Source organism: Haliotis asinina, chromosome 1 (genome assembly GCF_037392515.1).
Source record: "Haliotis asinina isolate JCU_RB_2024 chromosome 1, JCU_Hal_asi_v2, whole genome shotgun sequence".
Taxonomy (NCBI): Eukaryota; Metazoa; Mollusca; class Gastropoda; order Lepetellida; family Haliotidae; genus Haliotis; species Haliotis asinina.
Genome location: NC_090280.1, coordinates 89,040,141 through 89,184,319, shown reverse-complemented (window position 1 = coordinate 89,184,319; position 144,179 = coordinate 89,040,141). Strand labels below are relative to the sequence as shown.

The following is a 144,179-nucleotide window of genomic DNA, read 5'->3' as shown; positions in this document are numbered from 1 at the left end:
AATGAACTTGGAGGACTCCATGCACCGTCGTTGATGATGTCGTACAATGTCCGTGTCAAAATGCATCGTGTTGCCGGATGTCGTTAACGATGTCGCACAATGTCCGTGTCAAGATGTTGCTTTGGGTCATTCAGAGGCCGGCTGTGCTGGGTCACGGTTTGTGTGTCACATTCAGCAATGTTTCAGATAAATGACGGCGTTCTGTAAATAGCAAAATCCTTCCAAGACAATACCACGAATGCTATCAAAGGCGTCGATCTACACAACTTGGGTATGCGGACCTGAGATTGCAATTTAATTCTCAAAGTGCTTGTATTCACTACAATTCATGCATTCTGAATCGCCGAAATGCCCACGTGTACGAACAACTACCACTGCTATGAGTTCTCCAAGATGATTTTCCATTCTGAACCTATTTGACTTTCCCCAGCTGGATAATAGCACTAACCCTTGCACAGTGCTAGGGAACATTATTTCATGTTAAAACATGCTTTAGGGGTGTGTCCGATTTGGGGGGCTCTTTTTCCGAAGAAAAATATGTCTCCTAAAATTTCCAATTCTAACACTATTCGACTTTTCCTTTCTGGATAAAAGGAGAAAACCTTGCACAATATTAGGGATCATCGAGATAAAACATATTTTGAGGTGTTTCCGATTTGTTTAGTCTATTTTCCCCCAAATCCAAGACGGCCTCCAAAACTCTAAGGTACTGAAGTCCACTCAGAATGGTCGCCGACTGTCTTCATTAATTTTGTTGCAATATGATATATTTGCCGTTCATAGGGCTATTTCTATTACTTTCACGAAATCTAACAAACAAGATTATGTTTCGTAGTAAAATATATCATTCATCTTCAAATTAATGGAAACGTTACTGTTTTGATTTGTCATGTGACACCAGTCAATCATCGACCTCTGCGATGCTGAATTGAAGTTACAGAAGCTGGGAAGATTTGCATATGCGCATCTTTAGGCATAGGGGGTGACAACATCGACAACATCGTGAAGCTTTTGCTTTATTGTGTATGGTTTAACGACGCTTTTAGCGACAAATCAGTGATATTACTCAAGGAATGAGTTTCAAACATTGTACCTATGCGGATAATCGGTTCTACAGCGTGACGAGCGAACGCTTTAACCACTAGGCTACCCCACCACCTCTACCCAGTCAGAAATAAGCAAAGAATTTCTTGTGAACTATCTGGATGAGGTAACGGTATAGAACGGCTGGTAGAATACGTTAGACTTAAGGATAAATGAAAAAATGATCTGATACATAAAAGACTAATGGCAAGTCTGGCTTGCACGTGCACTAGTGTGCTTGTTTGGGCGTTGTCCAAACAACCGTGAAAAGACCGTGTTCTTAAAAAATTAATGCACCTGCATTAATTGTTTGTAAGCATGACTTGCCACTTGCTATCCAGTTATGCGTTGTCTTAATTTATTTAACTTATTTAATATAATTTATATGATGGCAGTTTCGTTCATTCAAAGTAACGAAGATTTTGATAACGTTTTTCCATGTTATTAAAAAATGTAAAGTTTAGATTGGCTCTTCATGTAATCATATCTCATATACCGAAGCGAAACGAAACGGTCCGAACCGAAGCCCTTGTACCACAATATGTACCGTACCTTGGTGAGAGTGTACCTTTTCACCCCCACTGTAGATAGATTGGCTGAAGACCCATTCTAAACCTCTCTGTAAAGTACACATATATGTGTATATGTGTCGAATATTTGGTTCGGGCGACAATAAGAAAAGGAATATTTTAACATATGGCATAATCTTCGCGAGTTTAAAAAAAAAAGACAGCAGTGTGAGCAGAATCTATATGAAGAAATACATAAATTGATATATTCACATATATACATAGATAGATACATACATATGTATTCTGCTCACAATCCAGTCTGATGTCTCGATCACAATAACTATAAAGCCGTGAAGATAAGGTTTACAATTGGATCTCAGCAAACTATGCTTATAGTAATAAGCGATTAACGGGATCGGGTTGACAGACTCGCTGACTTGGTTGACACATGATACCGATATCAAGAGTGAGTGAATATATTTTTACGTTGTTTTTGTTTTTGTTTTTTGTTTTGTTTTTGTTTTTTGTTTTTGTTTTTCTTTCAATACTCCAGCAATATCATTGGAGTGGGAACCAGAAATGGACTTCACACATTGTAGGGAATCGAACCCCCCTCTAAACGTGCTTTGCGGACTATAATTAGTGATCCTGTCTGTACTTCACTGATCCAAAATAACATTCGCAGATTTACTTAACTATCAACACAAAATTCACCGGCCACCAGGACCACTGCAAATGTATCATTTAATGTTCCTGGTGAGTTTCTACTTGACCAGGGCCACAGAACCAGCGTAAACTTCGCAGACTGAAAACACGGTATATTGCCTCTGAGCCTTCCACTGCGTGTTTTATCACGGGGTGAATCGGACAGCTGATTCTGTCTCTCATAGGGAAGACAGTCTGTTAACATGAAGAGCAAGCGAGTGAAAATCTCACGTCAGCGTTATTTCGCGAGTAAACATTAGGACGAAAGTAATAAAATTATTTATTTAATTATAACAACGAATATGCAAATTTACTAAAGGAAAAAGTAAGGGATCACATGAAAGGACAGGTTTTCCCTTACTTTTTTTCCAGGTTTCTTCATATATTATGCGATACAAAGCTTAGGAAGACACCGTGGAAAAAATAGGGGAAATCTTGTGCTTTCATGTGATCCCATATTTGTGTATATATGCAACATAAAGACAGTATAACGACTATATTATTGCATGCCCGTGTCCCTCACTCTCTACAGTATAACATTCTATCAAGAACCAGTTACAGAGAATGTACAAATGTGAAACTGTCAATGAACAACACAGCATACCATGAAGGCGGAACAGCATTCACCCCCAATATAATATAAAGAGTTCAATCATTTATTTGACTACGATTGTGACTCTATAGCTGCAAGGCTGTTCGTCGACAGCAAAGTTTAGTTTTCTGTAGATAAATCTGTCCCTCCAGTTTGTCTCAAGAGAGGACTAACTCAAAATCGTGAACAGCTTATTAAATGCCAGTATGGTACATGGCAATGGCCTTGTGGTTATAGCGTTTGCTCGTCACGGTTAAGACCCGGGTTCGATTCTTTATAGGCATGGAATATGTGAAGTCCATTTCAGATTTCTCACTCCAAGATTTCCTGGAATATTGCAGTGACAATGGGCACCTGGTACCCATCAATATGCGCTGGTCTTCAGCAAGTGGTCAGGTGGTCAGGTGGTCAGGTGGTCAGACTTGGTTGACACGTGTCAACCAATCCCAATTTCGAAGATCGATGCTGATGATGGTAATTACTGGTTCAGACTCCATTACAGACCGACGCAATATGGATGTAAGATTCCTGACTTTGACGTTAAACAATAAACAAACGAACGAACAAACATGGTTATTTCATTCAGAGGCGCAATCTACGAAAACGTAACTGCTCACACGTGCAGTGTCAAAAGGAACAGTGAATTAAAGGAAATGAACAGATAGCTGCTACTGTTTTATGAATTAAACGAAAGTTTCAGGTGTGCAGGTGTTCATGAATATTGAAACTACCACCATCAAAGTGCCCACAATAAAGTGAAATATTGCTAAAGAGCGACGCCAGACAACAAACCACAAACCGCCGTCATTTCATTGTTTCATGTCTTACTCGTGAATGAAGAATTACTGCAAACTGCTCATCGGTTTTCATTTAATTGATACTTTGAGTCTTCTCATTTAACTCACGATTATTAAGTTCCACATCTCTTGATGTATTACCAAGCAGCTATAGCATCCATCCCATCACGAAATAAAAGCAATTGTCAATAATGGTTTTGTCATACTGTTCTCGTGTTTCAGAGATGCACGTAACTGCACCGCACGGCAACTGAAGTACAAGTGGACTGATACGCACACGTTGTGCTTATTCTCTATTGAATCAACCAAGACACGTACCGTTTGGCCATTCTTGACAACTAGACTGTGCTTGGACAAAGAAATAAATGACATAAATAATTCTACAAAATAATTCCAGATCCTAGGAAGCGCTCAGGGACAGGACATCTAGGCCTTGCGCTTGGGCGAAAAAAACCCAAACAACACACATATAACTCTGGCCATATCCGTCAGTTTTACAAAATAAGCCCTGATTGTAAGAAGCGAAAAGCTTCAACTCAAGCATAAGCTTAAACCATCTACGTTAATTCTACAAAATAACAACATTTGCAAACACTTTGGAGGGTGTGATCGTGACATAGTGGAAACTTACAACGAATGTCTGTTACTTGCTTTTCATGACAAACGTCATGCATGGGACGACAAAAACCTACTGCCATTAGTTCCATTCCACACGATGACTGAATGAATCCCTTTAACAGACAACTGGAGCTTCATCGCAGATGCTACTAAAGCTATGGTGTGAGCTGTGGATGCGGTAATCAGACAGAAAAGCCTTTCACGTGATAAAATATAACAACCGGAAGCGGATGTACGGGGACTCTGGTTGAAATCCCGCAGCGCGTCAAAACCGGGAACCCCTTTAACACCAACTGGGACATTTTTTTTCGTTTGAGTGACGATAGACCATGTACATTTTTTATCATGTGTTTGCGCTATTTCACTTTTTCACACATTTGAGTTCCGTCAAGTATCTGTGATAATAAGTGCCCTAGAGTACATCGTTGTGAAGAGTAGCATCTATCGCATGCCACCGTCGTTTCACTATATGTACAGCCTACTCGAACCTTTCAATATACATATAGATCCAAGACGCCGTTATGCAGAAATAATGGACTTCTCGTCCGGGAGTCCGACATCAACTGACCAGACCTATTCGAAGTGGACACAACACTGAATTCTAGGAGAATACTTGTCGACAAAGTCTGATGGTAATCATCGACGCTGAACTAAAGTTTTTGTGTAATTGTGGATTGACTAAAGAGATTGACAGAGGTCGTCTTGATAGTGCGCATCGTCGACGTCCGGGTTAATGCCCTGTGCATCGTGATGACAACTACGATTGTTTGGTTTTAGCACTATTGTTTAGGTCATTAAACGAGGCGTTAAACAAAAACCAGACTAACGACACCAGACAAGTCCCAGTAACCAGTTACATGCCGGTCACCTCCAAGTCCACTGACAGTGACAGTGAGTATCAATACCAAAGTACCTCTGCTTGGATCACCCTCCGGACAATACCCCCTGCACCTACTCCGGCGCTGCGTATACACAACCACGTGACACCGCCGGCACCATATGGCTAACCACCATGACATAATGTAAATCTTTATTACTTCAGCGCAGACACCAATTAACTCATTTAGCCATGTTTGTCTTGATAATGGAAACTGTGAGCTGGGGTTAAGATTATTAGGACGGTAATGGGCCGCTGCTGATCTGATTGTCACGGATGTACCAGGTTTATACAAGCCAGATTTACTGTCCATTCGGAACCGATCAGTTGTTGTCCAGATGCTGCTAAAACGTCATTAATGGCTTGGAACATGAGTCCTGTAATATTCCGTGTCATTAAGTCAGACTATGGAAGAGGGGTACCTGCGAAGGGCGAACATGCCCGAAATGTACTGATTGCGAACAACGTGGTGTTCGGTTGTTGAATGTTCTGATTGTAGCAGGAAAAAGATCTGTAGCGTTGTGCATATGAAATAAAGAACCCGTGAAGGTACAGGTTAACATAGATCTTCATCTATCGCTCGCTGACTTGCTTGCCACACATTTTATCTCCGTCGTAACTTGTGTAGATCTATGTTCATGACGTTGATCACTGGATTGTCTGGTCCAGACTCGATTATTTCTAGATTGCCTCCATATACCTGGACTATTGTCGTCTGTGGCATTAAACAACAAACATACTCATGTATAATGAAATGTTGTCCGTTTGGCCTTGCCCTGATATTAATGATTAATTCAAACTTCTAGATGTCTCTAAAGACAATTAGATAGAATGTGGTTGAGAGTCCCAGTTTAGATGACGTTAGATCTGGCGTAAATAAATAGTATCAACGGGTTAGAGTGATACCCCAAGTTTCTGTTGTATATCCCGTTTAGCCTCAAGGTGAGGGCATATGGGGATTAGCACCATGATCAAGATACGTCTTTTTAAATGATATGTGCAGGTTCGGGAAATGAGGCTTGGTGGTTGCTTTTGTGTAATATCCCACTGAGATACCATACGGCATCAAACAAAAATACCCAAATGAGACACAGTACATGTATTCCAGTATTTCTTTCAACGACTTTTGGAAGGAAGCTCCACGGGCTGGAGCTCTACCTATTACACCAACGGTTTGGATGTCAGCCAACAAGTCGCTGCATCAAGCTCTGATATGGACACCTTTTGTGACGCTGATGTGGACACTATCGTAGTCGTGACTGATGTATGTCGTCTGTTAGACATCGATCATCCTGTCTCCCACTGATATGACTGTCCCCCATCCGATCATCTACAGATTGTCGTGAATTAAGTAGATGAGTGCTGATGGCGGCATGAAATAACGACATTACCAGGAATCGTGTCTGGTGGCCTACGTCAACAGTGCCACCGTAAATACATCGCAACTACGAATACATTTCCACAACTTTTATCGCTAATATTCAGTCACCAACCATTTGTCACAAACAAGCATAAGGAGATGACATACATCTATACTCTTCAAAAAAAGAAACGCAATGGAGGAAAAGGGATTGTTGATCTTGCATATTCCAAAACGGTTCAATACAGAAAAAATATTAATTTTTTATTGGAAAGGGTTCTGCGTTCCCTAACTGGTATAGGGCACAGACGTATCCCATTTAAACCTTTGTGACTTTATGTAACAACATTTATATTGTGAGTGTCACAGGACACTGAAAGCTGAATGCTCATGCACCCTTCTTATGACAGTCACGTGCTGTGACAACGCCACTGAAAGATCAGACGCCATTGAATATATTTCCATGCGTGTGTTGCCTCATCACAAATGGTAAAATGAATGCTGCTAACTGGAGCACCACAACAGCACGCCTTGAACGTGATAGACAGACAGATATATTGAACCGACCCTTTCAGCATTTGCACACATCTCGTTTATGCCAAAATGGAAAAAAAGTTTTAAAAAGCATTAAATTGTCATGTATTGTCTGTTGATTTCAGCTCATGGTTACAGAAAAATGTCCCTCCCATGATAGTATCGCAAAACTCGACCAACTCACTTTTATTGACACCAGAAGAGCTGCAAGGGTTATCAGCCCAGACGATATGGGTGTAGTTCCTTCCAAACATCCTTCTTAATCGTGTCAGAATCCTGGGTTTGGAACAAGCAGCGCTTACAATATACACTCCAGGCTACCTTCAGTGTGAAATTACCCTGTAAAAGCAATCAAGTAAAACAGTTAATTTGAAACCGATTAACGGACGTTGCGTTGCTGTCAACAGCACTATTGCTTCTGGGATAAGAGTCGAGGGAACTGAGCCATTAATGAAATCAGGAAAGATTGCCGTATGAAAGATTGCACGATGCCGTAAATTTCTATGATCATTGTACATCAATTGCTTGAAAGAGATTAGGCATGCTGATTGTTGATAACGCGGTTCTGACACTGAAGTCACGCTTGACGTGACATCGGGACAATAAGTGAAACGTCACGTGTTTGAACTGAAATCAACTACACACGTGGGCATAGTTTAGAAGGGTTATTTCCTGGAAGTAGAATTTTGTATATGCTTCACTGAAAGGAATAAAAATATTTTAAAAAGTAGAATATTGTTGTTACAAGTTACAATAGCTAGTATCAATTTGTAAATGTAAATCTTATGTAATACCATATATATTTGAAATTGGTATTGTTCGGTGCAGCATTTCATATATTGATATTTATTATGTTGGGTTTTTTCTTGTGGTTAATAGTGGTAACACCAAATAAATTATGTTATGAAATGTTATTTCATTTCTTTACCAATTTACCAACATTTCTTATTAACCTTGAATCTGTAAAAACAGAGTGACCTTTGTTCGACTTGAAGGCAATGCTCCAAAGCTCTCTCCCATGTTTTTAGAATTCTGCTTCGTGGGAACTAACCATTAAGAATAAACACATATTCGTTTTAAAGGCCCACGAGATCTGCAAACGGTCACCGTTTTACAGATAATCAATATATATAAAAGAACACGCTATTTCAATGTATGCAGATAAAGTGTTCACTCAGCACACCGTAGACCCGTACATCATTGCAAAATGTCAAGCCCACTTGCAGTAACCCTAGCTATAGCATTGGATAGGATGGGATATTCATATAGCGCACATATCTAAGCTTGCTCGAGGGGCTGGTATTTGTTTCCCTCGAAAACTGGACGTCCGTCTCAGCGTCACATGGTATTATCAATCTCAGCTCCCTGGGGAGTATACAGCTCTTGCGGCCACTAGGCGCACCGAATATAACAGTATAATGAATGCTGTTTATACAGTTAATAAGACTGATGTACAAAGCTGGCGGATGTTCACATAAGAAGACAATTGTTACGCAAGCAGAATTAACTATAGAGGGATTAACGGGGAAACAAGGAGATAGACAGGATAATAGTGGGATAGTGATTGCTGGGCTAATCCCATTATTCTCATGTCTATCATATCATCTTTGTCGCCTCCGTGGTGTAGTGGTTAGAGCGTCTGCCCGAAAAGCGGAAGGTCGCGGGTTCCATCCCCGGCCTCTACATAGCAAAAGACTTTAAAATATGGTACTTGTTGGTCCCTGCCTGGCTCTAGGGATTAATGGGTACAACAAGGACTGATCTCCTAGGAGTCAGTATAATGTGTCTGAGTGGGGCATTTATGCTTAACTGTGGTCTGGTATCTCAGTGAGCTTGGAGGAAAGTTGTGTGGGTAATGATCCTTCCAAGTATCAGTTAACTTAGTATTGTGTAAACACACTTTCATTTAAAAAAAACAAATGTCTACAAACAGTAGATGATTAGCAATGCGTAGGGAGTTAAGTGTCTTAGCTTCTCAATATTATGAAACTTTACTACATTTATGAAAGATAGAAATAGAAAGTTTCCTGGCACAACAATGACAAGGTTTCAGAGAGCAGTGTTTGTGTAATCACAGAAAGGATCCACCAGGATGACAATCTGAACCTCCCAACTGTGTAGGTTGATGTTCATGCTGTTGATCCCTAGATTGTCTGGTCCAGAACCGATTTACAGACTGCCGCCATGCAGCGGAACGTTGTTGAGTGTTGCGTAAAACTCACTCACCGGACTGGGAATGCTGCTGTCTACTAGATTCGTGGGTAGACTGGATGTAGAGGAAACATCTCTACACTTAGTGAATTCATCCGTACTGTTCCAGGGATACACAGCTACAAATAAGAAGACTAGACGTCATTATGACTACTGAGCAACCTCCGCAACCTACAGACGCCTGTTCCAACAGACCACTTCAGGAAGAACCCTCAGTACTGTTGTCATCCAGGTGTAGTTTGAGTATCCCGTTCATCGAATATTTCACGCAGAATTAACCTGTCGGTGCCATTAGGCGGTGGACATTCATTGCACCGAGTGATTTTGGAGGAAGGTGCAGGGACTTGGTACATGTCCGTGCCTACAGGGACAACCATGACGTCAGACCTTTAGTTCGCCATGCTTGAACTGCCGCTGTTGCCAGAACCTAATGTTCAAGATGTGTTCGTGGACTAGAAACGAAGGCCCTGCTGGTGATGCAGGATGTGAGCAGTTCAATTACTACATCGTCAACAAATGGGTCGACTTTGGCACTTGATTTCCTGTAGCAGTATGGAACCTTAAAACACCCAAAGACCCAGAACCAAACACCACCTCGAGAGCTGGCACCATCACCTCAACCAAACTGAACAGTAGTGCCACTCAGTCACCTCTGACTTCATCTGTATAAAGTCAATGGAATAATCATCAAACAGAAGAACTTGCTCAGTTGGTGCCATGGTGCCAACCCTGTACCAAGAGAGAGGAAGGACACCGAACCAGATAACCGTCTTCAGAACCTGAAGACTCAGAACAGCCAGAACAGCCAGAAGAGAGCACTTGAGTTCCTAGATACTGCAGATATTCTGCTAAAGGTGGACTGAATAATTCTGTGTGACTTTGGACTTAAACACTGACGTTGAATATCTTAATCATCAAAGTAAAACTAATTAGGCTATGTAAATGTGATTTTGCAATAATACAAATCGTTAATATATTTATATGTATACATGCATAATTAAGTTGCACATTTAAAGCATGGGTGGTGCAAATAGAGAGTACATGTATGTACATCTGCATGTTTGTCACATTCACCCATGTTCTCACAAATGGGTTCATACGGTCATACTGGGAACTTAGTCATAATGGGGCGACACCATTTAAAGTCGGGGGTGGGTGGGTGGGGGTGGGGGGGGTGGGGGGGGTTACACATGACATATTCTAAGAACGACTTTAAACCACATTCCACCTCAGCTCACTTTAATGACTATACTCTCAAGGGTGATTCTAAATTGAGGTGAAATTTCAGTTATCATCATTAAAAACAGAAATATTTCTGTCCTTTCATGATTCATATTTTCACCAAAATATCTTATAAAGTTGGACACTCCCAAATATACCAAACTCTTTACAAAAGTAGGAATTTCATGCAATACAAATCTTCTGAAGAAATCCTGGAAAAAAATAAAGGTAAACCTGTGCTTTCGCGTGATCCCTTATTTTTCCCACTATGTATATAATATAAAAATGGCGATATATCCGAGTAAATCAGTGTTGATATGAATGTTTTGAGAGAGCATCACCACTTGCACTTCCCTATGCACATTTGTTTGTGCAGTAATCGCTTTTGAGAGAAGAAGGGTGTGTTTGTGAAATTTCAGTGTGCACGATTTTCATTTTCAAACAATAAACACCAAACCCGACCAGAAACAAACACTAATAACTGCAGGAATGATTGTCAAAGTATTGGTCTACAGTGATTTATCGATCCTCTTGATAACCATCAAAATCAAGAATAACCCCCCTTGCCCCTTCAAGGGACCTAAGCGTTGTGCAAGTTCACCCCATGCATTGTATTTAGGGGTGGAGAAACGATGGCTGTTCATAAGATGTCTATGTTTGGAAGGTTTGTTAACCCATATCCTTCCTACCTAAACTGAAAGTTCAGGTTCCCCCACTTTACTTTTTTAAAGAGTATATATCGCAATGTCTGAACGAAAGTACTTAATCAATGGAATGTAATTTTTCTTGTCGTACTTCTAACGTGTTCATCTGATCCCGACAGCGTTGACATTTTCAGTTTTGCTGCATGAATCATATTTTCAATATCACAGACTGTCAAGTGAGGCTGTCTATTTCTTGTAGTGCCACTGTAAAGATTTGGATATGGAGACAGGGCTGGAAGGAATGGCGACCATACGTTAAAGTGCGGAGATGTTTTACAAAACTTCATCAACTCTGAGTTGTGGTGGAGTCCATAAAACTGTCTCAATGTAATCGATATATTGCCTAAAGGCTGGCTTTAATGTCGCCTCTGTTGCTGATGGGATTTTTACATGTGAAGGATCTTCTTGATGGTGAAGCAATAATTTGGTCAACACCAAAACATGGTCGAGAATATTCATCAAACTTCAGGGAACACGGTGGTGACGATGGTGGCAGTACATGGTAAGTGGACGTAGTAGTTATTTAAGATTTTGGGATACGGCTGAGTGCGGCGTTAAACAACAGTCCACCAACCAATCTGTCTCACAACCTGATTCATAAAAACATGTCGAAATCGAAGCCGTTGCTTGTTTATTATTCTGTGAACGCACGCAAACCTTGATTAGACAAAGAAACAAAACTTTAATTTTAAAGTGTTTCATCTGGCAAAGAAAATATGAAACAAAGTGCACATGCCAACCACCTGCCTAGCAGATTCCGATAGTCGCCTCTTACAGGCCTGGCTTGTAGAAGAAGACTTCTAACATGGATCTTCATGGGAGACAGGAAACACTGTAGAGACATTCTCATTCAGTCGAAGACCCATTTCGCACACGTCAATCAAACAGCCGTTTAATACATGGAGCTTCCTCCAGATTAATATGGGTTTTATTCACAGAAGGTTTGGGTCTTTTTACAATTGTTTTAAAACGAGTATTAAATTCTTCAACGGATGGTTAATATTTCAGAGAAACTCTGTTTTGATTGATTTGATGATAGTACTTCATAGGAAGTGTCAAAATAAGTGAGTGAGTTTAGTTTTACGCCGCAGTCAGCAATATTCCAGCTATATGGCGGCGGTCTGTAAATAATCGTGTCTGGACCAGACAATCCAGTGATCAACAGCATGAGCATCAATCTGTGCATTTGGGAAGAGATGACATGTGTCAACCAAGTCAGCGAGCCTGAACACCCGTTATTCGTTATTCGCATCTTAGCATAATCGTCTTTTATGACAGGCATGGGTTAGGAAGTGTCAGAAATCTGATGAGAGATGTCATGTCCCGTGTTCACATAGAGATGAATCAAGCAGAAGCCAAGATGAAAGGCGCCTGTCGCGCGAACGAAATGACGGTGGTTGAATCCAAACTAGGTTCCGTTCCACAACGGTATCGTAGGCTACGACAGTCGTAAGCATATGTTAAACATCACACACACACACACACACACACACACACACACACACACACACACACACACACACACACACACACACACACACACACACACACACACACACAACGTCATACATACACACAGGACGAGAATACAACGTTATACCAAATTTCACAAAGAACGTATTCTCCTGCAACAACCACTTTATTCCTCGACATCAATCAGCTATAACTGTAGGAACACGGAACTGTACATGTTACAATAGGGCAGTGAGTAGGTTTTTATGTGTCTAATTTATTTTTACAGTCCCACTCTGCAGTATTATAGAAATATGTCATTGGTTGTAAATAATCGAGTTTGGGCTTGACAGTCCTGTGATTGTCATCAGGAGCATCGATCTACACTTTAGAGCTACGATCATGGCATGTGACAACCAAGTCATCCTGACCACTCGATCCCGTTAGTCGCCTCTGACGACGATTGGCGAAGACCAGTATTCCATGCTGGGCATAAAGGCTATGGGTTTGTAAGTTTCTAAATTCCGTGAAACTGTACTGGACATAATACAATGAAATCAGAAAACGCTGTGATTTGTAGGTTTGATATAGATGTGACCCTATTTTGAATATTTTATTTAAAGGTCACATGCAACGTAAAACACGGCTTTGTAGATTCGGAGACCTTTCGGTATGCACATGCCGAAACAAGTCATCAAAGATGCCAACTCTGCCTATAAAGTTGAAAAAAATACATTAAAAAAGTCCGCGAAACCAGAGTTCAAACGATTCATTTATTTTCCCCAGTGCTGGGGGGAAAGGTGGTTTCAACAGCTATGCTGCGTTTCGCTCATAACGCATGCGCAGTGAATAGGTTTGCGGAGCTTGAAACAGTATGCCTGAACGGATTATGAGGTTGTGAGCAGTAGTTTAATCTTGGTTGTGTACCAAAACCAGTAAATTATCAACTCGTTACATAAAAGATCGTGTTGATTGTGATAAGCAGACTCTGTCACAGAGAAAACTCAACGTCTGGTTTACTCACACTTATATGTTTGCATGCCTGTCTGCTAATGACAATATGCAATGCACAACTTGAATAACTGTCCACATGCAAATTGAAATTAACACCTATTGGGCTTGTAAGCGACAAACAAAGAGCCGGCTAACCGTCCCTGCAAACGAACCAGTCAGTGAAGAGGCTTCTTTACACCTGAGTGCACACCCACTGGCTCTGACTGGGTTCGGTATCGCGGCTGCTTCCTTTCGAGGGAGGTACTTTTGCGTTCTTTAACATGTTTTGGGAGGGATGGTCGTGGTGTATTATTTATTCTTTCATTCATTTCTTTACATATGTACCACTTTCTTTTATTCTTTTACGTTCTTTCCTTCATTCGTTCTTCATGAAGTTGCGCTGTGAACGAGCCAAGTCACTGTGTGCGTTGGATCATGACGAGGCGCACGCTAATTAGTACAAATGGGTGCTAATTTGTACAAATGGGTGCTAATTAGTACAAATGGGCGTTTGTCGTGTCGGTTTCAACCACGTGAATTTCATGCAGCACGTGCACTGCCGTCGCTTTGACCTATATCGGTCGGTAAAGGCCATCAAACTTTCGGCGTTGTCAAACGCGTGTTGTTCATAAACGACCAATTGCAGTCAATGAAATTGTCACGTGACCGCAGAGATAGAGATATGGCGCTCAAATGACACGAAACTTTGACAATGTGTTTGACGTGTGAAAACGCGCGAGTTTGACAACTTTTATAAATAAACTTTTAGCAATATATGTTGTGAAACCTTACATGGCCTTGTGAATGCCGCTTTAATAGACTGCGATACCGATGGGACAGCTTCACAAGCAGTGCACTAACTGATTGCCTGGGTACAAAATTGATGGGCTGTGTGAAGTAATTACAGCTAAACGCACCGTGAAACTGTTTTTATCAGTCGATAACCTCTCTGTTGCAGCTTTGGAATACAACAACTTTCTTTTAGCATTTCTTAATATAAACCTTTTAATCATTGATCGTTATCAAGCTAAAAGTTAAGCTTGATAACGATGAATGAGCCTCCATGAAGTTGTCATCATGAAGCTGTATGTTTATTTTTGACTCACCAACTTCTAGAATGGCGGTCAATGAATAAGTCACTTGGAATATAAACACCTATGCGATATGAAAGAAATAAACACGGGGTCCAAGCGTCCCCTTAAAGGTTTATCAAAGTTGAGTATCAGTACACCAGCAGTTATGAAATGTGTCTGACTGTACGTGGTATTTTCGAACTGTCGAACCTACCATATATATCGGACAACGTCACAACTATATTAGGCCAAAAATTATGTATGTCATTTTCCTATTCCGTGCTTTCAAACATAGGATAGGCGGGTCGATTTTAACCTTTTAAGCCTTTTTAATTTTTTTAGCAGCACCAGGTGTGCACCTGAGGTATCTACCCCTTTGCTACACGTGCCATTAGTCACACACCCGTATACAAACTTAAGTATTTTACAGATGATTGCACAAGTCATCTCCTTCCTGTAACCTTGAGAGTTTAGAATGGCATGACCAATACTTGTGCATAAAAAATAAGACAAAGCGCTATAAACACTGGACTAAGATTTATCAAAATACTAACATCAATATGGAAAAAAAACATACTGAAATTGAGAATAAGACAATAGAAGAAAAAAGTAAAATATAATTCACATAAAATGCTGAACAGCCTTGCTGATTGTTTATTTTTGACATAAGGCAGAATGGATCTGAAATTGGGTTCAACACCAGAGTTAGTGTAGTATAAAACAAGATGACACTGATTTCTTGACTCTCTCATATGTCGAAAAGTCTGTTTTGATATCATATCTTTTAAAACAGTTTTTATGATCATATGTTTTTCCATTTTTGCCGATTATGCATACGTCCCTAAATATGTTACACCCTTTATGCCATCGCTGTTTATAAATAGTTTCACTCTCATTTGTAATAGCATTGTTGTACTATATAGATTATGACATTATCTCTTCAACACCTCTGTTTTCACCATCATCACAGGAGAGTGCTTCCTTCCGAAACCTATAATGAATGCGAGGTGTAACCTTCTCTATAATATTAATGAGATCTGCTAAATAATATTTGTACATTCAAATTGTGAAATTCGGAACCAGCATTGTCCAGATGGCATTGTTGTAGATGAATCTCTTCATCCCCACTCCCCTTGTGCAGTTTTTACTTCAGGAATACCTTTTTCCACCATATTTAGGTGATAATTACATGATATTTCTTTGGATTTTAGCGCTTTCACCTTTCCGAATGAATTGATAACACTTCTTTTGAAAATCTTCCTCTGCTACGTATCAGAGGGGCTAAAATACTTAAATGGTGACGTTTTGGAAGTAGTAGTGAGTGAGCTTAGTTTTACGCCGCACTCAGCAATATTCCAGTAATATGGCAGCGCTCTGTAAATAATGGCGTCTGGACCAGACAATCCAGTGATCAACAGCATGAACATCGATCTGCGCAATTGGGCACCGATGGCATGTGTCAACCAAGTTAGCGAGCCTGACCACCCAATCCCATTAGTCGCCTCTTACGACAAGCATAGTCACCTTTTGTGGCAAGCATGGGGACAAGGCTGGGATGGTGTTTTGTTCACTGACGAGTCGAGTTGTCATCTAGACAACTCAGAAGGCAGGACAAGGGTGCACAGACAGGACGCTGAAAAGTTTGTTGACGTGTGCGGTGTTCAACGTCGACAGTTTCATGAAGAAAGCGTTATGGCATGGGAATCACATCTCATGATCTTGACGCCACCAATGGCAATCTGACAAGTCTGCGATGCAGGCACGAGATCTTTGGGTCTCATGTGCAGCCTGACTACCCTGTCCTGTTAGTCGCCTGTTACGACAAGCATGATTTGCTGAAGATCGTGTTTTAACCCAGATCTTCATTACAGTTAGTAGCTACAGTTAGGGATTAAAATGCTTACACATTTTACAAACTGAGTACATCAAAAAGTGTTATTACTGATAGACGGGATGCATTTATTCCCTAAAACTCTTTTTTTTTGTATGAATTACGACGCTACCTTTAAAAAGTAACAAAATATGCAAGAAAAAGACAGCTCTGTGTTTAAGCTGATGGAGTCTTGAGTGCAGTGGCAATAGTCGGTTGTCATTAGTGTCATGAGGAAATAAATTAACCAGTACAGCACCACATCTAGACACAGATACTGGTGTGAGTGAATGAGTGAGTGAGTGAGTGATTGAGTGAATGATTGATTGAGTGAGTGAGTGAGTGAGTGAGTGAGTGAGTTTAGTTTAATTTTACGCCGCACTCAGCAATATTCAAACTATATGGGGGCGGTCTGTAAATAATCGAGTGTGGACCAGACAATCCAGTGATCAACAACATGAGCATCGGTCTGCGCAATTGGGAGTGAGTCAGCGAGCCTGTCCACCCTAACCCTCTTAAGAAAAGCATAGTCGCCTTTTATGGCAAGCATGCATTCCCCACATGCAATACTATATCTTAATTACTTATTAATGTAAACAAAAATGTCTTAAAGTAGATATTTAACATGGGACAGTTGATGTTAATTCATGTGTTCTAGCGGGACCTTCTGTAGGCTGAAGTAGTAGTGACTACAATGCAACATTTCTACCCAAGGGTGATCGTCCATACTGTCATTTCTTTTTCAGTTTTCTCGAACTTTTTTTAATTCAATTCTGTCATATGTAAATCAACATCAAATTCTATACCAAACAGTCTAAAGTGAGTCTGTGACCGGTCCAATTTCCGCTTCGCATTGTATGAAGGGAGTTGGCTTGGGTGTTAATCCTTCAGCTCGTCAGTATGGACGAGTCTATTACGGCCGTGTCCTTCAGCTCGTCAGTATGGGCGAGTCTATTAAGGCCGTGTCCTTCAGCTCATCAGTACGGGCGAGTCTATTAAGGCCGTGTCCTTCAGCTCATCAGTATGGGCGAGTCTATTAAGGCCGTGTCCTTCAGCTCATCAGTACGGGCGAGTCTATTAAGGCCGTGTCCTTCAGCTCATCAGTATGGGCGAGTCTATTAAGGCCGTATCCTTCAGCTCGTCAGTATGGGCGAGTCTATTAAGGCCGTGTCCTTCAGCTCATCAGTACGGGCGAGTCTATTAAGGCCGTGTCCTTCAGCTCATCAGTATGGGCGAGTCTATTAAGGCCGTATCCTTCAGCTCGTCAGTATGGGCGAGTCTATTAAGGCCGTGTCCTTCAGCTCGTCAGTATGGGCGAGTCTATTACGGTCATGACAGTGTAAAAATTGGCAATTTCTATCTGTGTGGGAATATCTTCAAGGATACCGTATGATGTTGTGACAATACCTTGTAATAAAACATTGATGCAAGATTTCCATATCCAGTCATTATTCATGCTATTTATTTGCAGGTTTTGCAGTGCAATCCATTTCAGTCCTACGTACACTGAAAATACTAAACTTGACTAGATTTGGTGAGTGAGTGAGTGAGTTAAAGATTTAACGTCACACATGCAATATTTCAGCAACATAGTGACGAGAACAAACACAGGAAATACTGTAAATACCTGTCACGAAGGACAGTAAAATATTAGCAATGTATCACACAATTCAGTTCTAAAAACTAACTATGATCAGACTGAATACAGTTAAAAGTGACTTAAAGAACGAAACGAAAGACAAGAACATTTACCCGGTGCCAGTAGTATCTGTTTTGATGACCTTCTCATGCTCAGCGTCTGAAAACTGTCATTCTGCTTCTCTTTAAATAAATATATACCAGCTAACAGTGTTTGTTTTCATGCTGAAAATCCAAATTCTAATTCTGGAAAGAGGTTCTACATTACCGTTCTTTACCCAAGGCATTGAATTCCTGGTATTTGCCACAGTGAAACAGTGGGACAGAGTAGCCCCGTGGTTAAAGCGCCCACTCACTCATCATGCCCAGGATCCGGTTTCTATTCCCCATGTGGTTACAGCATGTATGGCCTTTCCTGGTGTCACTGGCAGTTTACATGTTGCAATAAATAAAAACAAAACATAATTACAACTTCATTAAATATACATATTTCGAGAATAATAAAAAAAACCCAACATTTTAACACAATATAAACCCACTGACAGTGTGCCATACAATGAGCAATTGAAATTTGAAACATTTTTGAGATAATGATTTCTTTACATTTGATTGAAAATATACACAAGTTAGAGAACGATGCACTATTAATATACTATTTATATGTAAACTCTTCCGCATGGCATAATAAATGCCAGACACACAGGCTGGTTTCAAACATCACCAGATACAAACACAATGTCTCATGAGATTTGACATTTAAGAAAACACACAAAGGAAGATCTATAATAAAACTGAAACCATGATATGCATTATGCATCCCAAAATACTGTAAACTTTTAGAGTCAAACTTTAAGAAAATGACTATCTTACATATCAGAACTATCGTCAGCTGTCAGTTTGTGTGTGTGTGTGTGTGTGTCTGTGTCTGTGTGTCTGTGTCTGTGTGTCTGTGTCTGTGTCTGTGTCTGTGTCTGTGTCTGCATGTATGCCTGATAGATATCGGGATGATGATATGACTGGCTCGTGCTGTCTTTTAGATATCTTTTATGACATTTTACAGTACCAACCTTTTAATATATTACTTTCATATACATCGTGTCCTGTAAGTATTTAGTGTCTCGTAGGTCAATGCTGACGGACACTTTTATGAAGTGTATGACAATACAATAAAATATTTTTCTTCTATGACACCCTCCCCACTCCGTCCCTTACCCCCACCCCACTCCCCTCCCCAACCTCAACCCCTATCCCGCATTTTATAAGATCAGTTCATTTTAAAAATTACCATAGCTGGCAGGCGCTTCTGTTAAATACAAATATGAACTTAAATTCGATTTACATGTAGAAAAACGTGTCCTATTACTTTAACAGATTTAAAACGTAACCTTGCTGGATATCGCACACATGCCCCTTCGACCTGCCCGTGAAAGAGGAGACCCACTGAAGCTGTTATGGAGAGAAAGCTTTCACGGCAAATGAAGGCCCGTGGCGCCCAAATGGCCATCGGAAAGGGTTACCTTGCATGGACGAAAATATCCAGCCTTCCATTTTCCAATTTTCTGCTTGGGTGTGGAAAGTGTCTCTTCCATTATAACATTATTCCGTCCATATAGTAGTAATGGAAGTACCACTCCCCTCTCAACTTACACCATGACGCTGAGGAGTACCAGATGTCGGACGACGTTCACGTTACCGACGGAGGCGTTGTGAAGGTAGTCTGTGCCACAGCTCAAACACGTGTTCCTCATCCGCCCAGCCCTCACTGTAACGCAACAGCTCCAAATGAACCACGTTCAGATCTTCCTCTAGCGCTGAGCTCCGCATGGTATCTGAAGAATAAATCTTATTTATAAATAATCTTGATAAGGTTTGTTGGATTGGTGTCATGTTTTACGCCGCGCTCCAGCTGGAAATAATCGAGACCAGACAATCCAATGAAAAGCATCATGATCATCGATCTGCACAACTGGAATACGATGACATGTATCGATCAAGTCATCGAGCCTGAATACCCGATACCGTAGCGACAAACATCGGTTACTGAAGATCACTTTTGACCCGGATCTTCACAAGTTTCTTCATAATGACAAAATAACTCAATTTAAATGGTAGCGGTGTCCGACAGAGAGACAGACAGACAGATAAATTAAGTGCGCCGAATCTGGCTCATTTAAAGACTTGAATCCGGCTGTCATAATGGACTTGTGGGGCATGCTTGAGGACAACGATCGGAAGGTAGTAACTTATATTCAGTAGAAAGTACATGAGAGCTGTCATAAATATTTAATTTTTTTTTCAGAAATGCGTTGTGGGGTGGTAGATGCAGCTCCTGAATAAGAAAGCATTTAGACTTGCTTGAATGTCCTTCATTTATGCCTAAAACATTAGAGCAGGTGAGATCCAATGGAGAAATACTGTCGTTGCACATACTGTGTGTATTTTAACTCACATTTCCGATAACCCTAGTTCCAAGCCAAAACCATTGACTGGTCTCTGTGGTAGAATCCACAATGAAAGGTCAGTTTGTGCAACAGTGGAATGAAACTATATACAGTAACTCTAGCGGCATTTATCATAAACTATTAAAGGATAAGCCAACTTTCGAACCATATCTGTTTTTTTCCAAGAAAATATTTCAAACAACCTCCAGTTATCTCTGCAGAGACCGGCCGCGGGACAAATACCAAGAGAGTTAAGAAAATATCATTTTTGTAATTCCCTAGCGATAGTTGACCAATTCCACTATCTGTTTAAATGTCTGTATGCCCATAATAACAGATGTATCTATATTAAAGACTTTTACTGGAAATGGCCAGATCTGATAAAATTTAAAAAACCCTTTTACCACCTGCAAGTACATAAAAGCTGTATCAAAACGTACACGGATTGTAAATGAACCGTCTAATTGTCATATATTTACTCACCGTAGACATCACATGTCACTTTAATACTCATTCTGTAAATGTTGTTTCTGTACCACCGATGGTGGCTTGTTGAAATAAAGAACTGCACTGAGACAGTCTAGGAGGACATACGCTGTGGAGCGCAACAGTCCAGTGGTAAGGTGTCTGCCTATCACGTTAAAAGGCCGGGTTCGATCCCCGGTGGATTCCCCAAGGTTCGGGTCCCGAGGTAGACACACGTCCAAAGTATCTTTGGACGAAAGACTTAGATCAACATTGTCTCAGTTCACCCAGCTGTAAAATGGGTACGCGGGGGATGTGCTGACAATGTGAGGCTGTAGGATCTCCAGTGAAAATCGGCAAGTACGATAGTGTTCCATGACCGGGGACAGTAATATACATAACGCCTTGAGCAGGAAATGTGCCTTGATACGAGCGCCATATAAGCGCACTATTATTATTATTATTATTTGTTTGGTTGACTCGCGGAAATGATTGTTTGTTGTTTAACGTCGCGCTCAGCAGTATCCCACCTATATGGTGCCCGCCTGTAAACAATAGCGGCTGTACCAGTGATGGACGTCACATCATATCCGATACATTTTGCAACTAACCTAACGGGCAAAAGAAGCAATACGAAAATATAATCTGATAATGTCGCCTTCATTCTTGCATTTATACAGTTACTCGATGGACTTGTTATGTTGGCATCTCCAATGGCGATGAGCCTTGTTGCTCACACACCTATCATTAAAATTCCCTCCCCTTTTTCACAATGATGGTTTGTCGTTATGTAATATCAGTGATTTCAACTTGTATTTGTGAAGCTCATTTCAGGCTAAAAGCGGCATAAAACAAACATCACTCACTCAGGTATCGTTTCTTATGACCGTTAGTTTAAATCTACTTAATTAGGATACGATAACACGTCAGCGACCCTGACCACCCGATCCCATTGGTGATGTCCCAATCCTGGGTTGCTGAAGAACGATTGTAACCCGGATGTTCACAGGTTCATAAGGGTAATGTATTATACTGGTGGTCCTGATGAAGCGTGCCAGGAGATGCTGTCGTGCAACAGATGCAGAGTGTGAGCTTCTGTATAAAAGCTCTACCAATCTTTGAGGCCTCAACTTAATGGATTCGTTTCATGAACTAAACTCGGAATCACTGTCGTGTTACGAGAGTTTACTCTGAAATCGTAGCTGTATCAGATCGATCAATAAGATTATTCCCTTCCTTTCACGATCTTTGTGCTACGATAATCGCATACCTGCGATAAAGCAACTGAAAGTGCTTTTTTTAGCGCTGATATAGTATTATGAATAAATCCTTTACCGAGCCACGGCTTTCCTGTATTCGTTGTCGATGAGTCGCGTAAAGGACATCGTAGGTGGGTGTATTAGAGAAATACTCGTTCTTTGGTTACGCCGAGGACCTGGATTCGATTCTCATGGTGCTCGTGAAGGCGCGGGCTAGAATAGGCCTTCAGAAACCCGCGCTTGCCATTAAAGGCGACTATACTTGAGGTGGCTAACGGGTGGTCAGGCTGGTCCAGACATGATTATTTACAGACCGCTGCCATATAACTGGAATATTGTTGAGTGCGGCGTAAAACTAAATTCACTCGCTCACTCACTCGATTCTCATGGGTACGTTTTTGACGTCCTCATTAGCGACATTGTTGGACTGTTGCCAATAGCACGTAAAATATCACTCACTCTTTCGCTCTCACACTTGTAGGACAATTTGATGTCAACTTAGTACTGATCATGGAAAAACGATAGTTCTTTCACCATGTCGCGACCAGGATCGCTGGCTTTCTTGACACGCCATTGTATCGCAATACGTAGATCGATGCCTATAACATTGATCACTGGATTATGTAGTCCATACTCGATTAAAACAGCTATGTCTGGAATAGTGTTGAAAAAAAATAAGAACAATAAATAAAAGACATAAAAACATACTGGACGCATTACGCTTAAAGGCACAGTTTCACACATTTTCTGCAACACACACATACACACACACACACACACATACACACATACATACATACATATATGTGTATGTATGTGTGTGTTTGTGATATATATATCTAAGTGAAATAGTAACACGACACATGTTTCATACTACGTGTTTCAATATTGGAGAGAACCGCATCTCCGTGAAGATACAATATTGAAACACGTAGAAGATCCGTGTTTACTTCAGAAACTGCTTGTTATATATGTACTATTGTACACTCGGTATTCTCATCACTGTCTTTATATATCATATAAGAGATAGATAGGGAACGTGAATAAAGGACTCTACCGAGGAGTTCACACCGACTTATTACATTGTGACATTGTATTACAAAAGGCGCTTTTTAAATGTCCATTTTGAAATTAGAAAGAAAAAGATAGGAGGGGACGTCTCAAAAGCAAAACGGGTGAAGCAGACGATGGTTGTGGTCGAGCTGGGTGGTAGAGATACCAGCTACAATATGTAAATAACCCAGGGGAATTAAAATAGCGAAGTACACGATATGTCCTTACATATAGAACAATATCGATTCAGTTCTGTCGATTTTCGGGTGTTCGTGCCACCAACACAAGACACTACAGTAAATATGTATGGTCTGGCTCTTCTAGAAGTATGCAAGGTATGGGGTATACATGTAGTTAACGGTAGGAAAAAAGGCGACGAAGCTGGGTCTATTACATGTATTACACACAATGGCTCAAGCCTTGTTGATTTTATATTGGCGTCCACCAATTGTTTCCCCTTAATTCAGGATATGTTTGTCCACTCGCGGTCAGACTCTGACACCTTCCTATATCGTGCATTATACAGGTATGCGTCGAGTACTGCAGCGAAAATCCGCAAGTGGTCAGTGATCGTCATGTAGGGTGTGTAAAACTCGTAAAGTTCAGGTGGAATAATGGTGGTTTAGACACCTTCAATGAGTCTGTAGCGTCTAATACAGCACGTTCTATATTAGATGGGTTCCTTGATCTAGTCCATTCTGATATCACTGGTGCCACCGAGAAACTTGTTGAGTTTCTACACTGTGTAGGTAGTCACTTTAAATGTCGTGATGATCAGATCCCGAAAGCAAAGAATATGCAACCAAAATGGTTCGATGAAGAATGCGAAGGTTCTAAAAAATGTAAGTTTTACTGGCTTAATATGTTCCGCAACTACAGATCAAAAGAAAATTTAAACAGATACATTGAAGCAAAGAGACACTTTCGCCTCTTATGCAGAAATAAAAGTAGAATGTTTAACAGTGGTATTGCTGATGAGATTCAGAGTGCAGCTGTAAGTGGTGACTGTAAGAAGTTCTGGCATAAGATAAAATCTCTACTGAACACTTGTAATGAAAGTAACACAATTACAACAGACAAGTGGGTGACATATTTTAAGAGTCTGTTAAACCCGGCATGTCGGGAAACAAATGTTGAGTTCAATGAGAATGTTGAAGAATTTTTGACACAGCCTGATTACTGTGCGGAATGTAACAATACTGACTTTCTATCTGAACCAATTACAGGAACAGAAATAGATAACGCGATCAAAGCGTTAAAATCTGGTAAATCCCCAGGTATTGATGGTACACCACCCGAATTCTTTAAACATGCCCAATGTTTACTTCCCTACCTAGAAATATTGTTTAATGCTGTTCTAGATTGCGGCATTTTCCCTGATAGCTGGAATATTGTCTTGATCATTCCACTCCATAAAAATGGAAGTACTCAGGAACCAAATAACTATCGTGGAATCACTCTGTTAAATGTAATGGGGAAAATATTCACTTCTATGCTCGAAACCAGAATCCGTATCTGGCTAGATCTGAACGAAATATTACATGAATGTCAAGCTGGATTTAGACCTGATTACTCAACGGTTGATAATATGTTTGTTCTGCAAGCATTATGCCAAAAGTATTTAAGAAAACCGAAACATTGGTTTTACGCAGCTTTCATGGACTTTCGGAAGGCTTTTGATTATGTAGACAGAAACAAGCTTCTATATGCTCTTATCTCCAAAGGTATACATGGGAAAATAATACGAATTTTGAAAAGTATGTATGAATAGGTATCTGCTTGTGTGAAAATAGGTAGTGTGCGCTCAGACGTTTTTTCGACATCATCGGGACTACGGCAAGAATGCATTCTAAGTCCTGTTCTATTCATTTTCTTTATTAATGAATTAGTTGATGAAATGAATACATGTGGCCTACGAGGAATATTCGTGAAAAATGGAATGAATAATATACTTTTACTGTTATTTGCAAACGTCGTCACTCTTATCGATGACACAGTAATAGGTCTACAAAGAAAACTGGATACGTTAAATTCATTCTGTATCAACTGAAGTCTAGAGGTTAACTTGGATAAATCCAGCATTATTGTTTTCAGGAATGGTGGTTACCTTCGTAATAACGAAAAATGGTTTTATGACGGTACAAGCATGAATGTTTTACCTCATTATAAATATCTTGGCATTGTCTTTACATCGAAATTGTACTGATCTAAAGCATGTGAAACATTAGATTTACAAGCTATGGAGGCTTCATTTCCTACTTTTTCTCTGTTCAAGACATATCAAAGTATATCTTTGCCTGTGGCATCCACTATATTAGATAGCAAAATTGCACCAATTTTACTTTATGGTGCAGAAATATGGGGTTTTACTTATCGTGCAAACATTGAACAAATGCACAGCTATCATTTCAAAAGATACCTTCGTGTTAGCAAAAATGTATCATCAAATATTGTACTCGGTGAAACGGGTAGAAGCCACCTTTGTGTGCAGTATTTCACCCGTTGTATAAAATACTGGTGTAGGCTCCTGAATATGGAAAGTTATCGCATCCCAAAGGCATGCTATGAACTGCTAAAGAGATATGACGACAGTGGTGGTCACAATTGGGTATCCCATGTACGTTTACTTTTATTTCATTCTGGATTTTCTTTTGTGTGGTTATCGCAAGATTGTGGCGAGGTAACAAGTTTTATAAATGTTTTTAAACAGAGATGTAAAGATACAGATTTCCAGAATTGGTATGCAAAAATCACTTCTTCGTCATTCTTAAATCATTACTCATCATATAAATCTGTACTTGAACCTGAAATATATATCAGAGTTTTGTTACGAAAAAGATCTTTTACGTGTTTTATTTAAATTCAGACGCATGAGTCATAAACTTAAAATTCAACACCGTCGCTATAATAGGATAAACTCTGATTCCATTAAATGTGATAAATGTAATTGTAATTTAATACAAGATGAGTATCATTTCTTGCTCGTATGTCCATTTTACTCACAATAACGTTCTATGTACATTCCTGATTTTTATATTATATCCCCAACCAGATCAAAGTTTACTCAGTTGCGTGCAACAAAGAACGTAAAACTACTAAAAAGTCTTGCAATTTACCTGAAACTATGTCTACCCGCATAAACTTGTTCACCTGTCCACGCGCTATATTATGCTCATTTAATTGTACTCTTGGTCATGTGGCCATAAATACCGAATAAAGCCCTTCCTTCCTTCCTTCCCACCTACATATTTTGAGAAATTTAAAACTATGTTTTTCTTCTGTGGGTGTCAAGCATCATACTATTTTCCACATTTTATATAAACTTCATGAAAGAACGACGCGTAAGATGTTAATCAATAGATGAGACATGGTCAGCAAACATGAAAAAGCACAAAATGTCTTTGAGATGCCCGTTATGCCAGTGAGCAGCTCATGCATTTTTATGCCAGGTGTCCGTCATTATACCTGGCTCTGCAACCTAACTGCCATCTATAGTCTGATCTATTGTTTTCAGCAACTAATCGTAATTTTAAAGGTGAGAGGGAGAAAAAGAAATTTTTTATTTATGTGTCACATTTTATAAATATATAAAATATACATACATAATTTAAGCACCACTAATGAAAAAAAATAAAAAAATAATAAACCCCAAAAGGTTGTAGTGAATAATGTATCGACAGTTCCATGTCACCAGTAAAGTGTTGTATCTTCGCATTACTAAGTGTGAATGCGGCCTGGTCGGTAGGCGACAAGAGAGAAAAAAGGATTAATATTTAATACATTTTCCCAAAAGTCATATCGCATATCTATCCTCAAGGCGTGTTTTGGGGGCGTGTAAATCTACCGACCTCTATTTCCAGAGGTAGGCGGGGACGTAGTTTACTAAGGATACTACGGTGAGATCTAGGCAGAATTTCAGTGACGGCTGTTAATAATTTCTTAAACTTTCTGTAAGTACGGAGTTTATTCCCATTAAGTTTCCATCGGTCGTTTGAAAGTTCTTTGTTCCAGTTCTGACAATCTAAAGGTCGTATCCACTGTGGAACATAATAAACTTCCGTTTTAGATATAATATACACGTCCACCACAGGGAGATCTTAATTGTTAAGAATACATGTAGTATGTTAAGGTTAAGAATTCACCGTGACAAACGATGTAAGAAATCCCCCGTGAACCAGCAAAACAGAACAAAGACAAGTCGTAAACGTTCAAATTCTGTATTATTATGCAACGAGAGCAAGGTATACAAAGTCACAAGTCAATAGTCACAATGCTGATTACAAATTCAATACAAATGAGACAGAATCTAAGGCAATATGTCACAAGATGTAATATAGCAAACTAACCAAAGTCTCAGTGCAAGAGATAATCAGCTATGCGGAATGTAAACACAGCGATCGGTCTGACAGCGGTCAGTAGATTCAGACGTTGACGGCTTTTAATGATCAAGCGTTGACAGTGATGTATATCCTCCAGTTATGTGAATGTGTGTCGCCCTCAACACGGCAACCAGCCTTTTTATATATATACTCAGTCATTTCCGAAGGCTCGGGCACTTACGAACATAGCCAACACTGAAGAAAGCCCTCGACCAAGTCTCCCGGAAGTAAACACATAGAAAACTAAGAGCAGATAATTTCCGGAAAACCAGAATCCTAAAAGTGCTGACCATCTATTAAACGAAACGTGACCCATCATATTTAATATTCAAAACACTAAACATTGTGACCCAATAATAATTATTACTGAATTAATAACAAAACATACAGAAAATACACACTCGTAACAAGTAACTACTATTTTATTCCAGGATTTCGAAAACGTATTGGACTATATGCATATGGCACTGTTCAGTGGAGCAGAACTAACGCCAAAAACGTACAATTTCAATTTTTGTTTAGAGAAAGGAGTCGTCTATCCCATCTCTCCTCAGACCGCTAAATTTGAGGTCTTACTGCCGACGCCTAGATAGAAACTACAGGTCTTTTGTTTTGTTTTGTACCCCATACGGCTGGCCCATAGGATAAGATAGGATGGACAAGATTATTATATAACGTACTGAAGACATTATAAGCCAAACCACCACATTATTTAAATTTACACATGATAACACTAAGTGCACGGCTTGCAGATTTAGCAATTTCTTTAGCAGTAAAGTTCATATCAATATTTTCCTGTAACCAAACGCCAAGATATTTATACGCACTGGCATAGTCAATGGTGATATCATCAACTTGGAATACAACTTGTGACCTACTGAAACAGCGGGGTCGGTAATGAACGACATTAGTTTTCGTCTTCCTAATATTAAAGCGTTTACGCCAGCGTTTACGCCAGCGTTTACACCAGTTATCAACGCAATCTGTATAACATTCGCTGGAGGGTTAACTGCCCCTGCCATCAAAGCAATATCGTCAGCGTATAGTTGTGTACTCAACATAACTCCTTCAATGTTAACACCACAATTAAGGGTGTTGATTTCTTCGGCCAGGTCATTAATTTAATTAAAGTCTTGTCCGATTTTATGAGTCAACATGCTTTTCTGGATATCCTCTTACGCATCCCACTGAATGCCTAGTTAGGTCGAAGCGAGTCATTTCGGTATATCCTGTTTGCAGTTGTGTAATTTTGAGCGATACAGAGTAAAAACAGTTGTTGTTTTTTTCCTGTTCCCGTCAGTACTTTATACTACCCCACCACCCAATTTGTTTACCGTTAACTGTAGCTTCGTGACTTGGGTGGTTGCGATGCAGATGTTGAGATCCACCAGACAGAAACTGGTTTGTCAGGTCCATATATTACAGGCAACTGTAGTATATCTGGGATATCGATGAATGTATGATTGACCAACAAACATTCACGTACTTTAACTACATATGTGTAGAGAAGTGTGGTGACGGCATGAGTTTTTGAAGCGAACGTAAAATACGCTTCGTAACGTCCATCGGTGCTCACGACTTGGGTGAGTTTGGTTTTAAGCCGCTTTTAGCAATATTCTAACAATATCACCGTAGGGAAGACCAGAAATGGGCTTTCCACAATGCACGCATGTGCGCAATCAAACCCGGGTGTTCAGCGTGACAAGAGAACGCCTTACTTACAGGGCTAACCGACCGCCCCGCTATCGACCAATGAAACCCAGGGAAACGGCTTTCCCATCTTGAACACGGGGGTATTTACCTCAGTCGGTCATGAAAGACTGAATATATAACAAATAAGTGAGTATGTTGCAATAATCCAGCAACATCTCGGCAGGGGACACCAGAAATGGACTTCACACATTGTAAATAAACTTATGTGGGGAGTCGAACCTGGGGCTTCGGCTTGACGAACCAACACCTTAACCATAAGGCTACCCCCAGCGCGTCCCAACCATCATAATATGTAAGAGCAGGATGGTCTTTTGTCTCACTTCCCTGTGACAGATTAACTACAGAAATATAAAAAACAGAGGGATTGGTCATGTCAGATTAATCGTAGTGATATCACATGCAGTAAATACGACGTGGCACATGACACACACGAACATGTCTCACGTCAGTCAGTCGTACCAGACAGTGTGTCACCATCATAATCGATACCTAACATGCAACCGAGTTAGGGCTACAAAACACTTTTTCCGGACCAGTGTGAGTACGAACGCATAGACACGAGTACGATAAACACAAGTGGCAATATTATCTTGACTTTGAACTCAACTCATATAACCTACCCTCCCACGACCTCCGGTGGTACCCGATACAGCATGAAACCCGTGAGAATAGGCATCTAAATAGTTAATTAAGTTACTTATCAAATGAAAAGCGTATTGATTGTAACACTACACTAGCCATACCGGAATCCACCCCATGCGCAGGTGGCTGTAGTCGACAGAGCTTGCCACTGACGTCGTGGAACCTGCTCTGATAAACACATCTTGTCAAACATGGATGATTCGATTTTAATCAGCATTGAAGCGGTAAGCATTATGGGGATAGCTGTCATAAACTAGGCGGAATTTTGAGAACTGTATTTGTGGTGATAGATCAAGTGAGTGAGTGAGTGAATGAGTTTAGATGTACGCCGCTTTTAGCAATACCCAACAATATCACAATGGGGAACATCAGAAACGGGTTGCACACATTGTACCCAATCTGAAGAATCGAAGCTAGCTCTTCGGCGTGAAAAGCTAATGCTTTAACCACAGGCCGCTCCATCGACCCTCACTGTTTGATTAACAAAATCTTGTTTCATTGAATTTTAGTCACCATCAGACGAAGTTTCCAGTGCATCAGCGTGTCAGTGTACCATATCAATCAATGCTCCAGACTCAGTTCTAATGTGAATAGGATATCGATATAGATCACATTGAACGATAATCCGTAACTCAACATCGATCGGTTATCGATAAGTATCGGAGTCGTACTATTGAGCAAAAATGCAAAAAAAATGTCTGAAAGGAATGTATTTCACATCGCTGATGAATAATTTTCACATTACCTTTGAGTGGTGACGTATTATTACTGCTCTGGTTATTAATAAATCAAGATGAGGCATTTTAGGAAACCTTATCTCTTGATCTTGTGTAGTCGATTGTCCTGCTGTATGCAATAACTGGAGATATGAGTAGAATGTATCAATACACAACCAGTATATAACCGCTATATAACATGTAGCCAAAATATAAAATTTACAAGAAAAACGAAACAACAGTATATAACCAGAATAAGACATGACATAGTATTTATATATCACCAACATGTACTGACAAATTTACGTACAACTTTAACATATAATTAGGAAATTATTTTATATAATGATTATGTAACAGGCATACACCATTAAATACCAACATATATAGACCAGCATATAAACCAGTACACAGTACACGATCCATGTTTGTCGTAAGAGGCGACTAACGGGATCGGGTGGTAAGGCTCGCGGACTTGTCTGACACATGTCATCGTATCCTAGTCACGTAGAGTGTCCAGGGTGTCGGGTGGTGAGTGAGTGAGTGAGTTTAGTTTTACGCCGCACTCAGCAATATTCCAGCTATATGGCGGCGGTCTGTATATAATCGAGTCTGGACCAGACAACCCAGTGATCAACAACATGAGCATCGATCTGCGCAATTGGGAACCGATGACATGTGTTAACCAAGTCAGCGAGTCTGACCACCCGATCCCGTTAGTCGCCTCTTACGACAAGCACAGTCGCCTTTTATGGCAAGCATGGGTTGCTAAAGGCCTATTCTACCCCGATACCTTTACGGGTCTGTTGTCTGGTATAGACGTGACTATTTACAAACCGTCTCCAGCTAGCTAGGGTATTGCTGAGTGCGATATTAAACTTCAAGCCAGCATAGCATAAGAAAAAACAGTTTAGGCCGTTTTAGTAGTGAGGTCATGTGAGGAACCGACAAAGAGTTCTTATATTCTAAATACAGATGTGAGTGAGGTTTTTGCGCCGGTTTAGCAATATTCAGGCAGTATCACAGCATTGGACACCAGAAATGGGCTTCACACATTCTAGTCATGTTGAGAATCGAACCCGGATCTTCAGCGTCACGAATGAACGCTCTAACCACGAAGTTACATAACCAACCCTGTTCGAGGAAATTATTACATGTCTTAGGGTATCTAACATCAGCTAAATCCATTTGTCAGGTTCTGTCAACAGAATACCATTGGTTGAATCAGGGATTCACAGTTGCAGACATACGTATTTGTTTGTGGGCTTCTGTCTGCATCGGTACGCCACAAAACTGTATATGGTGACCAGTTGAGCACAACAGGTTTCATATTCAGCGTTTTGCCTCATTAAGTATTCTACAGTCTCTGTCCCTTGGGAGCTGCTTAAATAGGAAATTGTCTAATTCAATTCCAATCATTCATCCGTGTATCCTTGCACATATACATCAAATCTATTCAGAAATACTCTGACGACTTTGACTGCGTAGCATATTACTTTACATATTAAATAACTGCCTTTTTCTGCATTTCATTTGAAGATCCATTGATCCATTCAGTCGACATCAAAGGGTATGCATTGCTGCAGAAAGGTATTACAGTGCAGTACAGAACAGCAGTCTCGGAAACACATTTGAATCGTACACATCTAACCATGTCGGACATGTCACCCTCAATGACAATTAGAAACATACTAATTAAGTGCCCTGCATGTTTACGGCTCTTTGATGAGTCCAGAGTTCCGCATCGGCTCACGTGTTGTCTCCGCTCTGTGTGCGAGCCGTGTTTGCTGGGCCACTACGCTGAAGGGACGTTGCAGTGTCCACTGTGCCGTCAACGACATCGTTTACCCAACGACGTTGGCTCCCTGCCACAAGACACACTCATGCAAAAATTCATGGAGAAACAGAAGGTCAGGACCGGAAGTCGTCTGCCGTGCACGGATTGCCCAGACAACCACGAAGCTGAGTTCCGGTGTGAGGATTGCTGTGTGTATATGTGCAAAGAATGTCACACCGCTCACGCCAGGAGTAGATTTAACCTGAAACACGAGGTAAATGTTCTGGAGAAGTTGAGAGGAAGAAGTCTCAATGGATTCCGAGTCCGACACAAATGCAGTGAACATCATCTTTCCCTAGACTTCTTCTGTAAGACATGCGAAGTGGTCATCTGCATGTCTTGTTCTTTTGAAGTTCATGACAAAAATAACGGACACACCGTTGTCACTGTAAAGGATGCGCGAGCAGCCAAGGCGCTGGTCATAGAGGACAATCTGACCAAGCTTGAGGAAAAGGCTTTGAGTCTAGGAAAGAAGGTAGGAATGCTGGAGAAAACTGTAGACAGAATCGTCACAGCTAGACAAGAATCCAGGCGGACGATCCTGGCCACATTTGATAAACTGCTGGGGGAGCTGAAATTGCGGAGAGCTGTAATTCTCTCTGATGTCGAGGACAAGTCGAACGCGTTTCTGATGCAGGCAGAAGATGCTCTGGAAGCAAACAGGATACTTCTGAACCGAATCGGTTCATCGATACCGCACATGAGAGAGCTCCGAAGCAAGGCTGACAAGACGGAGGACCTACAACTGATGGCATCCTCGGCCGCCTCGCTCACTGCTATGCTGGAGGAGATACCACTTGACCTAGAATTCGCACGTGCAGGTGTCAGCTTTGTTCCCGCCAATTCAAGCCTGCTGAAGTCGACTATCCAGAAGATGGGCCTTGTGAGGTCTGTTGTCTTCACCCCCATAGAGAAGCCCAGGCATGTGGAGAAGGAAGACATGTATAACTTCATCTCTCTGAAACCCATGGAGATACCACAAGGTAGGAGAGAGAGGAGGGATAGAGAGAGGGGGGATAGAGAGAGGGGGGTGTTTGGCGGAAGACTGCTTTAATCCGTTTTGTGGGAAGAAGTCCCAAGGTGTTGTAAGTCTTTTTGAAGCCGTATAAATAGTTCCAGAAGTCAAATCAGAGATTCATAGTAACGATCATAAGTTCCTGGTGTATCTAAGGGACTATTTGAGGTCCTTATACGTCTGGTTCACCAGTGAGCACCAGACGTCCTCAAAACCATAGTCTTCAGATGTAATCAGAACAAAAACAACATTCCTCAGTATATATGAGGGTAAAGCTTAGATTGCAAGAATGAAAACAGTTAGCATTACAAACTACAAAAACGTGCACGCTGTTTCTATTCTAGATGCCATCGCGAAACGGTAAAGGAAAAAATAGCATCAAAGATATCTGCCCTGAACTAGGTGTAACACGACAGGTTTCCTGGAACAGCATTTCTGAAAAGCATTTGCATTACAAACAAACGATTCTATGTGTTAAGAGTTTACTGTTTGTTTTCAGTCGCCTTTGAGGATGCATATATCGGGGCAAAGGCGGGAGTTTTCTGTAAGTACTCGATCAAGACCCTATCAGTACCCGTTCTTAGACTCAAGAATTATCTATTTTAACCATATTTACATTTGAGAAAGCTGAAGTAACCACGTAAGATATCGGGAAGTAAATAAACCGTGATGTGAGGCCTACATTTTTAGATATCCTCCATCTGAATTACTTGTGTTTAGGCCTGGATAAAATGATTGACAATCGGAAATATCATCCCTGGAAAAATATTCATCCTTATAGATAGGAAAATTGTGTTATTGATGATATCGTACATTAACTTTTATGATAGAAAAACTTTTTTAATTTAGGACTATATTCATGGTCTGCGTCTAAATTATTTAGACGCTGATTTGCTGACCGATATCAATAACCAGCCCTAGTCACATTGGAATTTTGTCTTGCGCATTGATTGACGAATGATGGGTGATGTACACTTACACTCCGAAGCACGTGGGAAACTTCGTCTAATGGTGACTAAAAATCAAACAAGATATTGTTTCTTAACAGTGAGGGCAGGTGGGGTAGCCTAGTGGTTAAAGCATTCGCTCGTTACGCCGAAGACCCGGATTCGATACCTCACATGGGCACGGTGTGTGAAGCCCGTTTCGAAATATTGCTAGAAGCGGCGTAAAACAAAACTCTCTCACCAGTGATGTATGTGGTACGAGTAAAATAGATGTAGAATCTGATGTGTTTCGGCCACTGTTTTCAGCCAAGTAACGATTCATTAAAGTTTGTATCTTTCCCAACAAATCCATTTTTCTGGACATTCTCTTTGGATTATCGCGTCCCCATGTCATTAACTCTTTAAATTTCCAAATTATAATATACTCATCGTCTGCGCAGCGCCATATTTGGAGTGGGACCCATCCACAGTCAGCAGTGACGTCACGGTATCTGAAACCTTGGTATCCAACGTCATACCAGAACCCCCTCCCCGAGACGCCGGAAGTCGTCTGAAGGCTCATCGACATGTGATGACCTCTAAACCCGTGACTCTTGCACCCTGTCAGTGCGCTCTTTACCAGCTAAAGGTGAGATTCTCAGTTATTGAAGCTCCGAAAGAGAATAACATGATATTTGAAACAGCACTGACTAATAAACCTGTCGATGCCAACTGGTTCACATCAACGGGACTGAGCGTCTGCGTCGTAGTGTGCGAAAACCACGAGGGTCAACTCTGCCTCAAGGTCATCTATGACGGCAAAATTCTAACAGATGAGCCTCTCATCGAGAACAAAGCAGGGGAATCACGAGATCTTCTGCTGTGCGTCGTATTGGATAACGACAAGAAGAAGATGCATGTCGTCGATGTCGCTGACGCAAGAATAGTTCGGTCTATCATGGATGTAGATCTGGATAAGTCGATGTGGGTCATGATGGCGCTGGTGTCCCCGCAATGGGCGAAGTGTACAGGTCAGCTAATGTCTGGCTCCTGCGCCGAGCTAACGCCCGACGTCACCAACCTTCTATCCTCTCTCTGTTAAAATACAGGTGTAGGGCACATTCAGCTCGTGTATGGGCCCTGAACCCTTCTGTAAGGTTGGTAATATGTAGTTATTTAGGGTGGAAAAGTACTATAAGGTTTGGTCGATATATACACATTTTGACATAAATACAATTTTTACCATATGAAGTTATCAAAGGTTTATATTGATATGTCTATACTATCCGTATCCTTTAATATTTATAATAACCTATGCAGACATATTTTAACATAAACATTTAATTGTCATATTTTGTTAAAACGCATCATTGCACGAAATTGTAAAATGCCTTGTAAAAGCATTTTTATAATATGTACGGCTTTTCCAAAGATACAATTTTGATATTTGTTTCTACCTTTTCTTTTCTGTTTCCAAGAGACGGGTAGTTTATAATGTGACACTGTTGTAGAGGATGGAAAAAGACTTCAAAGTCTAGAATGTTATAAATTTACACGTGTAAACCCATCAACAAGTGTGTGTTATACGACAAACATGCCAGTAAGGTATTTGTCAAATTTTAACACAAAAGCAGTATGGTGTATTCTTTAAGTGGTAACTAAGCTAAAAAAACAGTTTATTGTTTTCATAAAACACCGCTAATGTAAGATACTTGGTATTAAAAATCAAACGTGATAAAGTCACCCGAGATCTTTTGTGCTGGAGTATAGTTATCGATACGAAGCATACATTGCAAGGAATGGATAAAGGGGCTCTGCTTTTCGTTGTTACAGGTCTCCCTTAAACACATATACATGTACAGGCTTATATATTCTGATAATGTTTAACATGTAAGTTACAATATAGGCAGAATCCATGAATATTGCCCTCTATATCACGCCCGATTTCGATGAATGTTAATCAATGTATCTTTTGCACAACTGTAATTCATATGTTTCAGATTTAATGGCTACATTTTTATATTTATATCTGTGATAATTTATTTTTGCTTGACCGTCCTTCGTTGACGGATTTTTATGATTAAACTAAAATTGATATTGATATATAATTTGATATAGTCATGGTATGGCTGAAATACTACCGATTACCGATGTAACTCACTCACTCACTTTTGCATACCAGAGTGTGTTAGTGTTTGTTGTTTAATTAATTGTAACAAATAACCGCGTGTTTCCCTTTGCTAATTCAGAGTTTACTGCCTGGCCAAATATGCCAATTGTGCTTTCTTTGATGCATTCAGTATATACATCACTTCTCTTCTTGTTACGTTCTTACTTGACTACGGTACAGGAATCTGTATCGTATCGACGCACTTACGAAATAAAGTGTTATCCATAAGGTTTGTCAAAATAACCTCTTATATATCAACTATACTGGACAAAAATAGTTAGGGATATTTGTAAATTTTGAAATTTTTTAAAATGATGTATTCACTCATTGACATACTGATAAAATATCGGTCATAAAAATACCAATATCCCTAACTTGTTTTGTACAGTGCAGAAGTAGAACGTGAAGGGAGTGCATGGGCGGGTCCCGGAAAGGTGCGTGCGTGTTTTCAGTGTGGGAAACTTTAAGACACATCCGTTTTGAAACCATGGTTTAGATGTGTATTCAGCCATTGCATATGGAGGGAAACCGCATTGTGTTTACTGCACTGGGGATAGGATATTTTACGAATGCTTCACATGCCTCACGACATTATAAAGCTTACGTAAAATGACCTTGTATTCGTGGATTGGCCGCCCGTCAGTTCTGCTGAGGCGGAAAGGGTTTTTCACTGGGTTTTTGACCGAGGCTCTCCACGTGTTCATTATTATAGTAAAACACGAGCTAAATACGCATTTGTAAAACACCGGCTAAATATGCATTAAGATGTAACACATATTTATCGTTTAGTAATTCAGTATCGTTTTTCATGTGTAACTGCTCGTGTCATTCCGGCAAGCCGGGTGGATTCTTGCAGGTTACGGAAAGAGGCGAGTAGTTACGAATGTATCGTTTTTATTAGCACGGGGCCCCTTTGTTCGGAGATCGGTTTGGTTTGAAAACTTCCAGCTATGCGGCGGCGTCTGTAAATAACTCTGGACCATGCAAACCAGTGGTCAACAGCATGAGCATCGATCTGCGCAATTTGGATATGATGGCATGTGTTAACCAAGTCAACGAGCCTGTTAGTCGCGTCTTACAAGAAGCGTGGATTACTGAAGATCAGTTCTGACCCGGATCTTAACAGGTCTTGTTCGTGGGTTCCCGGGCAACTGATCAGCGCATCTATATAAAGACGGTCCGGACCAACACAGTGCAAGACATTCTCTTTTTCCAACAAACTATCGTCAATACAGATGGAAGTAATACGTGACAGTTCGTAGCAAGCCAGTTGTAATACATCACTGCACCAAGCGGACAGAGTAACGGTGGATAGAAGGAAGTCAAAGCGTACACTCTACACACTAGAGACCCGGGTTCGATTCCCAAAATGAGTGCAATATTTGAATCAGATTTCCGTTATCCTGGTCGTGAAGGAGCTTGATTATTGCTGACAACAGCGTAAAACCAAACTCACTCACTCACCACAAATAACCCGACGGCTCTTGTGTGATAGTTAAGTAATGCACTTAATGCATCCCCTTTCAGCACTGCTGTATCCGTGCTAGTAGGTGATATACATCTAAATCAAATACATTGTATACGAGATCCGATCCAATAGAATTTTCTTTGAATTTCCATTTCTACATCAAATCGCTGGTTAGTTTAGTATTTCAGTCTACCGAATTTACTCATGTTGGTGTTTGATATATGGACTCGGCATTCACAACCGCAAAGAGCTGATCCAGAATGAGAAATTACTTTCATGCAGGTATCTCTTTACGCTGATTCTAATATCTGAAAAGGAGACCCAGTAGGGTGGGATATTTAGAGCCTAATCCTGAGATGCCAGTTTCATTAAGAACTTTAGCATTGCAGAAAGAGTATGGGAAACTAACGTGCTTCAGGGACGCTGAGGCATCCTTCCAAAATCCCGTGTCCGCCCTTGCAGTGTGTGAAATGAAGCCCATTCTGGTGTCCCCCATCGTGATATTGCTACGACGAAAACCAAATCTCATACATGTGAAAAATAAATTGTTTTCAATTCTCAAAAAATGGACTTCGCTAACTGATTTTGTAGAAACAGTGTGAAACTGTTTATAGTGAAGTCTAGTTGCTGCTGCCAAGACATTGATAACGAGAATCCGGCATACCCCAAGACCGGTAACTCTTAAGCTCACAAGGCCTAGGTGCAGTGTGTATTTCTGTATTGTATGTTTATAATCTACACTGGTCACATCACACGCGTGGCACGCATATATTCGTGGCATACTCGCAACTGGTCATCCATTAGACATTTTTATCATCGATACTTGGGTCACTAAGAGATGTAACCCTAAGTTAACAATACTTGCAACGTAATACTGAAAAATGACGTTGGTTTTTGAAGTAACATGATAACACATTTAGATCGCTTTACTAGCGTGTTGGAAAGTGGCGAATGCCCACCGACTTCCTTGCTCCACGACCACCCACAGCCTCCGCCCAAAGGCTTGAATCTGTGTGGTGCTGGTGTTGTAATATTGAGGACATCAGCTGATATACACTCGCCAAGATTAAGTCTCTCTGCCTGTACCACCATGGTAGTTATTGAATGAGTGGGGGTGGGTGGGTGACTGGGTTTTGGGTGAGCGAGTGAGGGCCGGTTGGCCGGTGAGTGAGGGAGTGGACGTTTTATTTTTGCCATTGTGCAAGACGAATCGACGCGTGAGGCGTCATAAATAATAACATATTTAACTCCTTTGCTTTTGCTGTTTGTTCTATGCTAGCATCGTGCAAATATACATGAAGACTTGTGAAGAGTCATTAAAAATAATACAAATGGGCCTCACACATTATATCAGGGCCCAGGAGCACACTACTGTGTCATTATTGGGGGTAGGGTGGGGGGTGAGAGATTGCAGGGGGTAACACACACACACCCCTACTCACGCACCTCCCTACCGCCTATGGGGTTAATCTACAGTCTTCTGTTCTTGCTGAATATATCTAGTTTGAAATCGAACATAAGTCTTCCCCATGAAAATCAAACTCTTTAACAATGCAGTACCTCAACCTTACCTTGCATCGTTGCTTCGGGCTAAATCGCAAATTGTATGTAAACAGTGAACAGCATGCTTCTCCTCTCTGAATTAAGAACATTATATTAAGAACATTACTCGTAAGTCATTTAATTTGACCTTTTCAGTATTCATAACACATCATTCGAGTTTCTTGTTTATGATTTCTGCATAAAGTATCTCATGACATTATGAATGAATGTGCTTGTGTTGTTTAAACACGAAGTAAGTTAAACGCCGTTACAGGTACACAGCCAATTGTCTTTGCATCAGGGATACAATTAGGAAACATTTTAACATGACTGAATATTTCAATTTCAAATTTGTTACCTGTTTGAATATTTTTATTGTCGGGTTTAATAGACATTTCCAGTTACTGATCGCTCAGACAATAACTGGTATTTCAACTGGAATAAGTGACTGTACATTTCTGCTGCTTGGGATAGCCCAGTGGTTAAAACGTTCGCTCGTCCCGCCGAAACCTCGGTTTCAATTCCCGCACAGGTACAATATGTGTGAAGCCAATTTATGGTGTCACCCGTCGTGATATTTTTAAAATCATGCTAAAAGCTGCGTAAAACTAAACTCACTCACTGCTTCGGACCACGAGATACCGAGGCAGTTAGGGTCGAGACACAGACGTTGGGGAACGCCAATTCACAAAAATCACGTTGTACCCATGGTTTATTGAAGATTAGAGTGACGATCTAAAACGTTAAGCACTATGCATATGCATTGTCCGTACCCATAATACTCAAAACAAGATAAGGAATAGCCGATCTTTTCCTAGTTACAACAAAATCGGGTGTTCCTTAATTTCTTTTGAGTATTATACACGTTCATTTGCCCTTTCGGACAGTCACGTAGCTTAGTGGTTGAAGTGTTCATCCGTCACTCCTAAGGCCCGGTTCGATTACCAACGTGGGTAAAGGTGGGTAGATTTGCTACTGTCGTAGCCTGGGGATTACTACAGTGGAAGGACGAATCCTTGGCTTTCGGTACCTTAACCCCTTAGTCCTGTCATACAAGCACGGGTTGCTGAAGACCAGTTCTAACCGGTTTTCCTGAACGGGAGCAGTCAATAAGGATAAGAGCACCGCCAACTGTGACTACTCAAGTCAGCGTTTGTCGGCAAATTATACCGACTGTATAATGTATAATCGCTTTATCAAAACTAAACATGGTGCATAGATGACTAATTATTGTTTTATCGTAAGTAGATTATTACATAACTAATAAATGATTTTCGTAATTAATGTATGCGATCTGTGATCATTCAGAGTCAAACAAACACTGGTTAATAGAAACGGCTTTAGGTTTTATTCGATTGATGCTTACTGGAGTGACGCTAAACCCGTGACCTATTACCTCATCGTGAGCTGACTGGCTGATCAGCGTCGTCTGAGTAACTTGGTCTGAATACGTTTCTACGAAATAGTTTACAGTTTAATCATATCTTACCTGAAAGATCACTGAGTGAGTGAGTGAGTGAGTGAGTTGTGGTTTACGCAACTTTTAGCAATATTCCAGCAATATCACAGCACTGGACTTCACACGTAATATCCATGTGGGGAACCGAACCTCGGGCTTCAGCTTTATAATAACCTGTGGGCTACCCTAGCGCCCTGAGAGACGGAAGTAATAAAACTGGTATTTCCAATTAATGAGAATGATAAGTACAAATGTATGATGGAACATTTTCTTTGCAATTTAGAGAATTAGGCTGTATTATTTACATATCACCTTCGATTTTCCGTGCAGTCATTGTGTATCACAATATACCGTTAAATAATTTCTAGTGCATTCACACGTACACTCACACACGCGCGCATGAACACACTAACAAGTTTCACAATTGAGGAAAAGGTTCTGAGTGAGTATGGTTTTACGTCGCTTTTGGCAATATTCACTGACGGGTGGTCAGACTCGCTGACTTGGCTGACACATGTCATCGTTTCCCAGTGCGCAGATCGATGTTCATGCTGCTGATCACTGGATTGTCTGGTCCAGGCTCGATTATTTACAGACCACTGCCATATAACTGGAATATTGCTGAGTGTGGCGGAAAACTAAACTCACTTACTCACTTTAGCAATATTCTAGCAAAATCACTGCGGGAGACACCACAAAGGAGTTCCACTCAAGGTCGCGAGGGGCGGTGGGGTAGCCTCGTGGTTAAAGCGTTCGCTGGTCACACCGAAGACCCGGGTTCGATTCCCCACATGGGTACAATGTGTGAAGCCCGTTTTCTGGTGTCCCCCGCCGTGATATTGCTGGAATATTGCTAAAGGCGGCGTAAAACTAAACTCACTTACTCACTCAAGGTCGCGAAAAAAGTTGATCTCTTTAACGCTAAGTCATTGTAAGAATGAAATGTCAGATTCCCTAAACGTTGTATATTTCACGCAGGCTTTCGCGAGCCTTGTCATGTGTTGTCATGGTTACGGTTTACCCAATCAGGGCTCACTTTCGCTGCACGAGTTTCACGAGCGCGTGAATTCACTGAATCAATGGAAGCAGAAGTGTATATCTGACGGCGGCATGGGCGGATTGCAAACTAATTTCACCAAACTGTTGAGAAATAATGCAAAACTGAGGTGAACATGAACTTGGACAAAAAATTCTTATAACGCTCCATCCATACACTGTTCTTTGGGAAATTCTGGTTTGTGAAGAGTGAAGGATTTCAACGATAAACGGGGTTTCTCGCCTTGCTTTTTAGAGAACACAAAGATAAGGTAAGTCCAGTGATATACGAAAGGAATGAAATAATCTATTTTTGACGGTATACCGAACAACGCATTCACGAATGGTAATGTTTTAAGGCAACAGTAAATAAATAAATAAATAAATAAATAAATAAATAAATAAATAAATAAATGAATAAATAAATAAATGACAATATAGCATTTGTGCTTCTTAAATAAAGGAAGAACTTAGCGCGTCTTAATTTGTCTACCCGCTCGAATTTTCCATGATACTGCATAGAATATAATGTGACTGAAATTAGTCCTCGAAAGGTAATGTTTATTGTATTTCTGTTTGCTTTAACGTTTGAATTGCAAACCATCGTAGCCTAAAAGAATAATTATTTAATGGCGAAATAATACTTATGTAGTTTATCATTTATGACAACCTCGTTCTAGGGCGGTGGTCTTATCCCGCCAAAGGTCCCTGGGTTTATCGATATATACAATTATTTTTAAATCGCAGATTCCAATGATCGAAAGGCTAGAGCCTGTAGTAATGTCTTAATGAACTATCCTTCAATTCGTATTGTGGCCATTGGTTAGTGGCAGGCGAACCTTTTGAAACACTGATTGCTTCCTACCGATGGTATAGTTTGAAAAGTAATACGAAATGCTCATTTCTCTAATGAGTTAATGGTTCCGCTTTGGAAGCATACATATTTGGAAACCAAAGTGCAAAGGTAATATTTCAAAGTAAATCATGAAATATAGCCAGACGTCTTCCCCTCCGTCGAAATACTGTTGTAGTTAAAGAGTCCCTATGGCTCCAATTTAATATTTACATCAAAATATACAAATATACATAAACGATCAAGGTGCCTGTGCATGGATTACACGCTACAACTGTCCGCAGTCACTTGGGCTCCATCCTGAGAAAGCTGTGATGTGCTGCACTTTTCCTGTGCAGAATGTGATCAGTAGATATAGGGGGTGTATTTTGCTGGTCAGAATGTTCCGAGTAGCAGGGAAGGTATAACCCTCTGTATTCATGGTGAAGAGTAAGAAAGAGTCCACACCTCGTGATATCCCAGTTACTGTTGTTTAAACTCAGTTGTAGTGTCAGATGAGACTGTCTGAACGTCTGCCGTACGTTCTTATGTCGGCAGACGTGGCACAGCTCTCACAGTTGAAGGCAAAGCCCGTGATATGAGTATGAGTACCCACAATTGACTTTTAATTAAAGGCTACCGGGGTGGAAATGCATTTTTCCCAAAGTTTGCAAAAGGTCTCCAGAGAGATAATTAAGGCGTTCCTTTGTGAACATAAATGTGTCATACCTTTTGATGATCCATGTAAACGTAACAAATCATGAATGATAAATCAGCAAGCACCGTGTAGACCTGTAAAATTGAGATGATGATTTCCTGAACACTGCCATGATCGCAAGAACAGCTACGAGTAATTTGTCCTGTACCCATAAACTAAACTAGAAAGTAGAGAATTTCCAATGATGCACACTCGATCGCGGATAGTGAGGGCGAAGGAGTGGGGTAGTCTAACGTATTTAGCGTCCCCTCGTCACGCTGAAGATCCTGGTTCGATTCCCGACATGGGTACAGTGTGTGAAGCCCGTATCTGGTGTTCCCCGACAGCATACTTGCACAAAGCGATCTTACAATGATTGTAACCCCCATTCCCTAACATAGGCTTACAACAGTCGTAGCGCTCAGTCTTTTGCTTGTATAATTATCCGTTGATATGACAATTTTCTTGTGTTGATAATTATCATTATTACCCAGGTTGAATGTGGTTTTATGTCAGTCAGGAACATTCCAGTATATCATTATCGTATTGGTTGAATTTCGTTTTACGTCAGCCTGGGATATTCCAGTTGTTACATCATACTATTGGCTGAACTTAATGGCATGAGTACACATTGTGCCATCTTTGTTACAGTTACACTTAGAATTCAAGCTGCAGTGATCGCATCTTTAATTTGTGTTGCCTTTAATAAACGACTTTGATACTATACTACCGACAGAAAATAAGGGAGCCAAGAAATTGAATGTAGATGACTTTGACTGTGACAGGGTCCGTTATCGTGGCGTATCTCCCAAACGCAACATCCAATGACAATGGAATTTCGCATAATGCATGTCCAGCACGTGCTACACGTGCATACAGAAGTTAACTCCTGTAAATGTACTGGAGAAGTCGCAATCACTAATGCAATAGAGATTGACACTTCCTGACAGAAATGCCTCCGAGGCAGTATCTCGGTGAAGCAACAAAATGGAGAATTGTGGGGCGAGGCAGTATCTCGGTGAAGCAACAAAATGGAGAATTGTGGGGATGATAGAGGGGGGGACATCATTATGTGAAGTTGCCCGGCAGATGGGTAAATCAAAAAGTGTAATTTCACGCCTGTGGGATAAGTACCGTCAAACAGATGGGGTTGCAACGAGACCTGGGCGTGGTAGACCAAAATCAACGACACCACGACAGGATCGTCTCATTACGTTAATTGCTCTACGCGATAGGTTTAAATCGGCCCCTGCCATCAATAGAGAATTCCGCACACTCACTGGAAGACGCATTTCAACCTCAACCGTTAAAAATCGACTCTATCAAGCTCGTCTGAAAGCAAGACGGCCTTTTAAGGGTGTCACCCTTTCAGCTCACCATACGCGCCAAAGATTGGCATGGGCTAGGCAGCATCAGGGACGGGCTATGCGCCACTGGCGTTACACCATGTTCTCTGATGAGTCAAGGTTTTGCCTACGATTTACAGATGGCAGAAAACGTTGTTGGCGTCGGAGCTGGGAGCGATATGCCAAAGCAGCAATTCTTGACCATGATCGATATGGAAGTGGTAGTGTCATGGTTTGGGGTGGGATTACACATGACAGACGAACAGATTTGGTCATCATTAACGGAGCCATGACTGGTCAGCGATACGTTGACCAAATATTGCGTCCTGTTGTGGCTCCATTGGCTAGAGTTATCGGCCGAAATTTTGTATTCCAAGATGATAATGCCAGACCACATCTCTGGGACGTTCTTGGTCGAAGGGTGTATGCCAGGGACCCAGGACCCGCCAACCTGGCCCAGCTTGGTGCAGCTCTCCAAGAGGAATGGCGGGCAATAACACCGGCAACCATCCGGAAATTGATTAACAGCATGCCATAAAGGTGCCGTGAATGTGTTGCCCAACATGGTGGACACACCAGATATTGAACTTGACGCCTAAAATTGATTTAGTGGATATTTAAAGCAGTTTCAAATTCGCTATTATTTCATTAGTTCCCTTATTTCTTGTCGGTAGTATACCTTGGAGACGCTCCTTGATGTACGTCTTAATGCGATTTTGTCATGAAATCATTTACAGGGAACAGCACACTCGGTATCCACGGTAACCATAGCTTTAACCATTCATGCACCCGAAGAATTATAGCTTGGGGCTGGATCCAACAAGTTATATGTGATTAGGGTTTAGATCATAGAGATCGATAACCGTTAACTAAATATCGATCGATTATCTATAACTATCGGATACGTAACTTTGAACAAAACTGTCGGAAAGAAATGACTATTTTTCACAACACTGGCGAGTGGTGACATGTTTTTGCATGGATCGATTATTAGCAAAACAGCATCCTGAACATTACACAGAAGCATCCCATAAACAAAGTCCTGAAACGGCATATTGTGTCAGTAAATTAAACCGGTTTTCTTTCGTTAAAGTACATGAGTGATATTATCGATAACATAGTGTTCATATCGATGAGCATTAATATTCTTTCCTAGCGGCGACATTTCTGATTATCGACAATTTTAGCCAGCCCTACATGTGACAATGTTGATGATACCTGCTGTCACACAGCAGAGGGCTTCTCGATCGCTTGTGATGACGAAGAGCCGGGTTCGATTCCCACATGGGTACAATATGAAAAGCTTTCTGCTGGTGCCCCCTGCAGTGACATTGCTAGCATAATACGAGAGTTGCGGAAGCCCCAATGTGAAGATCTGGGACAGGTGTAAAAGTGAGTGAGTGAGTTTTTTTTACGTCGCACTCAGCAATATTAGAGCTATATGGCGGTGGTCTGTAAGTAATCGAGTCTGGACCAGAATCCAGTGATCAACAACATGAGTATCGATCTGCGCAATATTTATTGGGAACCGATGGCATGTGTCAACCGAGTGGGCGAGCCTGACTACCCGACCCCGTTAGTCGCCTCTTACGACAAGCATAGTCGCCTTGTAGGGCAAGCATGCGTTGCTGAAGGCCAGTTCTACCCTTCACGGGTGACATGTGTAAAAGGTGCCCTTAACAGGTATAATGAATTATTGTTTGCACTTTAACATGCACTTATGACAGTCCCATAGTGCCAAAGGGACGGTGGGGTAGCCTTATGGTTACAGCGCTCGCTCGTCAACCCGGAGACCCGGGTTCGATTTCCCACATGGGCACAATGTGTGAAATCCATTTCTGGTGTCCCCCGCCGTGATGTTGGTCTAATATTGGTAAATGCGGTTTAAAACTAAACTCACTCACTTCATCGTTTTGGACTTTCCTCACAGATTAAGCTGGCATCGCGTGGGGTGAGTGAGTGAGTGAGTTGGGTTGAACGCCGTTTTTAATAATATTGTTACAAACGGCGTTCAACCCAACTCACTCACTCGCTCACCACACTGTATCTGAACACCGTCTGTTTTCTTTGTGCTGCCATTTTTTCATGTAATAAATAAAGATGACTGTAAACACGTCAAAACAAAGAACATTGTTCTATTTCAAAGCGATAAAAATGGTTCAGGTATGCGATCGTGCCAAACCTGCTCTCACCGAACTACTTGACGTCTTTTTGTGACAACGCATTCACACTCTCCGCACGAAGCCATTACCTAACATTCCATCTTGTACATGCAAAACAGATGATCCTTTCTACAGGTAACGCTATTCACGCCAGCTCACGTTTGTATTTTTACCTGTAGTGATGATTACTATAGCAAGATGCGGTACGTGCTGAGCGGAGTTCGCATTGCTGTAAACGACATTGAACTTATCTCTTGAGCTCATTGAAACACACTAGCAAGAGTCCAAAGTAGTTGCATAGTCGCATAACTGCTTTCAAAGTGGGCTGGTGGCGAATTGGAAGGAGTGTGTGTACATAGATCTGTGGCTATAGTTACTGATTGCAATACAGACCTGTTCTGTTTTTAGCTATGTCTTTCCTTGCAGTTAAAGAACTTGTAATCGTGTCTAGCTTGAGTTTTCTGTCACGATCGGTTTGATATGTACCCGAGGTCTAATCGAGGAAGTGTTCACGTGACAAGGAAATAGGACAACGGGACTGTACGCGAGAAAGTCAGGGAAGAAAGCCCACGACAATGTTAATATAAGGGCCTGATTCACACATCTTGGCGGAAGAGAGGATGGGCCTTTTGAAGTAACGGAATCGGGGATAATTTGAAGAGGTGGACGATACCGGTAGCGTTGATTATGATCGTCAGCCGAGTGGCAAATTAAAAGATTTCCACAACGTTGATTTGTTCCAAAAAGTTAATCGCAGCCCAAGTCTGGACAATTTGTGAAATGGAAGTGATGTTTTAATCTCCATGGACGTAACGGTCCAGTACACACACTGGTGTTTGTCACGTGATACAATCTTACAACCACCGTTCATAATCCCGTCTGCTCAATCGATACGCAGACGATATCCCAACCAGCTGTGATCCACGCTGTGTAGCAGACGACACATACACCAATGTCGTATTCGGTGGATATGAGGCCAATTTGACTTCAGTGAACGACGATTAGAGGCCAGTGGATTTCTTGTTACATGAAACGCGTGGCCTGTTGTTGGGCACCCCAGCGTAGCCACTGTCAAACCATGACTGGCTTTACCGAGATATTTGCGGACAAATTACCCAAACGATGCTTCTGTCCACTATGCCGTCTGCCCATGAGAGACCCAGTGTTCATTAGCTCTTGCGGACACCGATTTTGTGATGTTTGTCTTCAAACCTTTCTAAGGTAAGTCACGCGCATTTATTGAACCAGCAAATTCCCATAGTAACCTGTGACACACATAAAGTTAGTTCACCCTAACGATAGCTCTGTGATGTACACAGCTGTCTGCTGTTGTTGAATTTGTTTAGATCTCCATAGTGGCTCACCTGCTATAATTACAGGTGACACCAATTTAAAACATCACCAGTAGACCTAGATGATATGCTTGTATGGAATGGGGTTATCTCATATGCCACACACACTGTGATCTATATTAGTAATGTTATAACAACTTTTTACCATGACAAGGCATAATTTAACTTTACATGTTACATACCTTGTAGATATGCTGTTTAGTTTGTTTGTGTGGGTAAATATTTAAGGTGTGCCACAAAATATACACTGAAATGTTTTATGCCTATTGAGCAGTTTTGGTAAAACAATCCTCATTGATGCCATTGACGCTTATACTTTGTTGGTATAAACTATTATTAAAAATTGTGACAAATATAACATGTTAATATCTGTTGCTACCCTGGTAAGAAATGATCTTCAGTAACCTATGCTTGTCATAAAAGGAGACTAACGAGCCCAATCTCAGGCTCGCTGACTTGGTTGACACGTCATTGGTTCTCAATTGCATACATCAGTGCTCATGCCGCCGATCACTGGATTGTATGGTCCAGACTTGATTATTTACAGACCTTTACCATATAACTGGACTATTGCAGGAGTGCAAGGTATAACTAAACTCGCTCGCTCACTCACTCACTCACTCACTCACTCACTCACTCACTCACTGTGACTTGGGCCCAGAGTGTACAAACAATCATCCATACTCTTAGACTGTAATACACTGCAAATGTTGTGCAGTGCAATACTCATACTGAAAGAATGGAATAAGTGAGATAGCTTGCCTCAAAATTAAACGACTGTCAAATATAGCTGTACGCTCACTCTGTCATATTCTAGATTGTAGTTTGTCCTTTTTGCACCAGGATTGAGCTTAGACATTTTTTTAACAAGTGCCCCTGACAGAAATGTTTGTGAAAGACATCAAACAAATTCTGAATCAGTTTTTGTTCATTCGTATTTTCTTCAAATTGGAAACCCCTTTAAAACTGATTATTGAAAACCTTTTCTTTTCATTCTTCCTATAATCATCTGCTCTTTGAAGAACATATTTGGTGAAAGATGTAAGGGATAAGGCATCATTTATATATATCCGGAATTGGTGAATTTCAGATTCCAATTTTGGATTTATGACCAATGTCCTTAGTAACCCTGGTGTTGAATACGACCGCTGAGGACACTGTGTTACAGATATAGGGCCATGTGCACAAAACGACCTAAACAGTATGATAAAATATAACTCCCATATTTTTACATGGACTCATGACAGCCCTAGTGCTAAGATCCATTTGTGTGATTGGATTGTGAAAAATTAGAAATGCTCAGTGCTGATAAGTTGCTGGAGGAGATGGGGTAGCCTTATTTTAAAAAAAGCATCCTCTGATCATGCTGAAGACCTGGGTTCGATTCCCAACATGGGTGCAATGTTTGAAGCCCATTTCTGGTGTCCCCTGCGGTGATATTGCTGGAATGTTGCTAAAAGCAATGTAAAACCAAACTCATTCACTTGCTCTCTGGATAGTGGGATGCATCCATTACTTGGAAAATGTCCCAGCTGAAGAGGTTGTTGTGGTAGATGAAACCTTCCGACTAAGCCCATTTCCTTGTTAACAACCTGTCCTTAATCGAAGTTTACAGCTCTCATTTGGTATTCTGCAGGTCCTAATGTCATAATCAATAATTGATAAAATGCATTAATTCAAGGTGTTGATATCAAACATTGACTGATTGCAATTCTGTATTGATGGAATACTGTATTGGATTAAGCCTGTTATTAATGATTGATTTAACAATAATCATAAATGGGTGTGCTCCGTATTATTCCGATCATTAAGCGACAGTTGTTTGGTTATAACAGTGATATTCAGCCAGTTCGACAGGCTGACAGACAGTGATACCATTGTCATTACAGTGTGTCACCATGTGTCGCCCAGGTGAATTAAAGGTGTAAGTTCATTTCCTTATGTGTATAGTTTATGCTCAGTTGCTTGTCTTCGTTTTGAAGTCAATGCATGGATTTGTATTTGAAGAACATTAAGTCTCTCAACATATCAAACTAGAGCTTCAGCATTATGGTAAAGGAAATGAACATAATGTTGTTCAGGGACAGCTAGACAATCTAGAATTTACCCATTTCTCAAGACAAGCATTATCTATCTGACTATGAAACATATTGAGATGACCTCAGGGTCTGAAATTTGCTTGGCAGAGTTGCATCCGTTAGCAAGACCAGGAACTGAGGATATGGGTTTCCAAGTTCTATATCAGTTTTAGAGTTGTTCTATTATCTAACTATTGCAGCAGCAGTACAGGCCTGGGGCGATTCTGGGTTGAAATTGGCCGTTGACAAACTATGATGGTTGTACAGGGCAACTTATAGATGCAGTGGTGAGGCCTCAATTAATTTGTTTGATGATGAATCAGCATGCTCTCAACAGCATGGAACAGTGTTCATACTATCAATCAATGACTTATCTGGTCCAGACTTGATTATTTGCAGAATGCCAGTCTTATATCTGGAATATTGTATGGTGGGTTGTTAAGAATAAACATACCCTTACACTATACACAATTTTTTTAGCAAATTCTTGGGTTTTGAATCGCACTTTCACTGTTATGATTTGATTTAACAATTCCTGACCCATAGAATTGTTTGTATTTCAATGGCTCATATATATCCCTGTTCTTGTTCTTGCATGTTGATGACCAAAACAGTGTATGATTATGCATATCATGGTGATGTGAACAAAATGTAACCTTCCAATGATCTTCCCTTTAGCCTTCACCCCAGTAGGTCTGTAATGATTCAAAAACTCGACCCCCATCATCAGATTATTGCACTATCCCCTACCCTTGACACAGACCCTTGCCTTCTAAACAATAGTGAGAATGTTTAGTAACAAAGGCACTTTGTTCTGCTAGGTAAGTGACATGGCATTATATACCTATCTGTTGAGGACACAGGGCAGGAATCAGCTGGTTCTATATATATCACAGCTGGGCTGTATTATATATATACTGCTGATGTAAGACTTTCTCTGGTAATGTTAGCTGTTATTATTACAGTTTATTATGAATTTATTGTGGTCTAACATGCATAGCATGCATTGTTCGAAGTTGGTATTACATAGTAGCTGTTCCTCTGTGTGATAACTGAAGGTAATAATGATTTAATCAAAACACTGTTTGGCGATCAATAAAGTGATATCCTGAGATTTTCTCAGGTTTATGGTTACAGTACTTGCCTTTACTTCAAACACCCATCTCTTATTCAAATTGTAATGAAAACCTAAAAAATGTTCAACTTCAACTTTGATGAACAGTTGGAACATTTTCTTGAAACAGAATGCATATTCACTTCTTTTCTATGCTTACATACATGATCTGTTTTAACATAGTAGAATGACATTTGTGAACATTTTTAAAAAAACAAACCTGAAGAAGTAATGACTTTCATGATATCCAAACATAATGTGAAGCACAGAATTAACTATTGCAATTAGACTCCAAAGCATTAAAACGATGTTATTCATCCAAAACCACTACTCCACCCCCACCAAAGATTGAAATTCTAAAGTTTTTATTGGAAAAAATGGAAACTTGCATGAAAATTTGTTTTAGATTGTGTTGGACCACATATACACTTCATATACACTTCATATATAGCCAAAAGTAAAATACATTTAGAATTTATAAGGAGTATTTCTCTGACTGGTTAGTTTTAGGTTTTCAGAAAACAAAGGTTTGTAAAACAAGACATAAGTTTAGTCTATCTGTCTTAAAGGGGAAATTTATGGAAATCAACTTCTGACATGAAAAACACATTGGGAGTTTACTCATACTTCTTTCATCTTGCCTTGTTCCTCATATCACAGTTCACAGTCATAAATTTGTCCTTTATGTGTATCACTTCTGAATGCCACTCAAGGACTTGATAAAGTTGATGACTTCACAGCTCAAAATTGTATTTATTGTAGTGGTAACTTTGTGGGAGAAAATATGACGCATGTCTAAGAGTGATATATTTTATAAAGGAAAGAGAGAAGGATAAATATCAACTTGCTAAACTTGATCTGTTGTCTTTTAATCCATGTGGAAACATTGCTGTCATGGAAACTTGCTGACAGAAATCAAATCCAGTTTCAAACACCTATGTCAATGTCCTGTCATGGTTCTATGTAGAATGCTATTGTTTCTTCTTGTTACTTGGTCTTTAAGAAATGTTTGGGTGAGTTATCTGGCACTTTAAGGAGGGCTACAAGTGTGAAATTATGTATCTCATGGGTTTTAACCCTTTCTTGACCTTTCATTTCAATCCCTGTGCTTAATACACAGAACTAATATTTGATAAGTGTTGGAAATAGATCACATGGGAACGAAGGCTAATGCATGTCAATGTCCTCTCTGTATAAGGTACACAAACACTGTGAGTTCCAGTTCCTCAGCAGGGGTGGGGTGGCCTAGTGCTTAAAGTGTTCACCTGTCATGGCAAGGCTCCAGGTTCTATTTCTCACAGTGGTTCAATGTGTGAAGCCCATATTTGGTGTCTATATGCTATAATAAAGATAGGAATTGAAATTGCTGAAAGAAGCTTAAAACTACATTCACTTAATCTTGTTAATCCTCAAGACTGCCTCTGTGGTGTAGTTGATAGGGACTCTGGGGAAAACTGAAGGTCCTCTTCATCGTCATCATTCAAAGACATTTAAAACGTACTACTTCCAACCCAGTGTGTATTTGCCAGTATAGAAACAAAACAAGAACTGGACAATCCAGAGTTTACGTATGTTCAGGAAGGGTATCCATATTAAACTATGACATGGTGTCTCAATAGGTGAAAACTGTAGACCAGCCATAAGTCCTCACTCCTGATAAGGACAAAGACAGACACATCACTATACAGGAGCCTCACATTAAACCCTGTGTCACCTCATCTGAACTCCTCATAATGAGGAGTGGCCGAAGGTAGCCTAATGGTTAAAACATTTCTGCATCTTGCTAAAGACCTGGGTTCGATCCCCTCATGGGTACAATGGGTGAAATCTATCTCTAATGTCCTGTGCTATGGAACATTGCAAAAAGGGAAGTGCAACCATTCACTCACTCACTGATACTGATAAAATATTAACGCTTCAGAGCTCATTTGTACTCAATGAACCACCCTAAGCAGTTGAGTGCACACTAACTATTCATTACACATCTGCAAATGTGCAGTTTTTCAGATTAGATAAAATTTAAGATCAGGATCAAAGCATTTATGATGCATTTTGCAATATTCAGCGAAATTGTGTTATTTAGTTTGGAAGGTACATACCACCGTTTCTTGAGGATATAGTAAGCTGGATAACAGATTCATCTTGTTTCCTAGAGAAGGACAGAGAGCAATTTAACTTGCAGCATTAGTTCATTTGACAAGAAACATGACCCCTAACGGATCAGAGTAGATTATTTTCACAAAAGCAGGTAACAGTGTTTCCAATTGACATTGTTTGTTCCCAGGTGAATTCACACATAAACGGACAGGTGAGTCATCTGTTGAAAGTAGCTCGAGATGAGGTCGTTAACTCAGGTGGAGAGGAAACCCTACCTCTCTGACAACTTGGGGAAGCACTGCCCTAGTGAGTCCACACAATACACAGCTTAAGCAGCCCATAAACATACTGTTACATTGCTGATGTCTTTGGGGTACAATTGCAGTTTTCCCGCTATAGGCCATGTGGATATACACAATAACGCCTGTTTGAGCTGTTTAAGTGCTGATGGATATGTATCAGCATTATTTCACAGTGTAAATAACAACAGAGGAACCTGACATGAGCATAATGGAGTGAAGTTCCTCTACATTAAAATAGATCTACTTAAATACCATTCCACATATGTACAAATAGCCCTAAAGTAAGCAACTTTGCTTCAATGTCCGATCGGAATAGCTATTTAGTGTGAGTAGGTAATAGGAAAATGTGTTATAGATGTTAAATTTCTAAGACAGTGTTTACTATGTAGGAGCATTGGCAGTTATGATGGATAAAGTATTTTTATTACTTGTGTGTAGTTTATTTAATGTTTTGTGTCAGACTAACAGCTTGACACTCCACTCTAAATCATGTGTAGTTTAGCTGCCAATCTGATGCAGGATCTTTCAGAAGGTGTGCTGTTTGTTGTTAATTATGTGGCCAAACAGCCAGAAGGAACGGCATTGGTCAGTGCTAATTTGTTTTGACTTAGGGTGGGTTTAAGTAACGTCATGAATCACCAAGGATCTCTTCATTCAACTCACGAAGTGTCGACACAGAAGTTGAGATGTACGGTCGTTGGTCATTGAGGTGACCGTCACCTTTGTGTTGTAGGCAAATATGGAGAAAGAAGACGTCAGGTATGGTTGTCTAGTTGTCTATGTTGATGTTTAGTTGCATATATGAATTGAACTGGCTTTTAATGACACATGCAATGTCAGCAGTTAAGATGTGAAAAACAATGCATGTACGTGGTACGTACATATGTGTGTGTGTGTGTGTGGTGTGCATGAGAGAGAGAGAGAGAGAGAGAGAGGGAGAGAGAGAGAGAGAGAGAGAGAGAGAGAGAGAGAGAGAGAGGGTGTGATTTTGTGCTTTGACTACCTGCTTCTGGCTTGCAGGCTTGGCTATACCATGAAAATTTGGTTGCACTATAAAATAATGTCACTGACCCTAAAACATAACAAGAAAACCTGTTTAGTAATTTCATAACAAGGACTTAGTGTCAGATACATTGAACAGAACCAAATCCCATGATGATAATACTGCGTTACCTTTATCTAAGAGTACTCAAATGTTTATGCCTGCCTTAAATTGTTACCTGCCGGCACTTATTTCCCTATTTAAACACATGATGACAACTATGAAATGAAGAAGTATTGTTACCTGCATCAGGTACAAACTGTTACTGAGGGTAACCTGCACCAGCCATTTTAAACATGTTAAATTTTTTGTGGATATGTTGCTCAGAATATGCTGATTATGGGCAGACCTGTTCCTTTTTCATATCCTTACAAGAGCATCAGGCAGGGTAACATTAAGTACCACAGTTTAACATCATTTTCAATGATGAGGCCAGGGATCCAAACACTGCTTTCCGCTTAGAAACCTTTAATGCACTATACCATATAGTCAGTACTTTAGCATTACTTCATGAACGTGTTTTGAAGCTGTGTCTGAAGTTTGCTTCAAGGCCTGAGTATCATTTGATTGAGTTCAAATGAAGGTTTTGTTGTACTATATTTCATATAGATGGAGAAGGTTTTTATGTTATGTTGTCTGTTAGGTCTATGTATGTATCATTTTGATTGAGTTTGTGATAGTTCAAGGAAATGAAGACAGGGTAATGGACACCAGTAACTCAGTTGTCTAACTTGGAGGATCAGCTGGAGAGGCAGGGTGGTGTGTACTTTATTTAGAAGTGGTATTATTAGAGACCTGCAATATACATGAAGAACTAGTGACATTGGAGGAGACATGTGACAATAAATATCATTTAATGTCTTAACGTTTTCAAAAAACTAAAACATTTTGGACATTTTTCAGCATCTCAGAAAATAAACCAATTTAAACATTTTGAGCAAAATGTTAAGCCAATTTTTGGAAACAGTTAGGATCCTATATAATGAATTTGATTTAAGACTGTATTGTGAAATGAGCCTAATACAGTACTGAACTGCTCTTTACAGAGCTATTTCTTGACCTTTTCTCTTTCTGCCCACTTCATCCAGAAGGGTGCATTTGCCTTCCTTCATCTTTACCCTTTCTGTTGCATTTGTTTAAACACTGAGTATATATACTTGACTTCTAACTGCATGTGATAAACAGCAGCTTAAGTAGCACAAAGTAGGAGAGATAAAGTTATGAAAAACACTGCATGGCCGTATGCCAGATGAGAAGTGTGTTTTCCATAACAGTTTCCTATTTTCTTTTTGTATAGGGCTAGTGTAAGCTATTTTGGATATCTTTATCAAGTCTACCATTATTTAACTCTAGGTTCATGTACCTCTTGTGACCTTTAACCTCTTGGCAAAGGTCAAGGTTGATTAGGGTCTACAAATGCCCCATGGTATTTCAGTTATCTAACAGAGTAAATGCTGATGGGTGCCTCACCCCTGATGTAAGGTTACGCAAATCATTAGTTTTTATTCCTTAACATTCAATCGGAGGGTATCCATTAATTAAGCCAGAAACATGTGCCTGCAACCACAAACTGATCAGAGGAGACCATACACAATGGCATATGGTCTTGCTCTGTGTAGATCTTGTAACTGGGAAGTGGTGGGGTAGCATAGTGGTTAAAGTGTTCGGCCATCAGACTGAAGAGCTGGGTTTGATTCCTCACATGGGTAGATTGTGTGAAGGACATTTCTGGTGTTTGCTGCCGTGATATTACTGGTATATTGTTGAAAGCGATAAAAATATAAACTCACTCAATTTTTTATTTGGTCTTCGCAGTGAAGAAGGCATGTTCCTTTTAGCTTAAGCAACAAATACTTGAAGGTTAAAGTTAGGACAGTTTCACAATCAATGATAGATGTAATAATTCCAGAAATCAACGCAGCATTAACAGATCAGAGCGCTATGACACAATGTTATTTGAAAAATTCACAAACATTGATGAACTTCAATCTTCATCTTATATCAGTTTTGTTAACTCATTTTTGTAAAATTATTAATGCATGTGATCGTGGTGAGGTCAAAACATGAATATTCCTCCATATTTTTTAATATTCTTACAGAATTTTTTTACAGCCATGTCTTCCTTGAGTGATGGTATTTTCAGATTTTAGCATCTAAATAGAGACAATATATTCACAGCTTTCAAAACACTGTAATGGTGTTACGACTAGTTTCGTCTTAGAAGATTATAAAGTAAACATGGTGAAGAACATGTTACTGATATGGTAAATATTTTTGAAATCCTGTCTGGTTTGATATCTTTAAGCCTCACCTTAATTAATGCTTCCATCTTGTTTTGCCAATATAGTGATGTTTCCAGATAGGTTGGTATATTTAGAACTCGATTGAATTTTAATGTATTGGAGATGTATTGAAAAATAGTTACCTGCAGTCTGTTATTTACTTAATTTTTTATACAAATTTACGTATTCAGATGATTGCAAGATTACCTCTTTATTTGCAGGTGTTAAGTATGTTTTCATGTATGTGTAAGTGCTGTTAGTTTATGGTTGTAAACAAATGTTTTGTGATTGTAGTAAAAACAGGGAAGATGTCTACACCAGCCTCATGCGTTAAGACAGGAAGATAAAGTTACATGATTGTGATGATTTCAGCAGGTGTAGAAAAAACATACCTATAGCATTAGGTAACAGAATGTTGAAGTGCTTAGATGCATATCTATTCTTGGATTTGTCTAGGAAGTGATGGGAACTATGATTCTGGGTATGCATGTGTTTGCAGGTGCTTGTGCATGTAGAGTTGTATGTGCATGTCTCACTGTGTGTGTAGTATAAGAATGTCACAGTGCTTCTGTGTGTGAATGTGACTTTTGTGTGTATGTTCTTGTGCCTGTGTTGAGTCTGTGTGATCATGTCTGTCTGAATGTGATTGAGGGAGTGTGAGTGAGAATGTGAATGTGCATCTGTGTGTATGCATGTAGGCTTGAAATTGTGTAATACATGTTATGTTTGAGACATGTAAAGTTAGACTCATAAGGCAGCTCCATTCTCGAAAGAAAATATATTCAGTTATTAATACTATTGTGTTCCTCATTCTCGTTAATATGCCAAGTGGAAGGAGATTCAGATAGTTATAGTATGACTTAACTAAAATACCCGCATTATGAGAAACACATAGAAATGTGTTCAAATAAGCATTAATTTAGTCAGCAGTATTGTTATCTAATTATTTACAAGAATTAAGCGCGCACTTGTCCAAATAACAATTGGTCTTTGAACTGGTGTTTTAGCTGATCCAACTTGATCCCTTACACCAATAACAGACTGTGACTTCACAAAACAGCTTCAGGCATATTCAGCAGTAAAATAGGGTCGAACACAAGAGCAATTTCGTTGCCACGAAAGAAAGAAAGATCATGTATTAGAATGTGATGTAAGCCATAGGTGTTTACATTTTGGTGAAGTCCTTAAGAACGAGAGTTACAGTCCATGGATCATTATGGGATTAGAACCCAGAGTCAGCAGATCCTTGTGGATAGAGAGAACGTGCATGAATCTGGGAATGGATACATGCACTATCTCGGTAATAGTAATCAGAGTACTGTTGAAAACTATTTTCATACAAAGTGTTTACTTTTGGTTAATCACAATGTTTCACCATATAGCCAGAATAATGCTTAGTTGGTTAAAAACAAGATCAAGTTAGAGGACTTGCTGATTTGGTTGGCCCTTTCCAGTATGTCAAATTTTCAAAAGATAGAAGGTCATCATGCTCATGATGTCAATCACAGGATTGTCATGTCCAGACTTGATTATTTACGTACCACCAATGCTGAGTGCAGCATTAGACAACCAACAACCTAACTGCACACAAGTCAACATAACTGAACTCCTATGGAGTCGTAGTTGAATACTACCACATTTAGAATCATTGTAGTAAGTGTGTTTGTTATCATGATTCATTCACTCACGACCTTTAGGATATACAATATCGTCTTATGAAGACAGCCTCAAGGTTTAAATGTCAACTAGCGACAGTAAATATCGACAGCCTTTATCTTGACCTGATCAAGATTTTATTGCTTTGGTGAACATATCTGCAAGTCATCTTCATGAATGATTAATTGTAGTTCATATTTAGCCTTGTGTATATTTGATCTATAGCTGTTGTAGAAGTCAATGCATTACTACCTATGAACAAAATACCCTCAGGCATATGCTAGACACATCCTGCACAAAGGAAAACATCAGTAAGGCCGCTCTAATGTGTAATTATTGTGTTTGTCAACTTCATATATAAATTCTCAGTCATTATATGTGAAGTGTAGGTACCATTTAGACTTTTCGGTACAAATAAATAATTTGTAGAAAATATTAGACCTAATTGTAGAAATTGACTGATAAAGTGAGAAATACTTTACCAGAGAAGTCGTTGCAAAGCAAGCCATTTTTATTTCATTGCTGACTAATGCTTTTATAATTTTGATAACAGCAAGACATTGTACCATGTGTTATATTTAGGATTGCGCTTTCTTAGTAAGGTTAGACAGCTGACTTTGTGTGCTGAATGACTCAGTGGGTGTGGGTTTCTAGACCACACAATCCAGTGATCAACATCATGAGCCTCAATATAAGCAAATGGATTTGGATAAAATGACACTGTGTCAAGTGAGTCAGCAAGCCTGCTCAACCGATCCTGTTTGTCACTCTCTTTTGACCAGTTATAATTGAACGGGCATCTGTTCAATCGGGCAAGCACTGGCATAAAATTTCAGTCCCATTCGTGGCTTGTACATTTACCATTAGTTCTACAATCAGGCATGTTGTATAAACAGGATTATTTCTTCAGTCCCAGTCAGTGCCAGTTTAGACAGCTTCCATATTATGAGGTACACTTCAAAATTCAAGGTTGTCAGGGGCTGTAAGAAAGACTACCCATGCCACATCTATAGTACACAATGCTGTCAGAAGTATTCACTTGAAATATTGATGTACTTGACTAGATCTAATGTCAGTATGTCAGTGGACAAAATCTTCACTAGTTGTCTATGTTGATGTTTAGTTGCATATATGAATTGAACTGGCTTTTAATGACACATGCAATGTCAGCAGTTAAGATGTGAAAAACAATGCATGTACGTGGTACGTACATATGTGTGTGTGTGTGTGTGGTGTGCATGAGAGAGAGAGAGAGAGAGAGAGAGGGAGAGAGAGAGAGAGAGAGAGAGAGAGAGAGAGAGAGAGAGAGAGGGTGTGATTTTGTGCTTTGACTACCTGCTTCTGGCTTGCAGGCTTGGCTATACCATGAAAATTTGGTTGCACTATAAAATAATGTCACTGACCCTAAAACATAACAAGAAAACCTGTTTAGTAATTTCATAACAAGGACTTAGTGTCAGATACATTGAACAGAACCAAATCCCATGATGATAATACTGCGTTACCTTTATCTAAGAGTACTCAAATGTTTATGCCTGCCTTAAATTGTTACCTGCCGGCACTTATTTCCCTATTTAAACACATGATGACAACTATGAAATGAAGAAGTATTGTTACCTGCATCAGGTACAAACTGTTACTGAGGGTAACCTGCACCAGCCATTTTAAACATGTTAAATTTTTTGTGGATATGTTGCTCAGAATATGCTGATTATGGGCAGACCTGTTCCTTTTTCATATCCTTACAAGAGCATCAGGCAGGGTAACATTAAGTACCACAGTTTAACATCATTTTCAATGATGAGGCCAGGGATCCAAACACTGCTTTCCGCTTAGAAACCTTTAATGCACTATACCATATAGTCAGTACTTTAGCATTACTTCATGAACGTGTTTTGAAGCTGTGTCTGAAGTTTGCTTCAAGGCCTGAGTATCATTTGATTGAGTTCAAATGAAGGTTTTGTTGTACTATATTTCATATAGATGGAGAAGGTTTTTATGTTATGTTGTCTGTTAGGTCTATGTATGTATCATTTTGATTGAGTTTGTGATAGTTCAAGGAAATGAAGACAGGGTAATGGACACCAGTAACTCAGTTGTCTAACTTGGAGGATCAGCTGGAGAGGCAGGGTGGTGTGTACTTTATTTAGAAGTGGTATTATTAGAGACCTGCAATATACATGAAGAACTAGTGACATTGGAGGAGACATGTGACAATAAATATCATTTAATGTCTTAACGTTTTCAAAAAACTAAAACATTTTGGACATTTTTCAGCATCTCAGAAAATAAACCAATTTAAACATTTTGAGCAAAATGTTAAGCCAATTTTTGGAAACAGTTAGGATCCTATATAATGAATTTGATTTAAGACTGTATTGTGAAATGAGCCTAATACAGTACTGAACTGCTCTTTACAGAGCTATTTCTTGACCTTTTCTCTTTCTGCCCACTTCATCCAGAAGGGTGCATTTGCCTTCCTTCATCTTTACCCTTTCTGTTGCATTTGTTTAAACACTGAGTATATATACTTGACTTCTAACTGCATGTGATAAACAGCAGCTTAAGTAGCACAAAGTAGGAGAGATAAAGTTATGAAAAACACTGCATGGCCGTATGCCAGATGAGAAGTGTGTTTTCCATAACAGTTTCCTATTTTCTTTTTGTATAGGGCTAGTGTAAGCTATTTTGGATATCTTTATCAAGTCTACCATTATTTAACTCTAGGTTCATGTACCTCTTGTGACCTTTAACCTCTTGGCAAAGGTCAAGGTTGATTAGGGTCTACAAATGCCCCATGGTATTTCAGTTATCTAACAGAGTAAATGCTGATGGGTGCCTCACCCCTGATGTAAGGTTACGCAAATCATTAGTTTTTATTCCTTAACATTCAATCGGAGGGTATCCATTAATTAAGCCAGAAACATGTGCCTGCAACCACAAACTGATCAGAGGAGACCATACACAATGGCATATGGTCTTGCTCTGTGTAGATCTTGTAACTGGGAAGTGGTGGGGTAGCATAGTGGTTAAAGTGTTCGGCCATCAGACTGAAGAGCTGGGTTTGATTCCTCACATGGGTAGATTGTGTGAAGGACATTTCTGGTGTTTGCTGCCGTGATATTACTGGTATATTGTTGAAAGCGATAAAAATATAAACTCACTCAATTTTTTATTTGGTCTTCGCAGTGAAGAAGGCATGTTCCTTTTAGCTTAAGCAACAAATACTTGAAGGTTAAAGTTAGGACAGTTTCACAATCAATGATAGATGTAATAATTCCAGAAATCAACGCAGCATTAACAGATCAGAGCGCTATGACACAATGTTATTTGAAAAATTCACAAACATTGATGAACTTCAATCTTCATCTTATATCAGTTTTGTTAACTCATTTTTGTAAAATTATTAATGCATGTGATCGTGGTGAGGTCAAAACATGAATATTCCTCCATATTTTTTAATATTCTTACAGAATTTTTTTACAGCCATGTCTTCCTTGAGTGATGGTATTTTCAGATTTTAGCATCTAAATAGAGACAATATATTCACAGCTTTCAAAACACTGTAATGGTGTTACGACTAGTTTCGTCTTAGAAGATTATAAAGTAAACATGGTGAAGAACATGTTACTGATATGGTAAATATTTTTGAAATCCTGTCTGGTTTGATATCTTTAAGCCTCACCTTAATTAATGCTTCCATCTTGTTTTGCCAATATAGTGATGTTTCCAGATAGGTTGGTATATTTAGAACTCGATTGAATTTTAATGTATTGGAGATGTATTGAAAAATAGTTACCTGCAGTCTGTTATTTACTTAATTTTTTATACAAATTTACGTATTCAGATGATTGCAAGATTACCTCTTTATTTGCAGGTGTTAAGTATGTTTTCATGTATGTGTAAGTGCTGTTAGTTTATGGTTGTAAACAAATGTTTTGTGATTGTAGTAAAAACAGGGAAGATGTCTACACCAGCCTCATGCGTTAAGACAGGAAGATAAAGTTACATGATTGTGATGATTTCAGCAGGTGTAGAAAAAACATACCTATAGCATTAGGTAACAGAATGTTGAAGTGCTTAGATGCATATCTATTCTTGGATTTGTCTAGGAAGTGATGGGAACTATGATTCTGGGTATGCATGTGTTTGCAGGTGCTTGTGCATGTAGAGTTGTATGTGCATGTCTCACTGTGTGTGTAGTATAAGAATGTCACAGTGCTTCTGTGTGTGAATGTGACTTTTGTGTGTATGTTCTTGTGCCTGTGTTGAGTCTGTGTGATCATGTCTGTCTGAATGTGATTGAGGGAGTGTGAGTGAGAATGTGAATGTGCATCTGTGTGTATGCATGTAGGCTTGAAATTGTGTAATACATGTTATGTTTGAGACATGTAAAGTTAGACTCATAAGGCAGCTCCATTCTCGAAAGAAAATATATTCAGTTATTAATACTATTGTGTTCCTCATTCTCGTTAATATGCCAAGTGGAAGGAGATTCAGATAGTTATAGTATGACTTAACTAAAATACCCGCATTATGAGAAACACATAGAAATGTGTTCAAATAAGCATTAATTTAGTCAGCAGTATTGTTATCTAATTATTTACAAGAATTAAGCGCGCACTTGTCCAAATAACAATTGGTCTTTGAACTGGTGTTTTAGCTGATCCAACTTGATCCCTTACACCAATAACAGACTGTGACTTCACAAAACAGCTTCAGGCATATTCAGCAGTAAAATAGGGTCGAACACAAGAGCAATTTCGTTGCCACGAAAGAAAGAAAGATCATGTATTAGAATGTGATGTAAGCCATAGGTGTTTACATTTTGGTGAAGTCCTTAAGAACGAGAGTTACAGTCCATGGATCATTATGGGATTAGAACCCAGAGTCAGCAGATCCTTGTGGATAGAGAGAACGTGCATGAATCTGGGAATGGATACATGCACTATCTCGGTAATAGTAATCAGAGTACTGTTGAAAACTATTTTCATACAAAGTGTTTACTTTTGGTTAATCACAATGTTTCACCATATAGCCAGAATAATGCTTAGTTGGTTAAAAACAAGATCAAGTTAGAGGACTTGCTGATTTGGTTGGCCCTTTCCAGTATGTCAAATTTTCAAAAGATAGAAGGTCATCATGCTCATGATGTCAATCACAGGATTGTCATGTCCAGACTTGATTATTTACGTACCACCAATGCTGAGTGCAGCATTAGACAACCAACAACCTAACTGCACACAAGTCAACATAACTGAACTCCTATGGAGTCGTAGTTGAATACTACCACATTTAGAATCATTGTAGTAAGTGTGTTTGTTATCATGATTCATTCACTCACGACCTTTAGGATATACAATATCGTCTTATGAAGACAGCCTCAAGGTTTAAATGTCAACTAGCGACAGTAAATATCGACAGCCTTTATCTTGACCTGATCAAGATTTTATTGCTTTGGTGAACATATCTGCAAGTCATCTTCATGAATGATTAATTGTAGTTCATATTTAGCCTTGTGTATATTTGATCTATAGCTGTTGTAGAAGTCAATGCATTACTACCTATGAACAAAATACCCTCAGGCATATGCTAGACACATCCTGCACAAAGGAAAACATCAGTAAGGCCGCTCTAATGTGTAATTATTGTGTTTGTCAACTTCATATATAAATTCTCAGTCATTATATGTGAAGTGTAGGTACCATTTAGACTTTTCGGTACAAATAAATAATTTGTAGAAAATATTAGACCTAATTGTAGAAATTGACTGATAAAGTGAGAAATACTTTACCAGAGAAGTCGTTGCAAAGCAAGCCATTTTTATTTCATTGCTGACTAATGCTTTTATAATTTTGATAACAGCAAGACATTGTACCATGTGTTATATTTAGGATTGCGCTTTCTTAGTAAGGTTAGACAGCTGACTTTGTGTGCTGAATGACTCAGTGGGTGTGGGTTTCTAGACCACACAATCCAGTGATCAACATCATGAGCCTCAATATAAGCAAATGGATTTGGATAAAATGACACTGTGTCAAGTGAGTCAGCAAGCCTGCTCAACCGATCCTGTTTGTCACTCTCTTTTGACCAGTTATAATTGAACGGGCATCTGTTCAATCGGGCAAGCACTGGCATAAAATTTCAGTCCCATTCGTGGCTTGTACATTTACCATTAGTTCTACAATCAGGCATGTTGTATAAACAGGATTATTTCTTCAGTCCCAGTCAGTGCCAGTTTAGACAGCTTCCATATTATGAGGTACACTTCAAAATTCAAGGTTGTCAGGGGCTGTAAGAAAGACTACCCATGCCACATCTATAGTACACAATGCTGTCAGAAGTATTCACTTGAAATATTGATGTACTTGACTAGATCTAATGTCAGTATGTCAGTGGACAAAATCTTCACTTGACTAAATTAAGAATATTTAATCTTGGTAGAGTTTTAATTAGGAGTTTTCTTATGACATGCTTGCAGCCAATCTAGTTGTTTTCCAATGTAGCCATTCTAGTTTCTAGCCAATCTAAGGGTGTGGTGCAGTCAAGAAACTTATCTAGAGGTCAAGCTGTCATTGATATCATTAGGTTTCTTTGTGCCTTAACAAGAAATATATCCATTACTATTTTATTACAGTTTGAATAGTTGGTTTTTTTTTCACCTTTTAAGGGAGGTGTTTGTAAACCTCACATCTCTTTTTTTGTCTGTACACTTCAGTCATCACCTGTTGATACACTTCTTTGTCCAACTTAAACCCTCCTTATGTTAAAAGTACTGACCCATAAAAACATTTGATTCTCTGAGTGCAGAATTTACTACCCTGTATGCAGACCTGTAAAAATCATGGCATTATATTTCATAAACAACGTTTGTTCAAGTTTTTAAGTTGGAAGAACATGAAGACATAAGACTTATTATAGGTAATTTCTTCATTTCCTATGATGGTGTTTCAGGTGAAAGAAGGGGCCTTGAAATGTCGTTACAAAAATATAAATAATTCGTAAAAAGTTCATGACTTCTTCTTTTGTACAGTTGTCATAAATTAAGCCATCAGTCTTGAAGTAAGCATTAACGTGTCAACATACAAACAAAGCTGTGCAGACTTTTTGATGGTCATGGTTAGTAGATAATTGATTGTTTACTGGCAGAGCAAGAGAGGCACATTAGTAGTCTGTCTGTTTCATTGAAAAAAACAAACAATATCATGAGCAACAACTTGTCGGTTGTAATGAGCAACTTTTCTTTTAAGATTCTTACAGTTTTCCAGCTGGAGCAAAATACTTTCAAACAGTCATATTTTCCCCATGTATGCTCATTGTTTTTTTAATGGAATGATTTATAGTCTTAATGAAGGAAATCTAGATTTTACAAAAGTTCTAGTTCTGAATCTCCCTTCTCGCTGGGTTCCTTTTTATTTTACATATTCTGGGGGTTTATTTATTACATACATATTAGACTTAGCATTAATTTAGGGTACAGTAATATGTGATATTTGGTCAAAGAAGATATGTTGGATACAGGCTGCCTTGAGATTATTACACTACAGTCGAGTTGTGTCAAACCCCGTTGTGTCAAACCCCATTGTGTTAAACCCCGTTGTGTCAAACCCCATTGTGTTAAACCCCGTTGTGTCAAACCCCATTGTGTTAAACCCCGTTGTGTCAAACCCCATTGTGTTAAACCCTGTTGTGTCAAACCCCATTGTGTCAAACCCTGTTGTGTCAAACTTGTTTGACTTACCTGAATGCTAGGCACATCTGCCATCATAGAAATGTCCGAGTACAAATATGACCAAAGTGCTTACAAGATTGTTTTTCCATGTTTGAGTTCAACACAACTGATAATTCATCTCATCTGAGTTCGAGACATTAGGGTTTGACTGTAGAACCTACAAAAAATGACAAATGGTCAGAGACTGAGGGTCTGTCTGGGGCCTGAGGGTAGAGGATGAACTGTTCAACCCACAGGAGTGCTAACTTGCCCCCTAGGGAACCTGGTCACAGGTACAATTATCATAATGGCCAGACAGCTTTCAATGATAGTTTAATGGTTATGCTTTCACACTGAGGGGAGGTCAGTATTTGACAATGACTGGAAGAAGAATGTTGGTATGAACTTTCAATTATTTGACTCTCACTTTAAGAGGTTCTTCAAGGGCTGATTGGATTTATACTTGGCTGTCATTCATCTTGAAGGTAGAGAGTTTTATAGATGTTAACTTCTTTATGATGAGGAACACAATGTTTTAAGAAATAATTATTTCAGGTGAATGAATTCCATGAGGTAGAGAGCGTGTACATGTAATAACATGATAATGTGGTAGCAATATATCTGTATGTACAACCAGTTTCTGGTAAATAACTATGTAAACACGGTGCATGTGTATTTTGCATGTCACTGAAGTACTGTTTCAGGAGCTGTAAAGGTCTTCAGCAACCCATGCTTGTTGTAATTGGTGACTAACAAGATGAAGTGGTCAGGCTCTCTCTCTTTGTTGACACATGTCACTGTATCCCTGTTGCGCAGTTCGAAGCTTGTGCTGTTGATCACTGGATTGTCTGGTCCAGACATGATCATTTACAGACCTCTGCCATATATCTTGTTTATTGCTGAGTGTCGTGTTATACAACAAACCAACCAACTTTATGTTCAACCAGTTTCTGGTAAAACTATGTGGAAACATGTGTCATGTGTATATGCATATTAATGAAGTACTATTTCAGGAAAACTACTTCAGGTGAGTTTTTCTGAATCTGGCCTTCACGCTGGTTGTCGAAACATGCACTGCTAATACAAACTCAGATGCATCCTTGAAAACCTCAGCATCACAGAACTAGATGAACTCCCTCTGCTCTCAAGTTGTATGATTCGAAATCTTACATTTTTAGCATGTTTGGGATGTGGCCAGCAAACTTGATTTGTCCTGATTATACTGAGAGTTAATTACGCCTCATCGCTTTACACAGTACTGAAAGACGGGAAGTGCAGCTGCACTCATCCGTGTAACTATTAATGTTGGCTAATGTCGATACAAGCTTGATCAGGTTTGGGGCAATGGCAGTTACTGGGTGGAGGAGCATTACAGTTGAACTTAATTAGCTCAGTTTGAATAAATCCACAATCCATCACCAGTAATGAGTGAGGCTCTAGTTTATGTGGTGTACCTGCCAGTGAATCTAGCTTTCTGATCAATGTTTATGTTTCTTAAGTTAAACAACAGTTAGTTGGAAAATATAACTAGGTGTGTGTTTGGTGTTAAGTTTCTGAAGTTTTTATTGAAGGGCTATTATCATCTATTAACATGTTAATAATATTATTTGGAGGGGACATGTTTAGAGGACAGTTTGTTGGGAAAAATAGCTAGGTTTTTTGTGTTTGTTGTTTTATTTCTCTTGTTTAGATTGTATGACTAATGCAGGAACATACTCATAGTAATAGTGAAATTAGTTTATAGTATTTTGTGAAACATGTAATGTTTAAGGTAGGGTTTGTTGTAAAATATATTCAAATCTGTATTTAATGTTAATTTTCTCATGTTTTGATTGAATGACTACTGTGAGATATCATGCTTAATATGTTAATGTAATATTTTTAGAAGGGGGCATGTTTAGTAGAGAGTTTGTTTTAAAACATCTGGTGTTTGTCTTTGGAACTCTTTCATATTTTGATTAATTTCATGTTTTATTTTAGATGTTGATATTGAATGCATGATTTCATCTAGAGTGAGTTTAGTTAAATTCCGCAATCCACAATATTTCAGCGTGATGGCGATTGTCTGTAAATAATCAAATCTGGACCAGACAATCCAGTGATCAACAACATGAGCATCGTCGATTGGAAACCAATGACGTGACAACCAGGTCAGCAAGCCTGACCACCTGATCCCGTTTGTGAGTCTTAAGTCAAGCCTTTTATAGCAAGCATGGGTTCCTGAAGGGTTGGTTTCATCCAGAATTATCAGGGTGTGATTTTCCATGAGGAGTTACAGGAACTTCCCTTGATGTATAGCTTCTTTGCCACTCTGATATGACCCAAGGCAGTCCCTTGTCAGGTGCAGCTTTATTTAGAAATATCTGTCACTATGAAAAACATATGCATAGCACTTTGCTGTTGCTACATGATTGAGCATGCTGCATGATGTAGTGTTTAAAGTTTGGGAAAGATGGTCGTATTGAAATCAGTGCAAATATTTCTTTTAAAGCAAATATTTGACTTGAGACTTGTATGATAAAAGATTTTACTAAATTAAGAAATGTTTATTTTTTGGTGGAAATAGTTAAGGCAGTTGTTGACATATTACTATAGATGTTGACATGGTTGACATATTTCCTCACATCTCATAGATGTTCATAATTTCAATCACTGGATTATCTGGTTCAGACTATTCTATTTACAGACTTCTGTCAAATTCTCTCTGGAATGTTGTTAAATGTTTCAGTAAGCAACTAACAAACAAACAAATTTAGAATAGTAAACATTCAAATCCATGAAAAATGAAAACAGTAGGGTGAAACATGTTTCATGTACATTAAACTCTGTTTATGATGAACATGCTTATCATGAATGACTGAGAATGTGGTCCCTTTTAATTCATTATAATGTTACTTTAGTATTCACCAACAACTCACATAAAGATCTCAGTTTAGAACTGGTCTTCAGCAAAGCATCCTTGTCCTAAGAGGTGAAATATTGGGATCGGGTGCTTGCTGAGGCAATTGACACATGCCATCGTCAACTGCGTCACTCAGTGCGCTTGATTTGATCACTGGATAGTCTGGTCCAGGCTTGACTATTTACAGTCTTTGACTCACATATAAGCAGGTACAGGCTGCCACTGACCTATGGACAGTGTTGATATACATAAAGGATATATATATATATATATGAGGTGTTCAAACAATAGGCATATTGCTATCTGAGCTTGTTTAACTTGTCGTGTACACCAGCATATATATATATATATATATATATATATATATATATGAGGTGTTCAAACAATATGCATATTGCTATCTGAGCTTGTTTAACTTGTCGTGTACACCAGCTGAGAGGCAACAGCTTACAATTAATCTCTAGGTCTTGTGGTGGGATACGGGGTCAGGATGTAAAGCTGATGAATTCGATAATGTAATGTAAGACTATTTTTTATTGGGAACAATAAGCAAAGTGGTAAATATATTCTTGAAGCATCACAATGTTGTGTGGACACACCACTACCTATACATATTGTATTACTTTGTGGCTGGTCTGTGACTGTCAGGAGACACAATTACCAACATTGTTGTAATGGGATATGTATAAGGAGGGTGCTATGTTAATATTAACCACCTGTGGTGTAAACAGATAATCATCAACACAGAAGTGATATGTTTATTAGGATTAAGGGATTGTGTATGCAATCTCTTAAGAACCAAGGATCAGTAATCCCTGAAAATGCTTTTGAATTGACAGATACTTGCCTTAGTTTGAATAGCAACTTGATCATCAGACCCAATCAATTCATCATAGTTCCCATGGAATGTCCTATCATGGCTTTTTAGGTGACTAGATAATTGTGTATTTAATTCTTTTGTTGTTTTGTGATGCAGAATACGTCTCTACTAAATCAGGATAGCTAAATTGTCACTTTATGAGTGCTAAGATCACTCTTTGAAACTGGACCTTTACTAGAGTGGTGTCTGAGTTGTCTTCAGAGTGTGATCTGGTTAAGTTTAGTAATACCCTCACACAATGGTTCATGCTATCAACCACTAGATGTCAGGCCTGCATGTCAGAGCAGCGACTGAATTCTCTGCAGAAGTTATCAGTGTGTAGACGTGTTTGACAGATGAGTAGACACAGCTATGTTCAAACCATTTTCTGAATTTGCATCACATTGGGATCTGAGTTAATTCATGCTGGTTAGCTGATCAGATAGGCTGTTTAAGTATCATTGATAGCCTAAGGCATATAGAATCAGAATATGTTGGTGTATAATTGCTAGATGATACCATTGTGGTCAGTGTATGCAAACAAGGACACACATTAATCATAGTGCCTTGATGTAAATAAGCGCTGCTGGAGGAATCTCAACTCTGTGATGCTGTCAATCTGGTGTTGAATTAACCCAAATACATGTATATATGCTTATATTTGGGAGACCTTTGTTTGGACCTCTTAACAACAGAGCTGACAGTGTCAGAGCTAGATTAACCCTTAGTCTCAGAATGTATATAGATTGCAACATATAAATCCACAAAAACTGAGAAGGAGCCTCCGGAAGAGGAGAGATTCTGAAACAGGGAAATGTAGACTTGCTTCATTTCGGACTTCACCATTGCATGGAAAGCTAGATTGTAAGGAAAATACGGTATGTGAGACAAACTGTGCCTGAGCTGACACTTCCATATTGTCAAAGCAGGGCTCCAGATAATTTTTCAACATGAGAAGTATGTATGCCTTACTTCTTCAATTTAAGAATCCTGGGAAAAGTCAGAGTACTGAATGGAATTCAATGTAATCTCGTGTTTCGTTTCATATATGCACTACAACATTGCTTCTCTTGTATAAACCGCTCAACAAACAATAGAGCAATACTTTTTCAGCTAAATTTGTCCGTAAATGATTCTGAGACTGCACACCATTGCTGTGGTGCATATCTGGTATGTTTTCCGCTTTTTTCTACCGTATCTTGCATATTTTTATGCATACTTCCTTATCTGGAGCCCTTTCAAAGGCTGCATAGAATTGATTGTATGTTTTCTTAATATAGCGTTCTGAATTCTGTTTTTATAAAACAGTTAGTAAGGTAGGGGATCATTGTAAACACTATATTCACTGCCAGAACAGACACATTTGGGTTGGACAGTATCATGAAAACATAATACATTGATTTTGAAAATCTTGTGCATCCCATGATATAATTTTGCATTTCTGTTACCATGGTTAAGTGCATATAGATTTATCAGAACTGTACATGTCATTGCAAATATGTCTTATATCTGAAATTGAAGCATGACATATTAATCAATTTTAGCCACTCAGAACTGTTATGAACATATGTCCTGAAGGGTATGAGTTAGAAATGTTTTTGCTTACACAGCCAGTAGGCTACTGGTTGTCATTTGAATGTATTTATGTGGATTTGTCACTGAGCAGAGTTTTCACACAGTTGTATTTCATTTTTTATTTTATTAGGGATCACATATGTGTCATAAAGTGTGTATTTTGTCCTGGAACTGTGAATGTGCAAATCCTGGACATAAATCTGAGTTTTAAATCTTAAAATGGAAGACAAATTTTGCAAGAAAAATTGATAACATGAGGAACCTCTGGCACACAGCAGGCAGTTAGGAACTGTATTAGGAGCAATTAGGTTAATAATAGGATATAAGTTTCCTTGATCTTACCTCAGACATCAGTGTGATATCTGCTATTTTCCCACAAAGTTGACTTTGTTAGATTATTATGTATAGGCTATCTTGATGTTACATAATTGTTTTCTTGATTCACTGAACAAATAGTATCAGATTCCTTCCCAGGAAATAATATGCTTAGTTACTCATAAAACTATCATCTTATCAGTCAACTTATCTGTAACATATAGGCCATTGTACTTGACAATAGGCATTGTGATGTAAATCTCTTTGTTTTATGTCATCACACAATGCAACCTGTAGTTATTTATTCATGGTAAGCCATACGTGTTCGTGTTACAAAAGCAGTAGTGTTTTAAATTTTTTAAACAGGTATAGCTAGGCTACCACAAACGATTACTTTCTTTACAGGGTTTGCATGTTACTATAGGTGGCTGTAAGCATTTAATTAGCTTGTAATCAACTCGACTTGTTTGTGATTGAATTGTAATTGTCGGTGCATGTCAACTTCTGCTGAAGTGGCTGAGTATTGTTCTATGTTAGTGTAGTCATCACTTTGACTACACAATCAGGGGTGGCAATAGCCCATTGCCCGACATCCTAGTCTGGTCGGGTTTTTTCTGGCAAGCTAATTTGTGTATCACACTGTACCTGTGTCCAGTGGACTTTCCATTGTCAATTATGTTGTTTATTTAAATAATCAACAAGAAAATCGGCTAATATAATGGAAAACTTTTCAGGCCACTGTATTGGGGTACATTAGCAATTTAAGAGTTAATTCCATCCCTGACATTGCTCACATATATATGAATACAATGGATATATATTTTTGTCAGTGATTTATGCTTAATATTCTTTCTTATAATCAAAATTGAAAAATGCCTTTATCTTCAATATATGATATTGATCTGAAATTCTTGATATTTCAAATAAAACTGATTGTTTCATCTCTAATTATGTGTATGTTTCTTTTCTGACCTGTAAACTTGAAAGGTTGGGCCACAAAAGTCTAAAAATCATGATAACTGGTCTGACCTTCGACGAGCTCCTTGGAAATGAGTATCAATAAAATTGTTCATAGAATATAATAATAACTGAAAAGGAGTCCAGAGACTTTGTTCATTTTCAAACTGTTAAAATCTAAACTTATATTCTAGACTTGCATGGACTTTCTTGGATATAATAGTTTGAGGGTCTACATGACAAGTCTAACAACTACTTAGATGTTGTGTTGGTTTGAACAAATGTTTTTGAAATATCTGCCCTCATTTGATTTGTGAACTACTGTTTTTGAAATATCTGCCGTCATTCCTGATGTACGTAATATTGAATCACTGGAAGCGGTGGGGTAGCCTAGTGGTTAATGCGTTCACTTGTCACACTGAGGACCTGGTTTAGATTCTCTACATGGGCACTATGTGCGAAGCACATTCCTGGTGTCTCTCGCTGTGATATTGCTGGAAAGTGCTAGAAGTGTCATGAAACTCACTCACTCACTCACTGGAAGTGAGACTCTACCCTGGGTGGGTCATGTGATTGTTGCTGTCATGCATACATGACAATCAGTGGACTGTAAATGAACACATGCATTATTAAACATAATGGGTGTGTATGAGAGACTTGAGGCCAGTGTTGACACAAGGGTGGTACCGACAGCACCTTTGGGAGAAAGGACCAACTCCCTGGGGAAATACCTGATTGTTGACCAGTGTGAATATGATACTTAGGTCGTTAAGTGGACATGGGATGGTCAGATCTGTATAAACTCCTATCAGTGTAACTCAGATCTTTATCAAAACTAGTCATCGATAATGGATTACAGGATTTAACAATAAATGCCAACTGACATTTAATAAAAAATTCTTGTTTTTAAAGATATATTGATGTAGTATCATTAGTGCGTCTGATGCAGTGATTTGGATTTTACCAACCTTAATGTAGATGGGGATTTTCACACAAACTTGCTACAAACTTGCTACATGATTTCTGTAAAAGTGACTTCAAATGATGAGACTTAAAATGGTTTGGAGTGACAGGACTTAATACAACTGAAATATAACAGCTTGGAAAAGCATAATGAAAAATGTGGTTGTGTCTCAAGAACGCAAGGATATTTCATAGACCCCAACACAGGTGTAATGGCAAGGAATTAACTGTATTCTCTCTCTATCATCACATGTCCGAAAGTTTTTGCAGTACCAATGATTAATTGTTACCACCCGACAAAACCAAACATTTTTATGTAGACACTCAAGTCACGTGACTGACACTGACATTGAAAGTTTGGCTCATCACATGATCAGTGTTGACCTGTTGTGTGATGAAAATTGACTCATCTGCTATAAAGACAGCGCCTGGTAGTAACTTTTCCCATTCTTTAAGGTACTATGACGAAACCAAAAATGGTTTAAAGACTTGGTGAATTTAAAACAAATGTCATTAGCACAAAATTAAGGATGAGTTTATTATGAGAAAAGAGGTATTCCCAAAAACTGGACCACTTTGGTAGTCTGACTGAACCACCTCACGGTTTTAGTCCTTAGGTCCTTGTGTTACACATTTTAATCTTGTCCTGTGAAATTATTTGTGTGTAACAAATGATGTATACTTTATTCGTATAAAACATTCTCTTTGCCCCATCTGTATTGATGTTGGTAGATATATATTATTTCAAATGTCGGTATTGTGATAGATCTCTTAAGGTAAATGTCAGCCACAGTGAGTAGTTTTGTCTGCATCTCTGTGTTGCTAGCGATATATTTGATTTTGATATGGATTTGTTGTTACACTGAGCTGTGGTTTGTCCAAAAGTGTTTTCCTGGTACACCTTTGATCCAAATCTGCCTCACACTCACATTATTCCGGTCATAAGACCTGATGAGTATGATATGTGATACCCATTTCTGGTGTCCCTCTGTCGTGATATTGCAGGAGGATTTCTGAAAGTGGCATAAAACCAAACTCACTCACTCACTCATAAACAGTTACTTTATAATATGAGATGTATTTTGCATCATGCAACGATTTATTTACCGGTTAGTAGCAGGACCAGAAAAACATTGTCGCCCATATCTCTACATGATTTCATCCTGACACTGAGAGTTTTGCATGATCAAAAATATAAGTCCATATGGTAGAAGGCAGGTGTTTAAAGAAGCAAACTGTGATGAATTTTTGTGGGATTGCAATTCATGTACATTCTGGCTGGGTTATTAGTGAGGTATGTTAATAATTGGGAATCTGTAAGAAAAGGCATCTAGTTCAGTGCATTCCAAGACAAAATCATTTATTAGTAGTAGCACTTACTGTACTTCTGGTTCATTTATGTTTTAGCGGTTTGGGCATTTTTAGGGTAATTAATATTCAGTATAATAATGTGTTATTTCACAATTGGGGACACTGGGGCGCTCAGGACTCCGTAGTGAACAAAGTCTACATAATCTTGGACCCTTTTTCTTGAAACGTTTTTACCTTTGAGAATTCTTAACCTGTATCATAGCCAGTGTGTTAAGGATGGGCAAAAGAAGTTCGCAGGGCTTATGATACACATTTCGAGAATAGCTAAACTGGGCATCAGCAATGCTTTTATAAACGTACATTCCCCTTCAAGTATGTTCATCAATGTTTATGTCAAAAACATCTGTCAGACATTTACATAGTGTGCCACATATAAACCTTTCATATGCAAAGTACCTCTCAGCCAAACAAACAGGTCAAAACATGGCTGCATTTTGTATTGTTATACCTTTTACCACAGGTATTGGCACACTGAGCCTAATACAATAAACTGACTCAAAACACATCAACAGCTGGTCGCGTAATATGATTGTGCATCATCATTTGCCACATCTTGCTGTATTGATTTTCGTGTTGGGTGTTCGGCAAGGTTCTGTTTTGCTTCCAATGCATTCTAGACAATAAGCTTAGGCTGTACGTTATGTTATGTATTGTAGGCTGTACGTTATGTATTGCTTTATATCACCTTTGTGTGATCTTTTTGTTGGGTGTTCAGCAAGGTCCTGTTTTGCTTCCAATGCATGCTAGACAAAAAGTTTAGGCTGTATGTTATGTATTGTCGGCTGTACGTTATGTATTGCTTTATATCACCTGTGTGTGATTTTTGTGTTGGGTGTTCCACAAGGTCCTGTTTTGCTTCCAATGCATGCTAGACAATAAGCTTAGGCTGTACATTATGTATTGCTTTGTATCACCTGTGTGTGGCATCAATGGTTCAGTGATCTTAACTTTTTAGAATTTAAAGTCAAATTCTTTCTAAAAATGTGGAATGATCAGAATGGAATGGAATCCTCGTGGTTATTTTATGCTTCAGTTATTTTATGATTCAGAACGTATGGAATACTGCATAATGCATGTTATCATATTCTGCGCCAAAGGTACATAAATATGTTTTATGTGCATTGATGCCTGTATGAATAGACTTACATCTAGTCTCTGAATGTCAGAAACCAATATGAAAAAGAAACCAGGGGTTCTGTTCACTTGGGAAACTGCAGCAATCTAGGCCTGCCAGCTATTATACTGAATAAGGGCTTTATTAATGTGTCTCACAGTCCCTGAGTCACATTATTTCTGAACTGCCTAGACCTCCCTACAACAGTAAAGCTCAAAATGAAGCAAGTCTAGATTCCCTCAGGGTCAGGTTCTGAATATCCAGTTTCACACTGTTTGTTTCTATATTCAGAGATTAGGCATTAGTTTAGGGCTTTATTGGATTTATTTGTTCCAGGGACTTATGACAGACTTTGACAAGGCTCTAAAGTTAAAATAGTTTAATAGCTAAAATTGTTTAAAAAGATATGAATAACAGACTTGTATCCTCACTGTCCTCTTCTCTTGACTCGTCTCTTTAAGGATAGAATTACTATGCGTCCATATGCTTTGCATTCAGTACAGCCTTGGAGCAAGGCTGCATGACAGGCTACTGTGTTAGTATCCAACAGAAATTGATGATATTCCCACCAAAACTAATTGCGCTTTATGAGCACCCACCTGCATGATTAGGAGCATTGACTGAACTGCAGGTCACTTCTAATGATGTGTGATGACTTTGATCACTGTAGTGTTGAACATAGTCCAGACAGCCCCTGGGGTGGGGTTTTATTCCATAGGTGCGTCTGATCAATTAAAAGTCCAAACTGACCACAGGCCTCATTAAACATTCCTTGTGTGTTTGATACAAGCAGGCAGTAACTATGGGCAACTGACCACAATAAAACATTTTTAGGGGTTAGTGTGTTGTAATGGATGGTTCTCAGGGATTTAGCTTCCCAGGATGCAGGAGAGGTAGGTTTCTGTCAAGTGTGTTGTCAATTAGCTTAAATGGTAATACACCACTTTGATGTTTCACTTGGAAATTTTCCACATGAGTTAATGATTGCAGTGAGGACCTCTCACCTCTGTTAGGTCCTAGAGTCCCATTACAATTATACTGCTGACAACTACAAGATTTAAGACACTTGCTTATCTGCAAAGATTTGAACATTAGAAAGGTCTTGCTTCTTTTGAGTTATTTATGACCACAGTGAATGAACCAAATAATAGCCAAACCAGACCAGGAAGAGATTCTGTGTGGTCAGATGGTCTGATATTTTGCCAAATTTCATATACTTTTATTTCATTGTTTTCACCCATAATCTGATTGCAATATATCACATAGTTATAGCCTTTTGTTAATTTTACAACCCTAGGAGATAAATGTAATATCATATGCCCTAGATGCAAACAATTGTGATCAGTGCCATGCTCATCATTGTTAATGCATATCAATCCATACACCATGGTTTAATTTGATAAAGGGATGTAATATTATATACACTATTGTAAATTATTCTGATCATTTCAATACTTTATGTCATAGATGAAATATCATGTATACCTCTGTTGTTAATAATTACAACCAATTCAATACTTTAAGCAATATCAAATATATCCCTTGTTGTTAATAATTACGATGAATTATGTGCCCTATATAAAAAATATATGATCATATTATTATTGATGAAGTTATAAAATTCCTCTGAAAGAAGTTTCCACGAAAGTGATATGTCACTAGGCTCTTCATGGAGCAATATAAACATTTATGGTACCATTTGTCATCATTCTCACCATTCTATATCTTCTTTTGAGGGATAATTCCAAATATGCATGGATGCCATTCTGTGTGGTAATTGATTCCTGCAGTAGTCCTTCCATTATCTGCAGGGGGATAATCAGCTCCGTATTCCCTACTGAAATAGGAAACTGTCTGACCAGTTAGACAAATACTTGTGTTATTCCATAGAAGATGATGTGGTCAGTACTGTGTTATTGTATTCAACATCACCCAGACAGATGGAAGGATGAAGTTGATGGTGTGATGCTTGTATGCTGGTCTCACAGTCCCTGGACCACAACATTTTCCCTTCCACCCAGCTTCTTCTGCTGAATGATAAAGCCCCAAATGAACAAAGTCTGGATTGCTGTGTGATTTGGTCACTGTATAATGCTATAAAATACTGCCAATGTGACAAGATATTTGAAATCACTCACTCACTTACTCAAGTTCAAGCATGTGGGTGATGAGGGACTGAGGGAGTAAGCATGGTTTTACACCTCTTTCAGCAATATTCCAGCAATATCACCATAAGGAACACCAGAAATGTGCTTCACACATTGCTAAAAGCAGCATAAAATCATTTTTACTCACTATTAAACAGGTATTCCATACAAATTATTTGTAAATATTTGAATATCTTACTTTGGTTATGAAAATGAAACCACTAAATGCAGTTGATATTTTTCTTTTACTGAAATGCACACTGTGTGTTTATTTCTGACAGAATATTGCCACTGTTGGCAATCCCACATACCAGAATGTTAATGAAGTGTATCTTGCCAGCACCTAGCATCCACCACATTTACTAAGTCAACAGATTTCCAAACAAACTGGATCTGGTGTTTGTTGTGATTAGCAGTATGCTGCACTGAAGAGCAGAGTTTGGTATGTTGATATTTCAAAGGAGCTGTATGTCATGTCAGTGGTGCAGTGTGTCAGGCATCTTTCACAGTAGCTGAGTCTCAGGGAGCAGTCATTAAAGCGTTTGCAAGTCATGCTGAAGGCCCAGGTTCAGTTCCTCTCGTGAGAAGCCCATATCTATATCAACTGCTGTGATATTGCTGAGTGAGTGAGTGAATTCAGTTTTATGCCGCACTCAGCAATATTTCAGCTATATGGCGACGGTGTGTAAATAATCGAGTCTTGACCAGACAATCCAGTGATCAACAACATGAGCATTGATCTGTGCAATTGGGAACTGTTGACATGTGTCAACCAAGTCAGTGAGTCTGACCACCCGATCCCATTAGTCGCCTCTTACGAGAAGCACAGTCACCTTTTATGGCAAGCTGCCTTTTGATGGAGGAGACGAACATTTCTCAGAAACTGACTAGTGAGGCAGATCATGGATCCATAAACTGCCTTTGACAAGGATATTTGGAATAAATTGTTAATCTGAATTATTTTCAATTTCCAATTTTAGAGATGTTTCAAGATGTTATGATTGCAGTGGATTCAATGCAATAATTCAGAATTAAATATGTAAGTCTTTTCTTCTTTCTTATGATTATTTTTATGAGTGAAATATGCCAATAACTGCTGCAAATTAAAGGTATAAATCAGTAACTAAGCAGGCCAACCTAAACTACAGGGGATGTAGGAAGGGTAGAATTTGACAAAATATGTCCTGTGTGATGTGGAAATGAATTAAAATGGAGTAAATTGATCCACTATGGTTTGATTAGTAGTGGACAGGTACATTCATCTTTGCCAATTGCGTTGGTCGATACTCATGCCGATGATCACTGGATTGTCTACAGATCGTCACTATATAGCTGGTATATTGCTGAGCTGCAGCGAAAGCTTAAGTCACACACTCACATCCTTCTTGGATTTTGCAACAACTGGTACCACATCTGCAGAGAATTGTAGAGCATTGTAGAGAACAAGGGATGTAACTAGAGATTCCTGTCAGTTTACTTCACAGGCTCACAGTTGTCATTCTACTGACAACCAGGATGTTTGTAAAACTGAGAAAATTTGTTATGATTCTGTGTAGTGCTAATATTGTTATATGTTTGTAGCCACAAGAGGTGGTGAATGAAGGATGTAGGCCCTGGAAGGACATTGCTGTACACATTATGCCATTCTCACAACACCTCACAGTTTGTGCGGTTGTAAATTTGTTGCTTTGTCATTTGTTTCTTTGGCAACATCAACACACCTCAACATTGAGAAGTGAGTGAGTGAGTGAGTGAGTTTAGTCTTACGCCGCACTCAGCAATATTCCAGCTATATGGCGGGGGTCTGTAAATAATCGAGTCTAGATCAGACAATCCAGTGATCAACAACATGAGCATCGATCTGCGCAATTGGGAACCGATGACATGTGTCAACCAAGTCAGCGAGTCTGACCACCCGATCCCGTTAGTCGCCTCTTACGACAAGCTGAGTCGCCAACATTGAGAAGTTCCTAGTACCATATGCATAGTTTTGTTCTACTGCATTAAATGTGTGAACAATTCCAAGACACTGATGAAGTGATTTTCATTTAAGATCAGAGGGATTATTTGAACGGGTCTTTCAGAGTCTAGAGAAGAATAATTGCTTTATCTTCTGAAACTATTTTCACACTGATCTGATTTTAGAATTTTGTGTCATATATTGTAGATATTTGTTTTTGCAATGTGATGTCTATATGAATTTGGGACTTAAGTGAGTGTATGTGTGGTGGTATTTGTAATTTTAAAGCTATACCTTTAGCAATATTCCAACTATATTGTCACAGTTGGTAAATAATCAAGTCTGGACCAGAGAATCCAGTGGCTGAAATCATGAGCATCACCTTAAGTCATTGGTTTCCGATGACATGTAAGGTCAGCGAATCCCATCAAACTTACCCAAAACAAGTGTAATTCAACCTGAAACATGGCTCATTGAAATTCATGCTGTGCATAGCTTTTATCATGGAACAAGTACATGGGGTTGTTTGTTTCTATCACAGTCATCACAATCACATTCTTGGAACCAGTGAGAAATATATTATAAAGGTTGATTAATTTGCAAGTTGCAAAACTATTATAGTTAAGTATTATTACTATTCAGACTTAATTTACAGTGCAAGGGCTTGTTTCACAAAGCAATCATTGCACAACACAACTGTTGTAAATCTATGTTAAAGCAAGGGGATACGATCACCTTAGTCCTATGATCATTTTGTGAACGGGGGCCCAAAATCAAAACCACCAGTTGATGTCAAGGTGTGATAGTTATAGACGTGCTTACAAGGAAAACTTTTGACACTGCACTTTAGAAGGAGTTATTAAACATGCCTGCGTGAAGACTAAGCTTATCACTGAGAGGGAAGTGGTGACAGTACTTGTACAGGGTAGTTGAACCAAGAGGGGGTGATTATCACTATTATTGTGATGGGCGATACAGGATGATAATGCCCGGCAGTGGATCAGGCCTTATCTTGGCATATCACTTCCTCTCAATAGGGAATATCAGAATCATTTGACGGCTAATACAGAATGATGATAGGATGGGTGTCAAATTCTAACTTCCGATTTTAAGCAGTAATGTTAATGTGCGAAGATCTTGAGTGTGTTCTCTTAAACTGCAATGCGAACATTGGTGGCAGCTTGGGTTTGAATCAGCTTCCAGTTTTATCATAAGCACCCTGTGGATCAGAACCTGTGACCAGTACCGATCCATGGTCCCAGGCTGCCATTGTTACCCCATGCCAGTCAGTGACTATCTGCGATATCACTGAGTGGCCTTCTTGATTATATCATGCCCTGATGTGGAGGTCAGTGCATATGTTATCACTTCTCAACCTGCTCTTGAGGTGGGTGAATAGGATTTTAAGTCACATTTAGCAACATTCCCCCAATATCACGGCAGGGGACACCAGAAATGGGCTTCACACATTGTACCCATGTGGTGAATCAAACCTGGCCTTCAGTGTGACAAGCGAACACTTTAACCAGCAGGCTACACCCCCATCCCCTCTTGCTTTAAACTTAATAAATAAATATGACAGTTACTGCTGACTGTGGCATAAACAACAGTCACTCTCTTAAATCAGAAGTGTGGACATAGAACTAACCGGTACATTATTTTATCAAACATTTTTGAAAAAGTTACAAGTTTTGAGCAATGTTGTTCCAAGAAATTTTTAGATTCACATAGAAATTGTTCTAATCATTCCCATCTATTTCTAGTAACAAAACAGTCCATTTCAGCTGCTGGCACAGTGATTGGAAATACAATATTAATCTAATCATGCTAACTGTTTTATCAATATTGGTATTTTTCACAGTTTCATTGAAAGTATATATATTGATGGATGGTCTCAACAACGCATGTTTTCAGCCATGTGGTAACAGCTGTATATGGATAGAAGTAAAGAAATCATATTTCATCTAGCAGGCATGTTATATATCCCGGGTTTATGTGTAGTATGTCTTCCTGTGCCTCTGATAAGGTGAAAAGTGTGATTATAACTGGTGATAGTCTCCGCTGGGCTGTGTTTGTAGATGTTGAGGATGATTTGTGGGACTTTAGAATAAACATTGGGGTACACAGATAAAATGATCTGTCAGATTGTTTACGTCTCCCTTCTTTGTGTTTTCTACCAAATGTCTTCAAGCAGTTCCAGAAGGTCTTGTAGAAATTTAAATTTTTAAATCAAACTTTTACAAGGCATGTTGTAAAAGGAAGAATTTTGTGTGTGAGAGTAACACACAAGTTTGTATTCAGTTTTATGTAGCATAGCAAATATAAGTTATTAAATTGTGGTTAATGTGTTATGCCGAGAGCTTGGTTGTATTTAATGCAAGCTGATTGTAAGTGCAATTATAGGTGCCTAAGTTGTTAAGAAATTTTGTAAAGGGGCATCTGTTAACCATCAAGTCTGATTTCAGAGATTGAATAGTGATGAAAAGGAATCTCATGACTGGTGTTTATAAAGGCTCTTATAGATCAGTCTAGGGAAGTGTGTCAAGGGGTGCATAATGGATCTGTGTTAATGGTTAATGCAATAGTTCTATAAACTGCAGGTACACTTATACAGTGATGCTTTTTCCATAGTAATACACGGTTTGCCAGTCACAGATGTGGAAATCTGGAATATGTGTGACAGATTAAGTTTCTTCAAAGTCCAAATCACCTACAAGCATTTAATTTGAACATACAGCTTACAGTATCATTACCAATTTAGAAAACAAAATGACAGAGGTGGAATCCTGTGATTCTTCAGAATTTTGAATGTTTAGCTATTAAATCTACTGACACCTTAAATCTCTAGTTTTCAACATTAACATCCTTAATTTCCAAATATTCCAAGAGAAATGCTTCAATGTGACAAAAGATGCTTGTAGTATTCCTGTCTTAATATACTGTACAAGGGCTTGTTTCACAAACCTTTCCTTAAACTTTGTAAGGTTAACCTCAGCTCCTATTCTTTAACATTGCACTAGGGTTCCCTTAGTGACTTATGATCACCTCAGTACTTTGTGAAAGGAGGCCCAGACAGGTACATCTTAATTCATAAGAACTTTATGTTTAATTTAGAGATGTTGTCGACAGGAAAGCCTTCATGATGATTGTCACAAGTGTAAGGCATAACAGTTTTCAACTGTTGAAGTATGCATCTGAATGCAGTTTACACATTAATCATAGATCCATAGAGTAGGATGATTTTAGCTTCTTCCCTCTATATTTATCAACTGATATTTGAACTGAGAACTTGTATGTCCAAACAAAGTCTAATTGGAAATAGACAGTTCTGATTAGTAAAGACAGATGTGAGATAGGAGGATTCTGGGCAGCCAGTTGTCAAGATAAGATAAGGAGAATTAGCATGGGGATGGGGTGTTCACAGCTTCTGGTTGAAGGGAGGATAAGACTATCTATGGGGATTTGGGGATCTCAACGGCTTAGTTCATTTCCTTCTGGATCTGTGAGGTTCTTCACATCAAAGGTAAAAGGTTTAACTTTCATTAAAGTGACGAGCTAGCATTGTAGAAGTCAGGTGTTTTGACAGGAAGCTTTTAACAAAATCTGTATTTAATTGGAACCACAATTTCTGTGTATGTTTTCACCCAGATTGATGAAGTTACTGTCATATTTCATTTTCAAGATGGTTTGATGGACTAGAATTGGTGGATACATAACTATGTATGTGTAACTTGAACTGTGAAGAGCTGCTTCCAAATTTGAAAGTAAAGTACCTACTCTGTTGTGGCATTTTATCAAGTTTCAAAACAGAAGGTTTATTTCTGAAAGAGATATTTTTATTTTGTGTATATTTTTTGTCTGTCCGTCAGACAAACACACAGTCTCTCAATATATATAATTTTGACAGTAACAAATAAACCCATTTACATTGGAAAGGAGCCCCAGTCAGATGGGATATTCAGAACCTGAACTTGAACCTGAAGAAATCAACACTTGCTTCATTTAGAGCCTTAGCATTGCATGGAACACTAGGCAGTAGGCAAAACAATATGGTTCAGAAACTGTGAGTCTGTCTGTCTGTCTGTTGCCTATGATCCAAACATTCTATGCATGTTGCTTCTGTTCCAGACAAGAATATTCCTACAATAAATTTCCTTATGTCATTATCTTGTCTATGATAAGATACTAGAATGTGTAGTTTCATGTATGAACTATAAACTACCACCTGCATCCCCTGCTTTGCCACCTGCATGCTACTTAATGTCAGGCAACAACCATAAAGAAAAAACATGTCCTTGTGTCATTTTCTAACCTTTAAATATTAATGTTTAAGAAGTCTTAATTACACCAAGAGATCATGTTTTATATTTTCATTTATTTTTCAAAATATTTATGAACTTGGCATACCATTAATATGCAACAATGTGTAGAGTTATATTCCATACTGACATATCTGTTCTCCACCTTTAAACCATGATGGGATTTAGTGCTATTTGTTATGTGGAACGCTTTTTGAGGGGCTTTGTATGGCTATCTGCAGTTGGCAGTGTTGTGTCTTAAGTGGAATATTAGTGCAATTGAATCTGTGTTATCAATATCTGCTTCTCAGGCTTGTTGTCAGTTTTTCTGTGTGATGTCTATCTCCAACTATTTGTTGTCAAAATCTATCTGTGTGTGTGTGTGCGTGCATGCGCACATGTGCATGTGTGCATGTGTCTAGCTCCAAGCTAGCTGTTCATCTATCACACTATCATTTTGGGGCTCTGTAATTTGTAGTATGTTGTTTCAGCAGAATGTTATTACAGTGAATTATGTCAGACAGTATCTCTGTCTGTCTGTCTGTCTGTCTGTCTGTCTGTCTAGCAACATCCATGCAACAAGATTGTATGTGTTGCTAAGACCAAGTAAAACATGTATGGTCTTTTATATCACTCTTGCAATGTCACCCTACCTCTGAACCCATATATCCCAAGGCATCTTACCCGCAACACTATTATGTATTTGAGCCTGACTATAGGATAGTAATATGATACTAAATAAGAATAATAAAAACATAAATTCCAAAGGGGAAGTTATTCATTTGTAAACATGCAGTGCATTTTTCAGCATGAATAATGTGGCCTGTTTTATAAGGTCACCATGTTTTAGTATTTCAACCAATGAATGTTGCATGGGCTAAGTCTTTAAAAAGTGAGGGAAAAAAGAGAAATAAATCAGATTTTTTTGTGCTTCTACTCATCTGAAAAACACTAATTTTCATACATAAAGGTCAGGTGTGTCGCTATCAGGCACACTGGATATCAGGAAAGCATGTACACATAAAGGGAAATGAGACTAGGATAATGAAAAGCTTTGTTTTCAATACATAGATTGTTTTCCAAGACAATGGACAGTATTTAGCAGTTTATGTTTTTATGAAAATTAATATGCAGAAAAGGTAGCTGTATGGATGGAATGTTTACTTGTGGTGTATAAGGCATTCAGGTTTGATTCTCACATGGGAGCAAGGTGTTCAGCTCATTTCTCATGATGTTGCTAAACTGTATCTCTCTCACTGACTCACTCACTCACTCACTCACTCACTCAGACTCGTACACACATCCACACACACTGATGCACTTGGATGCTCACATGGAGGCAGACTTTACTGAATCTCACTCTGGATAAGGTCACACACGTGTACACACATATGCACATGCCCTCACCATTTTACTACCACCACTCTCATATCCGCACGTTACAAATCATGCTTGTCTTTTGTTTTCTAATTTGCTGGGGAGCACCTGTTTAGCCTGGTAACGAGGAAATATATCATATATCAGTTACATAACATCCCATATTTGTTATCATTGTCATATGCATCTACAACTTCAGGAATGTTATCGCTGAGTCAGCTGGGTAAGGTACATTATGGGTTATCAGTGTCCTACCATGTCAATTTACTTCTCTTAGGTTTTATCTGGAGAGCTGGCAGAACACTGCCGACTGTGGTGGTATCACCAGTTGAGATTTGTATGCGACATTATTGAGGAATCCCTTGATAAGCTGAACTTGACATTATCACTGCACAATACCAGGACCTGGTGCAAAGTGTGACCTTATCTGAAGGAAAAGAATCAGTGATTTGCCAACAATAAACAAAAGATAACGATGGTTTTCCATAAGTGCCATTTAGGGTTATCTTGGGATGGCTATAGTTTCTCTGATAATAGGTGTTGATGTGTTTTCAATAATCACTGTCTTAAGTTATTGGTTATAATTCTGAGATGAGGGTAATTGGAAGTTTATGTTAATGGTTAAGTGGATTTTTATCATCTTTTAAATAGATTCTTTGAATATTTTGTTTACAGTGCTAAGTATCTGAAAATTTGTAGTCTTTGTGCCTGAAAATATCAAACATGAATAAGAGAACACAGTGTGTAGGTAAAGAGTGTCAGTGTGTGTCATTCTTTGTGTGTCAGTGTGCAAATGCATGTTTGTGTGCATGTGTGCATCTGTATGCGTGTTAGGATGTGCCTGTGTGATGTGTATTGGAAACAAATTGAGGTATTGATAATTATGAGAGTATAAATTGGTAAGTTCCTGGCCTGGAGGAACTGTGTATAAAGGAACATTATTGATTTTTGTCCTGAATGTTGTATATAGTAAATCCACAAAACCTTGAGTGAGTTGAGCAAAATTTTACCGTGTGCAAGATTTCAAAACAGTGATACAGTTATTGTTGTTTATTTACTTCCATAAACACAAATAAGTGCAATAACCTTCCTTGACCAGTGTCAAGCGGAGGATTCATGCAGTACCTGGTGTGGATTTGATCAGTTGTTTATATTTGTGAGGCATTATACAAAGGAGTTATCAACCAGCCAATGTATATAACAGTAGCTGCTCTCAATTTTTACTCAAATTAACACTCTTTCAGAATATTACTGTATATGTAAATTATGTGGACAGTGTCCTATCGTCAAATGTCGGTCACTGAATGTTGGTCAAAGACATTCATATGAAAGATATGTATTCATATAATCCATGAAGTTTGTCAAACATGTGTTAAATATCTCACATGTACTTTGAATTTTATCTCTAGAGTTGCTCACCTCTGCCTAAAATAACTCACCTTTCACCCTGCAGTAAAATGATTAAACCATCCTGTGAACTGTCTCGACATCAAAGTGGAAGGACAATATTCAGGCATCATTTATTTAATAGTCCTATAACTGAGGTGGATTATTGCCTGTTATTACATAGTTCAGGCATGCATACAGTGGGCCCATCACCACATTCCCCATGTGATAAATGTTTTATTGATGGGATTGTACATCTGTTTGGCTGTGAGGTGCCTAAGACTTGGGACCATATGCTCAGTGTGGGGTTTGGAGGCGGGCTTCTATGCCTGAACAAACTGGGATAAGCCTGATAAATCCTGTTGTGTGTAGTGTAGGTTATCTTCAAGTCAGATCGTCATTATTTCCAGTGGTCTGAATGTGGTGATAAATGACATATTACATGCAACAAGTATTTCATGATCTGTATAAATATAGCTTCAGAACCTTTCTTGTTCCTTATAAGATGGTCTATAGTGTACTGAACGGAAAAATAATTTTTTTTTAGATATTTAAAAAAAAAATTGTTTGCCTATCTTCCCTACAAAAGAAATACGAAAAAATATTCAGGATACCCGTTTTTTTTCAATAGTTAGAATGGAAGCTTCAACACCTTTACTGTTTGTTATGGGATTGTCTGGCTGTGTGTTTGTATTTATTGTCACTTCTGACTGTTTGATGCATGTATTCTTTCCTACAGAGTGATCTAAAAACTGAATTGAAGAATTCTACAAATATTTTTGTGCCAGATATTGCGTGCATCTGTCAAGCATTCAGAATTTAGAATGCCAGTTAGAATAGCAACATGTGGAACTGTAGAGTCAATAAGTTCAACTTTTCTACTTAGATAATTTTTGCATTTTTTTTTTTTTTTTTCGCATTTGACCATTTTGTAATTAAAACATATTTTTAGAATGTTTGCTGAGGTGCCCATTTAATTTGTTGTGTTACATTCATCAGTGGTCAAGTTTTAAAAAATCAGGAGTTATGATTAAAAACCTTTGCCTCCATAAATGATATTTTCATATCTTTTCTGAAATTCATGTATGGTTTTGTGAACTTGATGTTGTCTGTACTGAATTTTCCACAAAACTGTTTATGTTTATTTTATCAGTGTGGTGGGGTTGCCTAGTGCCTTGTCAAGTCGAAGACCCAGATCTGGTTCCCCCACCATAATGTTGCTGGAGCATTGCTAAAAGCTGCATAAAACCATGTTCACTCGCTCACTCATTTATATTTCATGATTATTTAGCTGTGGGGGAAGGCACCCCTTTAAGAACATCTGATGTCCATTTAGATAGTCAGTGACCCATTCATAGAAATTTCTCTGCTTTTACCGTTAACACCTGTTACTGGTGATTTTGCTGGAATATTGCTGAAAGTGGTATAAAACCTAACTTTCTATTTTTCATCATCATTTAACTTTGGGGCACAATTGACTGACATTTTATAAACACCTGGTAGAATTATCTTAACACCTATGGATTTCTTTTTCAGAAAACAATCAAAACAGTTTTTTCTTTGAAGCTGGTGTTTTGTATTGATATCGCAGTTTAATGGACAACAATGTCTTGGGATGAGAGTGATGACAACAATCCAGTCTGTACTGATGGATATTTATGAAGTACAAAGCATCTACCTTTGTTTCATAATTCCTTAATGGAGGACAGATGAAGTGCTGTATTAAATAATCTATGAAGTTCTTTCAGATGATTTCATCTGGCTGGAGGAATCAAATTAAATGACTGTAGTATAGCTGCAATATTGAATTGAATCGATATATATCATTTGTACTATGGTACGGTCGGTGATGTGTGTCAAGGTGGCCAGTGTCAGAATCTTTCTAGCACTACCTTATTCTTTGTCCTGGTTCCAGTGAAAGCAGATTGGTCGTCGTAGATACTGCACGGTTTCAGCATGTTCAGATGCTTACTCACACATAAATTGTGATTTTAACTGTGTAGGTGTTGAAACGCCTTTGGGTATGTTCTTTTGTTTCTGACATTGAACCATCAGAAATATGCCCGGATTTTTATCACTTGTTTGAGTTCTCCTTTTAACTGGTCCAGTTCGACGTCAGTGATGTGAAAAGGAAGCCATAAGATTTCAATAAGTGCTTCTTGCAAAAATTATGATTTTAGGTCAGACCAGACCACTATATTTCTTGTTTGATGGATTTTTTGTCCTTAGAAAACCTCAAGGCAGGAGTGAATAAATACAAAAATATATAAAATGACCAATCAAAGGCATATTCAGGTTTTTTCCTTTAGTCAATTTAAGACGTGTATATGGGGCAAAAAAGGAACTAAATCCGGCATGCACAGTCTGAATGTTTTTATGCACTCATATTAATGTTGAATGTGACACTATGAATACTTTCTTTACAAAACTGAAGAGAAACAGTGGCACGAGACATTGTCAACAACAAAGTACAAAACCTATTTGGTTGGACAAGGGACCACAATTTGCAGAATCGCAAGCCTGACACCGAGAAACATGAACATAGATTTGAAGCTTAGTACTTTAGGGGGTTGATGCACTTACATCACGATATCAAATTTTCAAGATTAGACTCATAGTGACACAGATAATCATTGACCAAAGCCTGTTTGTCTCCACTCTCGGCCATCTCTGACGATATTTATGCTGTTTCAAAATGGTATGACTGCCGTTTCTGAATGCTGTATAATAACTGCCTTTTTGTAGGCCAGGTGACCGTTCTCAGGCTCCTTTACATCTGATACACAAGTTTTGTTTCCATTCCAAATGATTAGTATTCCATTAGGCTGCATAAGAAAAATTAAATGTTTCTCAGGCACATTTTTTTCATAAGTAATGAGTATTTTTATGATTTTTGATAGAAAAAAAGTGATGAGGGAGGAATTTTTTATTTTCTCTTTCAGATATCCATCTTGGGCAGTTTAGCATGTGCTAATGACTGGTAGATTGAGTCACATTCATCACATATGTCCTGTTTTGATGATTTGTTCACCGTTTGTATGGTAGTCCTTAAAGACGAATGCACAGTTGCCTTGTAAATGACTCTAATTTGACATCCTGTAACAGTTGTGGTTAGGTCTTGTTTCACTTGCATCAACTGTAGTTTTGATTAATACTCACAATATGCAAATCAATAACTCGGCCTGATTAATCAATCAAGAATTGAATTTATCATCTAAAAGTGTATTCCACTGGAGGTATTGCTTGTGTGAGATTCATGAGAGATATTGTTTTGACAGTACATTTTGTACAATGCCCTGACAGTGCTATAGCGTCATGTCCTTGATGACATCACAGTGCTATGATATAGCTGCACTGCAAGTCTAATGGCAGTACTGTGATCAGGGATGTACATTTTTCAGTGAAAACTGATGAAGAGCGATTTTTTATGAATTCATAGAATCTAACCCTTGTGTCTTATGATATCAAATATATCAACACTTTTTGATAAAAGTGAAAATATCCAGGGCAAGCCTTGGATGATCGTAACTTTATCAACCCGTTAAGACACTTTGGTGAGAATCTCTTTTTAATTGTTAAACCCACCACAAAACACATTTGGACAATAATGATACACAGCCATAACATTGTGCAAACAGGCAGCGGTCAAGATGACTGAGGATACTTTCTGTTGAGTCACACACATGAGTATGTCGTTTACACGGCAGTTTTACCAGTCAGGAAACTGCTTCAGTTGTTTATGTGTTGATTTAACAAATTCAGCAATAAGAAAACATACTTCCAAAAGTATAGGACAAAATATTTTACTTTATTGGCAACTTTTGTGGGCTGTTCCTTAGAATTCATTCTCCCGACAAATGAAAACCTCACAAATGTTGTGTATGCAGAAAAGAAGAAGTTAACATCTATAATATTTTGTCTTATACTTGAATACCAACTTCTAGTATGCCTCTCAAGAACTTCAAACTTCTGAAGGTTAAATTTTATTTTTCATTTCTTATGGATATTGATTAGTGTTTCAAGACTGTCGATAATTACTGATGCAAGCAAGATCAGTTGTTCCACAAGTCGTAAACATCTTAAGTTAATATTTATCTCCTTACTATCTCATTGTGGGACACACAAAACGGGTTACAACTGGTTTGATGACACTTCCAACAGTCTAGTGTGGAATGTCGACAAGAGTACTGGACCATGCTGTATAAACAAACAAAGAAAAGGCATTGTAGCTGATAATATTCATGTACTTATAGTGTCTAGCCCAAACATGCTCCCCTACATATCAACATGGAGATTAGATATCCAGTGGAACTCGCTACAAATTGTCCTCTCTCCCTGCCCGGAACGTCTTGCCCCCACCCATTCATGGATGCATGAAGTGTCATTTTTCAGAAACCTGACATCATCATAGAACTGGGTAGGACCATTAACACATGAATATGTCTGTTTCTTTGACGAAAGAGTTCCTTTTGTGAGGGTGGATAACTCTTCATATATCAGGTGTCACAGTTCATAAGTCTTGAGTCTGATCTTTCTGCTTGAAGGGACAGGTAGAAGTCTGTAGAAGGCAGGTGAGATTGTCAGGGATTGGATCCTTCAGGGAGAAAGAGGTATCGGAACAGATTGATACCTAATTAGATTATTTGCTGGATTAGGCGAGGGTAAGTGTCAAAAGTAGATAGACTGATATATTCTTCACCCCCTTTGGTTTAAATGTTGTGTATGTTTATGCAGTGACATGTTTGTCAGCTGATAACTTATACCCAACTGATCTTGAGTAGAAAATGGATGGAGTGTAGAATTCTCATGATGGAGTGTAGAATTCAGCAGATGGAGTGTAGAATTCAGTGTAGAATTCAGCAGATGGAGTGTAGAATTCAGCAGATGGAGTGTAGAATTCTCATGATGGATAATGTTTCTGCTGTCATAGGTCTGGTCCTCTTCCTCATGTTTTCTGCTGGGAAATGTTTGTACTGACCCATGCATTAGGTAGATATGAATTTTATTGCATAGCATTCCATGAAGAAACAGTGGCAGTATTCTATAAACTACAAATATAAATTTTTGCATGTAATTTGCATTTGAATTTGTTTCACATCATGGCCCAGACTTAAGGCAGAAGTTGAGAAACAGACTAGCCAATTTTGGATATGGATGAAGTCCAAGAACAGTATCAATGAACAAAGAGTTGTCCTGCTACATGTCTGCAGACTTTCTGCTTTCAATTCAACAGCTCAAATATATTTCAAAGAAATAATGAAAGATTTCACAGACTGTGCTAGTGAAGTTTGCGTAAGATCATTTCCAGTAGACAAGATCCAGATGATTGTGGATTTATGGTTACGTATTTAGGATTTTAGTACCTAACTCATATGACATTCAGGTCACATTTATATCCTCATCCTGTTTCTCTCAGTCTTTATAATGGTTTAGTGTTTATGTCAGACCATTCAGTCAGCCTAGTGGTTCACTCATCAGACTTGAAGCCGAGGTTCAACTCCCCCACAATTCTGGTGCCCTGCCATATTATTGCTGGAATAATGTTAAGAGTGATGGAAAATGTCACTCACTCACTCACTCACTCACTCACTCACTCACTCAATCAATCAATCAATCAATCAATCACTCACTCACTCACTCACTCACTCACTCACTCACTCACTCACTCACTCACTCACTCACTCACTCACAGATTTGCTCAGTGCAAGTTTCCAGTTAGACTTTGAATCAACTCAGTCCTGACTGTCTGTTTGATATTATCCCCCTGTGGACTCAATAGTCAAATAATCCTCTAAACTATCAGTTTCCTTTAACACCAAGAGTGTATCTGGACAGTGTTTTAGTGTACAGCTTAACCAGGCCACTATCTGCATGGGCAGCATCTGTTGACCCTCTATGCTAGAGGCCCTAATGTCTTTCTGTCATGTCAGCACTTTCCTGGTCTTTGTGAACACCTCCTACACACAGCACAATTACACTGTTGTTGCAGTACTGTCATTGATCTGTCTACCAGTCTAATCCACAACACAACAATGCTGATCAGGTGACCATATTCGGCATTTATAAAAAAAATGCAAAAAGTGTAGGTACATTGGACAGTATGTTCTGCCTACAAGTACTTTAGGTGGTTTAAAGACTTTATACCTTTTAAGGCAAATTTCATAATGAAAGGGTGGCCTTGTGGTTAAAGCATTCTTTCATTACGCCTAAGACCGGGGTTCGATTCCTGACATGGACACTGTGTGTGAAGCCTGTTGCTTGTGTTCCCCGCCATGACATTGCTGGAATTGTACAATGGAATATACATGTATTGGTAGTCTGTCTCACAGTCCCCATCCTCGATATCTCCAGGGTATACGTTCCGATAAGTCTCCACTATACCCTGGACGCATCTACGGCTCTGCCCGAAAAATTTATTACCTCCCTTTGCTTCGAGGATGCACAGTCCCTGAACCACGTTATTTTCCCATCTTACTTCTCTGCAGTGCTAAAGCCCTAAATGAAGCAAGTCTAGATTTCCTTAGGTTCATGTTCTGAATCTCTGATTTCCCTGGGGCTCCTTTTCAATTTATGTGTTAGTTTGTTACTATCTAACTTATATATTTTCAGAGACTAAGCATTCGTCTAATGTATTGCTAAAAGTGGTGTGAAAATGAACCCACCCACTCATAAGAACTTTCATTTTTATGCTTCTCTATAGCAAATGTTTTGTGTCGCATCAGCTACTAATAATTGCCTATATCTGGTCATGATTTTACAGTTGTGACAAGCCTCAATTAACATATAATGGAATTCTTGCAAGTACCTTTCAGTTGTACTAAACATTTGAAATGTAGGTTAATCGTCTTTTATGTTGTGGTGTTTGTAAGAGTATTGATGATTTGTTTTTGTTGTGATTTATTGAGAAAACTGAATTTTGGTTGTAATAACACTCATTTGCAGGTGGAGTGTTCTGTTATCTTTCACAAATGCATTATTCACAAATTGCTTCTGTTGAACTAGGACTTGCTGAATGTGTTATGTAGTGTTTAATGGAGTGATGTTTGGTGATTAAAGTTTCTCCTACCTAGGATTAATGTCAGTGGGGTCAGGCGCAGTGGGATTTATTATTGCACTTGTATATAGCAGTGTAACTACGGAAAGTATATAATATAAATTGTGTGTGTACAGCAAATGCTGTTGGTTATGCATGTATTTTAAATCCTCCTCTATATATCTCTGTGTGTTTGGTTGGTTGGTTTTGTGATTGTTTTTTCATGCCATGTTCAGCAATATTACAGGTATATGGCGGTGGTCTGTAAATAATCGAGTCTGGACCAGACAATCCAGTGATCAACAGCTTGAACATCGACCTACAGAATTGGGAGCATGTGTGTGTTTGCACAGAGTTCATATGTATGAAATCAGACTTGAAAATTGCAGTTTCCCAGACTTGATGGGTATTTTTTGTTAGTGACTGTTATAGCTATCATCACTACATATATAGTATTGAACAGGTGTGAAATCTATAAAACTGTCCATAATATCATAAGATACTTGTATGGAGGCTGGTTGGTAAGGGAATCGGGGAGATCAAATCTATGTAACATAAGACACCTGAGATTATATTGCTTCACAAATCACGCCTACAGTTGTGTAGCTGATCACCTGTAGTTATCTCACCTATCGAGAGATGGGGACAGTGGTCATAAACTCACTGACCACCTCCATCACAAAGCGGCAATATTTAGGGCTACAACAATGATCGGATCCAACAAAAGGGTGCACCAAGGCGTGTTTGGTTTACCACCTTTGATGGAAGCCTATTATCTCGTTAAAGGTAGATACATGGTAGCATTGCACTCATGAACAGCCTTGTAAATAATACTCACCTGGGATAGTTTACGACAGATGTCATTTTATAGATATGAACAGTCATAAGTTGAAGGGCCATGGTGCACGACCTGTTTGTACATATGTCACTCTGCCTCGCACAGTTGTGGGTTTATTTTATTTGAGTGACTAGTGTTTGTATGATTTTGTTACCTGGACGTTTACAGCCTAACAAAGGTAGTGTGTTGTGATTCAAGTATGGGATGAAAAGGTAAGGTCACGTGGCATTTTCTCCTGATGATAATGTTTAACAGGTCATGATTCACAATATAAGAATGCGTCATGAAGTTACACCTGTTGATAAGAAAATAATACATGTGTTGGTACAAGATGCCTGATACTGTAATACACCTGCAGAGATCTCAGATAGAAAACGCCTAATTTTCAATACACCTGATGACACAATACACCTGATTTCAAGCACACCTGAAGATACAATGTTTCTGGCTATAAAATGATGATACAAAACACCAGATAGCACAATACACCTGAGGATACATGGTACCTAGTGATACGGTTAATGGGATGACACTTACACCCTGCCTCACAACAGTACCTGTATCTGTGACTTTATTTTTATCAGCTGTATTAAATTTTAGAAGGTGGCCAGAATACAATCAATATGAACAACAACCAACCTGTTATGCTGGTTTAGCACAAATGGGTGGAGGTTTCCTGGTTTCCATTCCCTAGTTTAATTTCACTCACATGTGTGACTAGAAGCATCTATTGTGAACACTGGGGAACAGATGCAGTATTTAAGTTACAATAAGTGTTTTGATCCATGCACACATACATGCATGCATGCTTACTTTCATCTATACATACATGTGAACACACACATACAGAATGCATTAAAGGGACATATCAGCAATGTAGATCTTATGTTAATATACATAAAATGTCACAGATTGATTGTGAACAGTAAGCAGTTTTGGGTTGAAAATACTGATATAGCCTAAATTGTCTGCATTAACGGTTCATATTTACAGAAGGACTAGATGATTACACGATGCCATTTAGAAAGTGGTCAAATGCAACATGTCATGTTTGGGATTTCACTTTCTCGGCAAAGTCGCCGGAAGTCGTGGTGGCTGAGCAGACTAGGCGGCTGACTTTGTGTGCTTGCAATTAGGTGCCTGACTCTGAGGGTGTGGGTTCAAATCACTGATGGGACTCAACCAAAAAAGTACTAGAATTTGTACTTTACTGAGAAAGTGAAATCCCAAATATAACATATGTTGCAGAAAGACTAGATGTTTTTAAGTTAATATGTTATTGGTATTTTATATGTGTGCCTCATGGACCTATATATTCTGCATGCTAAACAAATTCTTTACACATGATATTCAATATAATACTCAAACTAATGTTTCTGGTTATTACATGATTGACAGTGGAATATTGTGCACAGGTGCTTGAGAAGATTTCCAGGGACAGTTTGTGTAGGTAATATTACACACTGGACATGATAGTGGAGATCCATCCCAGTATAATTAATATCCTACTGTTGTACTCTTAGAAAGGCCTGGAGGCAGGGACTGGTTCAACAGGGGTACATTATGCAGACTGATGCAATATCATTGGTGAAAAAAGAGGAAATAACAGTCAGTTTATGGTCAGTGGTGGTTAGCTCTACTTCTGCCTGCGTGATATTACTCAATAACACAGCTGGTTGTGCTTATGGATGAAGAATAATGGTATCTGTGATATGGACTGACCAGCGTTAAAAAATGAGGTAGTGAGGCCACGTACAAGACTTTATGATATTCATAGTGTGGTAGACTAAGTCTTACTGTCTGAATATAACATTTTGATAGTAACAAATAATACCATTTAAACTGTAAATGAGATCCACTGAGATGGGACTTTCAGAGAAAATCTAGAAAATCTAGACTTACTTCATTGTGTGCTTTATTACTGTAGAAATGGCTGGGTGGAAGGGAAAATATTGTGGTTCAGGGACTGTGAGAATGACTAAGAATATGGGTACAGTGTGTATTATTTGTCTGTCTTTTGACAAAGTTAAAAATACTGACTAATAAATGAATGCATTGAGTTGATGATGTGTTGTGACTTACTATATGTTGAAGAATAATTAATGATGGGTGTTTGGATGGATGGATGGGTAGATGGATGAATTATTTTCACATCACAGGTTCTTTGCTTTTTCTATAAATACAGTCCTGTCAGTATATCACTGATATCAGTCCTAGCTTGTCTGAACTTGCTTGTGTTATTTAGTACATCTGTATTTTGCATTATAAAACTGACAACCATCTGTTAAAGGAATTATATGAACTTCATATTTAAAGAAATGAGTTTTCCATATGGGTCATTTCACACCAAAATTGAAACATCACTCGGGCTGACACATACTTCAACATGGGTGGCACTTGTGTAGATTCATGCCTGTAATCACCACAGCAACACAACAACAGTTTGTCACAACATTTCTGGGAATGGTCCATTTTATGACTAGCCTTGATGGATCTCTGTTTGAGATCTACCTGATCACTGCTCCTTGGCAGTTTCTTTTCAATTCCCATCTGACTTGCAGGAAACATCAAAACATTTCTCAGCACTGATATGCTGGAGGGTAGGTAGTCTGTGATTTTGTACCTGTCATTAAACTTGGATTCTTTGACTAATATACACATACAACGGTTAAGTTCTTGTTTTTGAGCTATTAAGTTTTCTTAAAGTTGTATATTCTAAAATCTGAATATGATGCAAGTTTATTTTTTTACATAAGACATTACAAATTTGGTAATGCATTCATTTTCAGTTTCTGACTTACTTGTACCTAGATTTTTATTAGAAATCCAGAACTTGACCCTTTTCACTACTTGACCCATAATTATAGACTTGACCATGTTACAAGTTTACTGGTTCAAACTGTAAGAGACAGGCACATCTAACCATTAATCATTTGAACACAAATGATAAATCAAGTAACAGTGTTTCTAAATTTTCCATAATGTTTCCTCCATAGACGAAAAAGTTAAATATAGTTCTACCTCCTCTATTTTTATAGTTTATGATCAAGAGACTGGTCATACAGCACATATCAAGCCCAGGTCAATATGAAACTCACACCTAAAATCTGATGCCCAAACCGGGACGACATATGTGTTCCCAGTAATTTGATCCTGCAAGTTCACATATGTGTTTATGTTTACACATCCACAAAGATTTCAATTTCCTGCCATCTTTCAACTTCCCATCAATATTCAACGTGTTGAGTTACACACATGGAAACTATCAGTGGTCATGTTATTCCACTGGGGCCATATGAGTAATCATTTTTATAACTTTATAAAAATTTTCAGCATCATTTCATGAAAATAAATGAATTATGAAAAATGGATGGAGATTATTCATAGTTGAAGATAACATAAGATATTTATTGCATGGCATTCTATTAAGAAATAGTGTCAATATTCTATAAACTACACATATAAACACAAAAGGTACAAAGATGTAGAAAAACTCATAGATGATTAATATTAAAACAATTTCACAAATCAGGAAGATAATAATTTCTAGATACTACTTAACCAAAATGTATAATGAATCACATTAACAAAACATTTGTTATAATGTGTTTAATAATGGCCTAGGACAATCTAGAAATCTTCTACGTTTGTTTAAGGTTGTAGATATGGTAGCAGATTATTTCCATACTATTTGGTTGATTATTTCTAACATCAGGTTAAATATTTCTGTGGTAGTAAGACATTCAAATTTATTATTTTGCGATCAAACGGTTCAATAAAGAGCATCTTATTGAAGTGAAGATGTTTAACACTAAGGCAATATACAATATGGATCACAACTTCTTCGTTATATTATGATGTGACGTTTTTGAATAAAGTCCAATAATAAATAAATTACCATTGATAATCATAACTTTTATATTGCTACTCACCATTTCGTAAACTCCTAGACAAACAGACTGCATAACATTAACTGACCTACAGGCTTTGCTAATGTCAGTTTATCCTTATTCAAATATTTACAGTTCATTTGCTGCAAATCATATCAATTACCTGCCCAAACTAGTTCATCTTAAACGGCATGAGGGTTGTTTTATAATTTGCCCATACCAACTTATCAGTAACATAATTTCAAATTTTGTCATGAAGTAGTTCAACAAGCGATCAGGAATATATAATTATTGGTGTTTGAATGATTGCTAGAGGAGACAAGATTATAAGTACATATCAAGGAGCACATTTTTACTACTTATTAACAAATTAGGTTCTATATATCAGTGTTGTTTACATACACATATATGTTGTGTTTTGTTACTTACCATAAACAGATGTCAAAATTTCTGATTTTTGTCTAATATGATTGAGGAAGTTAAGAGAAGGAGCATCTTTGACCTGGGGTGTGAGGTTCAACAGAGACCATTAATAAGTATAGACTGTTACAATGTTGTGTTTCATTTGCTCTTGGGATTGTTGTAATCTCCCGTTAGGCCTTTATGGCAGGTGTTCAGATACAGAGGAAATGATGAGTGACAAGAGAGCAAGGAGAAGGGAGTTTGTTATTTTTTCATTTTGTAGGAGTGTCTCCCTTTCATAAACAGCATAGTCCATGTTCATACAGGAAATAAAGACTTGGACTGAAGTATGAGATGACATGTGACAAAAAATAGGCTTTAAGATTAACTGATCATATCAGTTGCGCTTGAGCATACTTTTAGTTACAATCAACATTTTTCTCATTAAATGGAAGTGTTCAATATCCTTCAAAATATATTTGCCTTAACCGTTGGAGTTCAATTATAGGATTATCCCTAACCACCAGCCCTGCCCACTTTCAGTGAGATAACATTCACTTGACAACTTAATCACATAACAGTTTATTGTAGAGGAAATTGGGCATCATCGGATCAGACAAGTTTGATCCATTGATTTACCTGTTTGTATGAGTCACATGCTGTGTGAAGTAAACGTGAAATATGTCAATACACCAACTCACAGGTGGTTGCTAGCAAGGTGAGGACAAACCAAGGTGAAGGTCAAGTTTTTGAGCATGTTTAATGATGAAGAAAGTACAGATTTACAGGTACGTCTCTAATTTATGAAATTTTAGTATATATATTTGTGGGATTTTTGTGTGTGTTAAATTACCAACATATTTAAATCGAATGAACAGAGTTAACTTGCTGGATAAATATGTATTGATCAACATGGGATTGAGTGGGATAAAAATAAACACACTTTAAAGTATGAATTAAACAATGAAAGTTTAAACAAAGAAAATGTAAGGAATGTAAGAATATAGCATTCTATTTTACAAAAATCCAACTAAAATATTTTAAAGACATCTGATTCTTCCTTCTATTATGGTAATATGAAAGTCAGAGTCCTCCACCTTTTTAATTCAGGAATCAATTATTTCCCTCCCTGATGAGCGTCACTAGGTCTTGTTTCTTTGCTGAATAATGAATATCAAATATCAGGGGATATCTAGTGTGTTTGTAGTTATTGTGCTATAAATAATGTATTGAGGGATGATGTTGGATGAAATGTAAGAACACTGCATCAGTCCAGGATGATTGATAACCAGTGTATTCCCAGTGTTGATGACGTGTTCCAGTCTAGACTTACATACTGACATTCAAATAAAGAGTTGTGTATTGCCAAGTCAACATCATTCTGGAGGCAAACCAAATCCAGCCTACAGCCAAGGGTAGGATGGGAATAGTAATGGGATGCTGTGTGGCTGTTTTATCAAATATGTCAATATTACCTATATTTATGAGCTGCATGTCCCATCCTTGTCCCATTGGTGTTACAGTTCTTACTAAAGTGCTTGATAATCAGTTTTCACCTAGTACTGACGACCTGTCCCAGCCTCGACTTACATACTTTGAAACTAATACCTACTGTTATATCAACATCATTCTGTAGGCAGCCTAATAATACAAAAAAAAAAGAACTACAGCGAAGGTTGGGATGAGAATAGTACTGCATGACTGTTCTGTTAGATATATATATATGTTTAATATATTCTTGTTGGTGTGTATGCAGGAAATGTACTTCCCATCCGTGTTTAATAAGTGTTATTGTTCTTACTGCTTCCTTCCATGAAAGACCTGTGAAGGTCCCTGGATAGAATAGGCCTTCATCAACCCATGCTTGGCATAAGAGGCGACTATGCTTGTCGTAAGGGACGACTAACGGGATCGGTTCCCAATTGCATAGATTGATGCTCATGTTGTTGGTCACTGGATTGTCTGGTCCAGACTGGATTATTTACAGACTGCCACCATATGGATGGAATATTGCTGAGTGTGGTGTAAAACTACACTCACTCACTCACTCACTCACTCACTCACTCACTCACTCACTCACTCACTCACTCACTCACTCACTCCATGAAAATGTCCTAAGAAGCCCTACAGGCAAGATTAGGATGACAATAGTTATGGGTGATTGATTTGTTAAATATATTTATGTTTAATATATTCTTGTTGGTGTATAAGCAGGAAATGTCCTTGCAGAGTTATTGTTCCTCCTTCCTTCCAAGAGTGTTTCCTAAGAAGACCACAGCCAAGAATGGGATGAGAGTAGCAGTGGGTGGTTGTTTATTAAATATATTAATATTAAACGTATTCCCGTTGGTGTTGAATTGGAACTGTATGTCCATCCTTGTTTAATCAGTGTTACAGTTCTAAGTGCTTTCTCTCGTGAGTGTTTCTAAGATGTCCAATAACAATATCTGATTGTACTTTGGAAACAATGAAAATAATAACATATAACAGCAATCATGTAGGAAATATTGATTCTATATTTCTGGACGATATTGCTAGGTAACCAAGGACAATCATCAGCCATATACAACACAACTAATTACAGTCTATGTGACACTGTGGCTGACATTTTCTGTATAAAAGGATGTTCTTTTAGCTACTATGTCCCTGACAACTTTCACCACTGAGAATGCACACTTCTGAAAAATTACAGCGTATGATCTTGCTCGCAAGTTATTGATTGCTGAAGAAAACAAGCGAATCATGAAAGAGGTTATTTCATAGATAGCTAAGGTTAACAATGAACTCACGCAGCATGATAGAGCAGCACCATTAGTTATTTGTCTAATCAATCCAAGCATGGATGTTTTCATTTCTTCTTACAAGTCTTATCAGAACTGTTGAGTTGCATGCATCATGCACCATTATTTAAACCATGAAAAAATAGTGAAACACAGCTTCATGATTGGTAATAACTCTGTTTGAAAGAGATCGATATCCTATTGAATGGTAATTGATTTGGCCACCTTAGGAACGTGTAATCAATTTCAGTGTCCCATATTCCCTTTCATGGTTAATTGGTGGTAATACGATAGCCATGCTCAGTCTGACTGTGCACTCATTGGAGGTATTTGATTGGTGGTGTTCATTAGCAGCGACAGTGGTCACAATGAGGTATTTTGATCCATACTTTTTTCTCTATCTTCTCTGTGTATTGGAACACCATGGATCATATAGTTGAAAGTAGAAACTGATGATTTTGTTGACTGATATGATTTCTGGTTACAAATAATGATTGACGAAAGGTGTTTTTGGCTGGTTTTGATTTAAACACAATGACCTCTTCTAAACATGGTTTATTTTGATACTGTGTTTAACGGAAAGCAACTTCTGAAGTCCTTAGAGATTACACTGTTTACATAAGAGAGGGTGAGTGAGTTTAGTTTTATTCTGCTGTTAGCACCATTCCAACAATATCACAGCAGGGGACTAAAGAAATTGGCTTCACACTTTGTACCAATGTGGGGAATCGAACCCGGGTATTCAGCATGACAGGGGAAGGCCACAAGGCAATATTTGAATAATATCATGGCAGCTGACACCAAAATTGGACTTCAAACACTGTGTCTATGTGGGAATCAGACCAGGATCTTTGCCATGGGTTGGTTTTGCCACCAGGCTACACCACCATCCCAAGAATTGTTCTTAACTCCTACTGTAGTATATATTTTCTTATACAGATACACTTATGGAAATAAATATGTTTAAACCAGATACGCTTATGTTAGTAAGATAACTTTATTTTTGGGACTAACTGTCAGTCTGATAATGTGACACAATCCATGAATAGTCTTGAAACCTGCGTTTGTGTACGTATGAAGTCTATTGATACAGCAATAAATACATAAGTGAGTTTTTTGACATTGTCATGGATGTATAATGGACTTTAAACACACCCCTGTTATAGTGGCTTGTAGAGTGTTTACTTGAGTCTCACCCAGGCATGTACTTCCTCCCTGGTCATACCTTCCTGGTGGGACGTGATTGATGGACCAATCTGGGGTGGACAGGAAGGTACACATACAGAGAGGAGGACAAATATTAGGTCCAAATACACACTGTGTGGTCATTAAATGTGTGTAACGTATCATGGGTGTGATATGAATCATATTGCAATGCATGAAGAAGGGAGTCCTCAAACACATATGCCCAAAATATAACCATGTGGTCATTAAATGTGTGCAATATAAATCATATTGCAATGCATTGTGAAGGGAATCCTTACAGGTGTAATATGGCCAAATAGATGGTCATTAAAGGTATCATGGTAAGATGTGTGTGATACGATTCATATTGTAATACATGTACATGATTCTCACATACATTACCTGACCAAATAGAGCACCGTGAGTTCATTTAAAGTACAGATCCTTGGGTTTTGGGATTCAATATTATTTGCACTGAAAAGTCCCACATACAACATGCACAAATCTTTGTGTGTGTAAGTCCTGATCTCTAGGGGCACTACTGACACCTAAAAATGTTTTGAATTACAGCAATGAAAAAATAAAGACAGAAAAAGGAATTTTTTAGTAACTTTTTCAATGCCCTATATATTGTAATTAATTTGAGGGATTTTAGATAGTTTAGTGTTATTTGGGGGAATGACAGGAACTCTTTCTGTGTCAGGTTCAACATCATCATCAAGTCAGTTTCACGGCTGCTCACTGATATCAGGACCTTTTCTTCTATATCTTAAACAGGCATACATAATTTTCTGTCAGCTTACAAGATCTTTGGGAAGGCTAATTAAGACATATCACCTATTACCAGCTACACAACAGATCCTGAGACTTATACATAATCAGTATATTTACGGGGCGGAACCTCCCCCTCCTTGATTGACAAGTCACTGCTCACTTAAGTTTGTCCATTCATGACATAATCAGCCATGTTTGTAGAAAGGCACATCTCCAGTCTGATAATTAGGCCACAATGGATCTAAGCCAACAATTAGGTGTCACTGGACAATCCAAGGAGGGGGTCACGATGACCCTCAGGGACCCTTCACCCCTATATCATTAGCAGCCAGCCTAATAGTGATGTAATTACATTCATTTAAACATGGCTATCTGACCCAGTGTCAAACATGTCACTTTTAAACAGCTTGCTTTAATTCAACTGTTGGTGTTGCCCTTGTACATGCAGTTTTGTATGTTGCATGGTGGTTTGAGGGAGAACTATGTTGCCCCCAGGGAGAAGATGAGAATAGTGAAGATGACAATAGGAGGGTGTCTGTCATTCATCACCCACCCTGCTACTATTCCTTTATGTCTCTGTTTGCAAAGAGTGTGAAATTGGATCCATCAACATCATCAGCTTCTTAGGACAATATACTAATTGCAGACCACGTTTAGGAATCCTTACAATAATGGACTTATGTTCTATGTTTCATTGCTCATGGTGTTTCTTCTTCAATACCACAGTCAGCTTTATTCCAGCTGTATGATGGCGATATGTCAGTAATCTTTACGTGATGTGATAAACATGTATTTGAACCAATACTCTGGTGAGTTGATGACAGTGGTAGTGAGAGTATGGGAATATTCATGAAGTGACTTCCAGGCTAGATAACCTGCTCAATGATGGTGATGATGATGATGATGATGATGACCATATGGTAACTTTTATAAGCATATGGTCGATCAAGACGATGACAGTGACCACTGTTGCTGTTGCTAATGGCAACCATAGATATAATAATAACAATTTGTATGATACATTTGTAGAGCTCCTAGTATCCATTGCAAAAGATGCTCGGTGGTGCTAATAGGACAAATTTATGAGCAAAGACATTATTATATTACTCCAGCCTATACTGGATTTGAAGCCCTGAAAAGTAACAGTCATGAGAGTATATCATCCCACCAGGTACCCATTTGCTGCAGGGTGAACTGAGACAATTAAGAAACTCACTTGCCTATGGTGAGTCCACATGTTTCACTCTCACATACACATGCATCTGATGGATCAGAATCATACATAGGGTAAAAAGTGGTGATATACTTGTACTGAAATCCTCACCCTCTAAAACTGATCCAGGTAAACCAGTGTAATGAAGCATGTTCTTCTAAGCTTGTAGACAAATCCTGTTAGTTGTCATATCCATGTGCCTTGGGTCCAGAGGTATGTTGCTTGGCATGAGATTATTCCAGATAAATGGCCTCAGTTGACTCAGTTCAATGAGTCGAGAGCAGGAATGATCAAGCTCAGTGTTTACCTAATGAGGGATAAAGTGCCCTTGTATAAGTCCACCAAGAATATAAGTGTCAGACAACAAATTGGAGTCTTGGAACATGTTGGCTCGATTCCTTATCCCCGTTGAGTGACAATTATCTAATATTTAGCCCATTCCAAAACGATTAGAGATTAAACTCTTGTCATACGTGTCAAAGAGTTGTGATTTCTATTAGGTGATTAGCTGAATCAGTGACAACCGTTGTAAGGTAGTGACCCGTGACCAGTCTGAGGACACTATAAGGACAGGCTGTGTGAGGTGCTTGTCACTCCCTGGAATATGCTGTTCAGAAGTATTTGTCTGTAATTTGAAATAGTTGGCACTGATTTGGTGATTTCTTTGAGTAATGATGGCATGCATTTATCAAAGGTATGTTTTAGTTGTGATCCGCTAATTGGATGTGCCGAGTAATTCTTCATTATTTTTTTATGAAATACTGCACATTTGATTTCCCTACCTCCATTAAAATACTGATTATGAGACAGGTGAAAATTAAGTAGTGTTCTTGGCCTCCTTTTCATGAAGTGCTAAGGTGATTGTAAGTCGTTAAGGTAACCCTAACGAACTGTTACAAATGCAGTGTTAAAGAATGGGAGTTGAGGTTCATTTTACTTAATGAGGAGGTTCATCTTACTTAATGAGCCCCTGGATTCCATTTGGCCTTTTTTTTTAAATATGACGTCACCATTTATTCACTGGAGCTACGTGGATATAGCTTTGGGGTTGTATGATTGCTCTCAGAGCAGTGGATTTGTATGCATTGCTGTGATCATCTCAACTCCCTGAGGAGTTTACAACTCAAGCTGCCTTTATTATTTATAGATATTTTGTGTAAATATCACTAGTCTAGAGTTACCTCCTGCATTGTCTACTTCTGTAAAATTGGAAAATCTTCACCAAGACATTTTGTTGATTTCAGCTTCTTTATTCTTTTCACACAATGTTTCAGGGTCATAATAGTTGTATGGAAAGAATAGCAAAACTCAAATCCATAAAATATCTCCATCATCTATAACACCTTCTAAACTCTGCTAAAAGACTGGTAAAATCTTGTTTACTTCTGGGGACCAATGGGAATATTTCACATTCTCTATGGAGACATTGAGAGTCCTCGTGTTAAGAAGATTCTACTTAGACCAGAAGATTAATGTCTCAATTAATATGTAAAGAATTATTAAATATTAGGTAAGAGACACATAGTGTAATGTTAGCCGAGTACAGAGAGCTGCCAACTCAGACTGATGGCACTGATGGGACTGCTACACTAGTGAAATGAGAAAATGGTTCTTTCATACAGTTCAGATAGAATGCATAATGATAATGTATATTTAATTACCAGAAGATATTGGACAAGGCAGACAAGAAAGTATATTTAACATATCCATTCCTAACTTTTGCTGGTCTGTTAGACTACCCCAAATTATTATGAAACTGAAGTTCTGTTTCGTTCAGTTCGTGACTTGTACTATTTTAACTTCACATATGTATTTTGTAACTGGAGCTTCTAATCCCAATATAGAATGTTGATGTATTTTTTTAATCGGAGAGCAACATGTCCCCTTGACATTGATGGTAGTTTGATCTTGGTAACAATTACCCCATGATGACTGTAGCAGATGAATGCACCCTTGTTCATGTGAACGCCACAGTTAGGAAGGTGGCTTTGTTTACTGAAACGATTTTGATTCACACGATGATGTGTTTATGGTGCTCACATCTTTATGTAGCAACAAAAACATTGTGCTGGTGCTCCTTTCCTAAAAATCTTATCAGTTCAGCATTTTCATAAAAAAAACCTGACTTTCTCAAAACAGATTTTTAAGAAATTATTAAATAATGAAATCTATGATAGAGTGTTATTATGAATAGTTTCACCAAATTGAGACTGTCACTTTCCCAAAGTCTAATTGGTTCAGCAATTTTTTCAAAAGCACTGGCTTTCTCAAAACAATGTTTGAGATATTTTCAGAAATTATTGAATACTGATACCTTCAACAGAGTGTTCTTAAAAATAGCAAAATCAGCTTTTGTGACCTGATATTGGTGAATATTTTAATTGAAAACCTAATGGATAATTATTCAAAGAAATTCTTTCCACATCAGTTGTATGTATTTATCAAATATTTAACACTATATGATAACTAAATTCAACATCTTTAAATGGCAATTTTAGAAGTTGGAGTGTCAGATAAGGCAGAAACCTGTTTGACAATGAAACAAGAATCTTGAAATGTCACATCACCTGAATAAAGAAGCTGTTCAAGTTTGTCTTTATCTAACTTAATTCAGTTTTGCTTTTTGTTTCCAACCATGTAATTGAAAAAGATATGAGCATTGTAATAAGTGATTGATGATTTTAATTCAGTTTGATTTGCAAACTTTTGTTTATGGAGGATATTGAAGAGTTAAATAAACCTGCACACATGCGCACACACACACACATATACATAGATACCGAAAGCCAAGCGGTAGTTTATCAAATATTTATTCACAGATAATGACTTAATCTTTGTGTAATGGTTTGTGTATTGTCATGGCAGAATAATTTGTGATTACATTTAAAAGACAACACACAAGAAAGAAGCGCTGCAGCGGCAATTTTTACTATTTCCTTTGATCACATCATGTTTGCGTCAGACAGTTATGGCAGGATGTAATCAAATCCTCTGCAGAAGCAGAACATGTCATTGAAAACAACCCAAACTATCAATGTTTCTATGTTTCCTTGGAAACAGTCAAATTAAATGTTATTTCTCTGTAGGGGACATGTCAGTAGACATTTTGAATCCTTTTGTGATTGTAGTTTCGTATAATGCGTCTGATTGTCCATATTGCCGAGATAATTGTGATTATATGTGAATATCGATCATATAATAGGAAAGTTGATTGAAATATGTTGATAATTACAAATATATATATAAAGGTTTTGTGTTATTTAACATGTTTTAGAGACTTGTGGAAAATCATCATATCACAGGTTTAATTAATGAACCAGTTGACCTATCACTAATCAGTGCTAATAAAGTATCATAAGAAAATATGATTTGATAAAATGTCATTTGAACTGTATAAGGTGATTTTGAATACATACATGTGTTGTATAAGCTCTGTCGAGTCATGAAGAACTTATATTGAATCCTATGATCATTGATTTAAGAAATGATCCCATTTGCCAATGACTGATTCATGAAACAACATGATATGTAATGTTAGATTTGATGTGCATGAAATCACAATGTGTTGCTATGGCCACAGTGCCCTTTTACAATCATTTATTCATCCTTCAAACATGACAAAAAATAGAGATTAATTTGATGGCCCACTGTTATGAGTACCTGTGTTTCAAACAAGCAAACGTCATGAAATCCATATTAGTATGAAGCTCCATACCTTTTTATCAGGCACTGGGATGTATTAGGCACCATAAGGCAACTTGCAGCAGCCGTCAGCGCCAGTCTAGCCTGAACTGTACATGATAACACAGCTCTGAGACAGACTGTCGCAGTCACTCTGCGTAGGTAGGCAACGTGAGCCTCAGGCTTGGATTGCCCTGAATCATTTCCATCTAGAGAGTTACTTCTAGAACAGTGAGACGTGAAAACCTTTAGAGGTGTCATCCTAGTTTGAGGATTTGTGTGGAATCCATGAGTATTACCTGGATGGACGAAGTGATTGTATCATTTAGAAATCTGTCTCTGCTGGATCAATATTGATCAGCACTGGATATATATCTGTCTGAAGCATCTGTTGCGTTTTGAATTCTAAAGCTGAAGAGTGTATTGGGTGTGAAGTAACACTGTCGTCCAAGCTTGGTTGAAGAATTCTGGTGAGTAATTTATTAACTGAGTCTCTCAAGAATTCAAGGTGAATTATTTAACATAAATACAATAGGTCCTACGGGTGTATGATAATTTCTTTATTGCATGCCAGGCAGGCAGACACTTTACATGGTAGCATATAAGCCTTGCTTGTGTGACTGATAGGTGCTTGTTAATGGGATTGTTTTTTAAACCATTTCTGGATATTTTGACTGCATTCACTCACTCACTCACTCACTCACTCCTTGCCAAGTTTGTAACTGAGAACTAATATGTTTTTCTTATGAAATGGGAAGATGAAAAAGAAAGCCACACATTTGAAATGCATTATGGAGTTTGTCTTTTTCCTTGTCACTTCTGAAGCGGCTATTTCCGGTTGTCAGGATGTACATATTCCCACGCCCCTCCATAATGGCAGCATGGTTCACAACAGTTCTGAGCAATAACACACGGGGAACTAACACACATTTCTTTAACATAGATGAAAGTTCACTTTTATCAAATTATAGCTGTGTAACATTGCATCAGTGCTTTAGGGGATGTTTTCAAGAGTTGTCTTATCATTTTCTATGCTTGCAAAGTTTACACACTTAATTACTGATTACAGTTAGGTATATGATTCTCACCATTAACAGCATCATTACAATTGTCCTCACAATCCAATTCCTGCATGTGGTAATCCCTACAAAGTACTATCCCCACAGTATGTTAATTGCAAGCACCTGTAGTATTTACTCATGGCAACTTGACCCTGTGAGTGGGTGCATGTAATCGGTTGTAATGAACTGGAAGTGTGAATGCTTTAAGCATCTGTTATGTAAAAGCCAATTATGTGATGAAAGCATAGAGACTAATACCACTGAAGATGCACATGTTTAGGGATGCAGCCCATGTGGACACTTTCGAGCTTATACGATGTGTGTTACAAGTAAGAGAGCTTCTGACAAGTCTCTGTATTACCGTGGTAGAAGTCGACTTCCATAACATTTAGCAAACTCAGTATTCCCTCATGGACATCAGACTGTTGTAGAGACGTAAGTTTACTTCAGTAGAACATCAGTGTTCTTTTTTAATTTCATGAGAATGAGTTCATACCTATTCTGTTATGCACGTCTTTCATTTCAAGTGTCTTGTGTGATTAATCATATGTTACGTTCCATTTGTAATCCTATGCTGATGATTGTTATTTTCTTCAGGTTGAGATTAAGTAAAAATCGTATCTGTTTGAGCTGCACAATAGCAGTAATGTTAATTTTAGGGCATTAACAATTGCAGAAGCCTTCAATCTGTTCTGCTACCTTCTTCTTTAGGCAGTTAATGGTAGACCTTAACAACAATAATATGCTGACAAATATTTTTACACTTATAGTATTCCTTATCAGAATAAGTGTGTTTTTCATACTAGCTTGCTCACAGTTTGTACTGGATTAATGCTAAAACAGATTCTTGTCTTTAAGATCAAAATCACAGAGTCCAGTCCTTGAAACCTGGATAAGTAATGGAAATTTTAACCATCTTGGTTTGTAAAAGTTTTGGAAAATTAGGTAAAGTATTATGAAATCAAGGAAGAAAATTTTAATAGCACTAGTTTTTCTCCTGAGCTAGGATCCCTTTGAGGAACAGATTGACTGAAGGTTGAGTAAGCTGGCAGACTGACGCCTGTCTCAATGAATCAGGCAGATTGTATTATCTGTGGAAAGAAAGATTAGAAATGATACAGCTAATTCCTTTGATAGAACAACAGGCCAAGTTGTCAGCCAAATGTGTTGACATCTAGCTATCTGTTTAGTTAGGTTCCAATCACATTTAGGTCATTTTGAGATGCTGACAGTGAAAATAAGATGTATGTAAAGTAAACATATGTGTTATAGAGGCAGCTAATGTACAAGCTGTACACGAGGATGCATAGATGAGTGCAGTGGGACTCGGTTACTTCACAAACACAGCAAACGTGGGATTGATGGCTACAGAAGGCAGTTCAGGCTTGAAAAATTCTTGGTTCATGGGTTGTAGTGATGGATGCTTATTTGTGGTTTTGCAAGCGAACTGCTTGAAAACCATGAGATCTATTAACAGCACACTTTTGTTGTTGATTTTACACTCCAACTGCATTGTCATCTTCTTTACAGGTCTGGAAAAATGGATATCAGGAACTTCGATCTAGACTAACATATAGTCTGCTATCTCTTTAAACACTGGTACGTGTTTCTCTCAGAATGGCCCCAAATAATCATCCTGGTCCTGATTTGACAGAAGTGGTAACTTACATTTTCTTAATGTAGTTTTGGTTCGTAATACTTACGAATACTTCGTTATACTTTGGTTCGTAAGGGATCCTTTTCAACATTATACTTATTCAACCGTGTACATAATATTGCTGGAAAGGAGGGTTAGAAGCCCAGCATCATCAGACAGGATTAATGGCAACATTGAACATACCAGTCCTTTAGACATTTTACTAGCAGCTGCCAACACAGTACTTCATCATTATATTGGGGCAGACATTTATAGTACTCTAGTGAGCTTGTAGGCCATTTTAAAGTAAACCTAGTTCTTGAACCATAGACTGATGCCTAGTCTCTGATAATAAAATTTTAATAGTCAAAAAAATCCCATATAAATTGAAGCAGAACCCAAGATTGATGAGATTCAGGTTCAGAACTGAGAAAATCTATGCTTGGCATCATTTAAGACTTTAATTGCAGAACGGGTTGGATGGAAGGGAAAATACTGTTGTTTAGCGACTGTTAGACAGGCTATTGGCACTCCTTTCAAGATCAAGGTGAAGGATGCTCTTTTACAAAAACTTTCACTTCGGACATGGTGCATTTATATGTTAACCACCTAATCCATCAAAATGGACTTAACCTGAATGAATGCTTTGATTTCATGTGGCTGTGTGCCTGTCTAGAAACATATGGCTTCATGTAACTGCATTTTGTTGCCTGATGATTTCCATGATGTCCAAAAAAAGTGGCAATTTGTCATTTCCAGGACAATATACAATTATAGCCTAGCAATGAAACTTTTGAGATAGCATCAAACAGAATTGTGCTTGTACCTATGAATTTTCGGCATCCCAAACAGGATGGCATGGCTGTTCGTACATTGCTTCTGTCTGGAGAAACTCCATGCTATGTACAAGCCATTATGGCAGCTGCCAGTGTAATATCAGTTCCCTCACTGGCTACATTTGCCCTAGTGAAGGCAACAGACAGTTCCTGTCTGCTGAGATCTGGGAGACAAGTTGACATAACATCTTCTTCTGTTGTTTCTGATGGTCAGATACGCTCTTGAAGAAGATGGGTGGATGTTAAGTGACAGCAGCATGTTGTGGAACAAGTACATAGGCCATCCTTTCAAGCCAGATGTTTGAAGAAATCTTGTATTGTAGTTCTGAATTGGAGGAATACTTGGGAAAGTTAGCTGTCTCAGTACATTTCACTCAAACCCACCCCTCCACACACACCTCCAACATCAAATCTGAGAAATCTGAGAAATCGATGCAAGCATGTTTTGTTAAGGAATTTGTTATTCCCTGATCTGTATTATTTTCAATTCAGCTAACAAATTAACTGAAGCAAGTTTCTCAATTTTCTAACGTCCGAATCTCCCATTTCATTGGGCTCCCTTTGTAAGTCAAAACTATGTATTTATTTAGAGACTAAGCATTGGTCTACAGAGGAATCTGATTTGTCTGGCTGTTTACATACAAATCTTTGTGAACATTGGGGGAAACGGTAGTGTAGTATAGTAGTTAAACCATTCATTTGTCATGCTGAAGGCCAGGGTTCACTTCCCATCATGGGTACAATGTGTGAAGCCCATTTTTAGTGTCCCCCACAAGATATTGCTGGAATGTTGCTGAAAGTGACGTAAAAACTCTCATTTTTTAAAAATATTTCCTTATATGTAAACATTACCCTCAAGTTTTCATGCCATCTGAAAAGCAGGCATTTTCCATATGTAATTTCACAAAATGAAAGAAGCTTTAATCCTGACAGGGAACAAGGAAAAATGTGTTGTGTCTATTGGACCAGAACAGGAGGAAAGATTCGTGTTGTACAGGTTCAGTCCAGTTTGATATCACGTCCTGAGCTCTAAGGCTTTCCTGCAAACAGAGATACTGGGTTGGGCAGATGACCAGGTGTTCGTCATGCAGGCTGATTCTCAGTTAGAGGAGAGGTAAATTGCCAGTACAGGTATGGCTGTAACATTAGATAAAGTCAGTGAGTTTAGTATCAGCAATAATCCACAAATATCACAGTGGGGGACACCAGAAATGGGCTTCACACATTATATCCTTGCTGGGAATCAAACCCATGTCTTTGACATGTTGAGCGAATGCTTTAACCACTTGGTTACTCCACTGCCTTGACATGTCATGAAACAACAATATACTGAATGTATTTCTACTCAAACAAAACTGAGATCAGCTAGTCACAATAATCAGGTGTTCTTTAAGCTCTTTTGCACTATGAATTGTACTAATAGTTTGCAGAGATTTTGGCTTCCATCACCTGGTATGTTAAGGGACAAAAATGAGCATCTCCGATTTTACTCATTTGGGGATGTGTGTATGTCACTTATATGTTGTTCTAAGTTGCATCATAGTTTTGTTTGAAAGTGAAGGTGGAAAAAGTTGCATGTTATACATGTTGCAGTACTCTGATAGACTGATGGTGGTGTTACAACCTTAGCAGTAACACTACCTTAAGTCTGTGTTGAGGTTTGGGAGTTTCGATCAGCTTGGCACTGAGATCACTTTGGACAACAGAACACTGGACCTTGTTTCACAAGGCACTATGGTGATTGTAAGTCACTAAGGCAACCTTATGGTGATTGTAAGTCACTAAGGCATCCTTAGTGCAATGATAAAGAATGGGAGTCAAAGTTAACCTTAGTAAAGGTTGCTTCGTGAGATCCAGGTTATATTGAACCATTGACAGGCATGTTTATATCACTCTTACTGTTAAAGCACTCTTGGGATGTTCAACCATAATTTGACAGGTGATTTCCAACTCTTCAGTAGTGTTTCTCAGTTTCATTGCGATTGCCATTATGCCAAACTTGGACTGACTGATTAAACCCTCTTTCATTGTGAAGTCGTACGAGCTGGAGTCTGTCTTCAGCAAACCATGCTTGTCTTGTCTGAAGTAAATCTAATCACATATTAAAGTTTGCCACTAATCTTGAACACCATTCAGTGGAGTACTTCCGCATGTATGCAATCAGTGATGTTTCCTAAAAACAACACTTGCTGCTTAGGCCAGATAAGCTTTAAACAGTTCAATGGGATTAAGTAAAATGGAATGACTCTAATAAATTGGCACTGATGAAGGACCAGTTTAGTCAGTGTCCGCGAAGCTGTTGATCTCCAGATAAGTGTCATGAAACCTATCCACGCCTGCTGGATGGTCTCGACCTTTCAAACAGTCTCTAAGAAATGTGTGTTGTGTGGTTGGCGCCTGTCTGGACTATGGGACATACTGACTGAGTAACTTTTGTTCAGGTATCCATTGTTTGACATGTGACACTTGAGTGCGAGTAATGCTAGTAATTAGTCATTCATCACGTTGTTGTCATTGCTTCAGATATATATGCATTGTCTAGATCTATTGTTAAGTTTATTTACTGGTGAATAATAAAGCAAAGATAGGACAGGTTGTTTGCTGATTATTCATTGCATTCTACCAGCAAACTGTGTCATGATATTTTTGTGAGCTCAAGTCATTCGCAATTTTCGCATAAATATTATGCTCGCAAAAATTTAATGATTTACAGTATTTACAAACTTCTGTCATATAGGTGGCATTTTACTAAGTGTAGCATTTAACAAGTAACAAACATTACATTGATATGATACCCATGTTTTCTTACTAGCTACCCCACCTTTTTATGCCGATGGGTGACACCAATTAAGAGAACTCATGCATCAGTCAGACCGTAAACATGTAATATAACGACACAGAACATTACCATGTTTAATGGAGAGGGTCTGGACCCTGGTGCTTATCTCCACAGAGGCCCACATGGCGAGGCCAGACTCCTGCAGTAAACAGATGATGGGAGACCTGCCCTGCCGCACATCTCTTAAAAAAGATGGATGCACATGTACATTTCAGTAATGAAAGCCAGGCCTGTGACATCACAGTGTGAACTGGTCTGAACATCAGGCTTGTGACACACTAATATACTACTGTATTTAAAGGGGGTTACAACTGTATACTATAACATGTAACATATGTCATATTTGGGATTACACCTTCTTAGTAAGGTACAAATTCAAGTATGATTTTGGTTGAGTCCCATTCGGGATTTGAACCTGCACCCTCATTTACATTTGGCCACTTGCTAAATGGCATTGTGTAGTCATAACATTATGCTACCATATTACGGTTTACGACAGTGTACAACTATATTTAAAGGGGGTTATAGTCAAACAAACAGACAATCCCATCTAGACTGATTCTGTTAGTCTGAACACCCTAATATACTGGCTCAGTGAAAAGGAGGACAATTCCTAAATGCTAGGCTGGGGAAGTGAAGAATTCTGGGTTATAGCAGGTCCCCCTAACCCATGCTTGTTATGATCAAGAGACAATGATCAAGTGGTCAGACTCTCGCCTTACTCCAACACTGTACTGAATGCTAAGCCTATGGAGTATTGTAATTTTTTCTTTTAAGGATGAAAGCGAACCAGTCTGTTAAAGAAACAATGCAATCTTTCTGTATATAATTTGTAGAAATTAACATATAAATCATTAATCGTTACCTTAGAAACTAGTGCAATTCTAGTCAGACTCTAGACATGGTTGATGTGTCACGTTGTATCTCAGTTATAGTGTACATAGATTGTTCATTTACACTGATCATGACATCAGTCACTGGATTGTTGCTTGATTGTGTACAGACAACAGCTGTGGCTGGAATATCGGCTTCAAACAACAAACACATCTTCATCTTTATATTTCACACTACTTATGTCACACCCTAGTTGTTAGATGGACGAACCCCTGGTGCATACACTTCCTTTTACCTGAGATGGTGATACCATAAATATTATGTGATATACAGATATAGCCTCAAGGTTGTAATATCATTAATAATGCACATTGTAAAACTGGTGTATTTCAGAGTAGATATTCCATTTTATCGATACTACAATGTCTCCATCTATTCTGTCCCACAGATAAGGACTGTATATTACTGGTATTTCAATATTTCCATGAGGTTAGAGATACTATCATTCCAGCTATATACAATGTGAATATATGTTAATGACAAAGGTGATTATTAATGCCACAGGTGTTGGTGCATGCAGGCTATTGTTGGACATCAACTACCCCCACAGGTAGACAAACCATCACTTGTTGACCACAGTTGTTAGCTAAGTGAACTTTACAAGAAGCCATAGAAACGTGTAATAAATTCTATTTATAGTTACAGAAGGAACATAAAACAGCAGTGCTTGGAGACAGAATTTATAATAGTTTTAGTTGTGAGATTTGTTAAAGTATGTCATCTAGCAACTGTGTTTGTTTTCATATGAACACCTTGAAATCATATAATTAGTATAGATGTATCTACATGTCTATGTATAGAACAGTAAAGTCTCTCACGTTCTCCCTGTGTTATGCATACATGTATATGTTAATATTTACTAATTCATAGTTTACAAAAGAACATGTACATTCTATAAATCGGTCAAAATTTCCCATTCTACTTGCGTACTTCAGTTACCAGCTATTCCGCTTAAAGGACAGTGTCTGGTTTGGGTTGTAGACAATGTTTTCACTAGTGTTTCACAAAGAGGGGTATTTGATGTAGGGGGAAGCTGCTCTTGACCCTAAAAGCATGGTTAGTATGTCCATGTGTCTGTGTTTACACACGTGGAGGAGGTAGACAGGGTTCACTCCTGGGTCCCTTTTGCTTGAGGCAGTACATGGAGAGGGACTCCAGGTAAAACACCTTCATATGTTCCTGGCAGTTTGAACAGAAGGGTAAACGTTGGCTACATGTAGAGGGGGATTCCCGTTTCAACATTGAATGCTGGTTGTAATACTGTATGGTTTACCTCCAATTCATGTCGATGGTTAATTTACGTCAGTATATCTTCATTTGGGTTTTTTTTCTGTTGGACATGCTTCAAAGAGTGGGTTAGGGAGACACTTTCCATCAAATACACTTGAAATAATTTCTTAAATGAACACTATTGTCAAATCATGATACACAATTCCAGTTTGAATATAGATCTGTTAGTGGTCAAAATATTTAGGGGTGCTTAACTTGTTTCCAGGTGTATTTTTGGGTAGATGTTGTTGAGGATTCTGAGTTCAACACTTTAATACAGTAACTAAGGGTAAGGCTGCTATTCATGTTTATGATGCCTAAGATTTTGCCTGTAAATCTTTACTTTTGAAAATATAGAATTAATGTTATTGTACTCAACTCTCATAGCCAGATACAAAGTCTCTGTAAACTAGATATATAATAGATTCACATTATGCATCATATGCATGGAAAGATGATTGTATCATGCAGTATTGAATATATTTCAGTAACATTATTGCATATATCAATGAAATAAATGATAATGTGTTTACGACAGAGAATATGTCTTACTTTTCATAAATATTGTGACTAACGAGATCGGGTAGTCAGGTTCAGTGACTTGGTTGCCACTTGTCATTAGTTCCCAACTACAGGTTCCCGACGCTCAAGTTGTTGATCACTGGATTGTCTGGTCCCGACTCAATTATATACAGACCTCTGCTATATAGCAGGAATAGTGCTTAGTATGGGGTAAAACTAAACTCACTAATCTAAATACTGGAGATGCTCATTCAAGTTTTGGGCAGATTCCAGGAATTGATTTAAATATTTAAATTGTGGATTATGAAAAAATAGATATGTCCCTAACTGACTGGAGCATTTGCCATGGCAATATTACTTTGAATGTGTAAAACTTATAAATACAACCAACATGTGTAACTAGCAAGCATGGTGTATGTATGTAACTCTAGATTCCATGACACAGTGTTAAAAAAGTGAGTTGTCAACAACAGCATTTCTAAATGATGAGCTTTTTAAAAAATGTGCAAGACTGCCACACAAACAGTTTTTCACCTTCGCTTCTCTTCTCAAAGTTCATATAAATAGTTAATGATAGCACACAACTGGCATATGGCTTCAGTTAGTCTAGGGGCGAAACCAGACAAATTGTAGCTTGGTGGATCCTCACACAGAGAGCTCCAGGTACCTCAGCCCTATGACTACTGGAGGGTGATAGGTCTGACAGCTTCATTTGATGACTTCATAGTTCTTCAGGGAAAACTATTGAAAAAAGATGTAAAAATGCAGTTGTGTATTTTCGGGGGTTCTCCCGGTAATTAAGGTATCGTTAAGCATCTGGTTGTTTGTTTTGTACTGTTGGTTTAGTAAAGAAACATTTGATATGTGGATGTAAGAAGTACATGGTAATGAATGGTTAAGAAATGTTTGTTGATTTTACCCAGCTTGTTTTGTGCTTTTTCAATTGTTTGTTGTTTAACGCCTAGTCAGCAATATTCTAGACCAGACAAACCACTGTGCAATTAACCACATAGACTAACACTTAGTGTATGAATAATGTCATTTTGGTTGAAAAGGAAAATCATTAGGAAGAGACAATCAGAACTTGAGGAAATCTACACCTGCTTCTTTAATATACTTAGCGTTTCAACCCATGAAGATTCATGGTAGAATGCGTCTTCTGCAACCCATGATTGCCACAAAAGGCAAGTATGTTTGTTGAAAGAGGCAACTAATATGATCGGGTGGCCAGCCTTGCTGACTTTGTTGACACGTCTTTGGTTCCCAGTTGCACAGATCAGTGCTCATGCTGTTGATCCCTGGATTGATCCAGACTTGATTGTTGACAGACTGCTGGAATATTGCTGAAAGTGGCTTAAAACTAAACTCACTCACTCACTTTGGCATTTCAGAAATGGATGGATAGCACAGGGGAAAAATGTGGTTCAGGGTGCGTGAAACAGACTGGCACATTGACTCACAGCAAGCCATGTCACAGGGCTAGTATCCAACTTATAAACAGAGCCACTATCACCATGATATTAAACTCCTAACACATGTGTTATATGACGATGAGTTTCTTGGTATGATGTCAATCTTTGAGATGTAACCTACCAGTTATCATTGTTGGTTGTTATGCAGGTGTTCTTGTAACACAGGTATGGTGTGCCACGTGGGTGTCCTGACATGACATACATGTATATATTGAGTTGCATGAATGGAATCATGCAGGTGCTTTGTTCCTGGGTGTCCCATGTATGGATCCTGATTTGATGATGCATGGATCATGGATGGACAATGCATGGATCCATGGTGTACCATTGGATCCTGAGTGTACCATGCTTACATCTTGGATGGGATGCACACATCCCTTGTGCACTATGAATAGGTCCAGGGTGTACCACTTGATATTGAGTGTACCATGCTTGGATTGTGGGTGTAGCATGCATGGATCCAGTATGTATCCCAAGTATCTGATTGCATGGATTTGGGATATCCCATCCATGAACCATATGATATCATCATCAACTAAAACAACTGTAAAAGTCACACATCGACTTGTCCACTGTTCAGTAAAAGCAATCTTTAAGATATTACCCAACTATAATTCATCATTGACAGTCCCCATGACAGCTGTTATTCCTTTGTAGCAACAGTAGGCAGATGGCTGGTGGTGGCTTGGCTCCCGGTTATCCAAGTCCTGTCTGTTCAAGCAGCCCAATAACCTTTGTAATGGGACACTCATGCTGCTTATCCAACCCAAACACACTTCAACAGCCATTGTCGGAATACAACTAAGTTGTGTGATCAGCAATCTGAAATACTTTTGTTGTGAACTTTTCTGAGACTGAGTTTTCTGAGGATGTATTGGTCAGTGTTGTTTGGTGCTTGCTGAGGTTTTACTGGGTAAAATGTTATCAAGTGAAACAAATAAAAGGGGATAATTGGATCTTTTAAATTGAACACTTAAGTTTCAAAAAGCTGGTTATGACTAAATATGTACATCTACTTTGCATGATCTGGCTACAAGTATAATATGTTTTTACAACATTGGGTTCCAATCAACAAAGCATTTGTAACACTGTGACCTATTGTAACTCTATACTTCACCATTTTGTCAGGGAATGCATCCTCAGGTTTAGAATAATTTCATTTGTTATACTTTATAAAGCCTTTTATTATACTCCTATGTCTTATCTGTTGAATTCATACTGCAACAGGTTCTCTACTATAGCACTAACCCAGGCACAAATCATTTGCATCAAGAAACACATAGCTTCTAAATAGAAGCAGTTTACTGTAGGATTCCCAGTCATGTGAAAATCTGCAGGTAGTGATATTGATTTCAGCTGAATGTTGAAAAATGGACAAGTCTTTCCGTTATCAACCAATACACTGTAGAATTAAAAAAGCACTTGAAGAAGCGAGCGTAATTATTATTGACTGCATTGATATCAGCACTTTGATCTCGAACTCGTAAGCACTTATAGTGATCTTTATTTATACTTGTCAAATGCATTAAATATGTATTTTACATGTATACAATGTATTTAGCAGAGTACAATTCAAAGGTGAGAGCATTATAGCCCTCTGAAAATGTGTACTTTTGTCAGCTTCTCATTGTTTCATTAGTTCATGAGCCAGTGTGCCATACAAGGTCGTTCATGTCCTGAGACAGCAGTTGGATTATCAGTGTGCATATTGAACAGTGTTGGTGAGTTGCCATGGTAACAGTTTGTCCTGTTACAGTCGTAAATAACTAGATCATGTTGCAATGTCAACTTTTGTCCCAGATAGAAGTTTCACGCTGACAGAAAATCAATCGGCATTGTGGATTATGGGTGTGCCAGCTAAAAAGATTCATTACAAACAATGGTACGATATTGATGGTTATAAATGTATCCCCTGCATTGTCCTACAGCAGTTGTAGATAAGCAGAGGAAATCAGTCCTAATACTTACTTTCTAAAACATGGCTGTCTTTCGTGTTTCACAAAGCATTTCAACTTGGAAGAGTGACTAAATCTCTTAGAAAACCTCAGACTAACAATGTTGGTGATTTTTATAATATTATTTTTAATGTTAATGTGGAATGTAATAAATATTTTGGTCTGATACCATTGTATACTTGAAAGACATTTAATGTCATGTTGATTCTTCTTCTTATTTTTGTTATTATAGTTTTCTTGTTAATTTTGACTGTAGAGAGTTTTTGGTTTATCTGTAATTATTTTTTTCTTTTATATGACTGTTTATTATTATTTTTAATTTGTTCATCTGGACTGTAACAGTTTTTGGTGTGAGATCTTTCAAAATTTGTGAACATTAATGTATCTCTATCTAATTGTTTTCATCCATAAATCACTTTGTGTTCAATTTTCATTTAGTTTATGACTGATGGCAGGAAGAATTAATTAAAATTACATTGGTCACTGATTTCATATTTTAGCTCCATGTGTTATTTATTGAAATGGACATGTGAAATAATAATGTTTGCAAATAAATTAGAAGTCAATTGTTTAGGGGACGTTTTACGACTGGTCACAAATGAGCTCTCAGTTGGAAAGTGTTAGGTACGGGGTGCTTTTGTTCCATACAGCTGTAGGGTTATCGTATTTCTTGACCCTCATTAAAAACTGACCTTTTGGCTGTTAAAAAGTCGCCATGAGCAATAACAAGGGTGGCACGTGTCCTCCCTCAGAGTGTGGAAAAATAACAAAAGGGTGGTTTGTGTGAGGAAACTCTACCTAGCCCTGCAGCTTGCATTGCTTTGTTGTGGAAGACCTACTAAATGGAGGGACAGAGTGTAAACAAGCATTGGGTTCGAAAGTGACCAAAGAGGGTTCAATCATCTCTCTAGAGATAGCCCAGGTCGTCTGGTCAGCTGAAGTAGCTCAACAACGCTATTGTGATATCATCAAAACCTCATTACCATGACAGCAGGATGATCAGAATCTACTAACTGCATCTCATAGATGTAAATACAGCCCTTTTGATTTCATTGGACCATGTCGTCATTACCTGAACCCTCTCCCACTGTTTGTACCTTTGAAATTGTAAACACCTAATACGATACCCATCTTGTCTCCCATCAAGCTCTTTTGCAATGACAACAAAGAGTATTCAGATCAAATCCCGTTTGAACGTGTGGAGGGTGATGGTAAAGATGTTTTAACGCTGGAAATTGATGGAGGTGTGTTGTGGCCTGCTTGTTTGACGGCAGTGAACAAGCAGATGTAGCGGGAACATAAAATATGGGGCAGATGGCCTTACCTGGCCGCCTTACCTGCTGCCTCGTTTACATACAGGTGGAGCATAATGGGGAGAATACCGCAACATAAACCAATTAATCATTCAAATGCTGGTTCCGCCCTGATTTATAATTTGAATTCACCATCTGCAGGACTAATTTCATAATTTTGTAAAGATGAAACAGACACTCTGGAATGTGGAGTGCAAGGAATGGAGTAATTGAATTTTTTAGACTTAACATCAGCTGGATGTTTGAACCAAATTGCAACATTATCTCAAGATAATGTTTACCCTACAGTGTCATTGCTTCACATCAATATAGAACATTTTAATTTTTTACATGTGAAAATTAATTTAATGAGAGAGGGTGATTTTTCTGATTGAATTGAGGGATATTAATTTGTGTATTATGAGGATGTGATTTGGTTTTTATTTCTGATAGTATGTCATTATTCTGAAGAGAAATGTAGTAATTGATCGAGAGACGTTGTCGACTTGAGTTCCGTGAGGACTCTTAGTATTCAGTGTGTATCAGTTTACTGATGGAATGACCGTCAATACCATTAACATGGCACTTGACTCAGCTTATTGGGGAAATAATGATTTTGCACCCAATTACAATTAAAATCAATTGTTTTGGCTTAGGAGTTAGTTTCACTTTAGTTCCTTCCTCATCAATACTGAGAAAATAATCATGACTGGACATGACAAAACAATCAAGTGATTGATATTATGAGCATCGTTTTACAAAACTGGGATACAGTGAAATGTTTCTCCTGAGTCAGTAAGCCTGAGCATCTGATCTTTGTTATTTTCTTCTTACAATTAGCACTGGTTGATGAAGATCAATTCTAACCTGTATCTTCACATGTCTCCAGTTTAGGTTCTTGAGGGGTATATAGAAGTTGGTATTCAAGTGTAAGACAAAATATTATGGATTTCAACCTCTGTATTGTATACGTGATGAAGAGGCAAGGAAAAGCCTTGAAATGTCTGTGAAAAAGTTGATACTTTGTCTTAAGTCTTCAGTTTGTTCATATGAAACATTAGTTTTTGCAGTATTGATTACCCAAATGCATGATACAAAAGTCCATAATTTTCCAGATATCTTAAATGCAGTTTGTATGTACTGTGTCAGATCTTAGTAAATAACATACAAAATTAATGTTAACTGGTATGGTAAGTGCAAAACACTGGACAACAGCTGGTTTAGGAAGTGTGACTATAAACCATTTTGATAAGAACAACTGTAACATAATCCATCCACTGATTGGCTAGGTGATGTTGGATACAGAGTTATATGTATGCAATCCAGGTGTTATATTGCTTGACTGGGGAATATTGCCTATGGCAAACAGGTCATACTACAGAATACATCCTGCTGCCAGATTACATGTGAAAATACAGGTTGTATTTCATTTGTTGAATGTTAATTTATAACTCATGTATATTTTACTCAAAACAAAGGCTTTTAAAAATCTTTATAAAGTTATAGAAGCATAAAACACCAGGTGTCAGAATTCCCACATGAAAGTTTAATGACTGTTATTCCCCATATGTTTGTTTCTGTGAAAGTACCAGGTATACATGTCAGTGCTTTTCCTGTACAGAACCTTAAAATTAAAGTGAATTTCTTATTTTGGTATAAATATTCCATGACAGTTCATGATTTCCCACATTTAAACTTAATGTGTGTGAAGATTTTTGTATTACTAATGCACTATTAAACATCAGGTATGCTGGCTTTTAATTATTCACACCGACCGGATAAAATTTTTCCTTTTAGCTTAGAATCATTAAGCACCTGTTTATACTAAATGGTCTGACAAATTGCTATTATTTGAATCCCTAGTTTTGAGTGTAAAATGAATTTTCAAATCTTTCTGAAAATTTCATGATAATTTCAAGTAACATGAATATTTCAGATGAAAGTTTTAATAAGATGGTAATCTTGCTATTCTAGGGGCACCAATACATTACCTGCTTGTTCTAACTGTAGAAAAGCTTGTGCGGTGCTAAGTGTTCCATTGTTTTGGTGAAGCTTATTAATATGTTCAGTTTTCCCCACATTAGCCCTTGAGATATTAAAGTGTGTGAGAGTGGTGGGCACGTGGCGGGGAGTGTGCCCCTGCTGTCTGGTAACAATAACTTGCCACCTTTGTCTCTTGACTCAAGGGGCTCTTGTTTGGCTAAGAGGGAAAAACTTCAAACATAAATCTTTTATATCCCTTGGGACAGCACTGGGGTTGTGGTCTTGCTGATCATGCGTGAAACTCTCCATTTGCCATGGGTCAAAGATGAGAGGTGGGGGTTTGTCAGATGGGAGGGGGTTGTCAGTGGGGGGAAGGGCTGGAATAAGGGACATATTATCCCCTGTGTGAGCATGTGGCAGATGTTGAGGGGTTACCCAGACTTGCTGCCTGCTTCAAGTTCAGAGCATTCCAATCTTTCAGATGAGGAATGTTTTGGGTTTGTGTTTGTTTAAAGAACACAGGGGTATAAAACTGACAGGTGGAAATGCTGTCAACCAATCAGAATGAAGCAGTATCCATATCACATGAAGCGTAACATCTGTTGCAGAGACCATCCACCATCACTTACTCAGTGGGACTCAGTCAGTGAGGGAGCTCAGGTGACAGGACCTGAACTGATACCCAGCTGTAAAATAAGTCACATGGTCAGGATTATGATATTTCCTGTCATATGAAAATAAGTGTTAATCAGTCGTTGAGTTGGTTCAGTGTATCCCACCTGTGTGATAATTCCTATATCACCCTTTTGGTGGATCTGGAGTTTGGATCATACTGTCATCATTATGTTGTCCATCCACACACCAGGAAGCAGAGAAAATATCTGGTATGTATCCATTATACCCCAGGAGCTAGTCTGTCTCACAGTTCCTGCTTAGTCCTCCCTACAATGCTAAAGCCCTAAATAAAGCAAATCCTAAGGCTCTGAATGTTCAATCTCACTGTGACTCCATTTCAATTTAAAGGGGTTTATTTGTTACCATCAGAATTATATATTTAGAGAGTAATGGTTAGTCTACCCAGGAGCATATAAGGTGGGTATCATCAGTTGTCTCAGCATGTGAATATGTGGCTTATAACGCTCTTACCTAAATGATAGCACCACCCATTGGGCACCTAACTGGTAGCTAATGATCATGTGGTGTATAATGATGCTTGTATCATCTAATAAGTAAATAACTAGCTTATAACACTTTTCTTAAATAATAGTATGATGTTGTACCCTTGGCTTGTATGATCAATTGTCTCCAGACTGTGAATATCTAACTTAAACCATATTCAGCGGTACAGTGCACGTAACCCATGAGGCCCTTCCTCAGTACCAGCTGATGATGTCTTCAGGCAGAAATTGCAAGCCAGACCTTCATTTGATAGCTGTAATCCTGTGATTGGGTCTATTTTGATACTTAGAGTACTGCTATCTGTTCAGATTTTGATGTGAATAAAAACATTATCATAGTAAGGGTATCTGTTTTCCAGTATGAAAATCATTATGGTAAGAGGTTGTTAGGCCAAGTGCACTCAGTGTGGGTGTTTTTACAGAGAAAAAGTATATGTAACCTTTGGTAGAGAAAAACATTCTATAATCTTTTAAACAGTTTTTCATTGAGTAGAGAAATAAATACTTGACATATTAGCCTATCCAGCTGTTTTTTTACAGATCCTGATATTTGATTCAAGATATCCTGAAACCGATCAATGTTGTTTAAAGTTTCACTCATCTCTGATAGTAAAATATAACATGTTTTTTATTGTTGTTTTAATTCACTGTGAGTGCATTGTCTCTAAAGAAAAAAATTATTCATGAGAAGCCATGCATATGTTCGAAGTAATAAATTGATGTATAGTATACTCCATTGTACATCAGTTTAGAAGTAACAGGAATCCTTTTCACAATTTATAGACCATACAATTTGGAGCTTTCAGTATACAGGATATTACAACTTCACTTATTAAAGGCTAATTATTGTCAAATATGAATGGTACTGTCAGATGTCACCAGCCCAAATCATCTTACAAATACTTGCGAATCCTCCAATAACAAAAGCTCACTGAAGGCAGGGTCATTACCCAGTTCCTGTGTTTTGTTGCTTCTGTTGCCGTCTCCCACCTCGTCTCAAACCTCACAGTGTACACGGCTGCACTTTCAACACACGTGGAGATTACAAAGGTAAGCGTGGCAGACACAGGGCTAATCCCAGGTGAGAGGGGCGTACAGCAAGGTTGTGACCTGGGGCTGTGTCTATTCACTTGCTATTGACTTCCTGTATTGAATGGTGCCATCAGATAGGGACTCTCAGCCCTTAAAGGCTCTCATGGAGTGTAGTGTGGGGACAAGTACATTGAAGGAGTAATTTAGTACTGGCACTGTGGGAGGAAACTTGAAGGTTTGAAAGCTCTTGATATATTTTACGTTTTCTTCCCTTTACACTTCCACTTTGCTGTTTTCTGATTCTGTAATTTCATTATTCTGTTTTTGCAAACTTGCCAGTCTTATAGTATAAGGATGTGAAGAGTGATAAACAGCTCACTCACTCACTCACTCACTCACTCACTCACTTACCCAACCAACTCGCTCATTCAGTTATGTAATATCAGTCTTATTTTCTATTATATGGCAAGTATCTTCTTACCAGTTATGTGGCAACTACTTAATAAAAACCTTTATTCATGTGTCAGTTGTATTGATAGCGAACAATATGATCATTAGGTTGAAAACACTAAGAAGGAAATACATTGTTAGGATATTTTAACCATTTTGAAATTTGGCTGATCAAGCTGATAAAATAAGTAAAATCTTAATTTGGTTTGGGCCTTTAGTAATGAGACTAATGATGATTTAGCATTTGAAAAATGTATGTTTAAGTTGCAAAACAATCCTTGGATTAATTTTTCTGTCAAGCTGATTTAAAAAGTCAGTAGTGCTAGAAAAAGACTGTCATTTTGGGTTTTTTCTCTTCTGAACTGTGAGGCATTATGGATTTCAGTGGTTTCTTTACAAGGGCCAAATATCCATCACCTATTGACATATTCCCAGTGCAGCCTGACAGGTATTGAGAGCCATGTCGGCCCCAGCTTCCTGTACATTGTACCAACTGTCTCAAGCACCTGTCTGTGACACAATACCCAATCTGCCTGTCCCTGTTACCTGGCTGCTGGACCTGCTCGGCAACTCACCTACAAGTAGAAGAAATTACTGTCTGCACAACATACCAAGACCACCAGGTCGGACAGACTCTGCAGTGGAGGAAATGACTCCAACAGTCAAACATGGCTTACTGAATTGGTTGCAATTGTGTGTGTCTCGATAGCTGAGACTAGGACACATTAACTGTGGAATTCAGCATACCGTTATCTGTGTTCATGATGCTGGTATTGATCCAGATGAAGGGATTATTGTATCAGATTCCAGGCAGTTGGCATGACTGTTACTGCTCAGTAAATGTAGTTTGTCTCCCAGGCCCTGAACTACCTTATTATCCCTTTCTGCAATATAATGGCCCTAAATGAGGCAAGTCTTGATTTCCTCGGCAGTACACATTAAGTTGTGGAACTGCACTGAACAGCTAAAGAAATGCGACTTTTTTTTTTGTCACTTTTTTGATAGGAAATAAAAGTATGAATGTTTACTTATGAAATTTCATTTTTTGAAACGTGTGTCTTTTGTTTATAGCACTGTATATATATATATATAGTATATAGCACTGTTGTGTAGTAGACAGTAATTTAGGTTGAATTGCCATCATAGCCATGATGCCACATAACATAGCAACCATCATATCCCTGAATCCTGCAAAAAGAAGTATTTCTTCCAGTGGTCAAACTATTGCCAGGGACCATTCGCCAACGTCAGTATAGGTCCCTGCTATGGCAGTTATGTTTCAAGTGAACCAAGTTAAAAATACCTCCCTTCACAATGGGGAAAATGTGTGCCTACTTTGTAAAAAGTTTTGATATTACTGGCATAGCTTTCATAGTAGGTAATACATTGTTTTCCCAAGGGGAGGGTTTGGTCATGACAACAGCTACCACCTTCAGAGAAAAAACATTCTGTGTCACATGGAACACAGCATCCGATGCTGTTCTGGTCAGTCGTGGATGGGACTGTGTCCAGGGTTAACTTCCTTGGAAGGGATTGTGTTGACTTCAGACCTTACACACAGACAGTGAATCTTGTGTATACTGATAAAGTGTTTGACAGAACACATGGAATGCTGATGTTATTAGATAGACTCAATGGGTCCAGGTTGTATATTCTTTTATAATCGCCCTAGCTGAGACATCAGATGGGTATTCCATGCTATGAGATATGATCTGATATCTAACGTGTTGGGTGCTAATGTGAAGCACAAATTGAAATGCTGATGAGGTATGTACCTCAAATACTTTATTTTTTGACAAATCAAGCAAAAGTCTAACAGACATGTAGCCAGTCATGGGTCTATAACATGCTTCTACCAGCTTGTCCGATACATCTTTATGTCTGTCAAATATATTCACAGATTCAGTGGTTAATACAGTGATGTGAAAATGAGGAGACTGACATGGAGTGATTTCAGTGTAGAGTTGTTTCATGTAAATTTGACAGTGTTGCTTCAGGCAGAGGTCATTGTTGTAATTTTGAAACCTCTTCTTGACCAGTCAGAATGGACTATTTCCCTGGGTCGCATTGGTAGTGTCCATCAAATCCAAGTTCCTCAACAAACTCACAGGCTGATTAATCGCCCAAATGTGTCTCAGCAGTGTTGATGATGTTGTTACATAGTATCAGTGTGGTCAGGTTGTATATTCTCTTATCCTATCCATACCATGAGATACAGCCTCATAGCACTGTGTTATCAGCTGTCAATCTCTCTCATCATCCCTACAACACACTTGGACCCCACACATGACTTTGATAATCTTGCTCCATTGCCTTAAGCTATACATATTGTATAAAGGACTGTCCATTGTGGGTGATGTAAGATAGTAGGTTCTCTAATCAAACAGTTCGATAATCTAATGAATTGTTTATTAGTGGTCCTCGTATGTTCGAGGATTATACACCCCAAGGATCTTACTGAAGCTGAATTATTGATGACTGTTGATCCTTTCTCAGTTCGGAGACCATGTGGGATTTCCAGATAGAAAGGAAAGTGTGGCTCTTGCATAATTGATGAAGTGGGAAACTTAGAGGATGTAATATAAGTGTTGAAAATGTGCATCCAGGGAATATACTGTGACCGATGGTCCATGTAGACTGAAGTCCTTGATACTGGGTAACTGTTAAATGGATGTGATGTTGGATATTTTTGTTTGTGTTTGCAAATTTATTGGATGGTGGATGCTGTTGTCACATTATCCCCTTAGTTGACAAGTGACTGTGACGTTGAGCAAGAACGTCCATGTGTTCATGAAGACGTTGTGTTTTGTTTATGATCTATGAGATGGAATGAAATCAAACCATGAAGATCTGGGTTAGAATTGGTCTTCCGCCATCAATTCTTGTCATGTGACTAATGGGATTGGGATGTAAGACTTGCTGCCTTGGTTGTCACATTTCTTCCCAATTGTGTAGAATGATGCTCATGATGTTGATCACTGGATAGCATCAAACTACAAACACTCAAATGAGATGAAAAATATTTCTTTAGGTGACTAATATGTACAATGCAGTCCCTTTTCTGCCTATCTTATAAATTTATTTCAATTTATCTTGTCAGAAAAAGTTTCACTATGGTCTAAGCCTGACTAGAGGACTGAAGATGGAAGCAGTGTTTTGAATCCTGCACTGATTGACGGAGACTATATTTGTTTATGTCTGGCAAGGCTCCTGTAGAAGTTATACCCCAGCTGTGCAACCATCATGTATTGAAACTGTTTCTATCTGTTGCAGTGCTGGTAACATCAAGTGCCCTGATGATGACACCACTATAGATTATGCAAAGGTAAATATGTACACAGTATCTAAGTCTGCAGTATTGCCATGACAACCAAAAGTGTGTTTGTCACAATAGTTGAACATTGTTTGCTACCTCATAGGTTAGTAAGTGCAGTTGAAATATGGTTAAATATTCTTGTAGTAAATATACTGATTATTTCATGGACAACAGTGGACTGTTATCCCATTGTTTAAAAACAATGTGTATTCCAGTTTCAAACAGTCAATTTCAATCTCGTACACTTCAAAACATGGCAAATGACGTTAAAAGGATAGACCCAATATTTTCAGTGCAATAGTTGTACTAAATTTCAATCATGGATGAGTGTAATTTGCATAGTTAGGTTCCAGAGGGCATTCTAGCTAAAATAGGTCTCCTGTATTCAATGTCAGTAAGACATGACTGACTGCAGTGTTTTGAAAACAGACAAAACAATGGTTGTGACATAGCTGATGACTTGTCAAAATCCAGCGAATGCCATATTGATATAGGCATTTTGTGCTTGTTTCTCTTCTTGCTTCCTGAAAATTAATTTGTAATATTAATACCAACAAGGGCAAGATCCTGATCCACTGCTAAATAAAAGCTTCTTATCACCAGTAACTGTAACTCTCTCAGAGCTTGCTGTTGTCCCTAGTTGTCCATTGTCCCTAGACAGTGTTTCAAATTACGAGTCTAAAGTCTTGAATGATGAGGTAAGTTTAGATGTCCTCAGCACTAAGGAATGGTAAAAATATATGGATATACAGATAAACAACTTATCTCTTGCTTGATACAGATGTTAGAACCTTCACCAAGACATTGCTCTAACTAGAATAAAGAATTTGTTCATCCTCTATATCCTTCCTTAATGCTCCATCTTTTAGGTGCCTCTTGAAGAAGTTACTCTTGCTTCCATTTGCTTTGTATATAAGTATAAGTACATAAATTGAGAGAAACTGCCACAAAATTGCCTACAGTGTGAGGACTCTCAGCTTTCTGCAAGTAAAGCAGGGTCTAGTAAAATTGCGACAGCGATTAGCATTGTGACATGACCATTTTGACATGATACGTCAAGCAGTATTAAACTAGTGTAATGTTGCCATAAAAATATTACACTGCAGTATCTTCAAGGGCTGAGTAATAATTTAAAATATGATGCTTCCTTTCTGATCCTATGTGTCAGTCCATCTCAGAACCATAAGATGAAATGGTGAAATTACTGTGTGGGTACTCGTCTCCCTGCACTACAATGTTGGTGTTGTAGATCTACCCCGACCAGGAGCTGCAGTCAGAGATCATGAACACACACATCCGATGTCGCCACCACAAGGAAGGCTGTCGCTGGGTGGACAAGTTGCAGAACCTGCAGGTATGTATCACCTACAGATAGAACCGTGTACCACATACAAGTAGAACCATGTACCAACTACAGATAGAACCATGTACCAACTACAGATAGAACCATGTACGAACTACAGATCGAACCATGCACCACCTACAGATAGAAGCATGGTTCACCTACAGATAGAACCATGTACCACCTACAGATAGAACCGTGTACCACGTACAAATAGAACCATGTACCAACTACAGACCGAACCATGTACGAACTACAGATCGAACCATGCACCACCTACAGATAGAAGCATGGTTCACCTACAGATAGAACCATGTACCACCTACAGATAGAACCGTGTACCACGTACAAATAGAACCATGTACCAACTACAGATAGAACCATGTACGAACTACAGATCGAACCATGCACCACCTACAGATAGAAGCATGGTTCACCTACAGATAGAACCATGTACCACCTACAGATAGAACCGTGTACCACGTACAAATAGAACCATGTACCAACTACAGATAGAACCATGTACGAACTACAGATCGAACCATGCACCACCTACAGATAGAAGCATGGTTCACCTACAGATAGAACCATGTACCACCTACAGATAGAACCGTGTACCACGTACAAATAGAACCATGTACCAACTACAGATAGAACCATGTACGAACTACAGATCAAACCATGCACCACCTACAGATAGAAGCATGGTTCACCTACTGATAGAACCATGTACGAACTACAGATAGAACCATGTACCACCTACAGATAGTACCATGTACCAACTATAGATAGAACCATGTACCACCTACAGATAGAACCATGTAACAACTATAGATAGTACCATGTACCAACTACAGGTAGAACCATGTACCAACTACAGATAGAACCATGTACCAACTACAGATAGAACCGTGTACCACCTACATATAGTACCATGTACCACCTACAGATAGATCCATGTACAAACTACAGATAGAACCATGTACCAACTACAGATAGAACCATGTACCACCTACAGATAGACCCATGTACCAACTACAGATAGTACCATGTACCACCTACATATGGTACCCTGTACCAACTACAGATAGAACCATGTACCAACTACAGATAGAACCATGTACCAACTACAGATAGAACCATGTACCAACTACAGATAGAACCATGTACCACCTACAGATAGACCCATGTACCAACTATAGATCGAACCATGTACCACCTACAGATAGAACCATGTACCAACTACAGAAAGTATCATGTACCACCTACATTTAGTACCATGTACCACCTACAGATAGAACCATGTACCAACTACAGAAAGAACCATGTACCAACTACAGATAGAACCATGTACCACCTACATATAGAACCATGTACCAACTACAGATAGTACCATGTACCAACTACAGATAGAACCATGTACCAACTACAGATAGAACCATGTACCACCTACATATAGTACCATGTACCAACTACAGATAGTACCATGTACCAACTACAGATAGAACCATGTACCACCTACAGATAGAACCATGTACCAACTATGGATCGAACCATGTACCACCTACAGATAGAACCATGTACCACCTACATATAGTACCATGTACCACCTACAGATAGAACCATGTACCACCTACATATAGTACCATGTACCACCTACAGATTCCATGAATCCCTGTTAATCCAGACAGTCCTGTTGTGTTTTTTATCTCAAGTAAACAAATTAAATAAATGAAGAGTTTGTATAAAAATTCCCACAAATATCCACAAAGAGGGTTTCCAGTTATTAAGGGTCAGGACTTCATAGGTGTCACTGTAATCCTATATGGAATGAAGATACCCATAGACTAATCCCCCCACAGGTTTGATGCTAACATCATAGAGTCACTGAGCTAACTTAATCCCTGCAAATGTCATGTTCTTTGTGGATGACTGTTGACATTGTCTGTGTTAATGTTTAAACTAAACACTTCATCACCTTAAAGACTGAAGCTGGCAGTTACTCAGTGGTTGCCATTAGCAACATGAAGATTCCATCAGGGAACTGTCTGATGTAGGGGTTAGTTTTTTTTGTAAGCCTTTGTCAAAGCTGCTTAACTCACATAGGCCTTGCGTTCATCTCTGTCTTTAAAACAATGATGCTGTCTTTTCAGGAGTATTAATGTCATGATTAATCAAGATTCATGGAGAGGTACTTGTGTATTGCACAACATGAAACCTTTCTAAGGGTGTTAGACAATAATGGCTATTCTCAATAAGCCCATAGACATTTCTAATAATCACTGAAATTACATGATTTTTTATTTGCTTGTAAAATCATTGTCCCAAATTTTGCTTTTGAAGAATAAGAAAAGAAAATTAATTTACTTTCAAATCTTGTTGATCTGTAACCTAACATACCTGAAGATTCAGGGTTAGATTTAGATATTTTCATTAATCAGGTAACAGGAATGTATTGTCAAGTTTGGTGATATGCAAGTGATCATATCCCAGTTGTGTAGATTAATGGTCATGATGTCAGTCACAGGGTTGTCTGGTACAGGCTCAGTTATTTACAGATAGCTGTCATATAGCTGAAATATTGCTAAGTATGGCATTAGAAATTGAAGCTTACTGCAGCATTATTCTGAAAACATCTTAATGTATGAATAATAGTTTAGGACATTGATGTATTGCAGAATATCTGTGGCAATACTCACTCATTCACTGTTTCAGGCTCATCTGCACAACTGCCGCTATGACGCTGTCCCATGCCCAAACAGGTGCCCTGCTAAGTTGTCCCGTATATGCCTTGACGACCACTTAGAGTTCACCTGCCCCAAGAGGCGTGTCACCTGTGACTTCTGTAGTCAGGACTTCGCAGGGGAATACTTCGAGATGGTGAGTGGAAAACAAATTGTTCCATTTTTTTCCTTTGATCTAACATCTTGTGTAATGGAAAGTTGCAAATAAGCATGGGAAGCTACAAATTTCATCCCAATGAAAATGCTTCTCAATGCTATTAAATGAAAGTGTGTGTTTGTTTAGGAGTTGGCTCCACAGTAGGAATATGCCTACATCTGTTTTTCAACATCTTCACCAACCCATACTTGTTGTAAGGGGCATCTAACAGGATCGGGTGGTCAGGAACGTTGACTTGATGCACACGTCATCGTATCCCAATTGTGAAGATCACGATTATTCACAGACCGTCTCCATATAGCTGGAATATTGTTGAGTTCAGCATTAAACTAAACTACCATAACATTTGATGAAATGGTTTACTTTGTCATCGCATCATAATTGTGTAGATCGATGCTCATGTTGTTTATCACCTGCTTGTCTTGTTCTGGAAAAATGCTTAAGCTTTGTGTGGCATTGAAAAACAGTCACGCTAACCCATATTTGTTTTTGACGAACATAGTCATTTTATAATGTCATAATAATTCATTAGCTGTGACCGATATGATGTGTGAGGGATTGTGAATATTCATTATTTGGCCACTTATGTAATATGCCAGAAGGCTGGTGGTACTCATCTTCAAATCATGAAGGGTTTTGACAGTGTGTATTACCGTGTGTTTTAATTAGTGACAACAATGTTTCTTCCTAGACCCACTCAGGGAACTGCCCGAAGGAAGTGACGTATTGTGAAAACAAGTGTGGTGCTAAGTTGGAGAGGCGTTTCCTCAACAACCACATGAAGAATGAGTGCCACAAACGTACCGTCAGCTGCAAGTTCTGTCAGCGGGAATTTGTCCAGGAGACGTTGCAGGTGTGTTGAACTTTTAACCATAGCTGACCAACACTTACCTTTGCTTGATCAGTCAGATGAGACACATTTCTTAATGAATAGCCAAAGCACATTCACCTGTACCTTGATTAGCCAAGAACATAAGCTCAATTCTTCGTATGTAAAAATATTAACTAAGGCTGCTTTTGTATGTAGTTTTAATCAAATCATGCCGAACATTCACAAGAACAGAAAGTTTATTATTACAACATGGAATAGATTTCTTAACTACAGCTATGCTCTGTTTAGAATGTTAAACATATCATTGTTTGCAATAAATAATTTTTCACGTTTTATATTTAGCTAATGTATATGTTAATTCCTTATGAGTAACTGAATGAAGTAATGAGTGAGTGAGTGAGTAAGCTGGGTTTATCAGCTCTTTAAAGTATTGTCAAGTTATATCCAGGCACGTTAGCTTAATATGTGTTAACACTTTAGTGAATCCTACAAGCACTGGTACAGTGCTGACAAATATAGAAATATAATCTGGGTATTCCAGGATTCACACCTATATTCATAGATTCCTGGCAGGACCAAGGGAAGCAATTGCTCATCTATGAAATTATTGAGAGATGAAGATAAAATCTATCAATGGAGCTTTTCATCTTCATTTAGAGATATTACGAAATAAATCTGCAAGTTTGCAAATTTTGGGAAAAAATACACCAAACAATGAACCACGTAAGCTATTATATTGAAAATGAAAGTGCTGGTCTCCATCTGGTGCGGGTTGATGTGAGTTATCTGCCCTTGTCCACAGACCCATCAGTACCAGTGTCCACGGTACCCAGTCCCCTGTCCAAACCGATGTGATCCAACGAAAATACCTCGGGAGGAGATGGACGTCCATGTCCAGGAGATATGTCCCTCTGCCACAGTACCATGTCCATTCAAAGATGCAGGGTGCAGATTCAAGGTATGGCTACATTCTTACATTCGGTGTAGGGAACTGCTGGTGCTGCTCTGCTTGTCCTACTTATAAGATCTGGGTCCACTTACAAAAAGCAATGTTTGTGATATGACGATCATAAGTCTCTGACATATGCCATTAAATGAAGTAGGGGATAGTCAATTTTGTGAGCATACCACTAGCCAGTGGCAATGCTTACGAGAAAAAGAAATAGATATCCGTACAGATGAAACAAGGAACAGAATAAATTGTCACATTTTCCTTAATTTCTCTTCATCATCTGTTTCCTCCTTGGCATCATTTTTTGCATTGTATCAATCTTGTGAATCCACTATCCCCTGCTTTTTTGGAATTATATATTAGTGGTTATATGATTATCGTAGCACTAAGAACACTTTGTGCAAGTGGCCTTACTCTCTTGTATATAATCAGTAGCTCTTTATTCCTGTTTTCTCTTAATTTTAGAATTAAAAAAGTCGATTGAATTCAAAATAGTCTCCTTAAGAATTTATTTAAATGTTAATTTATGATTCACTCAACTGTTAAATTAAAGGCTTATCTAAACTAATGATATTTTTCTGTATAAGTTAAATTTAAGTAGTGGCTTTCAACTATTATTTCAATAATTTACTATCATTAAAAATGAAGTTGTAACTTTTATCTGAAATGATGCTGTTTCATACATAACTAATAACCAATATATATCCAGTATTCTGCTATCCTTTCACTGTTTCTGCTTTTTGCTGCATGTTTGTCGTGAACCCTATCTAACGAGCAAGCCTCATTTTCAGTGTGTTTCCTTACAGTGCCCTCGGTTCAGCATGGACCGCCATCTTGAAGACTCCATGAAGATTCATCTCCAGTTCATGTGTGACCTTGTCAAGAGACAACAAGGTCAAATCTCCCAACTGTGCAATGCTCTCCACACCGTAACGCAGGTCACAGACGGAACGTTCATGTGGAAGATCACTAACTACAAAGCCAAATACATTGAAGCCATTTACAAGAACGGGAAGGAGATTGTCAGCCAGCCCTTCTATACATCCCGGTATGGCTACAAGGCAGCGCTGTCCGTGTTCCTGAATGGTAACGGCGCCGGTGAAGGAAAATATATGTCTGTGTATATCAAACTCCTTCCAGGAGAGTATGACAATATCCTCGACTGGCCATTCCTGTTACCGGTCTCATTCACAATTTTCGACCAGTGTAGTGATGCGGATATGAGAATGAACATTACAGAGAGCTTCGTGCCAGATCCCACATGGAAGCACTTCCAGAAACCCAGCAAGGACATTGAATCTCTTGGATTTGGCTACCCAAAGTTTGTGTCACATGAGATTTTGAAATCCAGGGATTATATCAAAGACGACTCGATCATTGTGAAAGTCAGTGTGGACAACAAGAGGTTCATCTTGCCATGAGCAAGACACTGTAGTCAAACTGTGCCATCATTTACATATTTATTAAATGTGACTTTGATTATAACACTCAGTGCTGGGACATGTCTCGTTTGTTCATTGAAAACTGTGTATAACTTGGATAGTCAGAAACAGTATATATTCACTAAGGGACAAAAATGTATGCATAGGAAAGCAATGACATGGGAAGTTGTGTCTCACATTTATATTACAAACAGATGTTTGATGGGCATTTAGAAGTTGAATGGTAACATAAATCCATACCATATATTGTTATGATATTACAAGTACAGAAAAAGAGTGGAATTGGTGAAAACAGAATTCTTGTCAGACAAAGTGATGTCAGTGCTAAATTTACTGAATTTAGAATATAGACTTTCTATAGCAGTAATATGGTTGTGTCATAGTGGGCTTTTGGCATAACTCAAATTTTTGTTTTATATCAATTCCTGCCTCTATTTTCCTCTTTCACTGCTTTTTCCTACAGTTTGAATCTGACATCTAAATTTATCTATCTTAGAAATGCATTTTGAGGCAGGATATATAATCCAATTTTAGTGTTCAAGCTTAGTAATGAAAAGATCCTCCATATTCTTCGATACCAGACTACAGTGAACTATGTATTCATCCAAGTTCTCGTTTTTATAGCAAACTATAATATTTGTCATAATTAGTAACTTTTTTTTAATTCAATATTTTGCCCAGTTTACATTTGGCTGACATTTCAGGCTGACAGGCCAGTGATACTATTACATTGTAGATCTCTCCTGACATTGTGCTGTCGTTAATCATCATTACTTGTGATAGCATTGTTTGAGGAGACATCAGAAATGTCATCTTGTTTCGATTTTTATTCTGCTATTTCATTTCGGCATATCTGTGAACCGACCCCAAACATTTATCGACTGTGTATTCCCGGAGACCCTACATTATTGCAAATAGCAAAATACCTAGCAGATCCTATGACCCTTGAGCATTCAGGCCTGTTTACCCAGTAATGAGTAACTTGCTATGTTCTGGCCAAAATTTGTTGTGTAAAGTTGAGAACAATTACTTAAACATATGAACCTAGTAAAACTCACCATATCCTCCAGTGTAGGATGGGAGAAGTGTATGTGATACAGATCATACTGAGACTATGTGTGTTTCTAGTCATCTCATTGGACACAGTGCTGCTCAGTGTGTGTGTTGGGGGGTAGATTAGCTTATTTTGTTTTCAGGTACCCAATGACGATATCGTTTAATATAACCGCACCCATCCTTGTTTCATGCCATATTTTCAAGACTTTAGCTGGGGTTGCCTCACTTGCTAACTGGTTTGCTCATGATGTCAGCCATCAGTCCAGGAGTGATGTGGTGCAAGGGTAACATAGCTATTATACTGCTCACTACAGGGATACAGGGAAATTTTTCACATTCTCTTTGTTTTTTCTTTTTCTCATCCCTCTTTGTCTGTGTTTCTGTAAATCTTCTGTTGTTAGTGATTCTTTCTCTGCCTCTGCAACGTCTCCATGCTTCATGGATAATCAGGATGTAGGAGGGTGCTTGTTTCTGTCTCAGAACGGAGTGATTGGTGATATATATTATTATACCACACCTTTACATCATCTCAAAGACATGCTGCTTTCCTGTCAACTTACTCACTGACAGCAGGAATAGTGTTTTCCTGATAACATTTATCACAGAGAGTTGGTATTAAAGATTCCCTAGCAACATTTTTTCACAACTGGCAGGAAATACAGCTTTCCTAGCAACTTAATTGCAGTTTGCAGGTAATACTGTTTTCCTAGCAACTTCATTACAGCTTGCAAGGGAATACTGTTTTCCTAGCAAAGTTTATCACAGCTACCAGTTAAAACTGCTTTCTGACCAACATAGTCACTTCTAGTGGGGAATATATGATAAACAAGTAGTTCTGTAGACAAGCAGATACCAGAAGGAATGGTTGGATCTGTGTCCATAGCTGCCTATGTTGAAACTGGTTTGATACAATCTCATTATGTGCAATATTGCCTGTGCTTAACATACAAAAAAATGGAAACATTATCACAAGGTTCATTGATCTCAACCTTACTGCCATTAACCTCAATGAACTGACTGTTAGCATCAAAGTTCGAGCTGGCTCTTCACCACTGATGACACATGAACATATGTCAGGTTTAGGAAAGAACAAACGATGAAAAACATCACATATTCAACGCTAAATTGCTTACTACGGTATCATTGCCAAGGAAAGACGTTCATATGTTTTCAGCCTTTTTGGTCATTTGTGATGGAGGTTGATATCAAATATTCAAATGTCTATGTCATAACTATTTCATCTACATAATTTTCACAATTTGTATTGCACAACAGATTTGTTTTCATTGATTCTTTTATTTGTTTTACGTGCATTTATTTATGTGTATGTTTACAGGGAATTTGCTTTTTTTATGTGTTACAACATGCAAATATTTCTGTACTGATGTCGTATATGTTTGATATCTAGGGACACACTGGATTGTTTGATCAGTGTTGGTCATAACAGAAATATACTGAGGGAAATAAATAAGGGAACACCACTTCATCACAGATATTTATTCTCAGATTCTCATCCACAGGGAGATATAAACCTTGTGAAGGAACCCGGGAAAGAATAAAGGAACACTTGTACATTCATGTGTTCACTTATTTGTTTCCATGAGTATATTTCCTCTTTAAACATGGTAACATCTGTTCAACTTTACAAATAACATGATCAGTCTTTGAATTCTGGTTTGAGTCGAGTGATCATGACTATTTTGAAATGGAGACACCTTAAAATGTCACAAATTTTATTTCATGTGTATTTCAGTTGTTCAGTTAAACAGGCAAGGTGTTGAAGTTGTGTACATTCAGAAACAATTAGGCTGTACTGCCTCACACCTCTCCTCACATGATTACATGTTCCGAAATACTTAAGGACAAAATGAGTTACTTTGGGTTTAAAGATGCTTTGAACAGTATTTTAGTTGTATCACAGAATGTCATCTCGATGTATGATGAAAACTGGAAGTAATTCCAGCCCCATATATATTGTGGCGATAAACCTAGAAACAGGATGAGGCAAACCAGGATTTGAAACTTAAATCTCAGGATCCTGGGGTGTCCAAGGGATGCGACTCTGATTGATGATGTTTTAAACCTCTGAACAACCCATCAAAAGTTTGTTTATGATATTATGAAATAAACAGTAAGTATGCCTCCTGATTTACATTTTAAAAAAAATATGAAGCAAATCTAATATTTTTTGTAGTGAAAGTGATAAAGTAGGATGTGACAGGTATGTTCATATGACTCCCAATGATTCACCATTCATCACCAACAACATTGTCTAGTCCACAGGTCCCAAAAGTTACGTAGACCAGTGCTTGTGCTGATGATCACTGGATTGTCTGATCCATAGTGGAGTGTTCACAGACCTCTGCCATATAGCTGAAATAATGCTGAGTGCAGCTTTAAACAACAAAAGAAATGAATCCACAGCTTCCGAGACAGCATCAACTCCAAAGCTATAAGGAGGAGAATAACATCAGTTATTCAGCATGATCAAGGGAATATCTGGTTTATAAATCCTGCGTTACATTATATATACCTCAAGCCGTAGGGTTCCTGCTAAGAAATCCTCGTACAACTGGCTTTCTTGGTGTAAGCAGTTCCTCCAGGTGACATACACAGTATTTTGTCCATCTAAAATGAACAGGTTGATCTCAAAAGTCTGATACGGAGATGAGATAATTTTTCGTATCATAATGAAGAACATGAAACAAAATGATATTCCACTCCTTGTTTCAGTAGAAGAATGAGGACTGTTTTATTGATATACAACTTCTTTATGCTGTACAGGCTTCGTTTCGACATAGATTCTAATGTCAATGTCAAGTTGGCGGTCACTATGACTTTAGAATCTGAAGTTGTATATCCCTAATAATAGTCCTCATTCTTCATCTAACTGGAATGCCAGTCAAAGAAACTTATTTCACTTTCAAAAAAGAATTATAGTAACTACCATTCTGTTATTTGTTGTTTCCATATGTGGCGTATGTTCAGTGTTGAGAGTAGGTTGGTCTGTGTTTGTCAGGCCACAACATCAATATGATAATTATCATCACTGAGTCCGCAGTGGAAACATGATTACAATATTCAGCTACAAAATTACAGTGCAGCTTCAAGGATTGTCTGACATCTGTGAACCTTCAAAATTTTTATTTTGACAATACATCTCATTAACAGAGTTAGACACATATATCTGCAAAGACGGAATTTGTCTGTTTTAATTAATTTCAGGAGGAATGTTAATTGTTGTGATTGTCCTCACTATTGAAAAAGTATCAGAGAAGCAAGATATAAAATACTGCATATCATACTTACAAAATGCAGTTTACTGTATTTAGAAGGTAATGTTGATATTCATAAAACTATAGAATGTGGAGATTGGAGTGTATTTATTGGTTATGCGAATACAAGTTTTAGCTGATAACATGCATAATGTACAAGCCAATGCAGCATGTATTTGGACTTTTTATCTTCACATGCTGTGATGTTATGTCTGTTTGAGGCCATTGTTGATTAAAACGATTGAAAAGTGTTGACAAAAAGATATTATTGTACAGATTGTTAAGTGTGTTGCCATGGTAACTGTACTGCCAGAAGTCATGTGTATATTAATTGTGTAAATAAAATACACAATATCATTTACATTTGTTTGAGTTTATTTTAGAGTGTTCCTCAGACAAAACCTGTTATTTTTATTTCATTAAATGGTTTAACAAGGTTTTCCTTCACTGGACGAGGTCCCTGATGATATGACACACTGCAGGGATGAGTATGCTGATGGAGACATACAGATATTGAATCAAATGATGGAGATTTTTCTATGGACTCAGCTCACATGCACAAAGTGATCTTTGGACTACAATAACTCCCAATT

The 144,179-nt window shown here is 38.4% G+C and overlaps 2 protein-coding genes across 8 annotated transcripts; both read left to right on the top strand.

The window, feature by feature from the left end:
* Window positions 1–32,560: 32,560 nt before the first annotated feature.
* Window positions 32,561–35,788, top strand: LOC137276904 (E3 ubiquitin-protein ligase TRIM45-like). The gene is made up of 3 exons (XM_067808556.1): window positions 32,561–33,728; window positions 34,260–34,304; window positions 35,148–35,788. The coding sequence occupies exons 1-3, from the start codon at window positions 32,561–32,563 to the stop codon at window positions 35,786–35,788; spliced, it is 1,854 nt and encodes a 617-aa protein (XP_067664657.1).
* Window positions 35,789–42,379: 6,591 nt separating this feature from the next.
* On the top strand, window positions 42,380–143,944 carry LOC137254680 (TNF receptor-associated factor 4-like). Of its 7 annotated transcripts, none has more exons than XM_067792545.1 (7): window positions 42,380–42,632; window positions 131,744–131,795; window positions 133,036–133,140; window positions 135,844–136,008; window positions 136,721–136,882; window positions 137,664–137,819; window positions 138,620–143,944. In XM_067792545.1, exons 3-7 carry the CDS (start codon window positions 133,069–133,071, stop codon window positions 139,232–139,234), a joined length of 1,170 nt encoding a protein of 389 aa, XP_067648646.1. In that variant the 5' UTR covers window positions 42,380–42,632; window positions 131,744–131,795; window positions 133,036–133,068; the 3' UTR covers window positions 139,235–143,944. The 7 variants fall into 7 exon arrangements, with proteins under 7 accessions (XP_067648646.1, XP_067648645.1, XP_067648642.1 ...); XM_067792544.1 differs by having other exon boundaries at window positions 42,421–42,632; window positions 138,605–143,944; XM_067792541.1 differs by lacking the exon at window positions 42,380–42,632 and adding an exon at window positions 48,304–48,618.
* The last annotated feature ends 235 nt before the right edge of the window (window positions 143,945–144,179 follow it).

What these genes read in the sequence shown, in the direction of transcription:
- LOC137276904 (XM_067808556.1), top strand. Translation starts at nt 32,561, where the DNA reads ATGTCGGACATGTCACCCTCAATGACAATTAGAAACATACTAATTAAG. An exon ending in ACCCATGGAGATACCACAAG is followed by an intron (nt 33,729 to 34,259) that starts GTAGGAGAGAGA and finishes GTTTGTTTTCAG; the next exon opens with TCGCCTTTGAGGATGCATAT. An exon ending in GGCAAAGGCGGGAGTTTTCT is followed by an intron (nt 34,305 to 35,147) that starts GTAAGTACTCGA and finishes TCGTCTGCGCAG; the next exon opens with CGCCATATTTGGAGTGGGAC.
- LOC137254680 (XM_067792531.1), top strand. Translation starts at nt 48,425, where the DNA reads ATGAAACGCGTGGCCTGTTGTTGGGCACCCCAGCGTAGCCACTGTCAA. An exon ending in CCACTATAGATTATGCAAAG is followed by an intron (nt 131,796 to 133,035) that starts GTAAATATGTAC and finishes TTGGTGTTGTAG; the next exon opens with ATCTACCCCGACCAGGAGCT. An exon ending in CAGGGGAATACTTCGAGATG is followed by an intron (nt 136,009 to 136,720) that starts GTGAGTGGAAAA and finishes GTTTCTTCCTAG; the next exon opens with ACCCACTCAGGGAACTGCCC.